Here is a 111696-nt window from a genome sequence, read left to right on the forward strand (position 1 = left end):
ACACAGGGGAAGGACTGAGAGGTGAATTGGATCTTTGAAAAAAAAAAGTCAATAAGCTGTGTCTCTGTGGAAGGTGTGTTGTTTGTGAGTGCTCTGAGTTCAGTGCAAGGTTTGAGGTGGCAGATTAAGCACTGCTTTTGTATGAGTATGCTGTATTCTCCAGATTGATCTGATAGCTGTGAAGGGAAAAGTTATGTTTTTATGTGAAGTCTGTGAGATGGAATGTTGTATTACTATTTGAATATGTGTTACTGTGTGGTGGTTCTGAATACAGGGCTGAAGCCTGCTGGAGCGTTTAGAACGGAATTAACAGTGAGAAATAGGCTGTGAAGTGAGTACTCCTTTAACTTATTTTATTTCAATTAGAGAGTTTGGCCACAGTATTGAGAATTGGTTAATAGTCCCCAGTTCCTGGACAAGCAGGGAGTTTAAGGACTTTGCCTCCATTTATTTTCTTTATAAGTGAGGTTTTAGGAAGAAGAATTCTGTAGATCATCCTCTGAAGGGTTCCAGATGAGCTCCAACGCAAGAAAGACATCATCTAAGTAAATTCAACTACAGCTAAGTGACATTGCCAAGGGTGTTGAAAGAAATATATTATTTTTTCACAACATTTTAAGGGAAAACTAAAGAACAGAACAACATCAAATATAAAAAAAATCCATGTTTTCCTGACTTGCCTAAGTGTTCTGGGTTCAAGTGAGATCCTTGCACAAACATCTATAATACCCATAAAGACTCAAATTCTGACATCAATAGCAAGGAAAGAATATAGAAATAAATATCTGATTTTGATAAAAAGACAATTTAAATATTTATCTGAAAAGGTTCTTTTCTGCCTTTTTAGGTGATTTTGTTGAAAGAAACAAAAAGTTAAGGGTATACATGTAAAACTACATTTGAATGTTGAATATGTTATTGCAGTTCTATTAAGCCACACACTAATTGTGAATTTGAGTTTATTTGAATGAAAATTTGTTTGCATTTGTATTCAATAAAGAAAAAGATAATTTGCAAATCTGAAGGTGTGGTTCTTCCAGTTCAGGAACAATTCCTAAATTTAGCTGCTTTTCCTCCTTTATTCTTTAAGAGTAAAGGACGGGGTTAGTTTATTTGTTCCACTCCCTCGGCTGTGAGTGTGTGTTCCCTGGATATTCGCCACGACTACAAACATCAGGTATCTGGAAGCACATCACTACAGTCCACCCGAGAGGGGTGGCAACAGTAGCACTGGCTGGTAATTGGGCAGTGCCGTGTGCTGCCTGGTTACCACCGGGTTAATGTGGGAGCCCTTACCCAGTGGCATAGGAAGGGGGGTGGTGGGGTGGTTCGCCCCGGGTGCACGCCGCTGGGGGGGTGTCAGCTCCGCTGGTTCCCTGCCCTCTGGCCCGGAACAGGTTACTTCCTGTTCCGGGGCAGAGAGAGCAAGGAACCAACGGAACCGACGCAGCTCCCAGCGACATGTTCTCGGGGGTGGATCAGCCCTCTCACCCGCCCCTCGCTTCCTAATTCAATGTAAGAATGCGCTCCGGGGGGAGGGTGCACGCTGAGGAGAGGGGGCGCCGTGCTGCACCTGGGGGGATGTGCAGCGGCGACCCACCCCGGGTGTCAGCCGCCCTCGCTACGGCACTGCCCTTACCGCCAGCTGAATGGGTGGCGGTAAGGTCTCCCCCCCCCCCCCCCCCGAAATGGCCACATAGCAAGTGCCGCACTGTTGTGCCGGCCCTCTTTTGCCGCAGCTTGGTAAAAGGGGCCCTGTGTATTTTGAGGTGAGATTCTTCCGTTTTAATTTTATTATATATATTTTTTCCCTTGTGCAGCAAGTGGAGTTTGGGGTATAATATGCTGGGGGCTGGAGCTCTGGTGAGCCAGCCGATAATTTGCTTTTTACTTTATTTTTGCCCTCTCTTTCTGGTCTCTGTTTTTGTTTTGACCGCTGTGTTTATTCTGTTTCTTTACTCTTTTCTTTCACATAGCTGACATTCCTTTTCTGAGTATTTTACTTGTATTGCTATTTTATTTATTATGTACTCTAATGGCTGCCCTTAAGCAGCTTATTAAATAAAATAACCTTGAACTCCAGCATCCAACCTTAACCACTGCTTAATGTGTCTGTTGTATCTGATGTGGAAACTTGCATGCACACAACCTGTCTTGAGACCAAACGTAAAACTGTTTTCAAAATAAAATCTCCACGCCAAACAATATATCCTAATTTTTGCTAAACTAGTATCTATTTCTACAGCAGAACTAGATGTATGCAGCATTGTACAACCACATAAAAGAAAGTCCTTGCTCTGTGGTGCTTACAAAGGGGAAGAACAGAGTCTGGCAGGCCCATAGACTGAATTATATCCAACAGAATTTCCCATGCAGTATCAACCAAGCCCAGGGAAGCATTGGGGAGGAATAGCAGTCCTGATCCAAGAAACAATCATACTGTGCGAGTCTCCATCCCACACCTGTCTGAGGCAGAATGCACCTTACTCTAGCTGGGAGATAAGGAATCAATGTGGCTGTTTGTGATCTCAGAGTATCTCACAATAACACATCATCTATGCAAGAGCTGCTAAATCTGGTGACTGAGGTAATCCTGGGCTTCCCTAGGTCAGAGATCTTGGGACATGTTCACCTACATATTGTAACTCCAGCCACCACAACTGCTGCTTTCCTTGACATGATGGTGGCTCTAGGATTTGCACAGGTGATCAAATTTCCAACCCGTGAAAAGGGACATGTCTTAGACTAGATGGTCTAGAAAGGACTCGGCATATTTGAACACACGGCTGCTATCAAGACAATAGTTCTATCATGGACAGATCATTTCCTACTAAAATTTTCTATAAAGGAAAACCTAAACCAGAAGGATCCTACCAGAGTTTGGAAGGAAACTTGAGCCATGAGGAATCTGACTGCTGAGAGTTTCCTAGAGGTCTTGTCCCTATGTGGATGAAAAACAAAATGACTACAGTGTCAGAACAGGTTGACATCTTACCCTGGGGGAATACTGTTCAAAAAAACTTTTGAAAATTCTACACATTTTATTTGCAATTTTCTTGTGCAGAATTCCCCCGTTATAAGGGCTGGTGCCTCCTAAGTTTTGCTATCCTCCGTACAGTGGTGCAGCTAAAAGGAACTGAAGTGGGGACCAAGACTCTAGAGAAAGAGGAAGTAGGCTGCTGGGTGGCTGGGCAGCCTCTCCTCTTGTTGTGCTGGGAGGGAAGCAGCTGGAAAGTAAATTGTGCCACTCTACACTTCAAAAGTAGACTGCTCTGAATTCTGTGCAGCTTGTAGAGATGGGGCATTCTGTTCGTCTGCATTGTGCAGTAGTACAGAATTTCCCCAGTAGTAACATCTGGCATGCACACTTAGCAATGCTCTTAGGAAAAACAGCCACATAAAAGAAGATTCTATGGTCGAGGTACAAGTGCTCCCTGTCAATTTCCCCAGAACTACAGTTCCTTAAGTAACAAGGATATAAAGAAAATACCAGAAATCCCCTTCCCCCTCCAGATGTAGACAAGCTCATCTGCAGGAAACATATAACAATGTACCATCAGGCCTTAACAGTAGCCAAAAATCAATAATTGAACAGGTTGCAAATTCAACCAAGCAGCTATTCAAAATAGTAATGGTCTACTGCAACTCCTACTACAGAACCAGCCTTTCCAGTCAGTGGCGGTCCGACCCTAGCTGACACCCGGGACGGATCGGCGATGCGCCCCCCCCCCCCCCCCCAGTGAAATGACACCTCTCTCCCCCCCCCTGGTAAAATGACACCCCTCCCCCCGGGTGCACGCCGCTGGGGGGGGGGGTGCTGCGGCGCGCGCCTGTTGCCCTGTTTCAGTCCGATTTCGCAATTTGCATGTGTTCACTGCTCCCTCTGAGTCTGCCCGGAACAGGAAGTAACCTGTTCCAGGGCAGACTCAGAGGGAGCAGTGAACACATGCGAATTGCGAAATTGGACAAACAGGGCAACAGGCGCGCGCTGCGGCACCCCCCCAGCGGCGTGCACCCGGGGCGGACCGCCCCCACCGCCCCCCCTTGGTACGCCACTGTTTCCAGTTACAACTAACACTTCATCCCTATGCATATCCTTCCTCTCTCTTCCCTCCCCTCCAGTCATGTCCAGAGTTTTTCCTCTCTTCTCCCTCCATCCATGTCCAGTATGTCTCCTCTATCTCCTCCCCTCTATCAATGTTCATTTCACTTTTTCTCTCTCCCCTTCCCTCCATCCATGTGCATCTCCTTGCTTATTTATTTATTTATTTATTGCATTTGTATCCCACATTTTCCCACCTATTTGCAGACTCAATGTGGCTTACAATAATACATCCTAACAATCGTCAATCAAGAATAGATAAGCTCTCTTCCCTCCCCCTCCCCTCCATCCATGTCCAACATTTCTCCTTTCTCCCCTTCCCTCCATCCATGTTCATCTGCATGCTCTCTCTTCCCTCCCCTCCCCTACATCCATGTCCAGCATTTCTCCTCTCTCCCCTCCCCTCCATCCATGTGCATCTTCTTATTCTGTCTTCCCTCTCCTCCATCCATGTGCATCTCCTTCCTCTGTCTTCCCTCCCCTCCATCCATGTCCAGCATTTCTTCTCTCTTCCCCTGGAATCCCCTCCATCCATCCATGTCTAGCAATTCTCCTCTCTCCCCTGCTCGCCTCTCCATCCATGTCCAGCAATTCTTCCCTCTCCCATGCCCTCCCCTTCCATCCATGTCCAGCAATTCTCCTCAAACCTTCCTCCTTCTTCTGCTGCCTGCCTGCTTGCTTGAGAGTCCGAGCCCCTGGCAGTAATCAGCCAGTACAAGGCCTGGCACCAATGCTGAGGAGCCTTCACACCCAACGACATGCACTTAGGAAAGCCCTGTTCGTTCTGCTCTTTCTGACATGTATGTGTCAGAGGGTCAGTACCAGCAGGGCCCCCACGAGCAGATAGGCTCAAAGGCATGGGCATAGTTTGGGGGGCGAGGGGATCATTGCCCCCCCCCCCCAAACGGCTTGTCTCTTCATCTTTATCCTGCATGGCATGGCATCTCTCTCTCTCTCTTTCCTTCCAACCCCTCCCTGCAGGGTCCGGTGTCACTCCTCCTCCTCTCTATTCTTCTCCCACTGCAGCCTTTCCATCTTTCGGGCTACTGGCAGCGTTAGCAATGTTAGCATGCTGCCTTTGTGCAGCCCAGAAGCCTTCTCTTTGTTGTGACTTCCTGTTTCTATGTAGGCATGTTGCTCGCTGCAGAGAGAAGGCTTCTGGGCCAAGCAAAGGCAGCGTGCTAACATTGCTAACGCTGCCAGCAGTCCAGAAGATGGAAAGACTGCAGCTGGGAGGAGGGCAAGAAGGGGAAAGAGAGAGAGTGTGACACCTGAAGTTGCAGGGGGTGGGAGGGAGAGTGTGTGATACAGGACCTGGCAGTGGGGGGGGGGGGGGGGGGGAATGGAGGGAGAGTGAATGACACCGGACTTTGAGGGAGGGAGGGAAGAAGAGCAGCGGGTGACACTGACACCACACCTTGTGGGAAAGGAGATAGGGAAAGCAACATCGGACCTGGGAGGGAGGGGGAGGCTGTACCTTGGAGGGAGAGCGGCACTGGACCTTGCAAGGGGGGGGGGGGAGAGGAAGGAAGGGCATGGGGTACAGGGTAGGACATATAAGAATGCCTTGGAAGCAGGGATAGAGCTGGGGACTGATAGGGTGAAGAGATCCAGTGTAGTGTAGATGAGGGCTAAGAGAATGGGAATGGGGGCTAAGTGGGTGAAAGATGGGGAAAGATAGGAGTTTAGGAGTCTGGATAAGTGAGAGACAGGGAGCAATGGTAAAAGCTAGTAGGTAGATGAGAAGTGAAACGGAGACTAAAGTGAGAGAAAGGGGGTTAAACACAAATAAGAGGGGGGGCACATGAAATGAAAGGTCACTGCCAGACAGATGTAGAGAAGGAAAGGAAGAAGCCAAGAGGAGAGAGAAGAAATGGAAATGCCAACGTGGAAAAGAATTTAGAGAAGATTGACACGTGGAAAGTAGAAAAGAGACTGGGACCAGGCCAATTAGGAAAATAAAGTGCTTGGACAATAAGAGTAAAAAAGAAAAAACTATTTTTATTTAATACTTTTTAAGGACTGAGATGGTCCTGCTTTGTAAAATGTACATCTTTTCTATTTTTGTATTTTGCAGAGTGCAGGAGAAAATACATTTCTGTTTCTCTTTTACCAGTGCTTGCACTCCTTAGAGTCTGGCTTTCTTGAGAGAGATCTCTATTTCAATTTTCCTGTGGTTCCCTGTTTTGTATCGTGATAAAAAAAACCCCACTGAGGTGGGGGAACAGCAGTGGCGTAGGAAGGGGGGGCGGTGGGGCGGTCCGCCCCGGGTGCACGCGCTGGGGGGGGGTGTCGGCTCGCTGGTTATCTGCTCTTTCTGCCCCGGAACAGGTTACTTCCTGTTCCGGGGCAGAGAAAGCAAGGAAGCAGCAGAGTCAACGCAGCTCCCAGTGACGTGCACTGGGGGCGGATCGGCCCTCCTGCCTGCCCCCCGCTGCAAGGTAGGGTGCGTTTCGGGGGGGGTGCGCAGCGGCGACCCGCCCCGGGTGTCAGGCACCCTCGCTAAGGCACTGGGGAACAGATGACCACTATGAATAGTCTAGAAGGGAAAAGAGGGAGAGTAGTGGAAGGGTCTTCCAACATAGGACACTAACACACAGGTAATTGTTCAAGAGGCTTTATTGGCAATTACCTGCATGATAATATCCTATGTTGGAAGATCTTTCCACTACTCTCCCTCTTTTCCCTATTTTGTATCTTGTGAGGGGTTTGTCCATGTTCTGTACATGCAACTTAGGTGAAGGATTCTGCTAGCATGTAGTGTCTGTGTAGGAATGTGTAACAGTCCAGATTGTTCCAGTTTCCCAGTAGAGGTATACTGGTGTTTGGGGGGGGGGGTGTATTTTTTCTATCTGTGGCATGGTATGGAGAGTTGTTGATCAGGAAGAAGAAAGAGCTGGGATTTGGAGAAAGTGAACAGAGATGGTGCTGTGTCAGGCCTAGGGAAACTGCCCTCTCCCCTTGCTAATTTGTGTGAATGTGAAGGGCGAGAGAAGTTTCCCTTGGTGCTGGATCATTTCAGTTTAAAAAAATAAATAAATAAATGAATTGCTTTGATATACTAGCTTCAAATACAGTGTTTTAGTCTGGGGTGTGTGTGTTTTGAAGAACCATAATGATTATGTCTGTATGCAAATGAATATACAGGGCAATCCGCTTAAGTGCAAGGGTCTGGGACCAAAGAAATGCATGCAGTTAACCGGAGTGTGCACTTAACTGTTGTGACCCAAAGAAGCTTGACATCTGATAAACATATGCACAGTACTGTTTATTATTATACGTACAGTATACAGTCTCCGTTAACTGAGGTTAGGCTTACTTGAAGTAATCAATTATAGTCCTCTGTACACTATTGGGTCTGTGAGTTCCATAGACTACGTCTGCCAGACGGTAAAAACTGTCATAGCACTGACATCCAGTGGCCTCCAGATAGGCCTACACAGTGTTGAGACTCTCCAGTGCTCTTGCAAAAGTGACAGGAGGAGGCTGTTGAATTTCATCAGCATGTGCCTCGCTGCTCATTTCATCATCTGTTCCATCATCAGCCGTTGTTGCCTGCGTGTAGGCACATATCTGGACATCAGTGCTGTCTTCAGCTGTTTGTAGATCGTAATCAACAGCTACGTAGCAATGGAACTCCTCTTCAGTAACACTGGCTGGGATGTCAATAACCTGTTCATCTGATGCGTTTGCAACAGCTGCATCTGTTTCGTCCCTCTCCACATCCTTAACAAAGCTTGCCCGCTTGTAGCAGTTCACAGTGGTTGCCTGTGTAACATGATTCCAGGCTTCTTTCTGCATATGTAGGGAATCCAACAGTGATAGAATACGAGCCAGTTCAACAGCACGTTTATCCTTGCCATTCTGGTCATCCATAACGCTCATCAGACGACGTAGCACAAGAGCCCGATAATGTTGTTTGAAATTGGCTATTATGCCCTGATCTATAGGTTGGATCAGAGAGGTAGTGTTTGGTGGCAGGAAGACCACCTTGACGTTAGACAGCCTGACATCATCCCTGTGTGCAGCACAATTATCAAAAAGCAACAAAATCTGATGCTTTTGTGCCCGCATTCTAGTGTCTAACTTCTTTAGCCACTGTTTCCAAATTTCCCCAGTCATCCATAATTTGCATTAGCCTCATATGACACAGGAAGTCGCTTAACTTTCTTGAAGCAACTGGGCTGTTTGCTCTTTCCAATGATGAGGGGTTCCAACGTCTGACGATCCTCCTTTGCTGCAATATGGATGGGAGTGAGTCAGTCCTTCGGCGTTTTATCTCCAGTAGTTTCGGCATGCTTGAATGCAAGTGTTCCATCAGGAATCGCTCGCCAGTAGAGACCGTTTTCGTCAGCATTGAAAATGTCACAAGGTGCAAACTCGTTCAAGATGGTAGGAAGAACTGAAGCAACCCAATTTTCAGCACCAAAGTCATCAGTGTCTTGTTTCTCACCATGCTGTTTCTTGAATTTTATGTTCTTCTCCTTCCATCTTTCCAACCATCCAACAGTGGCTTTGAATTCAGTTAGTCCAGCTACCTGGTTAGTTTTCTCCATAAGCAGTGGACCACTGACAGGAAACTGTCTGCTCCTGACTCGAGAAAACCACTGAAGAGCATCTTCTACCTCCTCAGCTTTTCCCGCCGTTTTCGTTTCCATTGTGGATTTGTATTGTTTTGCCAGTCTTCCAGAAGCTGGTCTTTCTGCTTCAAGACACGTGACATTTGTCTGGGATTGACACCATATTCTTTAGCAATAGATGCTTGACTTTGTTTGTTTTCTAATTTTTTAAGAACTTCTATTTTTTAAGAACTTCTATTTGTTCAGCCAGTGTTAAAATCTTACAGTTCCGCTACGACGACAACGACCCCAGTGTTTTTTGCTTGTTCTGCCTGTGGCAGTTAAAGGGGTGGTAAATTTGAAATCTCGGCTTCCATATTCCGTGCGTGCGCTTATGCGGAGTCTTTCCTGCAGAGAAGAGGTCTTAAACCATGCATATAAGTGAATCTTGCACTTATTAGTGGTGCGCTAAACCGATGGCGCCAAAAATGGGACCGAAGTACGGCATGCAGTTAAACAGAGCATGCGAAGGTCCAGTGCATACTCATTTCCTATTTGTCACTCAGGCTGTTTTAGTGAATTATTGGTAATAGACCTGTCCTTTCAAAATTTCTCTAGACCTTTCCAGCACTTAGCTGTACTACTGTCGTTAAGTTCATTCTCTGGCAACACATTCCACAGCTGTCTTAATAGTAGGGGTTCTCAACCCAGTCCTCAGGACATATCCAGCCAGTCAGGTTTTTAGGATGCCTATAATGAATATGCATGAGATATAGATTTGCATTTACTGCCTCATTGTATGCTGATCTTTCTCATTCATATTCATTACAGATAGGCTACATGTGTCCTAAGGACCCGGTTGCAAATCACTGCCTTCTAAGATTATGATGTCTGCTTTGGTCTAGGTCCCCTTTAGTAAAAGGTAAAATTATGTATCATACCTGATAATTTTCTTTCCATTACTCATAGCTGATCAATCCATAGACTGGTGGGTTGTGTCCATCTACCAGCAGGTGGAGATAGAGAGCAGTCCTTTTGCCTCCCTGTAAGTGGTCATGTGCTGCCGGAAACTCCTCAGTATGTCGATATCAAAGCTCCATCCGCAGGACTCAGCACTTAGAGAATTACACCCACAAAGGGACACTCTGCCCAGCTCACCACCGCCGAAGTGGGGGAGGGGAATCAACCCAGCTCATCCCCACACAAGTGGGGGAGGGGAATCCATCCAGCTCATCCCCGCGGAGCGGGGGAGGGACACCACACCCGCCGATGCGGGGGGATCTGGCTTATTCTGCAACCGCAACCGCGGGAGGAGCTGACTGACCCTAACACCACTGAAGCGGGAGGGGTACAAAGCTGCCCTACAGCCGCACAAAGCGGGAGGGAGCGCCGGCAGAATTTAGGTCTCAATCCAGCCCCGTAAAACGGAGGGGAGAGGAATGCAGCAGCTCACTGTAACACAAAATCGTCTCAACTCCTGAAGAATTCAATTGAAAAAACTTGAACACGAAGTCCTCCTGAACAGGAACTGAAGACTAAACTTGAACCTGAAATGCAACCAGAATATAAACAGTACAGATATCTGGGAGGGGCTATGGATTGATCAGCTATGATTAATGGAAAGAAAATTATCAGGTATGATACATAATTTTACCTTCCATATTATCATGCTGATCAATCCATAGACTGGTGGGATGTACCGAAGCAGTACTCACCCAGGGCGGGACATAGAAATCCCTGACTGCAACACTGAAGCTCCAAACCGGGCCTCCGCCCGAGCAGCCACAGTCAAGCGGTAATGTCTGGAGAAGGTATGAACCGATGCCCAAGTTGCCGCTTTACAAATCTCTTCCAAGGAGACGGACCCGGCCTCTGCCATCGAGGCCACCTGAGCTCTAGTGGAGTGAGCCTTCAGCTGGATAGGCGGCACCTTCCCCGCGGCCACATAAGCCGCTGCAATGGCTTCCTTGACCCATCTTGCCACTGTAGGCTTAGCAGCCTGCAGACCCTTACGAGGACCTGCAAACAGGACAAACAGATGATCCGACTTCCGGAAATCATTGGTCCAAGTATCTGATGATGACTCGTCTCACATCTAGATATTTGAGAGCAGAGTACTCCTCCCTACGAAAGGACGGAAGACAGAGCTGCTGATTCACATGGAAGCGAGAAACAATCTTGGGCAGGAAGGAAGGCACTGTGCGAATAGACACTCCTGCCTCAGTGAACTGCAGAAAGGGCTCTCGACATGATAGCGCCTGGAGCTCTGAAACTCGTCTGGCTGAAGTGATAGCCACCAAAAAGACTGCTTTCAACATCAGGTCTTTCAGAGATGCCCTCGACAAGGGTTCAAAAGGCGGCTTCTGCAAGGCTCTTAGCACCAGATTGAGATTCCATGCAGGTACCACTGAGTGCAGAGGAGGGCGCAGGTGATTAACTCCCTTGAGAAAGCGCACCACATCTGGCTGCGAAGCCAGGGAAGCACCCTTCAGGCGACCCCTGAAGCAAGCCAGAGCCCGTACCTGGACTTTAAGGGAACTGAGCGACAGGCCTTTCTCCAGACCTTCTTGCAGGAATGCCAACACTGAAGAAATTGGAGCAGTGAAGGGAGAAAGAGAGCCTGCCTCACACCACGATGCAAAGGTACGCCAAACCCTAGCGTAAGCAGTAGAAGTAGAGCGCTTCCTCGCTTTCAGCATAGTGGCGATGACCTTGTCTGAGAAGCCCTTCTTCCTCAGACGCTGCCGCTCAATAGCCAGGCCGTAAGACCAAAGGGGGAGGGATCCTCCATCACCACGGGACCCTGATGCAACAGGCCCCGCTCCGCTGGCATCTGCAGAGGTCCGTCCACTGAGAGCCTGATCAAGTCCGCATACCAAGGACGTCTGGGCCAATCCAGACTCACCAGGATTATCCGGCCCGGATGCTTTGCCACCCGGCCTAGCACCCTGCCCAACATGGGCCAAGGCGGGAACACATAGAGAAGCTCCTGTGTCGGCCACTGTTGGAGAAGAGCATCCACTCCCAGAGATCGAGGGTCCCGTCCTCTGCTGAAAAAGCGCGGCACTTAGCAATTGGCTGATGATGCCATCAGATCTAGGCTCGGCTGGCCCCAGCGCTTCGTGATGTCCAAGAACGCCTGAGCAGTATTCATGACTCCCGCAATGTGGGCCGCCGACAGCTGTTCCAGGTTTGCTTCCGCCCGCAGGCATAGCTTCATGGCCTCCTTGGGTAGAGGGGCGCTCCTGGTACCTCCCCGGCGATTGACATAGGCCACAGCCGTGGCATTGTCCGACAGGACCCGTACTGGCTTCAGCGCCAGGACCGGGATAAACTCCAAAGGCGCCAACCGAATGGCTCTGAGTTCCGGGAGGTTGATAGACCACTTTGCCTCTGCAGGAGACCAGAGCCCCTGCGCTGTCCTTCCCAAGCAGTGGGCTCCCCAGCCCGTCAAATAGGCGTCCATCGTGATGACAACCCACTCCGGGGTCAAAAGAGGCATTCCTGCGGACAACTTGTCTGTCCTCAGCCACCAGCTCAGCGCCTTGCGCACCGCTGGATCCAAGGGAAGGCGCACAGCGTAATCCTCCGAAGCTGGAGTCCATCGCTGCAGCAGAGAGAGCTGTATAGGTCTCATATGGGCCCTGGCCCAGGGCACTACTTCCATCGTGGCCGTCATAGAGCCCAACAGTTGCCCATAGTCCCAAGCCCGAAGAGGAGAGGCTGCTAGGAACTTGTCCACCTGAGCCTGAAGCTTGACAATCCGATTGTCTGGCAGGAACACTCTGCCCACTTGGGAGTCGAATCGAACTCCCAGATACTCCAGGGACTGAGTCGGGCGCAGCTGGCTTTTCTCCCGGTTGATGATCCACCTCAGGGAGCTCAAAAGAGCAATCACCCGGTCTGAAGCTCTGCCGCACTCTGCATGAGGGGGCTCGGATCAACCAGTCGTCCAGATAAGGATGAACGTGTACTCCTTTCTTGCGTAGGAAGGCCGCGATGACCACCATTACTTGGAGAAGGTCCGCGGAGCAGTAGCCAACCCGAACGGGAGGGCTCTGAACTGGGAGTGTCGGCTCACAACTGCAAAACGCAGAAAGCGTTGATGAGGAGGTCAGATGGAAATATGCAAGGAAGCTTCCTTGATGTCCAAGGATGCCAGGAACTCCCCTGCCTGCACTGCCGCTATAACAGAGTGGAGAGTCTCCATCCAGAACTGCCGAACTTCCAAGGCCCAATTGACCCCTTGAGGTCGAGGATAGGCCGGACAGAACCTCCTTTCTTAGGTACCACAAAGAAAAAGGAGTAACAGCCCTTGCCAAGCTGAACTTCTGGCACCGGAACGACCGCACTCAGGTGGATCAGATTGTCCAAAGTCTGCTGCACTGCCACAGCTTGACCGGAGACTTGCAGGGAGCGTGCACAAACCCGTCTCTTAAGGGTCGGCAGAACTCTTAGCTTGTAGCCGTCTCTGATGACTTCCAGCACCCAAGCGTCTGAAGTTACCCTGGTCCACTCGCCCAGAAACGAGGATAGGCGTCCTCCAATCTGCTCTGGGCCATGGACCAGCGCCCCGTCATTGGGTACGAGACCCTGGGGGAGGACCGGAGGAGGCACCTCCGGGACGGCGGTCTCTGCGAAAGGAATGCTGCTTGGGGGAGAAGTTCCTTTTGAAGGAAGAGGAGGGAGAGGAGCTCGACTTGCCCGGGCGATACCGACTGGCTTCCTGAAACCGTCCTTTCGAGGGACCGGGGCGGGCACCACTGGCCTGAGCCCTGACCTCCGGTAACCTCTTGCTCTTAGACATGCCGAGATCGGTCACAATCTTGTCCAGCTCGACCCCAAAGAGCAGCTTGCCTTTAAAAGGCAACTTAGCCAGGCGAGACTTAGAGGCGTGGTCAGCAGACCAATGCTTCAGCCAAAGCCAGCGCTGTGCAGAGACTGTCTGAGCCATACCTTTAGCCGAGGCTCTTAAGACATCATAGAGCAAGTCTGCCAAGTAGGCCAAGCCCGATTCCAGGGCTGGCCAATCAGCCCTCAAGGAAGGATCCGAGGGAGAGGCCCGCTGCACAATCGTCAGGCACGCTCTGGCCGCATAGGAGCCACAAACTGAGGCCTGCAAACTTAAAGCAATCGCCTCGAAGGACGACTTTGAAGCCGCCTCCAATCTTCTGTCTTGGGCGTCCTTTAGGGCCGTGCCACCTTCCACCAGCAACGCCGTTTTCTTAGTCACCGCAGTGATTAAAGAATCCACTGTAGGCCAAAGAAAGACCTCCCGCTCACCTTCAGGGAGAGGATAGAGGCGGGACATAGCCCTAGCCACTTTGAGGCTCGCTTCTGGGAAATCCCATTGAGCCGAAATCAAGGTGTGCATGGCTTCATGCACGTGGAAGGTTTTAGGCGGGCGCTTCGTCCCCAGCATAATGGCAGAGCCAGCAGAGGCTGAGGGAGAGACGTCCTCCGGAGAGGAAATCTTTAAAATGCTCATGGCCTGCACTAACAGGTTGGGCAAATCCTCTGAGCGAAAAATCCGCGCTGCAGAGGGGTCATCCGCTCCATCCGAGCGGGAATCCGTCTCCTCCAAGGAATCCCCAAAGGACCGTTGGGAGAACTCAGATACGCTGCCCTCATCTACATCAGAGGAGACCGAGTCCTCTAGGGCCTGGAAATCCACCCGAGGGCATTTGCTTCCAGAGGCCTCAACCCCTTTATCAGACGGGGGGCAGGGGCAGTGTTTTGCATAAGAAAAGCCTGATGCAGCAGCAAAATGAACTCAGGGGAGAAACCCCCCAAACTGTGCACTTCTGCAGCCTGGGCCACGGCCCTAGACGCACCCTCAACCAGCGCTCGCAAGAGCGGGGGAGAAACATGCTGCGCATCCAAAATGGCGTCCGGCGCAAAACTCCGAGGAGCCGCGTGGGAAGAACGGCGCTTAACTTTGGCCGCTTTCTTGCCGTCGCCCGAATCAAGGGCGACCATAGTATTAACGTCGCCCAGCTCGAGGGTGGCCCAAGAAGAAGCCGTCCGAGCAGAGTGGCCGGCCAACATGGAGTGGGCGAGCAGCGGGGGATGGGCGCTTATGGCGGGAAAAACCGTTGCACCGGAGAAAGAATCGGGACACTGACCGGACTCCAAACTGATGCCCAACAAAGGCGATTCAGGGTTTGAAACCCCCGCATCCCCGCTAGACGCACACACGCGGTCCGGGGAGCGAATCTTCGTGCCCTCGCCCTCCGACGCCATAAGCCACGTGGAGACCGAACGGGGAACCCCTGCCCGCTATAAAAAGGTAAAATTACCTGCTTCTCGCTCCGAGCTGTAACAAACTGGTGTCCCAGTGAGCAGCTGTAATAAACGCTGATCAGTGGCGTAGCCAAGGGTGGGCTGGGGTGGGCCCAGGCCCACCCACTTTAGGTTCAGGCCCACCAAGTAGCAGCATACCTATAATGTGGCTGGCAGGGACCCCAAGCCCCACCAGCCCAAAACTCCCAACATCTTTTTGCTGCCGGTGAAAATCTGGTATTTAAAAGGTATACTGGGGAGAGGGGATGTTTGAAAGACCATATGGTATGCAGGCAAGAGAGGGAGAAACCAAATCACTTGTAGGACAAGGCAGAGTGTTGCCCGCCCACCCACCTTGGGTCCAGGCCCACCCAAACTTGGGTGTCTGGCTACGCCCCTGACGCTGATATAAACGTTAAAATAAACGCCCTTAAAGGACGTCCAAAAATTTTTTTTTTTTTAAACGGAGCCAGCGGGAGGAGGGAGAAAAGGAGGGACCTGGCATCACCAGGTTTGCACTTGCTCAAGAAGAGCCCTCAACCCCAGGTACTCAACAAAACCTAAGAATTAGGCTTGGAGACCTAGCCAGAGCTGCTGCTGTGTGTGATCACCACCTGCTGAGATAGAGAACATAGTGAGGAGTTTCCGGCAGCACATGACCACATATAGGGAGGCAAAAGGATTGCTCTCTATCTCCACCTGCTGGTAGATGGACACAACCCACCAGTCTATGGATTGATCAGCATGATGATATGGAACTTAACAATTCATCCCGTTCCCGTGTGTGTCACAGATACTAAATCAGCCAGAGGCCTGTGGTTCACACTTTTCATGTCACCCTGATGCCCCTGGTACTTGGAATCCCCCTCCTTTTTCTTTCCTGTAAGAAACAGATTATCAACCTAGTTCTCAGGACACATCCAGCCAATCAGGATTCAGGATACCTAAGCACGAGATTAAATTTGCATACTCCATCTCCACTCTACACTAATCTATCTTGCTCATATTTGTTGCGGATAGCCTGAAAATCTAACTAGCTGGGTAGGGCCCGAGGACTGGGTTGAGAAGGGAAATGGGCCATTTCCATTGAAATCTCAAAGTCAAAGCACCTTTTGATGTCATTAATCATTTTTAAAGCGGCTTTCCTGTTGGCTGCTGTCTGTGGTCATCAGCTGATTCCATTTCTTGCCAGGTTTCCTACTGAACAAAGCAGTCCCTAATAGTTAAAGTCTGTATTTACACAGAAATCACATGAACATGTACAAATGTCTTCTAATGAAGAAGGAAATGAGACATCATGAAATGTTCGCACATCTCCTTGTGCAGCCCAGGCTTGTCCAAGATCAGTCCTCAAGGGCCATAAACAGGTCAGATTTTCAGGATGTCGCTAATCAATGTGCATGAGAGAGGTTACATACAAGGAAGGTCGTGGGGAAGCAAGTTTTGGGGATGGCCTGTTTGCAGCCCTCAAAGACTGAACTTGGACAAAGCTGCTTGGTGATGTTGCCGGCAGAGCCTTTGGTGGTGCACTAGAACTGCTGCCCCTTCCTTATTAGCACCTTTCCAAAGTCATAATTTGGAGCCTAATTTCATCTGCATTTCACAAAGAAGATGGTAGAAACAAAATTCAAATATTGACATTTTATTTCATGATTGTCGTTATACAAATCTTATGTCACCGAGTTAAATAAAGTCTTGTTTCACACTGCTTCTCCTCTTTGATCCCATGGGAGATGAATGTCACACGTGCAGACAGACTACAGAAATGGCTCTGATGGGCCATGGCACAGCTCAGATGCAGGAATGTTAGAAGGAAGAGCAAGGACCCTGCAGACCAGCTAGGCCTACCCCACAGCTCCAGCCAGGCCTGATTTTTGCCTAATTGGTTGATTAACATTAATCCTGATCCTAATTACAGTAATAGTTTCTACCATGGGGCAGGACCAATTCAGCCTGTTCCCACTGAAGTGGACCTGAGTGGTACCCTTCAGCCCTCTTTCAACTTGCAGCAGTCATCATGGGGCCTCAACACTGCAAGTGCAGATATCACTGCCTCCTTTGGATTTTTGGTCCTTTGACAGAGAATGTAAACAACATAAAAACAAGCTCATTGGGTCGTAGCAAAAGAACCCCATTACAGGCTGAAGGAGACAACACAGCACATAAGCCAGATCACATTGCTCTCTGTATTTACCAACATGAGCCCTTGCTGTTTCCCATGCACACAAATGATCATGAAAGCTGGGCTTCAAGAAAAACATTGCCATTTATATTTTTTCTTCAAAGCTTGCACATCTCATCCTAGCATCATTTTATTCAAGTTTTTGGTCTGAATTTGGACCCTTTAGGGCCATAGAAACAGCTTGGTGATCAACTGTACAGAGACTTCTCAGCTGTAACAGAACCTTTGAGCCTCTGCCGTAGAATAAATCAAACATGAGCAATAGGCAATTACAGCAGTAAAAATATTCAAATAACAATATATAGTATACTACAGTACTTACAATGTCAAATACATAATAGAACATTTTAATTGACAGTGAAGGGTAAAGCAAAGATGGAACATATAGCTAGGTAAGAGAGTTAGAAAGTAAGGTAACTGATTTAAACAAAGTTGTACGAGGTCAGATGGTTAAATATTCCAGAGATGCGAAGGCAGTAGAACGAGAGGACATGAAATGAGATTGAAGGGGGGCAGACTCAAGAAAAATGTCAGGAAGTATTTTTTCACAGAGAGAGTAGTGGATGCTTGGAATGCCCTCCCGCGGGAGGTGGTGGAAATGAAAACGGTAACGGAATTCAAACATGCATGGGATAAACATAAAGGAATCCTGTTCAGAAGGAATGGATCCTAAGGAGCTTAGCCGAGATTGGGTGGCAGAGCCGGTGGCGGGGATGGTGATGGACAGACTTATACGGTCTGTGCCAGAGCCAGTGGTGGGAGGCGGGACTGGTGGTTGGGAGGTGGGGATGGTGCTGGGCAGACTTATACGGTCTGTGCCAGAACCTGTGGTGGGAGGCGGGGCTGGTGGTTGGGAGGCGGGGATAGTGCTGGGCAGACTTATACGGTACAAATCAAGGTAAGGTATACACAAAAAGTAGCACATATGAGTTTATCTTGTTGGGCAGACTGGATGGACCGTGCAGGTCTTTTTTGCCGTCATCTACTATGTTACTATTATCTCAGCTATGGTAGGAGTGGATAAACATGTCCCACTGCAGTATGTGCAGCTCGAGTCAATTTTTGGGTGTGAGTGAGACTAACAAGTTAGTTACGTCTTCCATTAAAGGCCTGTTTGAAGAGCCAAGCTTTCACCTGCATCCTGAAGTGTTAAGCAGAGCCTTATAATATGCACACACTGGCATCCTCATGCCTATTCCCGGTGGATAGATAATATTAGTCCCAGCCGTTAAATTATTCAATCAATTTGTAACAAAATTCAAATCTAAACTTCACTTTATGTTCCAACCATACCAAACTTTATTCATTAACGTCCAAACACATCCTTATATTTATAGCTTCCTCCTTTGTATTCTTTAGTTTGTAACTTCATACTTTAAAATGTCTTCTCATTTCAGTTGAAAACACTTGCGTGTCTTTATACACCTTAAAGTATGAAGTTACAAACTGAAGAATACAAAGCAGGAAGCTATAAATATAAGAATGTGTTTGGACGTTAATGAATAAAGTTTTGTATGGTTGGAACATAAAAGTGAAGTTTAGATTTGAATTTTGTTACAAATTGATTGAATAATTTAACAGCTGGGTCTAATATTATGTATACATGGAGTTACCTTTGCTGACTTTGACCATTTAAGGAGATTTATTCCCTGTGGAAAGCAGGTGAGGCTCCAGGACTAAGGCGCACTTTTAGTGAGGTAAAAGTTTGCATTGACCATGCAATAATTTTTACTGCATAACTGCAAAGCCTTTGCATTTACTTTAAGGGGGCATTCCCTGCATCTGCCCCTGCAGTAAGCACAAAAATACTTACCATGAGTTAAGAGCATGATAGATAACAAGGATGTACTTAGTGCCACCAAGGGAGGTCCTGAGAAGTGATCTTTTATGGGATACATGGCTCTAGTCCATTCTGTGGATCCCCTTTATCCTTAGCACCCCAGACTGATGTTTCTGTAACCCAATGATTCCCTAACTGGGTTCCTTGAACTCTCTTAGGGTTCCTCAAGAAATAAGATTGTAGAATCAGGTATATATATATATATATATATATATATATATATATATATATATAATTACATAAATTAAGGGTTCCTCAGTGTATGAAAAAAATATTTTAGAGGCGCCATCATAGTAAAAAGTTTGGGCATCACTGCTGTAACCTGCAGACGGTCAACCCCCTCTCCCAGTCAAATCACAGTTAGAGAGTTCAAAGGGGCAAATTTTCAAGGGCTCAGTTGGGATCCATGCACATGAGATAAGGAGTCAGGAAGATGGACTTAATCAGCATCAATGGATTTCCAGTCACCTGTATGCATTTAGGTAGCACAAGAAAAGTGTTTCAGGGGATGTTTCAGAGGCTCAGCTGGAAACTATGTTGTGAGCAGTAGAAAGAGCACACCAGTTGTGCTATCATTTGACAAGGGAAAGTGCAGACACACACTTCTATCCAAATAAGCCAGCCTTCAAAAACTGTGCACGGGTAGCTTGCATTTACAACTCAACTGGCATTGTGCGGCCTATAATGTACATGAGTAGTTTTGTAGTTAGGTGCCCTATTGAAAACGCACCCTTCTAACCCAATTCTCTCCCGCATGTGGATAAAGGTCGGCCAGTTGATGTAGTGTATCTAGATTTTCAGAAAGCTTTTGACAATGTCCCTTAGGAGAGGCTCCTGAGAAAAGAGGCAATGTTCTGTTATGGATTGGGAATTGGTTAAAAGATAGAAACCATATCTCCATGCACATACATGATTTACTACTGTCCATAACTGACAACAAAAGCCTTGATAGATATCAAATATGGAATCAGGAGTTCTGTCAAGATGGGTGACTGCACACTGGATTTCATCCTTTGAATGGCCAACTGAAAGGAGCTACTGAAAGGGCAACAAACCTTTGTATAAGGAAAGTAAATAAAAGAAGAAAAGGAGGCTGCTTTGGTTCTCAAAAGTAGTAGCTGAAAGGGTAGGAAAAAAAGAGGTTAGCGTTCATAAATTACAAGAGATCACAGTAAGAGGAAGACGGATGAAAACTGAAGAAAAAAAATTGCCAATATGGTAAACTGGGGGGACATTTTTTTAGATATGTTAGTGATAGGAAGAAGTGCAAAAGTGGCATTCAGAGAAAGATGAAGGGGAAGAATATGTAGAAGCTGATAAAGATAAGGCGGAACTGCTTGACACATATTTCTGTTCTGTGTTCATAGCTGAAGGACTAGAAGCAGGACCACAGAAGACAAACACAAATAGGAATGGAGGGGTGATAGTCCCTGAATGATTTTCAGAGGACTGTGTTCATGAGGAGCTTGCTAACCTAAAGGTGGATAAAGCGATGGCGCCAGGCGGCATACATCTGAAATTACTGAGGGAGGTTCTAGCGGCTGCGCTGGCTGATCTTTTCAATGCTTCTTTAGAGTCAGGAGTGGTTCCGGAGGACTGGCGAAGAGCAGATATGGTCCATCTCCACAAAAGCAGAAGTAGGAAAGAGGTTGGGAACTACAGGCAGGTAAGTCTAACCTCTATGGTAAGTAAATTAATGGAAACACTTTTAAAACAGAGAACAGTAAAGGTTTTGGAATCCAATGGATTACAGGAACTGAGGCAACATGGTTTCACTAGAGACAGGTCTTGTCAGACAAAGCTGATTAATTTCTTTTATTGGATGACCAGAGAGTTGGATCAAGGGAGAGCATTAGATGTGGTGTATTTAGGTTTTAGCAAAGCCTTTGACATGGTTCCGCATAGAAAACTAATAAATAAACCGAGTGCCCTCGGTATGGGCCCTTAAGTGACTGACTGGGTTAGGAACTGGTTGATTGGAAGGCGACAGAGGGTAGTGGTAAATGGAGCTCATTCTGACGAAAAGGATGTTACCAGTGGTGTGCCACAAGGTTTGGTTCTTGGACCGGTTCTTTTTAACATTTTTGTACGCGATATTGCTGAAGGGCTGTCTGGTAAGGTTTGCTTCTTTGCAGATGATAGCAAAATCTGCAATAGGGTAGACACCCCTGATGGTGTGGATAACGAGGAAAGACTTAGCGAAGCTAGAGGAATGCTTTGGAATTTGGCAGCTAAGATTTAATTACTACAATTTACTGGGGTATCGAAAATGTCTCCAGTCTCTACTCATTCACAATTGTACTAAATAACAAGACCCATAAAATGAAAATACTATGTAAATATACCTATTTTCTTAAAATAATAATGAATGGTACTCAGAATTTAGTGTCTCTCACTGGAAGGATGTACTTCCTCTGTAATGTAGTACACACAGTGCCATTCATCATTGCACCCCAATAGCCCTCCCTGCCTACCAAAACTACTACAATGTTCAAAAATTTGAAACAGCAAGTCCAGAAATTATGTAACGGTTCAAACAATTGTTTGCTACCCTTCAAACCATGATAAAAGTTACTGATGTGCACGGGGAATATTTTCCCTTGGTGCGATGTCAGGAAATAAACTGCATTGTAAACTCTCCTCCAGTGAGTCTTGCAATCTTGCCATAAAATCGGGAGTCAATGTGGGGACAAGACATTCTCCCTATCAATGTTTCACCTCCTATGGCGTCTTCAGGAGAACAGAACTAAAATAAAAACTAAATCAGATTACATCAAATCAAACTATCATAACCCAAAACCTCCCTCAACAATCTAATCTTAATACATATAAATTAACTCAGACTATAAACAATAAACAGAAACAATATAATGGCCATCCTTAGGATAGGACTGCCCGCTCTTCACATCGAAACTCCCCAAAAAGCTAAGATTTAAAGCAAAAAAATGCAGGGTTGTGCATTTGGGATGCAAAAACCTGAAGGAACGGTACAGGAAAAGTCCATAGACTGTTACTGAGACAGACATGGGAAGCAACTGCTTGCCCTGGAATTTGTAGTATGGAGTGTTGCCACAATTTGGATTTCTGCCAGGTACTTGTGACCTGGCTTGGCCACTGTTTGGAAAACAGGATACTGGGCTAGATGGACCACTGATCTGACCCAGTATGGCTACTCTTATGTTCTTATAGTTTAGGGAGTAAAGAACTTTTGTGCACAAAAGAGGAGCGGGACTTGGGTATGATCATAGGCGATGATCTTAAGGTGGCCAAACAGGTAGAAAAGGCAACGGTGAAAGCTAGAAGCTAGCCTGGGTGAATAGGGAGAGGAATGGCCAGTAGGCCAAAGGAGGAGATGATGTTCCTGTATAAGACTCTGGTGAGACCTCATTTAGAATATTGCGTACAATTCTGAAGCCTGCACCTTCAAAAAGATATAAACAGGAAGGAATCAGTCCAGAGGGCAGCTACTAAAATGGCCAGTGGTCTTTGTCATAAAGCATATGGAGATAGACTTAAAGATCTTAATATGTATACTTTCGAAGAAAGGCGGGAAAGGGGAGATATGATAGAAACATTTAAATACCTATGTGGCATAAATGCACAGAAGGCAAGTCTCCTTTAATTGAAAGGAAGCTTGGGAATGAGGGAGCATAGGATGAAGGTGAAAGGGGATAGATTCAGAAGTGACCTGAGGAAATACTTCTTCATGGAAAGGGTGGTGAATTTGTAGAATGGAGTCCCAGTGGCAGTGGTGGAGATGAAAACAGTATCTGAATTTAAGAGAGATTGGGACAAGTACATAGGATCTCTAACGGAGTGATAGGCAGAATTGATGGCATGGATGGGCAGACTGTCTACCTACATTTTTCTCTGTATGGATGTGTCGGGTGTTGACAGCACTTGGCAGATACCTTATTCCTTTCTACCCTTTTCTAGATATTGCAAAGGGCCTTTCATTATTAAGGAAGTCCAGGGTAGTCACCCATAAAGAAAAGCAGCCTTGTCCCCTGCTGCAATTCACTTTTTTCCTCCATAAGGGGAACAACTGATCACCACCTCTTTTTTAACACCTTTTCATCCTACCTCCTCCCCTTTTTGTATTTGGAGAGTGTTATTAGGTGTAGCCTAGTGGTTAGCACAGCAGACTTTGATCCTGGGGAACTGGGTTCCTTGTGACTCTGAGCAAATCATTTAACCCTTCATTGCCCCAGGTACAAATAAGTACCTGTATATAATATGTAAACCGCTTTGAATGAAGTTGCAAGAACCACAGAAGTCCCGTTACCCCCTTTCTTGTATTTAAGCTAAATAAACCCAACTCCCCCCTCCATTTTTTCATTCTCCATAATTTGTAGATTAGTTTTTCAAGCCAGTTCTGGCATGTCCCCTAGCCAGCCTACGTCAAATGCTATCTACAAAGAATATGAATAAGAGATAGTTGGATACAATAGAGCAGTGCTTCTCAACCCCTTCCTGGCTTTCACAATGATTATGCATGTTCTGGAGGCCCACTCTATGCAAATCTATCTCGTGTATATTCACTGTGGTAATCTTAAAAGCCAACTGGCCAGGTGTGCCTCCACTAGAGGGTTGGGAAGCAAAGCATACCGAAACTGCAAGACTAACTGGCTTTGGCTGCCCGAACAGTTCAAATTCTCATTTTACCAACTCTGCTGATATTTTCTTTTAATCAGCTTCAAGAGGACACACTTAAAGGTTTATCTCAACAAGCAGACGGGGGTGGGGGGGGGGGGGGGGGGCGGCTAATTATGCAATAAACAGTCCCAAGAGAGCCCAGCATCTAACACTTTAGTTCCAAGGTTTTTGTTGGTGTAGAATAGCTTTTTTGTATAATCTATTGTGGACCTCAGTGGTGACTCATTTTATAAGAGCCAGAATATCTCTTAGCTCACCTTGCCTCTTCACAGGGTCCAATTTTTAAATCAAATTCCTTATTTTAACTTTTGGAATACTTTTTATAAATTTCTTGACATTTTAGCGCAACTTCATATCCCATCTTAAATCTTTACCTTTGTCTCATATGTCAAAAAAAAACTTTTTACAAAAAAGACTTTGCTTTGTTTGCAGTCATAAACAACAGGACCAGTGGCCGACATGCAGCATGTTTCGCTTTTGCTGCATCACCACTGAGGTCCATAATACATTATACAAAAAAACTATTCTACACAAACCTTGGAACTAAAGTGTTAGATATTTTCTTTTAAACATCATCACCAAAAAAAGGAGCTCAGTGAGCCCTCTAAAGTACCATGAGAGCATACAACAGTGAACACACTCACACAACACAGCCCAGTCAACAAACATGCTTGAAATTCGCTAAGCAGTAGGGTCCCTGTAACTCCTCCACACGCCTGGCAGCATGCTTTAAGAATCACACTCATTTCTCATTGGTCCTTACAGCTAGTGATGTCATATGACATCGCCACTGGTCCACAGCCTAGGTAGAATCACAGCATGCAGTGACAGTATTGTCAAACTGCTCACCAAGGTAGAAGGAACCCAATTGAAGAATAAACTTTTTTAAAAAATGTTTCAAAAAGTAAAACATGTCTTCAGACGGTGCGCCTTACATGAGGGTCCCACCTCATTTCCAAACTGCTGCACTGTGCCTACTCACAGCTGGATAGTGTCATGTAGGGCTTCACTGCATAGCTGGATGACATGTAGCCCAGACACACAGCTGCCTGAGGCTGAGGTATGTTATGGAGTATCCGGTTCTCAACTTGGCTCTTCAAAAGTGGACCTTCCCTACAAATCTCAAATGGCTCCACCTCCCATTGGTATGCCATTGAGATACACTGTACTTTATTCCCACGTGAGTAATTAATGATACAGGCATTACTTCTCATGGGTGTGAAGCTGTGCAAGGTCACTGTGTCTTTCAGGTCAAGGAGCAGAGACTGTCTTGCTGTATTCCAGTGTATAGATTACATCATGTCATGAATATTAACAGGTCCATGTGCATTCCCTAGAATGAAGCAATTTTTAAAGTGCAACCATCTGCTAGAAGGGTGTGATTCAGCCAAGAAAGAGAGATCCCAGCCTCTCTTTCCCAACACTTTTCTTCCCCGTACAGCAGAGACTTGTGGCACTAATGGGAGATAGACCTATGACACCAGGTGGCAAGAGCAGGCTGAGAGCCCATGAAGAGTGATCCCTTAGCCTCTCTCGTCCCGTCTCTGTGGAGGATGGCAGAAACTTCCCGACAGCACGGTCATGTCTTCAGACAACCCAACAGTTCATGTGGGGATGGCGGCTTTGCCAGCATCAGGATTCACTGGTCCTCTCTGGAAAGAAGAGCTCAGTGCACCTGCGGATGGTGTCCCGTGGGGAACTCACAGTGTGCCCCACTGTACGAGGGTCTGTGAAGATCTCATAGTCATTCCCACCCTGCAAGAGAAGGGAATAGAAAGCAGGGAATAGCACAGTTAGATATGTTCTTATTCCTCCTCCTAGTATTTTTTTCTTGATTCATTCCAGGTTAGTACGGCTTTCTCTTCATTATAGGCTTACCCCCTCCTGTAAACTGCTCTGTGGCAATTTTTTGCTCTGCATGAAGGCAATGTGTATGATTCAATCTGAATTCCTCATAGATTTATAACTTGTAATGCTGTGCTTTCCATTAAACCATGAATTCCACAGTGGTATTAACAACTACCCCCTCCCCCCACAAAACAAAAAGAGAAAGAAGCAAAATCCGCAAATCTGAAAACAGGAAAAACATAAAAATCCAAACTTATGGATAAAATTATGTCCTAAGTTATCTGGATAACTAGCGGTGATATTTAATGCTGCCATCAGGATGATTTATGTTCCTCTACCAGAGGAGAGTAATGGCGGTTAGTGTAACTGGTTTTTTTAATTTCCATGAAGTCTTTATTGATTATTAGTACATAAAATCTGAAACATATTACAACATGAGTATAATATTACATGTCACTTGTGCAGAACATAAGTCTCCAGAAAGTGTAACTGGTTTTAAAAAAGGTTTGGACAAGTTTCTGAAAGTCCATAGTCTGCTATTGAGACAGATATGGGAAAGCCACTGCTTACCCTGGCATGTTGCTACTTTTTGGTATGTGTGACCTGCAGTAGCCACTGTTGGAAGCAGGATACTGGGCTAGATGGATCATTGGTCTGACCCAGTATGTCAGAAAAAAAAAGGTGTCTGAATTAAACACGGGACTAAAATTTAAAAGCATTTATCCAAGTAGAAGGTATTGAGAGAGATATTCAGTGGCCCTGTCCGAATGGTGCCACTGAGTACGTTTACAGACCGCTCTGGAACTATCCAGATAGTCTTATGACCAAGTCCACTCATGCTTTGAAATTAAATCGAAACTCCAAACACAGCTTCACACACGCTGCATACCAAAATCAGTAAGTACTCCCGCTGTCACCTAAGAGGCCAAACATGACCATGCACTACACAGTGGAGAAAAAAGCCTCAGTAACGCCACCCAGCCAGACTAAGATTACAGACTATAAGGCGTGGACCCGGCCCACCATCATCTGAATAAAAAAAAAAAAAACTCCACGTAGTGCTCTCCTTAGTATAACTAGGTATGTGTTGGAAACTTCTCCCAACTCAACTGGTAAGGTGACAAACGTGTATATATATTTTATAGAACACAGAATGGAGTTTGAATCAATTGCTTTCAGTTCTATTCATAGTTTACATCAGTTCAATACTAATCATCAATCCTGGTGAAACAGCCACAAATCACTTAGCTTCAATCCAATTGCTGCAGTGTTCCGCTGTCCTTAATATCACCAGCTTCAACCCAACAGGGAATCCCTGTTTCGCTTCTGCTGCATCAGGGGTTTCAATGCTACATCTGGGATTACAAACCTGTGTCTCTTCTGCTGTATCGAAAAACAGAGCAGGTAACTGACAAAAAGACGCCTACACCAATCTTTAAATGGATTACGCACGTCCCACTCTGGTTCAGATCAGAAATGCATTTGGAAATCTAACATGACCTGCGAATCGGCTGGGGTAGTGTATTTAATTAAATGCCCCTGTGACCTACTGTATATTGGGCAGACCACGAGAAGTTTAAAAACAAGATTGATGGAGCATCGCTCCTGCCTCAAGTTTCTGAAGCGGGAGGCTCCGCTAGTGACTCACTGTGAGACCCAGCACCATCAGTTTGACAATCTACTATGTGCAGTATTGGAGCAATTAAGACCTTCCCAAAGGAGAGGGGATATGAATCGTGCATTGCGTCAATCAGAACAGAAGTGGATATTTTTTTTCAACTTGATGGAACCAGATGGACTGAATGTCCGGGTGGAGTGGTTGGCATTTTTTTGAAAAATGCTTCTGACAAAAAATTATTTTTGTTTGGATTTTTGTTTTGTTTGGTTCTTTTGAGTTGATTGTGTTGTGGTATTTCCTCCTCGATTCTGATTTGTGCTACGGATGGAGTGACGATAGAGTTAGTGACCATTGCTTATTGGTTGGTCTGAATCAGAATGGGAGGTGCGTAATCCATTTAAAGATTGGCGTAGGCATCTTTTTGTCAGTTACCTGCTCTGTTTTTCGATACAGCAGAAGAGAGATGGGATTGTAATCCCAGATGTAGCTTTGAAACCCCTGATGCAGTGGAAATGAAACGGGGATTCCCTGTTGGGTTGAAGCTGGTGATATTAAGGACAGCGGAACACTTCAGCAATTGGATTGAAGCTAAGTGATTTGTGGCTGTTTCACCAGGATTGATGATTAGTATTGAACTGATGTAAACTGTATGACTAGAACAGAAAGCAATTGATTCAAACTACATTCTGTGTTCTATAAAGTATATATACACGTTTGTCACCTTACCAGTTGAGTTGAGAGAAGTTTTCAACACTTACCTAGATATACTAAGGAGCACTACGTGGAGTTTTTTTTTTAGCCAGATGATGGTGGGCCGGGTCCACGCCTTATAGTCTGTAATCTTAGTCTGGCTGGGTGGCGTTACTGAGGCTTTTTTTCTCCACTGTATAGTGCATGGTCATGTTTGGCCTCTTAGGTGACAGCGGGAGTACTTATTGATTTTGGTACGCAGCGTGTGTGAAGCTGTATTTGGACTATCCAGATAGTGCCAAGCCAATTGAGGTACAGGCACAAATCATCCAGATGGCAGCACTTCATATCACTGCTAACTATCCAGATAGGACAGCACAAAAGTTGATCTAAGAACAGTTCGGATAAGTTCTCTGGAAAGCAGACGAATACCAACACTCCCCGGAAAGGGGCACTGCACAAAATGAGTAATTCTAGATGGCAAATGGATAGCACTCGCCCAACAACAGCCTACAGAAACCAAACAAACCCATCAACAGCCAGATTATAGCTGGTTTAGCTTTAACAGGATATAAAGTGCATAGCTCTGAAACAGTAGTTGAGAATGAACTCGAACCAATGCGCCTTTCACCCATGCTTCTAGAACCACAATGTTCTCTGGTAGAACATTACAACACTGAAGGGATACCTGTAAATCACCAGAATGTGTGAATCTGGCATGGGTGAGACTGGAAAGGTCATGTTTCTTGGCCTTCGTTTTTAATCGCTCCAAAGCATTGGAATGACCTCACACCTTTGAGATCTGCGGTTTCTATCCCAAAATGTAAACAATTACTAAAGACTCATTTTTTTTCAGTTGGCCTTTGGGCCCTCAACCCTATCTAGCTGAATAGTTTGTTGCAGACTAAGGCACACCAGCCCCTGTATCTTAACCATTATGACCCCTCCTTGTGGATGAATCCTATTATAATTGGTGTTCCTTTCTTCATTTTCTTTCTGTAGTTTGTTAACCGCTTTGATCAACACAGTTGTGCTATTGGTATATCAAATTCCTTATTAAACTATTTTAACTCGTGCTGTCTGCTGTGACTGGAATTGCAGTACAAACTCATTCCTATGAAGTAACGAATTCATTCACTAACAGAATGATGTGGACTATTTTGGGCTGTACTGCCCCCTGGTGTTGTGGGTTTAGAAGAACATCATGGTTCTGGTGATGACCCCCGAGGAAGTGTTTGCGGAACACACATTGACTTGAGCTCACCCTTGGATGCTGTGTTTTCATCCAGTTATTAAAGATTAACTCAATAAGATCAGGACTTTTCGAATTGTGTTTGGGGCCCAGCTTCTGGGGGTTTTATGGGTGAGCGCTGCTTGTTTCTGTACCTCTGTTTGGGGCTCTTTTGATGTGGCAGGAACGACCTGGACTTTTTATCCTATCCCTATGTGCTGATGTTCATTTGGGTAATTCAAGATAACTAAGGGGTCTTTTTACTAAGCTGTGTTAGTTGCGAACGAACTCCTACCACAGCTTAAAATGGTGTACTGCAGGATGCATTCAGGAGTCCTGTGCTAACTGCCACACTGGCGTGCTAAAAAATATTTGAAACATTTTGTTGAGAGGAGCATGGAGAGTGAGTGTTCCTGCGCTAATCAGCACAGCTACATTAGTGGTTAGCACAAGAGTACCAGGTGAGCCCTTACTGCCTACACAATGGGTGGTAGTAAATGCTCATACAGTATAATTTTTTAATGGCCATGCACTAATGGCATTAATGAAAACAAATAAAAGGCCAGTTTTATGGCTGCAGTAAAAAAAATGGCTTAGCATGTGGGGAAAACTTGCACTAAGGTCACTTTTGTCACAGCTTAGTAAAAAGACCCTTAACATTCCTGCAAACTGCTTTGTCCTATTAATTAGTTAAAGTGGCAAATCAAGGATCAATAAACACATGAGATCCATCACTGCCATGGAAATGCCATTGGGAAAATGGCCTTTCCACTTCCCCCACTGGAACACTAGAGGTCACTGCTGAATGCCAGAAAGGCCTGGAAGCCGAGAGCTGAAGCTGATCCGGAGACTCACCGGCGAGGTCTCATTCCCAAAGAAGTGAATGGTGTCAAACTGCTCCCCATCCAGAATATCCAGGCAATATCTCTTGTCCCAGCCCTCAGGGAACACGTCAAAACTGATCATGCCTCCTGGAAAGAGAACAGAATTACAGCAGGGATTTTCAGGAGTTTTGCTGGAGAAGGGATGCAGCGGCCATCTTTTTTCATTTTTATTGACCAACTCTAGTACATAGTAAAATACAATGCACATGCCACCAAATACATGTCTTAATACACACCTCTTTCTGTTTGCTTTTAGTCTCTTCGGGAAAAATTTTCAAATACTTTTAACACTCTGACATTATAACTGTTATCAAACTTTTAAACCTAATACAAACAAAATAAAATTTCAGGTTCCCATTGGATAGTATATTTTGCAAGTTGTTCTCTACTAAAGAATATATTTTGTGGCAAAAGGGATTCCGTCCTGCCAAAAAGATCACGGTTGCTTGAGGTGACAAAGTCAGCTTGTTATACATTATGTTACCTAAATACATAAGTTCCCCCCTCTTAAAATTCACTCTGTGATGATTCAGCCATTCTATCCCTCCACTTTCTTGCTACTACTACTATGATTTGGTATTCTACAGCCCAAGACTTTCATCCACAATTTCTCTCCTGTTCATGTAACCTCAATAATTATATCCTTGGATCCAGTGGCAAATTGGGGTACATTTCCTAAAAAACAGAAACCAGCTTGGTATCTCATCACTGTGTTTCTCCCTAGAACTTATCTTACTAGCCACTGTCACACCTGAAGACAAAAAGCTGAACCTGGCATTTGCTGCCTGTAAACTGCACAGGAGAGCTCTCAGCTGGCTCCCTGGAATGATCCACACTCACCTCGTGTGCATCTCAGGCCCTTCCCAGCAAACTCCCTCTGTAAAGCGGCCACAAACTTCTCACGGATCCTCTCCTTCTGCGAGTAGAGAGAACAAAGGGAGAGACAAGTGACAGGCACACAATTACTAACAGACTGCATGAAGCTATAATTAGAAGAGGCAATAATCTGGGATGCGTTAGGATGAGGGGCATTCTGGGTGAAAATCTTTGATGGTTACCTGTACAATTGATCTGCCATCCTGTCCTTGGTGTGGACTGGCAGGGGGTGTGTGTATACACAACCTTTCTCTACAAGTGAGTGATGAAGGGAGGAGTCCATACTCCCCCAGCATCCATCCTCTGCCTCTTAACCCCCTTCCCCAACATCCTCTCCAACTTATCGGGCCCATCACTGCCATTTCACACCTGCCTTTCTTCCCCCACCCTCCCAGTGTCTCCATCTTCTCCTTCCACATCTGCTCCCCTTCCACTGCTGCCACCATATCTGCTCATGTTCCCTGTGTCTCCCACCCAGGCAGTCTGGAGGGGAAGATAGAGCACACAAAAGGTTGGAATATCAGGCCAGCCAAGGGCTCTGGAGGGGGTAGGTGAGAGTAATGGGTCCTTTAGTTCATGTCTGCACAGTCTGAGTCACCTTGTCCAGTTCTGAGAACTCGATTCGCTCCTCCTGGTTGCAGCTCCGACCAATCGGAGAGATGTTCAACATTCCATTGCGAAACTCTATGAAGGTTCCTCTGCAGACACAGAGAGAGACCAGGGAGAGGGTTATCCTACCTGAAAACCAATGCTGTGTATTCCACATTATCTCCTGTCTTTAAATTTAGGAAAAACCTTTTTCCCAGCACTACCTCAATGATATGCTCATAGCCACTACTAAGGTTATTAATATAGTTTGGACAATTTCACAGAGATGAAAGAGGCAGTGGCTCAGAGATAAATATTGCATATTGCCATATAGGAAACCTGGGTGCAATTCCTAGGCTGCCCTTCTGCTCTCGTGGTTGACTGGGGCTCCTGTGCCCTTACTTTCATACAATCTGTGTACAGGTGCTCTCAGAGGCGTATTTTGGGCAGGGATGAAGTCACAATTCACATAGTTTATAAAATACATAACTATCTGCACATATTTGTACCTTCTTCAGAGAAGGTGTAGAATTTATGTGAAAGCAGTTGTGCACTACCAGGCTCATTTTGTGAAGCTATATTATACAGGTACACAGACACTTAATTTGCCTTTATAATATAGGTGTGATGAGAGAGGGTTGAGGGTGGGCCTTCAGATTATACAACCAGACAAGGTTACAAAGGTATAGCAAGACACTTTATTAACTCAAAGGCCGAGGCCTCACCTGTTATTTCACAGGTACAGAAAATGAAGGAGAAAGTCTCTTCAGATTCCGAGGAAATTTGAACCTCGGCCCATGTCTGACAGGCGGCGGCCCCAAAGCATAGTTTACACAGTCTTTCCTCCAGGTGGCACAAGCGCTGGTCTGGCTCCAGCCGGGCCTCAAGAACAGGATTCTCACAATTATTCAAGTTAAGGTTTGGCCTGAACCAGGTTATGGTAGCTACACATAGATAGTGAAAAATTACACTGTGGACCCACTTCTCCTTTCCCTGGGCCTCCTTAACCCAACACTGGCAGGGTTGCCAGGTAGAAATTTTTTTTCCAGCCCAATCCGGGCCAGAAACCAGCCCAAAACCCGCCCAAACACAAACCCCGCCCCTGACACCCCCACCCCCGCGTCACCGGCCCCGCCCCCGCCGTCACCGGCCCCGCCTCCCACGTCATCGGGCCCGCCTCCCCGTCATCAGCCCCGCCTCCCACGTCATCGGGCCCGCCTCCCCGTCATCAGCCCCGCCTCCCCGTCATCGGCCCCGCCTCCCACGTCATCGGCCCCGCCTCCCACGTCATCGGCCCCGCCCAAAACGTCACTAACCCCGCCCAAAAACGTCACTAACCCCGCCCCCCGCGGCCGAAAAAAATCAAAAAGCCGCCCAAAAAGCCGCCCGGAAGCCTAAAAAACCGCCCAAAAAACCGCAACCCGCCGCGGGCAAAAATTTCCCGCGGCGGGTCGCGGAAAACCGCCCAATTGGGCGGTAAAACCGCCCACCTGGCAACACTGAACACTGGCCCTGCCTTTTATACTTCCTGGCAGCTGTCCTCCTTTATCTATCCCCCCCATGTCATTTCCTCTTTGGGAGGGACTATGGGGCTTAAGGTGGTTCTGACACTGTGAGGGAGTATTCTTAAGGGAAAAGGGCAGCGTTCTATAGACTCCCGCACAAGATGTTTTACTTATTTATTTATATTTGGCTCATGCCTTTTTTTAGTTGCAGCTCAAGGTGAGTAATATTCAAGTATGGCAGGTATTAAAATGAAGGCCAACGTGTACATTTTATCAGATCATTGCACAAGTACCTCAGTACATTTTTAATTTTAGAACAATATTTGCTGGTGTGGACAGCATATTTTCTCCTGTGTGCCATCTGTATCCTGACCCTGTGCTCACCAAAGAATTGCTGCTCCCTGGCCTAGTGGAAGAACCCAGAAGGTGCAGTGAGCTGGTCAGTCCTCTGCAGTATCTAAACATGCCCTTACACTGAAACTGAGGGAGATAAGGGGGCTACACAGATGTGTATGTATGCTGTATGTGGCTGTATGATGGAGAGGTACCTTTTCTTGGGCAGCTTGAGTAAAGCCATGTAGTTGAGGCAGAAGTTGATGAGGTCCTGTAGCAGCTCCTCCCCCAAATGACTCTGAATGGTCTGCAAAGAAATTTCAAGAAGGAGTGAGGCTATGCTGAGGGCTGGAGCAGAGGGGCTGCTTTACAGTTTAAAACTAGAAGTCTGCAATGAACATCATTAGTACTACTTCTTATTGCTACAATGCCACCAGACATATAAAGTGTACAGCTAATCATAAACGTATCTGTTCTGTGTAGCTTACAATCTAGTTCTGGAAGGACTCACATGATTTTAGAAGTCAAAATAGTAGTAACCCTCCAGTTCTTTTATAAAAATAAACAAAAACTGCAGAAACTGTTCTGAGATCAATCTTTCTCTGGGGGTCACTGAAGCTGTAGAGTACGAGTGCAGCCAGCCACAGCCTAGAGCTGCAGGAGTTTGTAAGCAGGGGGTGCAGCCAGTCACAGACAGCCATTGAAAAGCATTCTGGGTAATTTGAACAAGCAGCCAGGCAGGCACAGACAGCCACTGAAAAGCATTCTGGGTAATGTGGACAAGCAGCCAGTCACAGCCACAAAAACAAATTCTGGGTAATATAGACAAGCAGCCAGACACAGCCACAAAAAAAAGCATTCTGAGTAATTTGAACAAGAACCAGGCATGGACAGCTGCTGACAAGCATTCTGGGTAATGTGGATGAGCAGGCACAGACAGCCACTGAAAAGCATGCTGGATAATGTGGACAAGCAGCCAGGCACAAACAGCAAAGAATTCTGGGTGATTTGGATAAGCAGTTGCAGAGAGGCTGAGGTACAATGCCAGCAAACGGCAACAGATAATCCTTTCACCATTTAAAATACTGTAACAATAGATACAGAAGTCTGAGAACCAGTGCCTCAGGTGGCATATATCTCACAGAAGTTACAGGAAGCAAGTCCTTTCAATGGCCAGTCAGTGGCAAGTGTTGATGTTCAGAGGACACCATAACTTGTTGCTGTTAATTTGCAAAACAGCATTTAGGACACACTGAAAGAAGATGGGCAAGCACTGAACAAAACTGAATTAGCAGTGCAGCAAGAGGACGGGGTGTGCTATAACAGGCTGAGCCAGTCCTAGCTTTGTCCCATTGCAAGCATGGAGATGTAGTCATACTTTTTATAGGGAAATCAAAACTACAAATCTGTACATGGAATGGTGCAAAAAACAGCTTTGGGTCTGCCTGGGAGTTAAAAAAAAGGGACAAAGTTGGCCACCATACTAATACACGAGTCAAAAAATATTGTTTTCTGGTCACGTTATCCTGGGGTAGGAGGTTAGAATGGAGAGTAAGGAGGAAAGACAAAGAGCTGAAGCCTTTCTGAAGGGGTTTTACCTGTCTGGAGAGGAGCTTCCCATCTTTGTACTGCACTGTCCCATTCTCTGCAAATATGTAATCAAACTTACAGATAACTGCAAGAGAAAGCAAGGAGGAAAGATATCAGCAGAGGGCAGGGCACAAGCAGCATTACAGCTCCTGATTATACCAGAGAGCAGGCCTACAGGAATTTACAGTCGAGCCCCACCAAAAAAGATCAGTCCCAGCTATGCCACTGGCCCTGTCACTTTTATGTCTCTTATCTCTCCTTTGCTGTGGGCTTGTTTGTTCCCTGCTTAGCTTTGGGGCCACCAGCCGGGTCTGACTGTGGTGTCTAAGTCACACTGTGGAGTAAGCAGTCCCTTTTGCTGACACTGCCCTTTCACATCCTCTTATCTAGGAAAAACATGGCAGACCCTCTCCTAATGAACAGTGTGTGTGCATATGCCTTTGGGGTGGAAGAGATGACTTGTTTTGTTCATGATTGCTTTAGGGAACAAAACCCCTGTGCCTCTCCTCTCTCGCTCTGTCCTTTTCTCTATTCCTTCACCATCTATGGTTCAGGATATTTTCATGCAATTGGGTTATAACTAAACCTATAGTCCATTTATGGAACTTGGCATTGAGTGTCTTTGCCTAATTCACACAAAGAGGTCACAAGTCTCCCTTTTGGACACAGCTTCCACCGCTTTCAGGTGTGGTGTTGTGACAAGGCTACAGCCCAGAGGTACAAAATGAAACAAAATCCTGAACTACGTCTCCCAGAATGCATTGCCCGTCCCAGCAAAGGGAGCCCCAGGGATAGACAAGATGGGTATATACCACCTCTGACCACAAGAGGGAGGGAGAAGGAAGAAGCCCAGTTCCCTGGCTCCCTAATCAATACATGATGCCTCCCACCTGTAGAGGGAAGGGTGGAGTGAGAAGCAGGTGGAGGAGGGGGTTAAGGCTGCTGAGCAAGAGGCAGAAGGAGGATGGAATGGGAGCTGGAGAGCAGTGTTGCCAGGTGGGCGGTTTTACCGCCCAATTGGGCGGTTTTCCGCGACCCGCCGCAGGAAATTTTTGCCCGCGGCGGGTCGCGGTTTTTCGGGCGGTTTTTTTCGGCCGCGGGGGGCGGGGTTAGTGACGTTTTGGGCGGGGCCGATGACGGGGAGGCGGGCCGATGACGTGAGAGGCAAGGCCGATGACGGGGGAGGCGGGGCCGGTGACGGCAGGGGCGGGGTTGATGACGGCGGGGGCGGGGTTGATGCGGGGGTGGGGGTGTCAGGGGCAGGGTTTGAGTTTGGGCGGGTTTTGGGCTGTTTTTACGCTAGATTGGGTGGGAAAAAAATTTTCCACCTGGCAACACTGCTGGAGAGCCCTGAGGAAGGTAGCACCTAAAGGGGGAAAGCTCTGTGTTTAAAAGTTGTGATTTAAAACCTGTTGTAAGGAAGAAGCCTGTTTTTGATTTGAACTGTTTGCTGTGGGGGAAGGGCAGAGGACTGGAAGAGTTATAAGCCTGGTTCCCCAGCTGCTCCTGTTTGTTGTGTAAGAACTGTAGGAGCTGGAAACCCTGGTTGGACAGGAGGGAACAATTTTGCTTTGGGCCAGCACAGCTTGTGATACGTACTGTGAAAAGGAAGTATTTCCAAAGGGGACTATTGCAGCCCTCAAGAACGGTCAGAGACTTTAGATTGCTGGGTGAGGGGCAGCACTACCCTGCCTGGGGCAGCCCTAACCCCAGGGCTGGACTGAAGCTTTTGTTTGTAACTTGGAAACAAAAATAAAAAGAAAAGAATATTTGAAAGTATCTGCTGGTAGCAATTTGTGGGGCTTGGATTAATCCTGGGGAGGAGACTTTCTTCCTCCCCCTACTGGTGCAGCGGTCCCGTTTACAGTGTAATGAAATCTTGTTCCCATTTCAGATGAGTGACGTTTCCTCTGATTTGTGTGTGTGTGTGTGTGTGTGTGTGTGTGCTTTCTCCATTCATGTCCTTAGCAGTTCTCTCCAACACTTCTTCAAGGCCTTCCTCCCCTAACACCACATCTAATCAGCTCTTGCGCTTTGTGGCCAGCAGACTCAGCCTGCTTGCATGTTACATCTAATTAAACCTAGCACAGTCACCTGTGGCCTTGGGCAATGTTTCCCAAGTCCGGTTCTGGAGTACCCCTTGCCAGTCAGGTCTTCAGGATATCCACAATGAATATGCATGGAAGAGATTTGCATATAATGGAAGTAGTATATGTAAATCAAGTTCATGCATATTCGTTGTGGATAACCTGAAAACCCGACTGGCATGGGGTACTCCTTGGGAAACACTGGCCTAGGGCCTCAGGCTCATTTATTGTCTCAAATTTCCTGCCCTTGCCTCTTCCATATCCCTCTACAACCCAGGACACATAACATAATTATAGATTTAGATACAGTGCTGGCTAAAGGGCCTGGCTATTACAGTGCCCCCATGTGTAGACCCTGGGTACAGCCCCAGTCAGCTTAAAGTAGGAGATCCTTGTCGTGAATCAAATCCAGGGCCCTTTATGTACTAACCAGCCGTTAAGCCTGTTAAAACTGGCAAGATTTGTAATTCTCACCTCCATGTCCAGCAAACCTCCTCTCTCCCCTGCCCTCCCTTCCCCTAATCCATGTCCAGCAACCCTGCTCTCTCCCTTGCCTTCCCCCCATGTCCAGCAGCCCTCCTGTATCCCCTGGCCTCCCCCCGTCCACCAACCATCCTCTCTCCCCTGCCCTCCCCCCATATCCAGCAACCCTCCTCTTTCCCTTGGCCTCCCCCCCCCCCCGTCCACCAACCATCCTCTCTCCCTTGGCCTCCCCCCCGTCCACCAACCCTGCTCTCTCCCATGCCCTCCCCCATGTTCAGCAACCCTCCTCTCTCCCCTGCCCTCCCCCCCATGTCCAGCAACCCTCCTCTTTCCCTTGGCCTCCCCCCCCCCCCCCGTCCACCAACCATCCTCTCTCCCTTGGCCTCCCCCCGTCCACCAACCCTGCTCTCTCCCATGCCCTCCCCCATGTTCAGCAACCCTCCTCTCTCTCCTGCCCTCCCCCCCATGTTCAGCAACCCTCCTCTCTCCCCTGCCCTCCCCCCCATGTCCAGCAACCCTCCTCTTTCCCTTGGCCTCCCCCCCCCCCGTCCACCAACCATCCTCTCTCCCTTGGCCTCCCCCCCGTCCACCAACCCTGCTCTCTCCCATGCCCTCCCCCATGTTCAGCAACCCTCCTCTCTCTCCTGCCCTCCCCCCCATGTCCAGCAACCCTCCTCTTTCCCCTCCCCTCCCCTCCCCTCCATCGATCCATGTCCAGCAACCCTGCTCTCTCCCCTGCCCCTCCATGTCCAGCAGCCCTCCTGTCTCCCCTGGCCTCACCCCGTCCACCGACCCTCCCCTCTCCCCTGCCCTCCCCCCATGTCCAGCTACCCTCCTCGCCGCCGCTCCCTCCCCCCTCCGTGCCGGGCCCCCTGCACTGACCTGACAGCGCCTTTCACCTCCGTGTGAAGGTGCTGCAGGCAGCAGCAGATCACTCTGCTGCTGCCTGCAGCGCTTCCACACGGAGGTGAGAGACGCTGTCATGTTAGTGCAGGGGGCCCGATACGGCGGGGGGAGGTAGCGGCGACGACGTCGGGGATGGGGGGAGGGTGGAGGTTGGTGCACCGGCGATGTTCCTTTCCTTCGTCTCCAGGCTCTCCAGCAGCAGGCCGGCAGCATCCGTTTCCCTCTCTGTTCTGCCCTCTGACGTCATGATGTCTTGACACGAGCGCAGGACAGAGAGGGGAGTCTCTACTGCGCATTTGCGGGTGAGTCGGTCACTTGTCTTTTATATGTTTGATAACAGAGGCTTCTTCAACATGTTTCTCCAGTTCCAGTGCCAGCCTGGGTTTTGAGTAGGGGAGTGCATTTGTTTGCATTTTCTGCCCAAAACAACAGGAAAAAAACCCCAAATTTCATTTTTTGCATGTGTCATTAATAGTTTGCACTCTTTTGAAAGTGGGTGTACTTTTAGTGAAAAATGCATACTCTTTCAAAGGAGGCTGTACTCATTTGAAAGACGGTACACTCTTTCCAAAGTGGGCACACTACCGGGAATTAATGGTTACTGAGGATGGGCAGACTGGATGGAACATATGGCCCTTATCTGCCATCATGTTTCTATGTAACACATGTAGAGGATAGTTATTTTATAATCTAGGAGTGTAAATTTGTGCCCTATCCACGTTCTACCCGAATTCTGCCCTTTTGAACATCCACTGAAAAAGTACGAGCCGTTAAATATTGGCATATACCTACAGAATACCGGGTAGCTGGAAAATGGTCATTTATGCATATATGTGGACACATATGCGCATAATTAGGTAGAATACTGGTATGTTCCATCTGCTCACATCTAGAATTACCCCATAAATTGATAGAAATAAGTAATTTTAATCCTTTTTTTACTGGCTTGTTAGGATCTTGTTCCCAAAGTACATTGTGTCCACTGCAGAGAAATGACCCTCTTGTCTAGGCTGCAGTACTGTTTCCTACAGACTACTACTATTTAGCATTTCTATAGCGCTACAAGGCATACGCAGCGCTGCACAAACATAGAAGAAAGACAGTCCCTGCTCAAAGAGCTTACAATCTAATAGACAAAAATCAAATAAATTAATGTGTACAGGAAGGAGGAGAGGAGGGTAGGTGGAGTTTTTGTGGGACTTTTCATTTAAAAGGTCAGTAAAATGAGAATCAAAGAAGGTTGCTGATCTGATAATCCATGCAACGCCATACTACTGGAAGCAGGACTAGAAACGTTCTCTCATTAGTAGAGATTGCATTTCCTCATTCTGAAGAGCAAGTTTTGCACCTTTTTTTCAGTTCTATCTCTCAATAAAAGGATATTAATCCAGTGCTTTTCACAGACCTCTTCAATGTCGCCTTCGGCACCTAACCATTATACTTCTATTCAGGAAATCTAGACTGCCCCAATTTGATTGACTGCACTTTTTGTCCTTTAGATTGTAAGCTCCTTTGAGCAGGGACTGTCCTCTGTGTTAAATTGTACAGCGCTGTGTAACCCTGGTAGCGCTTTACAAATGTTAAGTAGTAGTATTACAGACCTGTCCCCTCAGGGTCCTTTAAATTAAATAGCCTACATCAGAGCTTTCATGTGTTAACAATGGGTATATTAAAATGGTCCAATAGAGGCCCACTGAATTTTGGTTTCGGCAATGAAACCTGCCTGAAATTTGTATTTGGTCTTGTTTCAGATTTAGCCAAAAATGCCTGTACATTTAACTTACTCTCTGCCCATACTGCATGCTCCCTCCCCCCCAACAGCAGCAGATATATCAAGTATTCTCAAATAAAAACAAACAAACAAATAAATAAAACTGACGTTTCATTCTGAAGCCATCTGTGACACTTTTGCATGCTTCCATTTCTTTTTCAGGGACAAGAAGACCTTTAACTAGTCTATAATTGCTTCTCTGGTTTGTCTTTCCTCTTCCAAATTGTCTTTTCAAGCCTTTGATTCACTCCTGTGTTCTCCATTTCCACCTACTCATCCTTTTTCCAGTCTTACTAGCTGCTTCACCAGAAAAGGGACAATTCCACACTGTGTACCTTGGAACACCATCTGTGGGTACTTTTTGCTTGTGGACGTTGAGCCAGTTTCCAAAGTGAAAGTATGTGCATATACTTACACTCTGAATCTTGCCATGTGCACACCTGCATTTACGGTGAATACTGACATGTGGAAATTTGGAAAGTCAGTCTACATTGTACTTTGTGTTCTTCTAACCCAAATACAACCCTCAAGCATGCCTCCTTAAAATACGGCTATACATCACTACATGAGGGAGGGCAGTATTTGAGCAGTAAATATACACGTGCAAATATTCTTAAAATTCATACCATTCACAACTGTCTTTATCATAGGCAGTGGAATAAAGTGGGCTACTAGGGCCATAGCCAAACCAATATTTTGTCCAACATAGCATCAGCAACTGAAAACCCTGAGGGGAGGGCCAGAGACTGGTTTCCAAAGTCTCTGTGGGAACAACTTTGATGCCTAACCAACCTCTTCTTTTACTTTACTTTAGTACTGAATGGCTCTTGAGATTCTGGAGGTTACATCACCACCACTTGTTCGAATGACTATCCATATCCTTCCTTCCTGCTCCTCAATACCCTTCCTCCAGTTTTAGGATTTATCTCACATCCATCTCTTCTCTCCAGCATATTGCTTCCTTCACTGAAAAATAAAGCCCCTCACTAAAATCACTATCCTTGGTCAGCAGCTCCCTGATTGTTTCTCACTAATTTGTCTCTATTTAAGTGGGTTCCATCATGGGTACATGACTAGAGTGGTAAAACATCTGTTCTCAGTGGTATGCACACTGCCTTCCACACTTTCTTCTCTCTCTCTTCCTTATCCTATAACTCCACAGATCGATCATGATTTCATTCCTGTCTATTACAGTTGATCCCTCCAACGCATCCAGTTTAATCTATCTGCTTTTATTCTGTCATGATGAATACCCACTTTCTCTCTCCTTGTGCGTTCCTTATTGATGTTTTACAGTACTCTTCTTTCTCAGTGCTCTGCAAATGCTCTAATTTCTTATTTCAAGCCCCAATTTATATGTGGATAGCCTACAGATTGACTGTCCCTTCTCTCATACTGCTGTCTCCATTCTATTTTCAAATGTTTCTTCCTGAATGTCCTTTCATATTCTCAAACTTTCTGCAGCTGAAACTGTGCTTCTCTCCTTTTCTCACTCCAACTCTATTCTTTCCCGTTACCGGCAAACTCAGTCTTGATGGTATTCCTATAACCTCATCCACCACTGCTACAGCTGTGACTCCCACTTAACTATACTTTCTGCCACCTATAAATCTTTCAGATTTCAAAAATCTCTGCATTTTTGTCTCCCAAACCTTTCAAGCTCTTTGAATAAGTTCTTGTGATTTCTTACCTGGCACACCATCTTAGCTAGGCTTCCACCTAGTTTCCAACTTCAATCTTCTCCAACTAGTTCAAACTAATCTTTGGCCTATTCTTCCACTCCCACATCACCCTACTGTTCTTTGATCTGTACTGAAAAATGACCCAATAAATGACTAATTCTACAGAACTGCAGAAAAACCGGTCACCTTTTCCATAGCAAAGGTACTGTCGACATAAATACAGGACAGCTGACTCTAACTGGGGCATCAATTTCCACCTATCCCAGATGCTGATGGTAAATATGTCTCTTAAGTGTTCTGAGTTTATAGCAATGGAATCATTTCCTAAAAGAAAAGTCCATAAGCCATTATTAAGATGGGAAATTCCATTCCTTATTTCCAGGATAAGCAGCATAAAATCTGTTTTACTGTTCTTGGATCTTGCCAGGTACTTGTGACATGGATTGGAAACAGGATACTGGGCTTTATTAACCTTTGGCCTGTCCCAGTATGGCAAAGCTTATGTTCTTATGTAAGGAAAAAGCAGATAAAACATAAAATCAAATTATAATTGCTATAGTAGCAAAGGAATGTTGTGTCAAATGTGCTCAATGAACGATATATCAAATGCAAAGAAATTGTAAAAAATAATCTCTTTCTCACCATAGTGTGTTTTTCTTACCTTCATCCCCTTCTCCCAGCTGTTCTGCTATCTTGGAATAATCGGAGCCCCCCACTACACCGATTTTCACCCTGCGACGCAGCTGCTGCAGAAACAAGCCCACCTCCAGGTCTATTTTCTAAGGGATGAACAATGGAAGAGGTTAGATGCCTTAATTGCACTGTCTCTCTCTCTCTCACTAGACTGGACAGGGCAGGGTTTGAGGTAATCTTTCCTTTTTTAGGCAAGTATTTGATAAGTTTCCTAATGTATTTTTTACATGAAAATAAGTATTAACCTAAATATGATATGGAACCAGAGGGAAGCCATCTTAGTTTCTAAGAGCCTCAAGCTCCCATGATGCATAGGAGCTGATGACATCACTCTGAACAAAAGGTAAAGCAGGCCAGGCATACATGAAGGTCAGAAGCTGGAAAAGAGACCATTGGAGAAAGTAGTTGTTTTGGTGCTGTAATGGGCATAGAAAAGTTTGAAATCAGCAGTAGTCAGAGGCCTCCTGATCTCCCTTGCCTCCCCTCAGAAAAGAGAGCAGCTGTAAGAGCAGGAACTGAGAGTCAAGATAAGAGCATTGCAGAGTATAAGTTAACTTTAGTTACAGTAGTCAAGACTCTTCACAATAGATTTTTAGACCCCTGTCTTTTCTGTAGCTCAGTAATGGGGTTAATTTGTAGACTGGTTACCAGAGGAGCAAAATAAAATGACTGACACAGGGAATCTTTGTAGGAGGAGATCGAAGACTTACATGAAAAAGGCCAGTGGCAAGGTGGAAATTCCGAAATAAACAGAATCTGAACAAATGAGAAGTGTTTGAAGATACTGTACTAAGTAGCCCTTTTACTAAGGCTACTGCACGCCAAATCGACCCTACCGCTGGGGTAGCGCGGATGCCTGGTGGTACTTCCAAAGTTGGCGCATGCAGTTTCCTGCGGTAGAAAAAAAATTTCTTATTTTCTACCACGGGGTGCTCCTGATGGTAATCGGCAGCATGGCCACATTGTGCGTGCCTCCTGATTACCGCATAAAATAGGTGGCAGTAAGGGCTCAGGCAGTAAATAGCCACTCACTAATTTTAATATTAGCGCACGGCTATTTACTACCCCATTTTTTAAAAAGGCCCTTTTCCCACCACAGTAAAAACTGGCCCAGGCATGCCAATTTCACGTTTCAAAACTAGCGCAGGCCACTTTTTACCGTGGCTTAGTAAAAGGGCCCCTAAGAACACTGATGTGGAGTTAAATTAATTACAAAACTGTTGACAAAATATCACAGAGAAGGTCAGACAGAGTAGGCTTCACATAGGGTGGCTCGTCTCCTTTGGTTTGTGTAATACATCTGACCTATTTCTAGAAGGGTTGTGTAATTAACATCTTGGTTTGTTTGGATATGAATCAGAACTAGGAATGTGACACCATTGCATCCATGGAATAACCTAGATCATGCTACAGCATGTCAGTTCCTTCTGGATGAGTGTACAGTGTGTGATTTTCATTGGCTGAGGAAACCTAAGCTGTCCCAAAAGAAACTGATTCAGGTCGAGCTGTTTGCTCTTGTGCTAATCTAGCATCTTAAAATGAACCTGTGGAATTGATTTCACCTCTAAATATTCTCTGATGGAACATCAAGGAGCAAAACAGAGTTGTATATGCCTTAGATAGAATTTGTTTGGCTAATTTCATTTACACATTCATTCATTCAGTTTTTATCATTCACTTATCTCATCAAAAAATAATTTTACCAGACTACAACATGTCGATAAGCAACACATATTAAAAAGCATTCTAATATACATGGTAACTATAAATAAACACATATAAATAAAACAATAGTAAAATAAATACCTTACATCTATCAGGCTCATTTTCGAAAGAGATGGATGTCCATCTTTTGACATAAATTGGCACTTGGACGTCCATTTCTCAGAGACATCCAAATCGGTATAATCGAAACACAATTTTGGACGTCTCTAACGGAAGTCCATCACAAGGACATCCAAATCTCAAGGGGGCGTATCAGAGGTGTGGTGGAGGCGGGACTTGGGCGTTCCTAAGACTTGGATGTTTTTGAGCCATAATGGAAAAAAGCAAAGACGTCCATGACTAAAACTTGGACTTTTTCACCCGGACCTGTTTTTATTACGAATAAGGCACAAAAAGGTGCTCGAAATGACCAGATGACCACTGGAGGGAATCGGGTTTGACCTACCCTTACTCCCCTAGTGGTCACTAACCCCCTCCCACCCTCATAAAACATCATTAAAAATATTGATTGCCAGCCTCAAATGTCATCATTGTGGGTTGAAATTCCATGTATAAAAGGGAAAAAAACGGTGATAGGAGTGTACTACCGTCCGCCTCGCCAGGATGAGCAGGTAGACACAGAAATGATAAAAGAAATCAGAGACGCGAACAAAATGGGCAATGTGATAATAATGGGTGACTTCAATTATCCAAATATAGACTGGGTAAATGTATCATCCGGACACGCTACAGAGATACAATTCCTTGATGAAATCAAGGACAGCTTTATGGAGCAACTGGTGCAGGAGCCGACGAGAGAAGGAAAAATTCTAGACTTGGTCCTTAGTGGAGCGCATGATCTGGTGAGGGACGTTATGGTACTGGGGCCGCTTGATAACAGTGACCATAATATGATCAGTTTTGATATCGACCTTGAAGTAACTGTACACAGAAAGTCAAATACGTTAGCATTTAACTTTAAAAAAGGAAACTATGATAAAGTGAGAAGAACGGTAAAAAAAAAAACTTAGGGGGGCAACTGAGAGAGTAAAAACTGTACAACAGGCGTGGACGCTGTTCAAAAATACCATCCTGGAGGCCCAGGCCATACATATTCTGCGAATTAGAAAAGAAAGACAGAACTCCAAAAGACAGCCGGCCTGGTTGAAAAGTGAAGTGAAGGAAGCTATTAGGGCTAAAAGAAACGCCTTCAGAAAATGGAAGAAGGAACTGTCTGAAAATAACAAGAAGCAGCATAAGGAGTGTCAAAGCAAATGCAAGGTGCAGATAAAGAAGGCCAAGAGGGATTACGAAAAAAAGATAGCATTAGAGGCAAAAAAACATAGTAAAAAATTTTTTTCGGTATATTAAAAGCAGGAAGCCGGCAAAAGAATCGGTTGGGCCGCTGGATGACCGAGGGGTAAAAGGGGCGATCAAGGAAGACAAAGACGTAGCGGAGAGACTGAATGAATTCTTTGCTTCGGTCTTCACCGAGGAAGATTTGGGTGGGATACCGGTGTCGGAAATGGTATTTCAAGCGGACGAGTCGGAGAAACTTACTGACTTCACGGTAAACCTGGAGGACGTAATGGGGCAGTTCGGCAAACTGAAGAGTAGCAAATCTCCTGGACCGGATGGTATTCATCCTAGAGTACTGATAGAACTGAAAAATGAGCTTGCAGAGCTACTGCTAGTGATATGCAACTTATCCTTAAAATCGAGCGTGGTACTGGAAGATTGGAGGGTGGCCGATGTAACGCCCATTTTTAAAAAAAGGCTCCAGAGGAGATCCGGGAAATTATAGACCGGTGAGTCTGACGTTGGTGCCGGGTAAAATGGTAGAGGAAATTATTAAAAAACAAATTACAGAGCACATCCGAGGACATGGATTACTGAGACCGAGTCAGCACGGCTTTTGTGTGGGGAAATCTTGCCTGACCAATTTACTTCAATTCTTTGAAGGAGTAAACAAACATGTGGACAAAGGGGAGCCGGTTGATATTGTGTATCTGGATTTTCAAAAGGCGTTTGACAAGGTACCTCATGAACAGTGGCGTACCTAGGGTAGTTGACACCCGGGGCCGGTCATTTTTTAACACCCCCCCCCCCCAAATCCAGTACTAGGCAGACCGAGAATACAAAACACTCAGGACCTATAGAGCAATTCTACCATACCATAAGCAGTAATTTCTACGAGTCACACAAGGAAAAGGAAAGCATCTTAAACACTACAGTGAGCACTAGAACATCAATTCACCTATTGTAAAATGAAAACAGACAGATTAGTACAGATCGTCGATCCTGCACAGTCAATGCCAACTGAAAGCCATGTCTTTTTCACAAACACAGATACACCCTAATCCACTATAGAAAAAGTAATAATAAACTTTCTATTTAGACAAAAATTAAACTGAACCCCCGATGCCAGACTCTGCATACAATGTAACACCACAGAAACAGAAAATGTCCCCTAGTACTGTGCAAAATATAAAGAAAGCAGATGTAAATTTGAAAAAACTAACACATACCAATCACCACTTTGCAAATTAACAAATAGAAATAAAACAAATACAGAAAATAAAATAATACCATTTTACTGGACTAATACATTTAGCTTCCAGAGGCCAAAATCTCCTTCCTCAGGTCAGTACAATACAGTGCTGTTACAGTATCTTATCCTGACCTGAGGAAGGGGGTTTTGTTCTCTGAAAGTTAAGTCAAAATGTATTAAAATTAGTCCAATAAAAAGATTACCTTAGTTACATGTTCTATTTATAAACAACACAGCTACAATACTATATCCAAAAGCAAAATAATAAAAATATATATTTACAGCTTGTTGTCTCTGGTTTCTGCTTTTCTCATCTTCTTTTCACTGTCTTCCTTCCATCCAGGATCTGTCTTTGCTCACTCTCTGCCATCCAGTGTCTGCCCTCTCTAATGTCCCTTCCATCCACTGTCTGCCCTCTCTCTCTCTGCCCCTTCCATCCACTGTCTGCCCTCTCTCTCCCTTCCATCCACCATTTGCCCCAGTCTGCCCTCTTTCTCTCTCCTCCTTCCACCCACCATCCGCCCTTTCTCTCTGCCCCTTCAATCCGTCTGCCCTCCCTCTCCCATCCATCCAGGGTCTGCCCTCCCTCACGCTCCCCACTTCCATCCAGGGTCTGTTGTCCCCTCTCTCTCTGCCCCCCCTTTTCAGCCCCCAGTTCCACCTGCCCCTAGTTCCAGCCCCCATCTCCCACCTGCCCCCCTTTTCAGCCCCACTATCCCACCAGTCCCCAGCCCTTTTCTCCCATCAGTCCTGAGCTTCAGACCCCAGCCACTTCTCCCTGTCCCCTTTTCAGCCCCTAGTTTCAACCCCAGCCCTTTTCTCTCACCAGTCCTGAGCATCAGCCCCAGCCAGTTCTCCCTGTCCCCTTTAAAGCCCCTAGTTTCAACCCCAGCCCTTTTCTCTCACCAGTCCTGAGCATCAGCCCCAGCCAGTTCTCCCTGTCCCCTTTAAAGCCCCCAGTTTCAGCCTCTGCCCCGTTTCAGCCCACAGTTCCAGCACTAGCCCCCTTATCCCAAATACCCTCCTTTTCAGCCCCCAGTTCCAGCCCCCTTCATCCATCACATGCTTTGCATCCCCCCTTTTCAGCCCCAGACCCATTCTCCCTCCTGCCCCCTTGTCAGACCCCAGTTCCAGCTTCAGACCCCTTCTCCCCTCTGAGCACCTCCACCCCTCCACAATCCCCTTCTCCCCTCTCAGCTCCCCTACCCCTCCCCAGTTCCCTTCTCCCCTCTGAGAACACCTCTGAGCTCCCTCCACCCCTCCCCAAATTCTCTTCTCCCCTCTGTGAACCCCTCTGAGCTCCCCCACCCCTCCCCAAATTCTCTTCTCCCCTCTGCGAACCCCTCTCAGCTCCCCCCACCCCTCCCCAATTCCCTTCTCCCCTCTGCGAACCCCTCTGAGCTCCCCCACACCCCTCCCCAGTTCCCTTCTCCCTTCTGAGAACCCCTCTGAGCTCCCCCACCTCGTTCTCCCATCTGAGCCCCCCCCCCCCTCCGTGGAGATCGACAGAGCCCTCTTCTCCTGCCACCACCCTGCGTTTTTTTTTTAATCCATTCAGCGAGGGACGCAGGCAGCGCCTCGTGTCTGCCCTGCTGTGTGCTTTGAAAAAAGAAATCGCTTCGCTGGCGTCGGGCCGGCCTTCTTTCGCTATGTCCCACCCTCGAGGAAATAGGAAGTTACCTCAAAAGTGGGCGGGACATAGCGAAAGAAGGCCGGCCCGACGCCAGCGAAGCGATTTTCTTTTTTCAAAGCACACAGCAGGGCAGACACGAGGCGCTGCCTGCGTCCCTCGCTGAATGGATTTAAAAAAAAAACGAAGGTGGTGGCAGGAGACGGCGGAGCACCCCCCCCCACCCGCCGACACCCGGGGCGGACCGCCCCCACCGCCCCCCCCCCCCCTTGGTACGCCACTGCTCATGAAAGACTACAGAGGAACTTGGAGGGTCATGGGATAGGAGGAAATGTCCTATTGTGGATTAAAAACTGGTTGAAGGATAGGAAATAGAGAGTGGGGTTAAATGGGCAGTATTCACAATGGAGAAGGGTAGTTAGTGGGGTTCCTCAGGGGTCTGTGCTAGGACCGCTGCTTTTTAATATATTTATAAATGATTTAGAGATGGGAGTAACTAGCGAGGTAATTAAATTTGCTGATGACATAAAGTTATTCAAAGTCGTTAACTCGCGACAGGATTGTGAAAAATTACAAGAGGACCTTACGAGACTGGGAGACTGGGCGGCTAAATGGCAGATGACGTTTAATGTGAGCAAGTGCAAGGTGATGCATGTGGGAAAAAAGAACCCGAATTATAGCTACATCATGCAAGGTTCCACATTAGGAGTTACGGACCAAGAAAGGGATCTGGGTGTCATCGTCGATAACATGCAGAAACCTTCTGCTCAGTGTGCTGCGCGGCTCGGAAAGCAAATAGAATGTTGGGTATTATTAGGAAAGGTATGGAAAACAGGTGTGAAGATGTTATAATGCCGTTGTATCGCTCCATGGTGCGACCGCACCTTGAGTATTGTGTTCAATTCTGGTCGCCGCATCTCAAGAAAGATATAGTAGAATTGGAAAAGGTGCAGCGAAGGGCGACTAAAATGATAGCGGGGATGGGACGACTTCCCTATGAAGAAAGACTAAGGAGGCTAGGGCTATTCAGCTTGGAGAAGAGATGGCTGAGGGGAGACATGATAGAGGTATATAAAATAATGAGTGGAGTGGAACAGGTGGATGTGAAGCGTCTGTTCACGCTTTCCAAAAATACTGGGACTAGGGGGCATGCGATTAAACTACAGTGTAGTAAATTTAAAACAAATCGGAGAAAATATTTCTTCACCCAACGTGTAATTAAACTCTGGAATTCATTGCCGGAAAATGTGGTGAAGGCGGTTAGCTTAGCAGAGTTTAAAAAGGGGTTGGACGGTTTCCTAAAGGACAAGTCCATAAAACGCTACTAAACGGACTTGGAAAAATCCAAAATCCCAGGAATAACATGTATAGAATGTTTGTACATTTGGGAAGCTTGCCAGGTGCCCTTGGCCTGGATTGGCCGCTGTCGTGGACAAGATGCTGGGCTCGATGGACCCTTGGTCTTTTCCCAGTATGGCATTACTTATGTACTTATGTAAGGTAAGGAAGTTGTGTACCTGGGAGCATTTTATGAAGTCCACTGTAGTGCCCCCTAGGGTGCCCGATTGTTGCCCCGGCATGTCAGGGGGACCAGTGTACTAGAAATTCTGGCTCCTCCCACATCCAAATGGCTTGCATTTGGACATTTTAGACTTGGATGTCTGTGGTTTCGAAAATCGCCAAAAATCAAAGACATCCAAATGCAGGGACGTCCAAATCCAAGGACGTCCATGGTATTTTCAAAACAAAAGATGGACGTCCATCATTTTTTTTTAAATGACCTTCTCTCCGCCTCCGAATTTGGACGTCTTTGTAAAACATCCAAATTCCGACTTAGACGTTTCTTTCGAAAATGCCCCTTCACGTCTTTTGGTGTGATTTAATAATCTATGTTTACTGTTAACTTAACCTTATTAATCAATGCTGTTTATTGCTTGTAAGCCACATTGAGCCCAAGCCAGTCTGGGATAATGTGGGGTATAAATATCATAAATAAATAAATAAATTCCAAAAAAGCACTAAGGGGGTCCTTTTACCAAGCTGCGGTAAAAAGGGCCCTGTGGTAGTGGTGGGGCTGTTTTTGCTGTGCACCAGGGCCCTTTTTACCACAGCAAGTAAAAGTCCCTAAAAAAGACATGGACATGCAGTAAGATTACTCTTACCGTGTGGCCATGCAGGGGGGGAGCACTTACTGCCACCTGTTGAGGTGGCGATAAGGGCTTCCACCAGGTTAGCACCACGCTAGAAATTATGGAATTATTTTCTGTAGCGCTGGAAATGGCGCACACTCAAGACTGAACTACTGCCAGCGGCCGCATTGGGCCGGCGGTACTTCTGGGTTGCCACGCAGCAACCCTTTAGTAAAAAGGCCCCCCAAATGCTTGAGAAAATAATAATGTTTTCAATTGTTTATTGAACCTCAAATAATTCAATCCCATTCTCAACTAGCTAGGAAGAGCATTCCAGAAGCCCTGCCTCAGAGAGAGCCATTTTCTGAGTAGTGGCCAGCCTCAGCAGACAAACTGGAAGGATTCAAAGAAAACTGGTCTCAGTAGATCTACGAGTGTGGCCAAAATCACAGTGTAGGACTCTCCTCATGCAAAACACAATGAATCAAACAACAGATCTTTATAGTCTTCTGGGTAACAAAGTCAGTGTGGATCTGCTAACACAGGCAACGTATTCTCTCACGGACCACGGTGGGCCAATAATCTAACAAAGGGGCTTTGTACCATCTGTAAAGCTTTAAGGGAAGACCACAACATAGGGTATTGCAATAATCTAATCGGCAAAGCAGTACAGAAATCAGAGAGAGGAATATGATGCCGCCTAACCAACGTAACTATCATTTAAAAAAATATATTCCATGTATATACTTTTTTTCTTAAGACCTCTTTCAATCTTGGTTACTTGACCAAGAAATGTAAATTGATGATAAATGCGTTACTAGAGTAAGTCTGTGGCTGAAAGTGATATCAACAGGCCTCTCCCCCCTGCTCCTCTGATGTCCCAGGGATATTGGGATCACCCCTCTCAGAGACCCACCCTGACTGGGCCTCCAGTATAGCCCACAGACCCAAAGTTTTGCCCATTTCATACTAGACCCATCTGTTGTTATACTCTAAAAGGACTGACCCTACCTCCCTTCACTGTTATATACTGAAATATGGACTGACACACGAAAGAACCAACTGAGCGTTAGATCATTGTATGAGTTTGAAAAAAAATTAAATAAGTTTATAAAATAAATAAAGTGAGCAACCCAAATCAAGACACTGGAACCTTCCAGCACCAGTAGTAGTTCTGATGAGGACACATTTCTGATATTCCTGACACTAAGCTTCTGCCAGCTAATGCTAATCAAATCACCACTCAACATCTAACACTGCCTACAGTGTTAATTTTTGCTCTTCAGTGCTTATTCAAGGGGTAGACACGCTTCCTTCATCTGAAGAAGGCACCTTTTTGATTTCAGAACCTCAGTTACTATAACTTTCTGCATAATTCTCATGATAGTCCAATGAAAGGTATCAGAACCTCCAGAGAATTCAGTTTTACACAATGCAAGTACATCAACTAGCATTCAAACCACAACTCCCAAAAGCATCTTCAATATTTGTGAAAGTTTCACCACCTCCTGCACCTTTCCTTTCTAAAGATTTTAGTCAATATTGCTTAAAAAATGTTCACATGGTTAAATATTTGTAGTTTTCACTTACTTAGGAAAGTTTCTATGCATTTTTAAGATCACTCTTAATCTAGTTAAATCATATAAAAAGTACATTTGAATATGCCAATCCAATGTGTTTTCAATCTCAAAAGGATTGAATGGATCTAAAGGCAGCTTTGCTATTAAAGAAAATATTTTATCCTAAAAGTAGATCTGGCTTTCTGAAATGTTTTACACTTATATGTTAAAGGGGGGGGGGGGGGGGGAATGGCAATTCTGAGCAGTGTACTTCTCTGTCTCAAGGTCTTTGATTGTATATTGCACAGCTGCATCTCTCTCCTGACTTTGGCTTTCATGGCTTTGTACCTGGTTCTGTTGGTTAACCATTTCATAGTCTAGGCATGCTATATGGTCATTGAGAGTAACATAGGAGAGGACAGCAGAAAACAACCCATTGATATCCAGGCTGTCCAGTTTATTTGGATTTTGCTCTCAGCTTTTTCAATAGAAGCTCAAGATGAATTACATTGAGGTACAGTAGGTATTTCTCTGTCCCCAGAGGGTTTATAGTCTAATCCCCGTTTACTAAGCCGCATGGCAATGCTGACACAGCCCATTCACTGTGTTATTATTAGTGCACGGCAGCCGCTAGCATAGCTTAGTAAACAGGGGGGGTAAATGTATACCTGAGGCAGAGGAGGGTTAAGTGACTTACCCATGATGACAAGGAGAACTGCGGGTTTTTCCTGTTTATATTACACAGATATACCAGTGTTTGGAGCATATCAGGCGACACATTTTATTTTTATGCCTTTGCTCTTTGGCTCTGGAGTTCTTTGCTCTAAGTAGCTTTTATGACTTGTTTGCCCTGCTAAATTTAGAGAGGGCTGAAGGTGAATTCCAAAGGACCAAAATGTCTGGTAGGTGCAAGAGGAGTAGAATATTCTGCGGTGGCGGAGGAAGGAACTGCACAATGATATGGGAGACATAAGGTGAAAGCTGAAGCCTTCCCCCTGCATGACTGACATAAGGAAGAGAGAAGGCAAGAATCGCTCCCCTCCCCCACACTGCCCCCTCTCTGCAACCTCAGCAAAATCATATTCTGTCTACAGGGCACATTTAAAAACAGGATGTTGGCCCTAATCTACCTTCCCATTGGCAACAAACCTGAAAAATAAAATGAAGATACAGCAAGAGAGACTTGCACTGGATCTTCTACTGAGGCACTGCAGAAATGCTCTTGGATTGAATGCAGCTTTCAAATGTATAAGAACAATCAGAATCTTTGCTAGAAATTTTCTGTTTGCTTGTTTTCTGGAGACAACGACCCCTTTTCTTCTCCCTAGGATCATTGCAACAAATTTCCAGCTACCCCCCACCCCCACCAGCTTAATTCCATGGTTTTTTTAGCAGGCAGTTTCCCTTTTACTTGTGAGCTTTTAGGCCAATCAGAGCCAAGTTTATGATCTGGTGCTGTAAGACTTCACCCACAGCTATGCAGAGATATTTCCCCTATCCCAAAGCTGCACGAAGGCGCAATTTTAAAAGGGAGATGTACAGTCTGCAAAATAACACAGTCCTCCCCCTTCTGCTCCTTCAAGAAAAAGATCCTTATTTGTACTAACTCTATCAGGGATGAATGTAAAAGATGGGTACGTTTCCCCAGTACCTCTTGGATAAAATAATATGGTTACCGTTTTAGTCCACTTTAAGGTAATAGAAATGAATCAAATCAAAAAAAGAAGCTAAGATGATACTTTTTTTTCTATTAGACTAATACATTTTTTATTAGCTTTTGAAGGCTGCAACCTTCTTCCTCAGGTTAGGAATGAGCAACAGATGACAATATCAGAATACAAGTCAGTCTCCGACCTTTGCTAATCTGACAATCCAGCATTTCCATCAAACTCCTCCACCCCCGGTGACATTGTCACGTTTATTTCTATTAAAACTCTTTTTAGAATAAGCAGATATACAGTAATGATGTAATGATGTTTTAGGGCTACAACCATGCTGCAGAATGTGCTATAGTGTTGTTAATAATGAAAATTGGGAACTCTGTGCCTTTGTTTATGCTTTGCTTGAGGGGTCTATGCAGTCTTTTCTGTATTATCCAACTTTTCACTTATCTGACAACAGGTTGGTCCCATTTACATTGGACAATCGAGACTGTACTGTATATAAGTGAACTATAAAGCATTCCAATGACAGTGTCACAGGGAAAGGGAAAGGTGGGGAGATGGAAGTGAGATACAGAGAGAGAGATGGTTGGGTGATCAGAGGGTAACAAAGCAGTTTAATTTTATGGTCTATAAGCCAACTGGAAACCCAGAGCTTTGATGTGGAGTGGAGGAGTAGCCTAGTGGCTAGTGTAGCAGACTTTGATCCTGGGGACCTGGGTTCAATTCCCACTACAGCTCCTTGGGACTCCAGGCAAGCCACTTAACTACTACTACTACTATTTAACATTTCTAAAGCGCTACCAGGGTTACGTAGCGCTGTACAATTAACAAAGAAGGACAGTCCCTGCTCAAAGGAGCTTACAATCTAAAGGACAAAAAGTGCAGTCAATCAAGATTGAGGCAGTCTAGATTTCCTGGATAGAGGTACAATGGTTAGGTGCCGAAAGCGACATTGAAGAGGTGGGCTTTGAGCAAGGATTTGAAGATGGGTAGGGAGGGGGCTTGGCGTATGGGCTCAGGGAGTTTATTCCAAGCATAGGGTGAGGCGAGGCAGGAAGGGCGGAGTCTGGAGTTGGCGGTGGTGGAGCCTTAAGGGTACTGAGAGGAGGGATTTGTCCTGTGAGCAGAGGTTACAGCTAGAAGCGTAAGGGGAGATGAGGGTAGAGAGGTAGTGAGGGGCTGCAGATTGAGTGCATTTGTAGGTTAGTAGGAGAAGCTTGAACTGTATGCGGTACCTGATCAGAAGCCAGTGAAGTGACTTGAGGAGAGGGGTGATATGAGCATATCGGTCTAGGCGGAAGATAAGACGCGCAGCAGAGTTCTGAACGGATTGAAGGGGGGATAGATAAGTACCTGTATATAATATGCAAATCTCTTTGAATGTAGTTGCAAAAACCACAGAAAGGCAGTATATCAAGTCTCAAAAACACACTGACACACTTGACCCAACACAGTCTGTGTTTCAGCAGATACAACCCTCTGCCTGAGAGAACACCAAAATATTTCATCATCTTAACTTCAAAAGCCTTACATTCCTGTAGAAAACTTTAAAATAATCCAGGAGTGTGTTACGTTCCTCACCTGATTCCAGGCCTGCGCGTCTGATTCACCGGCGAGGTGCGGTCCGGCAGTGCTAGCCGGCTTTTTGATGTTTCTCCAGGATGGGTCGGTTTCAGTTTCCCAAGTCTGGCAGCCGTCATCCGGTTTAGAGCACAGGCAGTGGCCATCTTGGCTAGCTCAGGAGGGGGCAGCCATCTTGTGTAAACGAGATCAGGAAGGAACTCCATATTTGGTCTTGGGAGGATCTCCTATGGGGGCAGCCATGTTGATTTCACCTGAGTGTGGTTTGCTCAGATTTTCTCACTATTTAAAGCACTGCCTCCAGGCCTTCATTGCTTCGTCCTCTTTTGTTCCGAGGAGATGCTGTCGGAGTGCTGTTCACCGACCGCCTTCTGTTCCTGTTTTTTCCTGTGTACCAGACCTTGGCTAGTTATTTCGGATTTTGCTTGTTTGCTGCCTGCCTTGACTCTGGACTGATTTGGACTATTTCTTGGCCTGTTGGAGTACTGGTTCTGGACAGTGTCTGTTTCCTGCTTTCCTGGTCAGCGGCTGTGCAACCCCGCCGGTTCCTGAAGTCCTGGTGGCCGCCTGCAGCTGGGGGCTTAACTCCCGGTGAACGGTGGTCGCTTCCCAGGTGAAGCTTGGGGTTGTCTGGCTGCCTGACCGAGTGCGGTGTCACTCCATCTCTGCCGTGCTCAGTCGGGGCACAGGGGCTCACCACTACCGGGTCATAACAGTAGGACGAAGCCATGAGCTCGCCAGATGGTTCCGAGCTTCCTAAGCTGGCTCAGGCGGTACAGCTGCAGCAGGCGCAAATAGCCCGATTGTCCAGTATACTGCAGAATGTCAGCAATCAACTTCTAGGGGCCCAGCAGCAGGCCGCTGCGGGTCCTTCAGGATCTAGAGCGGAGGCTTCCACCACATGTCTGCGTCTCCCGGAGCCACCGCGCTTTGATGGAACCCCAGCAGCCTGCAGGGGGTTCCTTAACCAATGTCAGATCTTGTTTGAGTTACAGCCGGATGCTTTTTCTTCCGACCAAATTAAAGTGACTTTCATTATTTCTCTGTTGTCTGGTGCCGCTCTGGCTTGGGCATCTCCGCTGTGGGAACAGCGGAGCCCGATACTGACCAACCTGGAGGAGTTCTTGCGGCATTTCAGGATGGTGTTCGACGTACCTGGCCGACCATCTTCTGCCTCGGGAGCACTGCTGCGGATTCAGCAGGGCTCCGGGTCGGTCGGGGCGTACGCCATCCGGTTCCGCACGCTGGCCGCGGAGCTCCGGTGGAACCAGGAGGCATTAACGGCCATCTTCTGGCAAGGACTGGACGGGCGAGTCAAGGATGAGCTGGCCGGCCGAGGGATTCCGGCCACTTTGGACGACCTTATTGCTCTGTGCACTAGGATTGACATCCGGTACCAGGAGCGAGCCCAGGAGAGAGGAATGTCACGGCCGCGGCAGAGATCTGGAGGTCCGTCTCCTCATCCAGAGGCACGTGGTTTCCATGAGGAAGGTTCGGAAGGAACCCAGGATGAACCCATGGTAATGGGCCGACATCGCCTGTCCAAGGAAGAAAGAAATCATCGACTCCGAAACCGTCTGTGCTTGTATTGTGGGGAGGCCGGCCATTTCTCAGGCAATTGCCCAAACAAGCCTAAGGGGTCGGGAAACGCTCCGGCCCGAGCCCCATGAAGGGAGTGGCTCTGGGCCGGTTGGCCTCCCTTCCGGACAATTTGCTCTCAGTTCCTGTTCTGCTCCAAGACGGGGAACGTCGGGTTCAGACTAGAGCCTTGTTGGACTCCGGGGCCGGAGGGAACTTCATTGACGCAGAGTTCTTGTCCCAGCTGGGAAGTCCCACGCTACCCTGTCAGCCGGTGCTCCGGGTCACCTCCATCCAGGGGGACAGCCTTCCCCGGACTATTTCTCAGGTTACCACAGCCATCCATCTTCAGGTGGGGGCATTGCATCAGGAGAAGATCCAGTTTCTGGTGCTCACCCGAGCCATCCATCCAGTGATTCTGGGACTCCCCTGGCTGCGGCTGCACGCGCCTGTAATCGACTGAACTACTGGTGAGATTAGGCAGTGGGGTTCTCGATGTTTTGAGCACTGTCTCCTGCAAGTCAAGACCCCTATACCACTCTGCTCTGTGTCACTGCCAACCCCGCAGAAGGGGTTATCTGGGTTACCCCATGACTATCAGGACTTCCAGGATGTGTTCAGCGCCCGGGCAGCGGATACTTTACCCCCACACCGGTCGTTTGACTGTGCTATAGATCTTCTGCCAGGTGCAGAGCCACCTCGGGGGCGTCTTTATACATTATCTCGGGAGGAGTCCCGTGTTATGAGAGAATACATTCGGGAGAATCTCATCAAGGGGTTTATCCGGTCCTCCACTTCTCCTGCAGGGGCCGGGTTCTTCTTTGTGTCCAAGAAGGACGGGTCCCTTCGCCCCTGCATAGATTATCGGGGCCTGAACAAGATCACCATTAAGAACCGGTATCCGCTTCCACTCATTCCGGAGTTGTTTGACCGCCTTCAAGGAGCCCGGATTTTCACCAAACTGGATTTGCGCGGGGCTTACAATCTGGTGCGGATCCGTGAAGGGGATGAGTGGAAGACGGCTTTTAACACTCACGAGGGGCACTTCGAATACCGGGTTATGCCCTTTGGACTCTGCAATGCCCCTGCGGTGTTCCAGAATTTCGTGAATTACATTTTTCAAGATCTACTGTACACTTCTGTCATAGTGTATCTGGATGACATCCTGATTTTCTCTGCCTCACTGCACCAGCATGTGTCCGATGTCCGCATTGTGCTCCAGCGGCTCCGGGAGCACCGCTTATATGCCAAATTGGAGAAATGCTCGTTTCACCAGCAGAGTCTTCCATTCCTGGGGTATATTGTGTCCTCCACCGGATTACAAATGGATCCTGGGAAATTGACTGCAATCCGCGACTGGCCGGCTCCCCAGTGCCTGCGGGCCTTGCAGAGGTTCCTGGGGTTCGCCAACTACTACCGACAGTTTATCAAGGACTACTCCCTCATCACGGCTCCCTTAACGGCCCTCACTAGGAAGGGCGCCGATGTCAAGAACTGGACGCCAGAGGCGGTTGCTGCATTTACCACCTTGAAGAAAGCGTTTCTTTCTGCACCAGTCCTCCGCAGTCCGGATCCTACCCAGCCTTTCCTGGTGGAGGTAGACGCCTCAGCCTTGGGAGTAGGGGCCGTGCTCTCCCAGACATCTGCTGCCGGGAAGAAGCATCCCTGCTTCTTCTTCTCCCGTAAGTTCACCCCCGTGGAACGAAACTATACAGTGGGAGATCGGGAGCTTCTGGCGCTCAAGTTGGCTTTTGAGGAATGGCGGTACCTGCTGGAGGGAGCAGCGCATCCGGTGACGGTGATCACCGACCACAAGAACCTCTTATACCTCCAAAATGCTACCAGACTGAATCCTCGTCAGGCCCGGTGGTCTCTGTTTTTTGCACGCTTCGACTTCCGCCTGATTTTCAGACCAGGGGAGAAGAACGTCCAGGCGGATGCCTTGTCCCGCAGTTTCGAGGCTCCCGGGGACCAGGAAGAGCCCTATCCCATGTTGAATCCGGCCTGCATTCCTTCCATATCCGGGGCGAGTGCCGCGTGCCAGAGGGCAGTACCAGTGGGTCTCCGGAGGAAGGTGCTGCGCTGGGGGCACGCTTCTGAATTCGCCGGACACTTCGGGTTCCACAAGACCCTCCATCTGATCTCTCGGTCGTACTGGTGGCCGCGGATGGCGCAGGATGTGCGGCAGTATGTGACCACCTGTCCAGTATGCGCCCGAACTAAGAGTTCCCATCAGAGGCAGTGGGGCTTGATGCAGCCCATGCCGGTACCACAGCAGCCCTGGGAGGACCTGTCCATGGATTTTATCACTGATCTGCCGGCCTCCCAGGGCAACACCGTCATCTGGGTGGTGATAGACCGGTTTTCCAAGATGGCTCACTTCGTTCCAATGAAGACCTTGCCCACTGCAGCCAGCCTTGCCGCCAGCTTCATCACCCACATCTTCAGGCTCCATGGATTACCCCAAAGGATCATCAGTGACCGGGGCTCTCAGTTCACCTCCCGCTTTTGGAGAGCGCTTTGTTCAGCTTTTGGGGTAACCACTCTCTTTTCCTCAGCGTACCATCCGCAGACTAACGGGATGGTGGAACGGGTCAACCAAACCGTGAAGGCGTTCCTCCGAGCCTACTCAAATCAGCGCCAAGATGATTGGTCCACCCTGCTACCCTGGGCGGAGTTCGCTTACAACAACAGTCTGCATTCGGCCTCCCGGACTACACCCTTCAGCACCATCTATGGGCGTCATCCTCGTCTACCTCCACCAATTTCCCCCGCTGAGGTTCCACCTCAAGTTCAGTCCACAGTCCGAACTCTTCAGGAAGCATGGAAGAAGGTTCAGGAGCAGCTGCGCCGGGCAGCGGTCAAGGCCAAGGAGACGTACGACCGCAAGAGGCAGGCGGCTCCCACGTTCCAGCCAGGAGAGAAGGTTTGGCTAAGCACCCGGTACCTGAAGCTGCGGCTCCCATCACTCAAGTTTGCCCCTCGCTTCATTGGGCCGTTTGCGGTGCGCTCCAGGATAGGCGCGGTGACTTATCGGCTGCACCTGCCCGGTCAACTCAGAGTACACAATGCCTTCCACGTGTCTCTCTTGAAACCTTTCCGCAGGTCCAAGTGGCATCCGGAACCTAAGAGGGTGGTCGTGCCAGAGAGTGATCCAGACCCCGAGTACGAGGTGGACCGGATTCTGGACTCGAAGCTACGTGGAGGGAGGTTGTTCTACCTGTTGTCCTGGAAACACTTCGGACCCGAAGACAACTCCTGGGAGCCAGCAACCAACGTCCATGCTCCAGACCTGGTCCGTGAGTACCATTCCCTCCATCCTAATCGACTCGGACCAGGGAGACGGGGGAGGCGTCAGGGGGGGATACTGTTACGTTCCTCACCTGATTCCAGGCCTGCGCGTCTGATTCACCGGCGAGGTGCGGTCCGGCAGTGCTAGCCGGCTTTTTGATGTTTCTCCAGGATGGGTCGGTTTCAGTTTCCCAAGTCTGGCAGCCGTCATCCGGTTTAGAGCACAGGCAGTGGCCATCTTGGCTAGCTCAGGAGGGGGCAGCCATCTTGTGTAAACGAGATCAGGAAGGAACTCCATATTTGGTCTTGGGAGGATCTCCTATGGGGGCAGCCATGTTGATTTCACCTGAGTGTGGTTTGCTCAGATTTTCTCACTATTTAAAGCACTGCCTCCAGGCCTTCATTGCTTCGTCCTCTTTTGTTCCGAGGAGATGCTGTCGGAGTGCTGTTCACCGACCGCCTTCTGTTCCTGTTTTTTCCTGTGTACCAGACCTTGGCTAGTTATTTCGGATTTTGCTTGTTTGCTGCCTGCCTTGACTCTGGACTGATTTGGACTATTTCTTGGCCTGTTGGAGTACTGGTTCTGGACAGTGTCTGTTTCCTGCTTTCCTGGTCAGCGGCTGTGCAACCCCGCCGGTTCCTGAAGTCCTGGTGGCCGCCTGCAGCTGGGGGCTTAACTCCCGGTGAACGGTGGTCGCTTCCCAGGTGAAGCTTGGGGTTGTCTGGCTGCCTGACCGAGTGCGGTGTCACTCCATCTCTGCCGTGCTCAGTCGGGGCACAGGGGCTCACCACTACCGGGTCATAACAGAGTGTAAGACCTTTTAGGATAAGATGATGAAATTTTGGCCTCAGCAAAAGAGGTTTTAACAGAGATCTGAGTTTCCCATCACCTTATAAATCATAAAATTATACTGTTTTGTCCCCTTCTGTTCACACCTCCCTGTTTCTCACTCCCACCCCCTTCCCCTTTCCCCATGAGCCTGTCATTGAAATTCTTTTATCTGTAGTTTTTCACACATTGCTGACATGACAGAATACTAGACTAACTTCAGGAGTCAGCACTTACACTAGCTCAATGGCTGATGTAAATGCTTGCACCTAACTGCTTGAATTCTAATACCCATATAAGTTCTAGGCACACCCCTAAACTGCCCATGCCGCTAACGACAAAGCAGCAAACGAGGAGAGGATCTCTATGGAAAAGCCAGTCCAACCAAGGTGAAGTAGAAGTTGACACAAAGATCAACCAACGCAGGGAATGTTGCTTAGAATACTTTATTGAAGGTACCAGCAGGGCTTTGTTTGAGGGGGTACTGAGTACCGACACCTTTTCCATTGTCTGCTAAAATTGACCCATGGACCCCAAGTTTTAATGAACAAGTTCAGGCTCTACACACCAATTCTGCCTTGTCATAGATTCTGTGACTGGTTGCAGGGGGCCTAGCTATTGTGGGGTGGGTCCCTCAGTGATCACCCCACCCTTGAAGGGTGGCCTAGCATCTGAGTACCGTCACCTTTATTGCTAGAAAAGATGCACTGACACACTTGACCCGACACGGGCCGTGTTTCAGCGGATACAACCGTCTGACTGAGAGATCACCAAAATTCTTGACAAGACAAGATTGCTCTTGTGGCTGGTATAAAAGGTGGTAATGTCAAGAACAGTAGCAGAAGAAAAGGTGCTGATGAATCACAGAGTGAAGTCACAACTGAGCCACAGTATTCTCTGGACTAATTGCATTCCAGCACCCAAACAGCCACCTTAAACTAGATCAAGTTTGGGGAGAGTCCATATCCATACTTCTCAAGGTCAGAGGAAGTTCTTCTGTCAAGAGTAGGCGGGAGGGGAGGTATATAAGGGAAGGGGCAAACCCCAGATTAGTATGAGAGAAGGAAGACTCATTCAAGCCCAACCCTGTGTACGGTTGCCACAGCGTTCACCCAGGCTGCAAGCCCTCAGGAAAGAGGAAGGCAGTTTGCAAACTTAACAAGGAACAACTTAATGCTGCCAGGAAAACACTCAGCCCCACCTGAATTACAGCTTGCTCCCAAAGTACTGAATCACATCAGAATATCCTAATTATTTAATTGTACATCAACTGCTAACGTTTCATACCATGCAGCCACAGGAAATAAAACATGTTATATGTTGCCTCACTCTAAGTGTGTCAAATGGAGGCTTTAAAATATCAATATGTTTGTTCCAAAGCCTGGTTGAGGGGATTATTTCTCTGTTTAGACTTTATGTTTTTCTATGATGTATATTTTTAAATAATTTTTTATATATATTTTCAACAAAAAACATAGGAATCAGCAGTGGGCTCTTACTCTCTCAATATTGAACAAACACTTTCACTGTGTACAGGGAGGGCTAATTTACACTGAGTTTAGCACGTCAGTTGTTTTCAAAAGATGGCTCTTATGATTAAAAAAAACAAAACATCTTTTGCCATTTTCTCTTCTGAGTGCCCTGTCTCTAAAGGTTGATGCTATATCTCTGAGTAATCTGGGTCTCACTCCCAGCACTAGTTCAGTTCCAGGAGGTCTGGACACCCCCCCCCCCTCCCCCCTCCACCTGCTTTAGACCTGGGTCACAAACAGAAACTTCTATGGGTCTCTCCACTCAGTTTCTCCAACTCACACAGTCACTGGTGTCAACACTGGCTGGAATAGAGATCCGGAAGCAATGGGGAGTAACGCTGGTAGGGCTCCAGAAAAAGGAGGACGGATTGAGCCAGCCGGGTTGAAAGCAATGGAAGTAAAACCCAGCTGGCTCAATTACTTCCATTGAAAGCAATTGCTTTCCATTGAAAGCAATGGAAGTAAAACCCGGCTGGCTCAATCCGTCCTCCTTTTTCTGGAGCCATATGGTAACCCTAAACGCTGGGGCTTCTTGAGGGCATTCTGCCAGTCCAGGGGAGCAAGCGTCCTCACTCCTGCTCCAAAGAACCACACAATGCTGCAAATATTTTCTTTTTAATGAAAACTCAACTTTACTAACTTTCTGAAACAGGCAGTTCAGCCCTTTATAACTCCATCTGTACAGTCATCAACTTGTCTTAGCAATCCTTCTCATTCAAGATTGTGTATTACAACCTCACAACCTCAACCACTTTCCAAACTTGATTTACTTTGCAAACTGCCAGCATTTACATATGTACAGCACCACCTGTTCTTTACCCATCCCTTTGGGCTATCATTAATCCAGGCCTGCTCCTAATAATCCTGATCGCAATCCAGTTCTCCTTTTGGCTGCCCTACTTCCAACAATGCACTTCTCAGAGCTGCAGCCTGGCCTTGAACAGGCTTCCCCTGCTCTGACTACCCACCCGGAGCATCTTACTCCTTCTCAGTTGCTACTGTTAGGGGTAACAATGACTCCTTAAGTTCAACCCAGGTTTATTCAGTCACTCCAGGAACCCCCTCTCCTCCAAGGGTCCTGGCAGGGTACAGGCAACCAAAGACCCTGTGTTCCCTACTGAAATCCTTTTTATTAACTCTAACTCCTCCCCAACTAACAATCACTCCCCCAAACTCTTTTCCTCTGCAATTTATCCCCTGGGCTGGATTCTCACGTTTTAAACCCTCCCCAGAGACTTTGGAGAGTTCTACATACCAGCATTAGTAATCCCCATTACAATGTGGGATTACATCTGTTTTTCATGTTTCAGTGTGATACCTGGAGTGGTGGAGTAGCCTAATGGTTAGAGTAGTGGGTGGAGAATGAGGGGAGCCCACTACAGCTCCTTGTGACCTTGGGCAAGTCATTTAATCCTTCATTACCTCAGGTACAAACTTAGGTGGTGAGCCCTACAGAGACAGAAAAATGCCTGCTGTACCTGGATAGCTTTTGGGTTTGCAGGCAGCATATAAAAAATTAAATACAAAATCTTGAGCAACATCTGCTTCACGAAGATGCAAGATGGCGGGAGTGGTTGAGGAGAAGGAGCTTTGACAAACAGCGTCAGCTATGAAATACAAATTGGACTGAAGCGAGAGCCTTACTGATTTGATTTGAAAGCCCACCTCTTTAACGTTGCTTTTGACTCGTAACCACTCGCCTCCACCTACCCTCCTCTCCTCCTTCCTGTACACATTAATTGATTTGATTTGCTTACTTTATTTTTGTCTATTAGATTGTAAGCTCTTTGAGGAGGGACTGTCTTTCTTCTATGTTTGTGCAGCGCTGCGTACGCCTTGTAGCGCTATAAAAATGCTAAATAGTAGTAGTAGTAGTAGTAGAACTGCTCTGGTTTGCTGTGCTGCTGCCTGGTCTGTAATGGAACAACAGTGCTTGGAGGTTGCCACAGTTAATTAGACCTCATTACATCAGGCTCATGCTAACTGCTGCATCCACCAAGCAGGTTCATTTTACATTCCAGTCCCAGAATCCTGAGGAGGAGATGGGGACTGGATTGGGGGGGGGGGGGGGGGGGGAGGCTTTTATTCCCCATTGAGCTGCACATGATTGCTCAGATCTGTACTATAAAAGGGAAAAGGAAATGGGACTTGATATACTGCCTTTCTGAGGGTTTTGCAAATACATTCAAAACGGTTTTCATAATTCAGGTATTTATTTTGTACCGGGGCAATGGAGGGTTAAGTGACTTGCCCAGAGTCACAAGGAGCTGCAGTGGGAATCAAACTCAGTTCCCCAGGCTCAAAGTCCACTGCACTAACCACTAGGCTACTCCTCCAGGAAGTTGTCTTCTGTCTGATGGGGCTAGCAGCAGGGTATGCACACAATGTGGAGATCAAGGTGGTTTAATGAAGACAAGAGATTGCATGACGTCAAAAAGCTGAAGCAGTCTCCCCCCCCCCCCCCCCCACAGCCATCATATTGGTGACACCAAAACAAACTATACGCTGCCGCATGCTTGTTGGTAGCATTTATTTTAAATCTCTGTTATAGAAACTTGTCGGCTTGTGCAACATATGGATTTACACAGAGGAATGGAATAACCTTTCATCGGTTAGAATAGTAATTAGTTCTAAACTATAATTGGTGTGTCATTTCGAGGGGCTGGTAATAGGGACACCCTACCACTGTGGCAGGGGAGATGGATGCTAGCAGGCTGCGACTGAGGAGGCGGCAAGCACCTTGAGGGGTGGGGGTAGGAGGGAGAGAAGGCGGCTGCAGGGGCTCAGCTTGGTGAGTTACCAGCTCCAAGGCTTTTATTCAACGCCGGGTAGAGAAAGGACCGTGACTTGGTTTCTGAGGCTCTCTTTGGTTTATTGCTGTGTAACCCCAGGGCAGCACATCACCGAGCTGGGGAACAAGTTAAGAGTTCCACCCCACCCCGGCTTCTTTTGTGGTCACAGCTGCTATTGTTTTTATGTACAAATATCTTTATTGTCATTATAAGCAAAAATAAAGGCATATGGGGGGGGGGGGATTTTATATATAGCGCCTAAAAAATCTGAGTGGAAAACATTTCTGCCTAAGCGTATTCTATAAGTGATGCCTAGATTTAGACACAGTATATAGAAAATACTTAGTTAATATTCCAGTGCCTAAAACTGCGCTCGTCCTTTTACATCAATGAAAACATGGCACAAATCCCGGCACATAGATTTAGGCGCACTGGGCCATATTCTATAACTACATGCGTAAATTTTAGAACGTCCATTTCCCCATAACCAAGCCCCTTTTTACCCGCACGTGTTAGAAGTTAGCTGCACTGCGTTACAGAATACACTTAGCGAGTTGTGTGTGTAAATTCAAATTCTTGCCAATTAGTGCTCATTATTACTTCTTAAGTGCTGTTATAAATGCTAATTAGTTTGAGCCAATTAAGTTACGCATGTTATTATTGAATATGCCTGAAATTCAGTGTGGATCTCTAGGTGCGCCACTGAAATCCACAATACAACACTGCAAATAACAAAGCAAGCTCTGGAGCACTGACAAATACATTTTGAATGTAACTTTCACCCCTTCACAGACCCCTCAAAAACTCCCCAACCCCCCCCCCCCCGATCCCCTCCTACCAGAGAGAATGCAAAACCTAGGAGGTTTAATAAAATAATAAAAACCTCACAACTTTGCTATTGTTTTTAATAGCAATTGCTATTGTTTTGCTATGACCAATATGGCAGCAAACTCCACCCACTGGCTTCAGTCCAGATAATGAGCCAGATAGGCTCATGTCTCTTCCTGTTATCAAACCTCCATGGTGGAGATCATATGCTACTATCCCTTTCTAAATCAGGACCCCTCCACCCACAGGAGGACAGCTGTGAGTCCTTCTGACAAAGAACAGTGCTCATGTCTCTGGTCTCTGGGTAAAGAACCCCTTCAAACTTCAGCCACCAGCATGGGGTTGTCATGAACCCTTTGCTCATTCAGAAGGGATAAGTAGAGAGGTGTGGTAGCCGTGTTAGTCCACTCTTAAAGGTTATCAATAGAAATCAAACAAAATAAAACATGGAAAAGGAAATAAGATGATACCTTTTTTATTGGACATAACTTAATACATTTCTTGATTAGCTTTCGAAGGTTGCCCTTCTTCCGATCTGAAAAAAGCTAATCAAGAAATGTATTAAGTTATGTCCAATAAAGAAGGGATAAGGAAACAAAATGAAAACAAATAACTGCTGTAGTTTTAAAGCTGGAAGGCAGTAACCTTCCATCCCCCCCAAAAAGATCATTGGTTTAAAACAGGGGCATATCTGCGTGGGGCCACAGGGGCCTGGGCCCCCGCAGATTTCGCCCTGGCCCCCCTCCCCGCCGTCAACCCTCCCCCGCTGCTTACTTTTGCTGGCGCCGAGGTCCGACCCGCAATCTCCGTTTTTCGTCTTCCTCCGTGGCCATGCTTCCAGGAAGTAACGCTGCAGTGCTGATTCGTTGAATCCAGTTCGGCGTCTGACGTCAGACGTCGAACTGGAGTCAACGAATCAGCACTGCAGCGTTACTTCCTGGAAGCATGGCCACGGAGGAAGACGAAAAACGGAGATTGCGGGTCGGGACCTCGGCGCCAGCAAAAGTAAGCAGCGGGGGAGGGTTGACGGCGGGGAGGGGGTGGAGAGAGGCGGCGGCGGCGGCGGGGGGGGGGGGGGAGGGAGGCAAAAATGTGCCCCCCCTCTCTGGCTCTGGCCCCCCCTACCGCCGGATTCCAGATACGCCCCTGGTTTAAAAATACAGTATATTTTCCTCTAGAACATAAAGAGAAAGAGAAATCGCACACAAGCGGGATCATACTTCTAGGACAGGGAGGCTAATCTCACTGGGACAACTACCTTAAGATCCTGCACTTTGGAGTGTTTCTCTTCTGGAGCAGAGGCGTAACCACAGGTGGGTCAGGATGGCCTGGGCCCAGCCCATCCACTTTCAGCTCAGGACCTTCCAGCAGTGGTGGACTGTTTGTGTAGCTGGCAGGGATCCCCAAGCCCCATCAGCTGAAGGCATCCAAAGCCTGCCATAAGCCCCCTCAGCCAACCGTGCAGTCAGTGGCATCATCCATGCTGGCACTTGCTCACTTTTTGCAAGCGCTCAGTTCATAAGAGAGAACTAAGCATGCATGGAGTGTCTCTTGTCAGTGGCTGGGATAGCTGCTGCTGACTGCTGTGGTTGTCTGGAGGGAGTTCTGGCAGGCTTTGGATGTCTTCAACAGGCAGGGCATGGGGATCCCTGCCAGATAAGGCATTTAATTGTTAAGTATTTTAAATTGAGATGGGAGGGGGGAGAACAGGAGGGAGCAAGCAGGGAAGAGAGAAATAAATTGTGCCCACCCAAAATTTGCCATCTGCCAATGCTATTGTTCTGGAGTGTGGCAAAAATTGTACCACAGAAAGGTACAGTGACAGATCCCCTCTCCCCCACTACTCTTCAACCTGTGAGGTGGGGGTTGGGAGGAGATACATAAATAGGGGGAAAATTCTTAAGTAGTTACAGATTAAGATTCATGCCAGATCCTAATCCCAGAGCAGGTCAAACACCATCTGACCAGCCTGCTCCTCTAGTTCTGTGAACAAACATTCTGCTTAAACAAACTCTCCCAAGAATGAGTGCAGGGCAAACCCAATTCTCTAGAATACCAGTGAGCAGCTGAAGACTGGACTGCTTCAAATCCCCCATCTTAGTCACACATGCAAAGTAAGAGCCTCACCAAAAACAGAATAAGTGACCACAGAGACTACAAACAGAAAGATGCAGACAAAAATTGAACTGGAGACCCCGTGAAGCCAGAGTCTGCATGCAATGCAATGGTGAAGAAACAGAAACACAAATGCATTTCTTATTGCACTGTGCAAATACAAAGGCATTAGAGATACATACCTCCCAAAACTAGCAGAGAAAACCCAAAGACTTCCCACAAAAGAATGAACAAGAAAAAAAAAATTTGGTAGGAAGAGGAGAAACGGCAGCACAGCAACAAAATAAGAAACCTAATCAGAGACAGGGACAAAAGTGGGCAGCTGGAGATTCCTGAAATTGTCTTCTCTTTGCCTGTAATTATTTTCTTTTGTGTTCTCTGTATTCCTTTAGTGACACAGACACAGACTGTTTTATGTCAGTGAGGTTTCCTGAATGTGAATCTCAGAGAGCGGGAGCCTTGGCAGACAGGGAATGTAGAGGAAAGGTGAGGGAGGCACTGCAGCAGGTCCTGGCACAGCTCCATGGCTTCCCTCCGCAGACACGCTGTCATGTTTGCAACACAAGGATACTGAGAATTACAAATGTGTATCCATCCTCACCTTAAATCTGCTGCTCCCTTGGTCTTTGCAATAATGGGGGACTGGTGCCCTATCTGAGAGCTTCTTTAGGCACCTCATTCCCCTTATGCTTCCTGCTTTTCCTCCAGCATTGTAGACAAATCTTCTGTAGCCTGTGGGCTGAGACCTAGGGAAGCCAGGGTTCAAATCCCACTGTGGCTCTTTGGGCGTCAGTCAGCTGATGTACAAACTCAGACTGTAAGTCCCCCAGAGACAGAACCCCACTGTACCTGAATGGAGCTCACCTTGAGCTACAACTGAAAAAGATGTGAGCCAAATAAATAAAGGTCCAAATCCCAAAGAGAAAACCAAGTCTTCCATAGGAGGGGGAGCCAGGCTTAATCTCATATCTGTGACCAGATGACCACTGTATTGTATTTATTTATTTGGCTGATGTGCCAAACGTAAGGGTGGAAGGAAATGATGCATCAAGACATTTCAATGTACTGTAAAACATGGTTTTAATAAATCAAGTCCCAGACGTGTAAACTCAACACAGTAGAGCCAAAACACAGACTGTGTTGAGTTAACATGTCTGGGACTTGATTTATTAAAACCACGTTTTACAGTACATTGGAAAGTCTTGGTACATCATTTCCTTCCACCCTTGATCATCTGGCCACAGATATGAGATTAAACCCAGCCCCCCCCCCCCCCCCAATTAAAAATACAGAAATCCTGCTAAAGCAAAAGAGTAGAGTGGTCTATGATAAGAGCCACCCACCAGGTATCAAAAACCTGCAATTTTTGGTGACTATATGCAAACACCAGTAAGATCTACTGTGCCCACCCTTGTCAAGGCCGGTCCTAGGGTCTCTGGCGCCCCCCTGCAGACTATCAGTTGGCACCCTCCCCCCCAACTTCTCCTTTCTCTTTTCTCCCACCCTGCCCCTGTCCAGCGATTCTTCTTCGCTGCCATCCCCCTCCCATTTATGGCCACTTGCCCACCCTCTTCTCCCCCCAACATCCCCCTTTTTCTTCTTGCCACCCTGCTTGGTTTAAGTCTTTTTTAATTTACCTCCGTCCCAGCGGCCGCGTCATTTCAAAGCCCTGCCCGTCTCTAGCCTTCCCTCCCTTCGTGAGTTCGTTCCCTCAGAGTCCCGCCCTCGAGGAAATGACGTCAGAAGGCGGGACTCTGCGGGAACGAATTCACAAAGGGAGGGAAGGCTAGAGACGGGCAGGGCTTTGAAATGACGCGGCCACTGGGACGGAGGTAAGTAAAAGATTTAAACCCCCAGGGGCAGTGCGGTATGGCGGTGCAGCACCTCAGCGGCGCTGTTGAAGGCAGGCGCCCCCCTGCAGTGCTTACCTCGCTTACTGGGTTTGACCGGCCCTGACCCTTGTACTGGAGTATGGAGATCAAATGCCGAATTCTTATTAGAGCACATTAAAGGCACACCTCAGGATCCTGACAGAGCCCAATGTCATGGGAGTAGATATGTATTTCCTCAGTGGGACACTCTCAAACTGGCGCACTGGCCAGCCAAGACCAGTTCCAGGAAAGCAGGAGCTCCCAGGCCTAAAACAGCAAAGCCTCTGAAAACGCAGCCCCATTTCAATTGCTCATTTCTCCTTGCTAGCCCCAAATGTTAGATCCGCTTTTTCTCCCCCATCTTAGATTGAGGGGGCTAAGAATGCTATCCAACCTGCCCCCTGTACAGACTACTGCTTAATGATTTCACCTGTATTAAGGGATAAGGTAAAAGATTCGTATTACCTTCCCATCATCTTCCCCATCAAAGTTATTTCTTGTGAAAATCCACTATCTCCTGCCCCTTCTCTCTTACTCGGCTGCTGGGTTGTCTATCTGTCGCTCTGCCATTGTCCAAACACTGCTGCAGCTGCGGTTAGAGAGGCGAGCAAAAGTGAAAAACCAGCTTGGAGACTGATCAACCAGTGGCAAAGGGGCAGGGCAGGGAAACTGTCTGCAAGCCCAGATAAGGAAACCGAAAAGAGACCAAGAAACAGCCAAAGAAAGCAGGATACACAAGGGGAATTTAAGCAATTCAACAGTAGAAAAGCCCCCCACCCCCGAATCCGCCTTTAAGCTACTTAATTGGAAATCTCTTCTAGGGGATCCACTGCTGCTGCTGCTGCTGCATAGTATGGACATATAGAGGTATTGGGGAGGGGCAATACCTGTCGGGCTGGAGTAAGGGTGCCATCCACGTCAAAGAGACACAGGATGCTGCTTGGGCGCTTCTGCAACTCCGGGTTTGCCATTTTTGGCAGCTCCTGAGCCGTTGACAGCACTATGAATGGAGAGGGAGTGGAGGAGGCAGGTCCGGGTAGGAAGGGGGTGGTGGCCGTGCCACAACCAATGAGAAGCGAGGCTGGGATTACATTCCGGACCAGCCCCTCAGCGAGGGTGCCGCCTCCACAGCTGAGCTCAGTCGGGCTGAAGGTCAAACAACCCCTCCTCCCCACACCATGGCAGCCTGCCAGCCCGCTGCTCAGAAGGGCCCCCAGTTACAGCCCTTGAAGGTCTTTTACTTACACTGGGTGAAATGTACGGTGCAAACAACTGGCCTATGGAAATGTACTGATGTCTTTTCAAATATTTTCCTGTGTTGGATCTGCGCCCTGCATTATTGTCTGGCATTTAGAGAGCTGTGAAAACAAAACAAACAAAAGTCCCATAAGCGGGGGGGGGGGGGGGGGGGGGGGGGCAGCGTACAGTGTGTGTAATGTCCAGGTTAATGTCCACCTGAGCACCAGTGATCATCGGATAGTATGGTTTCATTTAAAAACAATTAAAAAAAAAAAAAGCAAAGTTGTACCAAGCTCAACCGGCTGAAGTTAGTAAAATGAAGAATGATCTGATAGGGTGGCAGGAGCTAAGGGAAGTGGAAAGATGGTGGGATAAAACTGAAAAGAGATGTGACAATGGCGGAGTAGCTTAGTGGTTAGTGCAGCAGACCTTGATTCTAGGGCACCGGGTTCGATTTCCACTGCAGCTCCTTGTGACTCTGGACAAGTCTTTTAACCCTATATAAACCTCTTTGTAGTTACAGAAATCTGGGCAAGTCGCTTAACCCTCCATTGCCATAAGTACCTGAAACCCCCATGCTCTCTTATATGATAAACAAGCCCTGCCGAATGTATCCTAGGATGCACTGTGTGGGTGGGGTGGAGGGGGTCTCACTAGACCACCAGGGAATTTTTTTGGTAATGTGTGTGTGTGTGTGGGGGGGACTACTAGGCTACCAAAGAACTTGTGTGTAGGGAGTGGGATGGAAGGGGGCCACTAGCCCACCAGGGCTTTTTTTTTAATTAGGGAAAGGGGGTTGAGTATGTGGGGGTAAGGTGGGAGCCACTAGACACCAGGGGTATGCTTGGGATGGCAGGAAGAGGTGTAAGGGGGTAAGGGGCTGATGCATGCCATGGCATGCTTGTGTTTTTTTTTTTAATGTCAACTTTCCTGTCAATGTCTGAACCAATCACTGTTCAGGCACTGACAGGATAGTTGAAAGTTTAGCACTGAGCTGCAGATTACTGCTGCAATATTAACGCAGCATTAATTTGCATGCTCAATAGTTTGAGCATGCCACAACATTTTTTTAGTGCTAATTTCACAATACAGTGAAGACTCTAACCTTTGAGCATCAGCACAAGAAAAAGAAATCAGCATGACAAAAGGGGGAGGGGAAAGATGGGTATAAAAGAGCACTGCCAGCTCATGGGGTTGTAGTACCATGAGCCAACCTATGCTCTGGTGTCCCCCCATCAGTGCCTCCCCATCCCACCCCACCTCTGCATTGGGGACCTCCTCCTCACCCTCCTGTCATTGGTTCTCTCTCTCTCTCTCCTATTGTGTAGCATCTCTGTTCTTCCTCCCTTCTCCCTGGGTCCAGTATAATCCCCTCTCTCTCAAACCCCCACCGCCACAGTGTACCTTAAAATGTTTATTTTCGTCTCAAGGTCTCCAGCAACAGCAGCAGTGATTAACATATACAGCCTGTGGCTGGCCCTGGAGTCTTCCCTCTGCCGTGTCCTGAGCATCTGACATACCTTCCTGTTTCTGCATGGGTAGGACACAGCAAAGGGAAGATTCTGGGACTGGCCACTTTCTGTGAAAGTACATCACTGCTGCTGCCATTGACCTTTGAGAGGGAAACATTTAAAGGTATACTGGGGGGGGGGGGGGGGGGGGGGAGAGAGAGAGAGATTCCATATCAAGCAGATCAATCCATAGACTGGTGGGATGTGTCCATCTACCAGCAGGTGGAGATAGAGAGCAATCTTTTGCCTCTCTATATGTGGTCATGTGCTACCAGGAAATCCTCAGTATTCTCTCTATCTAGCAGGTGTGTGGTCACACGCAGCAGCTCTGGCTTGGTCTCCACGCCTATCTACTTAGGCTTTGTTGAGTACCTGGGGTTGAGGGCTCTTCGTGAGCAAGTGTAAACCTGGTGGGTGCCAGGTCCCTCCTTTTCTCCCCCCTCCCGCTGGCTCCATTAAAAAAAAAACATAACACTGGGCTGTGGGGGGTTCTGAAGCAGTGACATGAGCAGCAGGACATTTTGGTGCCCTTCATGTAGCACACCCTGAGCTGGCTCACCTGTTATGCTGGCTCTGCTAAAGATGTGACACGACCCTCTCAGGTATGTCAGGGGACAGGTGGAAGGCTAGAGGTGGATTTATATGACTGTAAGGAGCTGAAGATCAATGTGCGGAAAGAAAAGTCGGCACCATAGGCAAACCTTCAGCCTTACACTCCTTTCCCCCAAATTAACTTTCGGACCCCTAGCCTGCAGACTCTACCCAAAATATTGATAATTAAACTCAACATTCCTTTTCATTCTGCCACACCAGTGTAGCTGAGAGTGTTGTGTACCTTCTCGAGTAGCAGATGGACGTAGAGATACTGATTTAAACCAGGGACATCACTGGTATAAGGGCTGGTGCAGACTGGTGAACCTCAGTATTCTCTACCTCCAGCAGATGGCACAGATAGTACTGATATGTACAACCCATACCCCCAGATGATCCAAGTGCTTGGTTTCCTAACCCCAAGCTTTGGTTCGAGGACCCCAGCGCTCGGTGAGGTGGTTTTGGTGGTGGTCACTGCAGGTCCCCTCTGAAAAAAGTGGGCAGTTCAAGACACTCTACAACGCATGACATAACAATCTTTCGGAAATCACTAAAGACCAATTTATTCAAGAAGGCATACCATAATGATCCAACCTAAACACCTGAATCATACAACACGACGACACTTGCTACCAGACCAGGACACTTAATTTCTCTCCTAACCACCTAATTCACTCTGTAACTCATGTACTTTAGCGCAACTACCACTCTGTATTTCTCATACCAGAATTGGCGTTCGCCATCATGGTACTATGTAAGCCACATTGAGCCTGCAAATAGGTGGGAAAATGTGGGATACAAATGCAACAAATAAATAAATGCAATCGACCTGGGGACAGTGGAGCTTATATCCCAGCAGACGTAGGGTCAAGGGTGTTACTCCATCTACTTCATGGTGCCAAAGAAATGGGGAGTCTTTCAGCCTATCCTGCAGTCAACACTGCCTTGTGGGTTCCCCAGTTCAGGATAGAGACTCACTGAACTCTATGGTAGCCTTGGTCAAATTGGGTGAGTTCCTAACATCCTTGAATGTCTGAGAGGCTTATTTCCACATTATTATTATTATTATTAACATTTGTATTAATTTGGCTTATTTCCGCATTGCCAACAGAGGTCTTAATTGGCATAATGCGACACCCTGAAGGTTAAAGATAATCCTGATCACACATAAATTTTGTAGTTAAAAGACAGCGGGGGGGGGGGGGGGGGAGGGAAGGGGGAAGGGATCTCTCCGGGCTATCAGAATACAAGCCAGGAGGGAGATTGGGGAGAGAGGGGTGAAGGGGTAAACAATCGGATGGTATCATTGGAAAGAAGAGGGAAGGAGGGGTGGGGGCAGTGGCGTAGCAAGGGCGGGGCGGTGGGGGCGGTCCGCCCCGGGTGTCATCGGGTGAGGGGGTGCTTCGCTCCCGCTGCTCCGCCTTTAACATTTTTTTTCAAAGCGCCGGAGAGTGGCAGGCAGCGCGCCTCGCGTCTGCCCTGCTAGTAAAGAAGATCTCGCTGACGTCGTCGTCCTTCCCCGAGTCCCGCCCGCCCTCGTGGTAATAGGAAGTTGCCTCAGAGGGGGGCGGGACTCAATGTGGGAAGGGCGGTGACGTCAGCGAGATCTTCTTTACTACCAGGGCAGGCGCGCTGCCTGCCACTCTCGGCGCTTTGAAAAAAAAATGTTAAAGGCAGGACAGGGTAGGAGCAGCAGGAGAACGGATCTCAGGGGGGGGGACTCAGAGGGGAGAAGGGGATTGGGGAGAGGTGGGGGACCTCAGAGGGGTGCTTAAAGGGGGTTAGGGAGGGTGGGGAGCTCAGAGAGGGGAGAAGGGGATTGGGGAGGGGTGGGGGACCTCAGAGGGGTGCTTAAAGGGGGTTAGGGAGGGTGGGGAGCTCAGAGAGGGGAGAAGGGGATTGGGGAGGGGTGGGGAGCTCAGAGGGGTGCTTAAAGGGGATTAGGGAGGGTGGGAGAGCATCAAGGAGGGGAGAAGGGGATTGGGGAGGGGTGGGGGAGCTCAGATGGGTGCTCAGAGAGGGGAGAAAGGGATTGGGGGAAGGGGAGGGGAGTGCTCAGGGGAGAAGGGGTCTGAAGCTGGAACTGGGGTCTGACATGGGGGCAGGAGGGAAAATGGGTCCGGGGCTGAAAGGGGGGAATGCAAGGCATGTGGTGGATGAAGGGGACTGGAACTGGGGGCAGAGAGAGAGGGGACAGATCCTGGATGGAAGGGGGGCATGTGAGGGAGGGCAGACCCTGGACGGATGGGAGAGGGAGGGCAGACGGATTGAAGGGGCAGAGAGAAAGGGCAGATGGTGGATGGAAGGGGCAGAGATAGAGGGCAGATGTTGATGGAAGGCGGAGAGAGAGATGGCAGACTGGGGCAGATGGTGCATGGAAGGGGCAGAAGTGGATGGAAGGGAGAGAGGGCAGACAGTGGATGGAAGGGGCAGACACTGAATGGCAGAGAGAGAGCGAAGACAGATGCTGGATAGAAGGAAGACAGTGAAAAGATGAGGAAAGCAGAAACCAGAGACAGCGAACTGTAAATATATATTTTTATTTTTTTGCTCTAGGACAAAGTAGTATTGTAGCCGTGTTAATAAATGTTTATAATAGAACATGTAAATAAGGTAAACTTTTTATTGGACTAATTTTAATACATTTTACTTTTGGAGAACAAAACCCCCTTCCTCAGGTCAGGATAGGACACTGTAACAGTACTATACTGAATTGACCTGAGGAAGGAGGTTTTGGCCTCTGAAAGCTAAATGTATTAGTCCAATAAAATGATATTATTTGTTTTATTTCTATTTGTTAATTTGTAAAGTGGTGATTGGTATTTGTTAGTTTTTTCAAATTTACATCTGCTGTCTTTATATTTTGCACAGTACTAGAGGACATTTTCTGTTTCTGTGGTGTTGCATTGTATGCAGAGTCTGGCATCTTGGGGGTTCAGTTTAATTTTTGTCTAAATAGAAAGTTTATGATTACTTATTCTATAGTGGATTAGGGTGTATCTATTTGTGAAAAAGACTTGGCTTTCGGTTGGCATTGACTGTGCAGGATCGACGATCTGTACTAATCTGTCTGTTTTCGTTTTACAATAGGTGAATTGATGTTCTAGTGCTCACTGTAGTGTTTAAGATGCTTTCCTTTTCCTTGTGTGACTCGTACAAATTACTGCTTATGGTATGGTAGAATTGCTCTATAGGTCCTGAGTGTTTTGTATTCTCGGTATGCCTAGTACTGGATTTCGGGGGGGGGGGGGGGGTGTTAAAAAATGACCGGCCCCGGGTGTCAACTACCCTAGCTACGCCACTGGGTGGGGGGGAGGAGGGTGAAAAGGGGGGGAAAAATAATGTTGGATTATGATAATGATCACAGACGACAATTGCCTTTGTAGATTCATGTGTGCAAATTTTATTTCTGTATTGGTTGGTCAATAAAAATGTTGAAACATAAAAAATAAATAAATAAATAAATAAATACCTGTATCAGAAATGGTTTTCAAGGGTGATGATGCGGAGGAACTGAAAGAAATCTTGGTGATTCTGGAAGATATACTGAAAGAACTCAAATGTGAAATTGCTGATCTGCTGTATGTGATCTGTAACCTGCTGTTAAAAATGTCCATAGTACCTGAAGGTTGCAGGGTGGCCAATGTAACACCAATTTTTAAAGAGGGTTCCCGATCTGGGAAATTACAGACTGGTAAGCCTGACTTCTGTGCTGGGAAAAATAGTGGAAACTATTATAATGAATAAAATTACGGAACATGTAGACAAACATGGTTTATTAGGACAGAGTCAGCATCGATTCAGCCAAGGGAAGTCTTGTCTCTCCAATTTGCTTAATTTCTTTGAAGGTATCAATAAACATGTGGCTAAAAGTGAGCCGGTTGACGTAGTGTATCTAGATTTTCAGAAGGCTTTTTGATAAATTTCCTCATGAGAAGCTCCTGAGCAAATTAAAAAGTCATGGGATAGGAGGCAATGTTCTGTTGCGGATTAGGAATTGGTTATTGGACAGAAAACAGAGGGTAGGGTTAAATGGCCATTTTTCTCAATGGAGGAGAGTGAATAGTGGAGTGACGCAGGTATCTGTACTAGGACTGGTGCTATCTAACATATTTATAAATGATCTAGAAATAGGAACAAGAAGTGAGGTGATTACATTTGCAGATGACACAAAACTATTCAAAGTTGTTAAAACACGTGGGGACTGTGAAAAATTGCAGGAAGACCTTAGGAAATTAGAAGACTGGGCATCCAAATGGTAGATGAAATTTAATGTGAACAAATGCAAAGTGATGCACATTGGGAAGATTACTCTGAATCATATTTACCTTATGCTAGGGTTCACTTTGGGAATCAGCACCTAAGAAAAAGATCTAAGTGTAACTGTAGACAATGCACTTAAATTTTCTGCCTAGAGTGCAATGGCAGCCAAAAAAGAAACCAGGATGTTAGGAACAGTGGCATAGGAAGGGGGGGGGGGGCGGTGGGGCAGTCCGCCTCGGGTGCACGCCGCTGGGGGGGGGTGTCAGCTCGCTGGTTCCCTGCTCTTTCTGCCCCGGAACAGGTTACTTCCTGTTCTGGGGCACAGAAAGCAAGGAAGCAGCAGAGCCGACGCAGCTCCCAGTGACGTGCACTGGGGGTGGATCGGGCCTCTCGCCTGCCCCCCACTGAAAGGTAAGGGTGCGTTTCTGGGGGGGGGGAGGGTGCATCATGCCCTGCACCCGGGGGGGGGGGGGGGTGCGCAGCAGCAACCCGCCCCGATTGTCAGGCACCCTCGCTACGGCACTGGCTAGGAATTATTAGGAAAGGGATGGAAAATAAGAATAAGAATATTACAATGCTTCTGTATAACTACATAGTGCGACCTCACCTTGAGAATTGTGTTCAGTTCTTGTGGCCATATCTCAAAAAAGATATAGCAGAATTAGAAAAGGTTCAAAGAAGAGCACCCAAAAAGTTAAAAGAGGAAAGAACTCCTCTCATATGAGAAAAGGCTAAAGAGGCTCTTCAGCTTTGAAAAGAGACAGCTGAGGAGGGATATGATGGAGGTCTACAAATTCCTGAGTGATGTAGAACGGGTCAACGTGAATTGATCTTTTACTCTTTCAAAAAGTAAAAAGACTAGAGGACACTCAATGAAGTTATATGGAAATACTTTAACAATAAGTAGGAGGAAATATTTTTTCACTCATTGAATAGTTAAGCTCTGGAACTTGTTGCCAGAGGATGTAGTAACAGAGGTTAGCGTAGCTGGGTTTTAAAAAAAGTTTGGACAAATTCCTGGAGGAAAAGTCCTTAGCCTGCTATTGAGATAGACATAAGGGAAGCCACTGCTTGCCCTGGGATCGGTAGCATGAACCTTGCTATTATTTGGGATTCTCAAAAGGGATAGGAACATTGGAGCTGACTCTGTGGGTGCTTGAGCACCCCCAATATTGAGAAAATTCCTTGTATGTGTCCACGGAGGGGTTATTTTCATTGGGTTTAGCACCCCCAATAATTTTGAAAAGTTGGCTCCTATGGATAGGAATCATCATCTTATGCAGGGGAGGGTGTATTTTTTGCCTTTTTCCCTTTTACCTTGGTGTTGTATTTGGGATTCTAATAGTCCACCCAAGCTTACTCAATAAGTGAAAATCAAAAACACAGCCTCACACTAGCTATGTGTAATTAGTATTTACCACTCACACTGCTGTCAAATTATCCCACATCCACATCAAATGATGGAGAAAAAAAGCCTCAGTATCACCACCCAGCCAGTCCAACAGTGCAGACTATAAGGCATGAGCCCGGCGCACCATCATGTGGCTTCGAAAAAAAACTCCATCAATTCTCACACAAGTTACTTTACAATACAGTAGATATGGAGTATCTATCTCTCTATCACTGCTTATTTAACAGAACAGTCGTGTGCGTCTCAAACTTCTCAGATCAATTATTTGATATCTCACTGATATAATCAATTTCATATATAGAATGTCCGTCTTCTCAGCCACGGTCTTCCTTCCAGATATCACTTAATTTATAATCCAGTCACTGTAGTGCTCTGTTCCTCTCGGTACCACCAGCTGATCAACCCGATGACAGGGAGCCCCTCGTTTCGCTATTGCTGCGTCAGGGGTTGTACAGATATCTCCATGTTTACTCTGCTGTATCCAAAGAACAAACTCAAGCAGGCTTTCTAAAAGAAAAGCCCATAAACCATTAAATGACAGGGAAAATCCACTGCTTATTTCTGGGATAAGCAGCATAAAATGTATTGAACGTTTTTGGGATCTTTACAGGTATTTGTGACCTGGATTGGTCACTGTTGGAAACAGGATGCTGGGCTTGATGGACCTTTGGTCTGTCTCAGTGTGGCAATATTTATGTACTTGTGTAGGGCCCAATAGGTATTTTACTTGTATATAGAGCTCCTGAATCCTGAGACCAGTTGACCATTTCTGAAACCATAATGTATAATCAAAGAACAGAACGGATCTCGGTCAATGTTCAGAAACCACAAAACTACAAATCCTCTCCTTTCTGGATTGAACCATAATGTATGTCATCTCAATTTCTAGAGTTTTGATTTTAGGTGATTTAAGTTTGCATTTAGAAAATGTTTTGGGTGAAAATGTTAACTCTTTTAGAACTTTATTGTAAATTTGCTCAGTTGTCTGTAGGCTTCCTTTAAATATTGCTCTTTTATCTTGCACCACCACCTGTCCCAATTTAGCTGCTCTCATAATAATTAAACTTTTGTCCTCCAGTAATCGACACAGTGCTTTCTTCTGATTTTTGTCAATTTGTCCTGTCGTTTACTCAAAAGCAGTCTCATACATCACATCACACATTTTTGAAATGTATCTATAGTGGAGTCTATCGGGCCAGGAGGAACCCATGTCGATGGTAGATGATATTTCTCAGAGAATTATTGTTCTTTATTCTCTCGAACATTGGTCAGCAACTGTTCAAACAGGTAGTGCCTGGAGCAATCTGTTGATTTACTCCATTTCAAGGTGGTCTGAGTGTTTTCATGATGTACGTAAGGTAAGAAATGCAGTTATTGTTGGATGCATATATTATAATACATTAGTATTTAATTGAGTGGTCATTTTATAATTTTATTGTAGTCTCGGCTCTTGATGATGCCTTTATTGGCGAAACATGGTACCATGTAGAGCTCTAACTTCAGTCAGGTTATGAAAAGCAGACAATGGTTTGGCAGCACTGGTGAAATCTGTGCCAGAAGGCTTATAACATGGAATTGTTCAGCACATGACAATAAGGAATGTGTAGTTCATAGCGAAGATGCTGCACTGTTGGAAAAGTGGGGTGAGAACCGATACTGATACAAGGATTCAACAGGTTGCAATTTCGCAATGGCAAAAAAATGTTTGAAACCAGGATCTCATTAGCACGTTTGCCTGATACTTGTTTGTGTGGACAATCATGACTATTTGTTACTGTGAAGTCTTAGGTGAATAGGGATTTTACAAATACCAGGAAGAGAAAAAACTATAGTTATGTATGAAGGTTCTTCAAGATTTCTGAGTTTTTAACATAACATAAATAATTAAGTAGTAGTAGTTGTGGTTATGTAGGTGGTTTCATTAAAGGTATTATGCAAAAGTCATCACTTTAAAGTAGATTGTGAACATGGTTACTTTTTTAATTCAATGAATGTTCATTGTGGATATCCTGATAATCTGACTGACTCGGGTGCCTCCAAGACTAAGTTTGGGAACTACTGGCCTAACCCATTACAGAATACAAGTGCAAAGCCGCTTTGGCACACCAAAACTTAGGTTTAATCACAGTGTCTCAATGTGTGGATGATGCGATGGTGCAGGGAGGAGGGTTTTAGATTTGTAAGGAACTGGGCACCAGTCTGGGGAAGGGGGAGCCTATTCTGGAATGATGGGCTCCATCTTAACCAGGGTGGGACCAGGTTGCTGGCATTGACATTTAAAAAGGAGATAGAGAAGCTTTTAAACTAGAAACTGGGGGAAGGCCAACAGTCATTCAAAAGCGCACGGTTCGGAACAAGGTAGCTTTCAAAGATATCACCAAAACAGGGAAGATAGGCTATCCCGACATCAAGGTTGCAATACAGACCATAGCAGACCAAATAAAAAGCAGACAAAAGATTGCAAATTAACACGGTCACCTGATAAGCAAGATGTAAATAGGAACAACAAACAGTTTGAAATATCTATATGTGAATGACAGAAGCCAAAGAAATAAGATGAGTTAGAATATACAGTATTTCACTAAATGAAAAATTATATATAATAGGCATCTCTAAGACCTGGTGGAAGGAGGATAACCAGTAGGACACTGTCATACAAATTATATCATAGTGATAGGGTGGAGCAAATTGGTGGAGGGGTAGCATTGTTTGTTAAGGACAGCCTTTTATCAAATACATTGAAAATTCTGCAGGACAGAAAACACATCTTGGAATCCCTATGGATTGAAATCCCATGTGTAAAGGGGGAAAGGATAGTGATAGGAGTGTACTACCATCCACCTGGCCAGGCTGGACAGATGCAGAAATGTTATCAGAAATTAGGAAGGCTAACAAACTGGGGAACACAATAATAATGGGTGATTTCAATTACTTAAATATTGACTAGGTAAATGTAATATTAGGGCATGCTAGGGAGGTAAAATTCCTTGATGAAATCAAGGACTGTTTTCTAGAGCAGCTGGTACAGAAGCCAAGAGGAGGAAAAATTCTAGCCCTAGTCCTTAGTGGAGCGCATGATCTGGTGCAGGAGGTAATGGTGCTGGGGCCGCTTGATAATAGAGATCATAGTATGATCAGATTTTATATCAGCTCTGGAGTAAGTACACACAAGAAATCCAATATGTTAGCATTTAACTTTCAAAAAGGAGACTATGATAAAATGAGAAGAATGGTAAAAAAAAACAAAACCCAAAGGAGCAGGTACAAAGGTCAAAAATTTACATCAGGATTGGATGCTGTTCAAAAATAACATCTTGGAAGCCCAGGCCAGTTATATTCCATGAATTAAAAAAGGAGGAAAGAAGGCCAAGTGACAGCTGGAATGGTTAAAAAGTGAGGTGAATGAAGCTGTTAGGGCTAAAAGAAAATCCTTCAGAAAATGGAAGAAAGATCTGAGCGAAAATAATATGAAACAGCAGAAGGAATGGCAAGCCAGATGCAAAGCGCGGATAAGGAAGACAAAGAGGAACTTTGAAAAAAAGATTGAGTTGGAGGCAAAAACACATAGTAAAAACTTTTTTTTAGGTATATTAGAAGCAAGAAGCTGGCAAAAGAATCAGTTGGACTGCTAGATGACCGAGGGGTAAAAGGGGCACTCAGGGAAGATAAAGCCATAGCGGAGAGATTGAATGAATTCTTTGCTTCGGTCTTCACCGAGGAAGATTTGGAAGAGATACTGGTGCCAGAAATGGTATTCAAAGCTGATGCATCAGAGAAACTAAATGAAATCTCTATAAACCTGGAATATGTTATGACACAATTTGACAAATTGTAGCAAATCGCCTGGACCAGATGGTATTCATCCCAGAGTACTGATAAAATTGAAAAATGAACTTGCAGGACTATTGTGAGTAATATTTAATTTATCTTTAAAATCAAGCATGGTATTGGAAGATTGGAGAGTGGGCAATTTAACGCTGATTTTTAAAAGAGGTTCCAGTGGTGATCCCAGAAATTTTAGACCGGTGAGCCTAACATTGGTGCCGAGAAAAATGAGACTATTATAAAGAACAAAATTACACAGCATATTCAAAAGCATGGATTAATGAGACAAAGAGGGGCATTTTAGAAAGAAATGTCTGTTTGGATTTGAACGTCTTTGTAAAACATCCAAATCCGGGGGCGGGGAAAACCATATTTTTGAAAAAAGATGGACGTCCATCTTTCGTTTTGAAAATACCACAGACGTCCTTGAATTTGGACATCCCTAGACATGGATGTCTTTGACTTTTGGCGCTTTTCAAAACCAAAGACTTCCATGTCAAAAACGTCCAAATGCAAGCCATTTGGACATGGGAGGAGCCAGCATTTCTAGTGCACCAGTCCCCATGACATGCCAGGACACCAACCGGGCACCCTAGGGGGTACTGCAGTGGACTTCATAAATAGCTCCCAGGTGCATAGCTCCCTTACCTTGTGTGCTGAGCCCCCCAAAACCCACTACCCACAACTGTACACCACTACTATAGCCCTTTCTGGTGGGTTTTGGAGGGCTCGCTGTTTCCTCCACAAATCTAACAGGTAGGTGGGTATGGGCCTGGGTCCGCCTGTCTGAAGTGCACTGCAGTACCCACTAAAACTGATCCAGGGACCTGCATGCACCGTCGTGGACCTGAGTATGACATCTGAGGCTGGCACAAAATATTTTTAAAGATGTTTTTTGAGGGTGGGAGGGGGTTAGTTACCACTAGGGGAGTAACAGGAGGTCATTCCCGATTCCCTCCGGTGGTCATCTGGTCATTTTGGGCACCTTTTTGTGCCTTATTTGTAAAGAAACACGTCCGGGTGAAAACGTCTACGTTTTACTTTAGGACATCCTTGCTTTTTTCGATTATGGTTGAAAGAAGTCCAAGTCTTAGGCACGCCCAATCCCACCTTCATCACGCCTCCAACACACCCCCTTGAAATTTGGATGTCCTTGCGATGGACTGCAGTTGGAGACATCCAAAATTGGGTTTCGATTATACCGATTTGGACGTCCATCTCTTTCAAAAATGAGTCTGATAGCCAACATAGATTTAGTGAAGGAAAATCTTGCCTCACCAATCTACTACATTTCTTTGAAGGGGTGAACAAACATGTGGATAAAGGTGAGCCGGTTGATATTGTGTATCTGGATTTTCAAAAAGCATTTGACAAAAGTACCTCATGAAAGACTCCAGAAATTGGAGAATCATGGGATAGGAGGAAGTGTTCTACTGTGGATTAAAAATGGTTAAAAGATAGAAAACAGAAAGTAGGGTTAAATGGTCAGTATTCTCAATGGAGAAGGGTAGATAGTGGGGGTACCCCAGGGATCTGTGCTGGGACTGCTTCTTTTTAACATATTTATAAATGATCTAGAGATGGGAGTAATTAGTGAGGTAATTAAATTTGCTGATGACACAAAGTTATTCAAAGTTGTTAAATCGCAAGAGGATCTTACAAGACTGGGCATCCAAATGGCAGATGACGTTTAATGTGAGCAAGTGCAAAGTGATGCATGTGGAAAAGAGGAACCCAAACTATAGTTACCTGATACAAGGTTCCACATTAGGAATCACCAACCAGGAAAGGGATCTAGGTGTCATCGTTGATGAAACCCTCTGCTCAGTGTGTGGCAGCGGCTAAGAAAGCAAATAGAATGTTAGGTATTGTTAGGAAAGGAATGGAAAACAAAAATGAGGACATTATAATGCCTTTGTATTGCTCCATGGTGCGACTGCACCTCAAACACTGTGTGCAATTCTTGTCACCATATCTCAAAAAAGATATAGTGGAATTAGAAAAGGTAAAGAGAAGGGCAACAAAAATGATAAAGGGGATGGGACGACTTCCCTATGAGGAAAGGCTAAAGTGGCTAGAGCTCTTCAGCTTGGAGAAAAGACAGCCGAGGGGAGATATGATAATGGACGGGTAGATGTGACTTGCTTGTTTACTCTTTTCAAAAATACTAGGACTAGGGGGCACACAATGAAGCTAGAAAGTAGTAAATTTAAAATGAATCAAATAAAATATTTCTTGGGGTTTAAAAAAATGTTTGGATGGCTTCCTAAAGGAAAAGTCCATAGACCATTATTAAAATGGACTTGGGGAAAATCCACTGCTTATTTCTAGGATAAGCAGCATAAAATGTATTGTACTTTTTTGGGATCTTGCCAGGTGTTTGTGACCCAGATTGCTCACTGTTGGAAACAGGATACTGGGCTTGATGAACGTTCAGTCTGTCCCAGTATGGCAACACTTATGTACCTAAGGCAATGGCTGGGCTATGTTACCATGCCTAATTGCGCCATGCAATGCACGCAACATGCAGTCAGCTATAGTCCACTTTCAGTTATGTGCTGTGCAAGTTGCACACCCATATCATAGAATAGTACCTAGCACTAATGCGTCAATCCCACCTGTAAGTACCACCATTCTATAAACTTTGCTGTTCAGCTGGCATCTAACCTCAGAATTGCCTTTTATGTGTACAGCCTCCTGGTATGAAGCATAGCAATACCTTTTGCTTAGAGACAGTGACACCTTGTGGTTAAACTGTAAAATTGAGCCTTAGATATCTGTTAACAGTGTTATTTTATTTATTTACAAGCCGTTTAGCCCATTAAAATGGGCAGCATTTTTTATTTCTGAAATGTAATTCCCTTATTGTTGTAATATTTTGTCTATGTGTGTGAGAGAGAGGGAGACAGTGAGTGTGTGAGAGAGGGAGAGAAAGTCTGTGTTTGTGCGCGCCTGTCTGAAAGAGAGTGAGAGTGTGACAGTGAGTTCAGAGAGAGAGAGAAAGAGAGAGAGACTGAGAAAGCGTGTGTGTGTTTGCGTCTGTCTGAAAGAGAGAGAGAGTGTCAAGGAAGGAGAAAATAAATTTCTCCCTGCTTCTGTTTGTCTTGTAAAAGTACAGAAGGTAATATTTTGTGTGTGTGTGAGAGAGAAAGTGTGTGTGCACCTGTCTGAAAGAGAGAGAGTGTGAGAGTGAGTTGAGAGAGAGAGAGAGAGAGAGAGAGAGAGGGTGTGTGAGTATGTATGTATGTGTGTGTGTGTGTGTGTGAGAGAGAGACAGACAGACAGACAGAGAGAGAGAGAAAGTGTGTGTATATGCGTCTATCTGAAAGAGAGAGTGAGTCAAGGAAGGAGAAGATAAATTTCTCCCTGCTTCTGTTTGTCTTGTAAAAGTACAGAAGGTAATATTTTGTGTGTGTGCCAGTCTGAATGAGAGTGTGAGAGTGAGTTCAGAGAGAGAGTGTGTGTATGTATGTGTGAGAGAGAGAGACAGAGAAAGTGTGTGTGTGTACATCTGTTTGTAAGACAGAGAGTTAAGGAAGGAGGAAATAAATTTCTCCCTGCTTCTGTGTGTGTGAGTGTGTGAGAGGGAGAGAAAGTGTGTGTGTGTGCGCGCCTGTCTGAATGAGAGTGTGGGAGTGAGTTGAGAGAGTGTGTGAGTGTGTATAACCATCTCCTCCTGGCTCTCTTCTCTCCAGGTCCCTTCCCCTCCATGGGCACCATTTCTCCCCTTCCCCATCACAGTCTCCTCCTGTTTTCTCCTCTTTTCCCTTTACTTCCCTTCCATTGGCACCAACTATCCCCTGCCCTCCATGATCACCATTTCTCCCTTCCACTCCATGACCACAGTCTCCCTTGTTTTTTTCATCCCCTATTCCCAGCATCTGTCCCTCTCAAACATCTCTCTCTTCCCTCCTACCAGTAATTTTTCCTGCTCTCCTGAATCCCTACCCCTCCCTGTGGTCCCCTTTCTCTCTCTCTGTTAACTCCTGAACCCTCACTCCTCCCTCCCATCCACGTTCTCTCTCTCTTCTCAGCCCTCCGACTTCATCTTTAGTGCTGCAGGCAGAAATCAGAGCGCTGACAGGAGCAAGTATAAGGAGAGAGAACCACTGCTACTGCCTACAGCCTCTCTGTGCACGCTGCAGTCTGCGCACACCTCATTACTCCGCTTCCGCTTTGACATGGGTTTCCCCTTGGTAGCCCCCCGCCTCCAGATGAGGGGAGGGGAAACAGGAGCTGGGTTGAGAAGCGCTCTCGCAGCTCGTCGGGGTAGCTCCTGTAAACGAGAAATGGCGTGCCATGCGGGAGTGATGTGACATGCCGCACATGCGCAGAACAGATGCGCTGTTCTCCGCATGCGCAGCACGTTGGTCACTCTTCATTTATATAGTAAGATTGAGATATATTAACCACTTTTATTTTATTTATTTCCATACACTTGATATAGCACTAGAAGGCCTACTGAAGAGGTTTACCCAACGTAGTGTACAGCAGGTAGTGTTTAACTTAAAACTTACAATTTTGTTAACAATAGTAACAATAGTAGAATGACCAAGTATAAACATAAATACAATAAATGAAGTAAACTAGAGAACAGCAAATTAAAACCTACCTAATAATAGGACTACCATGAAACAGTATCAAAAATATACACATTTAACAGCATAGGAATTCAAATACCAGAGATATAATACAATGTTAGCATACTACTAATGATACACCTAATAAGCATGCATTAGAACAGTCAACTAAAATAGATATGATGCTAAAGGATTTCTACAATACGGCTTACCATATAGCTGAGGGATCAAGAGTAGATATACGATGGGAACAAGATGCATGGTACAGAGTCAGTTGGGATAATTTGATGGTTAGTTAAACTCAAGGCAAGTTCATTGTATAGTTAAGCAAGAGATAAGGAACTAATCTAAGTTACAGTGTGTGTAGCAAGTTAGTCCAGGTGCAGAATGGGTGTATAGTTAGTCACCCTAATTGTTAAAGGCTGTTAGATACATTATCACATTTATTTCATTATTCTATTCTATTGGTGTTTTATATACTGCCATTTTTCCATTTAGGATTCTTAGTGACTAACAATCATTATGACTTCTAACATTTGCGGGATGCACAACAAAAAGTATAAAATCTAAGAATTTTTTTATTTTTGTTACATTTGTACCCCACACTTTTTCCCACTCATGGCAGGCTCAATGTGGCAGGTAATGAAGGGTTAAGTGACTTGCCCAGAGTCACAAGGAGCTGCCTGTGCTGGGAATCGAACTCAGTTCCTCAGGACCACCCTAACCACTAGGCCACTCCTCCACTTCTAATTACTGTGACACCCATTAACCACAATATATGCCCGGGGGTCCTGATAAAGAGTGTGAATAGTGTCATGAAAAAGCCCCTGTAGAAACCACCAATCCACTCAATTGAATGCAGGGCCACTGAGGGGGAGGGGGGGGCAAGTTTCCCCTGGGCCCAGTCTCCAAGGGGTCTGATGCCGGGATCTGTCTCTCTCCTGCTTCTGATGGGGACTCGGATGTAATCACCTGGGTCCCGACAAGAGCAGGAGACAGATAGGCACCAGGCCTCCCTTAGATGCTGGGGAGGAGCAGACAGGATCCCAAATTGGATTCAGGGCCCCTGGTTTAGCTGGTAGGGTCCCCAAGCCACACCATCAGAAGCCTTCCTCCAGTGGTGTTCTCCTCCGTATTATCTGCCTTTCTCAGTGCTTCTTCTCATGTCACGCCATGCCAGGGCAGGCAATGCAGTGGAGAATAGCGCTGGAGTAAAGTATGTGGCGTTGTGGCAGGGGCATGGATGTGGGGCAAAATGTGCCCCCCCCCCCACACTTTTGGCTCTGGCCCCCCCAATCTTTTAAGTCTGACTATGCGCATGGAGGGGTAGCCCGAAAGAGGGAGTGGCTGCAACTGCTATTGTGTCCTGAGTGGGGGGGGGGGGGGGGGCCCGGGGGTGGTGGCGGTGGTTCTGCCCCGGGCCTGTCACACGGCAGCCCTGCAAAACTGACCAACAGGGAAGGCATCAACCAGACTCTAACTTCCTTCAAGGAGGCCAATATCAACGGAAGATTCATACCACCCACGGATGAAGCCGGCCTGGGGAGATGCTATCAAGGAAGGCAAGCATTGCGCCAAGCAGTTCATCAATATCTTAGCAATCAATTTAGTTTCCATGCAAAGCAATGGGATAGGCTTCTACACTCAACTTTGGTAGAATCCTTGCCCAGCTTTGGTAATATGATAATCTGTGACTGATTGAGAATGCCTGGCAAACGCCAAGACGATGGCATATGACATCTTCTCACAGAAGCTTCTAAAATTCCACCCAGGTGCCTTGTCTAATTTACATTGTTTAAGGGACAAAACCACTTCCTCCTCTGCAATGGGGGCTTTTAACTTCTGGCAGTCCCAGTCTGTCAAGGAGGACAATTGTCTATCCTCCAGGTAAACAAACAAACAAAGCAAACACTGGGCCTTCAGGATTGAGAAAAATGTAGTTATTTATTTATAATGGAGACCCGACACGGTCCGTGTTTCGGCATACAAATGCCTGCATCAGGGGTCAAGGGACTCCTATAGGTCAGCAAGATAATAAGTTGACAAAGATGTGGAATAAACAATCAGGTTATATTACCCACTGTTTGAACAGCTCATTCGTAGAACGTCTTCAGCCGTGTAAACATTTTTAGGTTTGTCTTCATTGCCTCACTTTTTAGTCACGCTGGCTGTCATTTGGGCTTTCCTTCTGCCTTTAAAACATGGAATATATCTGGTCAGGATTTCCAGGATGGTATTTTTGAAGAACATCCACAACTGCTATAACATTTTTGACCTTTGCAGCTGCTCTTATTTTTTTAATCATTCTCATTTTATTTTAACATCCCAATTTCCCCTCAAATGGATACCACAAGTGCTTTAAGCAATGCAAATTTTAAAAACTTTTATTCTGCTAGCAATGGAGCCAAAGTTTCACACTGCACAGTTCTTCTGCAGAATTATTTTTCACTTGGGGTCATACATTAGGAAGCTTTTAAGCAATGCACCTGTAACTCTGCTCTTTTTTTCACATTGAAGAATGCTTATAATTACTCTTTATCATGCAAACATATACTAGAGTTCAAATTTATAATAACCCCCCCCCCCCCCCCCAATTTTTGGTAATTTAAACAGACCTCAGTTGTGAAACTCAAAACTAATGAGAGTAAGAATCAAGCACATCATTCTTCATCAGTCTCTTTATATTCAATTTTTATGTTTTATGACTAACTTCCCCTCTAGTATCTTATTAAACATTATTTCAAGCCTCATTCTTAATTCAATTAAAAGACACTGCTTTTGTCGGCTCAGGGGCAAAATAGACCGACATGGTACATGTTTTGCATAAGCTGTTTCAAGGACATACCCCCTGAAAAAGATTAAATCTGAATTTGACAAACATTCACCATCTTTCTTGTCCAAACAATACTTTTCAATATTGACATAAGAACCCCCTCCCCACCAACACCATCAATGTAAGGAGATTCTCCACCATTACTTATCAACTCCTTGACTCCTTAGAAAACCATCAGCTGACCGAGCCTGCTGACCCCAGAACCCAAAATTGATGACATCATAGTAAGGAAGTCCATTCAATCTCAGCATTTAAACCTGCAGGAATGACCATCCGAGGTAAAAATAAATTCAGTGTTGTTCCTTAAAATTAAGTATGTTTTCACGATTACCACCCTCCCACCCTTCTTGTACTTGATCTAATATGCGCCAATGAATATCTTTGACTGTATGATGATTCTCCCTCCAATGGGGGACCAGTGGTGCCTCTATATTATTGGTGTTGATTCTCGATTTGTGTTCAGTTAATCAAGTACGTACTGGTCTACTACTCCATTCTATGTAGATCAGCTGACAAGGGCATTGTATCAAGTATACGACTGTTACAATCACTGTTGAATTGTGATTGAAGCTTCTGTCCTGTTTATAATCTGTCATACTGGACCTGTAATAGCTGATTCACACCATTAACAGTGTCCACAAGTCAAGTGACATCCCATTTGATTAGGCATCGTGAAGTCTTCATAATGCTATCTACATAACATCTCTCCGATAGTGTGTCCTCGTGTGTATGCAATCGTGGGAAAATGTTCCAAGCATGGATGTAGCTTCAAAACATGCCAATGTGTCCTTAAAATGGTTACAAACAAATGTATTAATGGCAATATGGAAGTTAAAACATCTAGGTCTAATGTTTGGGGTTTACCCAATAAAAGCAATTCTCTATTAGCAAATCATATTCTGAAATAGGCCTTGGATATAGACATGGGGATATCCTCTTTGTGTGAAGCGTTCTGTCAATGAAGCTGTTTGAATCTTAAATTCCTCAACTGAGGTATATATTGTCCGAATACGCAAAAATTGGCTGAAAGGTAAGCTATTCTTTAGTTTTCTCAGATGGAAACTTGTAAATTGGAGAAAACTGTTTCTCTCCATGATACAATGTTGTATTGATCATCTCTTGAGTTTTAAAAATTAAGACATCCAAAAATTCAATCTGAGTCTTACTACAAGACATAGTAAACTGTAAATGCGGGTCCAAAGTATTGATCAAAGTGCCAAACTGATGTAAATTCTCTTCTGCCCCTTGCCAGATGAAAAATATATCATCTAGAAACCTCTTCCGAAAGAGGAATGGCTCAAATTCTGTAGTTGGTATGATTTTTTCTTTCAAAATGTGCTACATAGAATGTTGCCACCAACAGGGCCAAAGTGGCTCCCATGGCTACCCCTTGTAAGTGTAGGTAAAATCCTTTGTGCCAAAAGTAGTTCTTTGTAATAACCATCTCAGCTAGAGATGTCAAAAAATATGTAGCTATACGTGGTGTTCCTTCTCACCTCTCTAAAATTTCTTTAATGATGATTTCTATGTCTCTATCATGCGGGATTCGTGTGTACAATGTTACATCTAAAGCAGCAAAAATTGCATTATTTGGCAAAGTCCCAATTGTTTCCAAAAGTATCAAAAAATGACTAGTATCTTTTAAATAAGACTATTTTCACTACTTCAAACCTTAAAAAAACATCCACAAATTGGGATAAGGGCTCTAAGACAGAATTTCTGGTAGACACTATTGGACGACCTGGTGGTGGTACTAGATTCTTATGAATTTTGGGGACAAAATAAAATTTTAGGTGTCTTGGGATGAATCAAAAATGAAGCTTGTCAGTTCACATTTTATTTTTATCCTTCAAATCAATAGACTTGTAAGTAGCAATGTCTGAAAACTGCATGATTGCTTTCCTTTCATACTGTTATTTATTTCGTATAACTGTAGCTCCAACTTTGATCTCATTATTATTTAGAATGCCTTAAATTCTGTAGATCCTCAATGTAGTCCTTTAATTAAATTAAAACTGCTTCTAAAGGAATTCCCTTTTTCCAATTGAATTAGATCACTCAAAACTAGTTCCCTAAAAATCAAAATTGCTGGATCCATAACACCTGGTGGTTGCCAGTGACAGTTGGTTTTGTTTTTTCCTTTTACCAATATGTCAATGGTGGGTGGCTTATCCTGAAAATAAACTTATAAATTTCCTCATAAAACAATAAAATACTATCCTTAATGGAAAAAGATCATATACTGTAGTAGGGACAAACCTAATTCTAGCACCTGTATCTCAGCCTCTTGAGAATGTCTCCAAAGAGATGCTGATTATTGTGGACGGCGTTGTGTCGTTCTGGTTCTCAAATCTGGTTTTATGAACATGTTCACTAAAATCTTTGTCAGTAAAATCCACAGTGACCAGGATTCTTCACTCCCCCTGAGATTTGTACTATAGTGTCCAAGATTTTTCACTATACTGTTCTAGGCAAAGTATAGTGTAGCTTAAACCATTCCCATGTAGAAGCTTTACCAGTACTCAGGCCTTAAGCAAACCTTCTTTACCGTAGCACTCATAATAAACAAAGAAACCAACTTACAGTTCAGTTGCATAGAAGAGAATTGTTACTCTCTGCACATAGTCTGTATCTAGCCACTGCAGGCAAGGAGATGGCCAGAACCTCAGCCCAGCTGAGAGGAAAAGCTATGGCTCTCAAAGGAAATAAAGGGGAGAAACGCAGGTGAATGGCTTGGGCAGATGGTGAAAAATCTTGATGGAATTACAGTAAAGGAGGGATCAGCCCTAGAACAGCTACTGATCACAAAGGATGCTAGGAAGACTGGGCTCTCTTACACAGCCTAGGGGCACAGAGAGAGAGAGAGAGAGAGAGAAAGCTGGCCCAAGCTCAGAGCTAACAGCCAATAGGAAGAGCTCACAAGTAGTCAATCACAAGATACTGCAAACTACAGGGGGGAGCGGAAGCCCCAGTACACAGTGCTATTTATACACAATGCAATAAAGTACCCATATTAAATATACATAACAATGCACTTTGCCTCCTTGACTATGGGGGCAGAACAATTATATCTTGGAATTTATCTGGCATAACATCCCCTATAAAGTGCAGTAATATCCTATGTTGCAACACTGTGTTTGCAAGAAACTTTCAGACCAAGATTATCAAAAGCTACAAAAAGGTTAGGTAGGAGACATACTCTTCAGAGATGAGGCAGTGTTAATATGAAAAGATTTGCAATGTAAAAATCACACTAATAACAAAAATCCTCTCCTCAAGTCTTCACTGGTTCCCTATCCGTTTCTGCATACAGTTCAAACTCCTCTTATTGACTTACAAATGCATTCACTCTGCAGCTCCTCAGTACCTCTCCACTCTCATCTCGACCTACACTCCTCCCTGGGAACTCCATTCACTGGGTAAATCTCTCTTATCTGCACCCTTCTCCTCTACCGCTAACTCCAGACTCCGTTCCTTTTATCTTGCTGCACCATATGCCTGGAATAGACTTCCTGAGCCAGTACGTCAAGCTCCATCTCTGGCCGTCTTCAAATCTAGGCTAAAAGCCCACCTTTTTGACAGGGCCACCGAGAGACTGGGCCGGGGCAAGGCCGCCCCTGAGGCCCCACCCCTGCCACTCCCCCCCCAAGGTCACCGCCACCGCTGCTCCCCCTGCATTGAAATCGCAGTCTCACCTCCGTGAAAGCAGTGCTGCAGGCAGAACACCTTCCTTTGGCCCTCCTTCCCTCCTTGTGTCCCACCCTCGTCTGATGTAACTTCCACGAGGGCGGGACACAAGGAGGGAAGGAGGGCTGAAAGGAGGCATTCTGCTGCTTGCAGCGCTGCTTTCATGGAGGTGAGACTGCGATTTCAATGCAGGAGGCAGATGGTCGACGACGGAGGGCGGGTGGGACTGCGGCACCGGGCCCCCCCTTGGAGGCCCAGACCATTTTGTCGCCCCCTGCCCCCCCTCTCGGCCGCTATGCTTTTTGATGCTGCTTTTAACTCTTAACCCTTGGCTCACTTGTTCAGTACAGGGGCGTAGCCAGCCTTCCGTGGGGGAGGGGGCCAGAGCCCGGGGGGAGGGGGCACATTTTAGCCCTCCCCCCGGCGCCGCCCCCCCACCGCCGACATTGCCGCCCCCCCCTCCCGCCGCGAACCCGCCGCCGCTGTCGCAGTCTACCTTTACTTTTGCTGGCGGGGGATCCCACTCCCCGCCAGCCGACGTCTTCTACTCAGTTGCTTCCTGCTGCTCTTCAATTTGTTTGCTGACGTCCTGCACGTACAATTACGTGCAGGACGTCAGCAAACAAATTGAAGAGCAGGAAGGGCTGAGAAGACGTCGGCTGGCGGGGAGTGGGATCCCCCGCCAGCAAAAGTAAAGGTAGGCGGGGGTGGGTTCGCCGGGAGGGGGGTCCTGGGGTGAATCTGCGGGGGCCCCGGCCCCCTCAGGCCCCACGTAGCTACGCCACTGGTTCAGTATCCATATTTTATCATCCCCACCTTAGTAATTCCCTTATCTCTTATTTGTCCTGTTTGTCCTAATTAGATTGTAAGCTCTGTCAAGCAGGGAGTGTCTCTTCATGTTCAAGTGTACAGCGCTATGAACGTCTAGTAGTGCTACAGAAATGGTAAGTAGTAGTAAAAACCACACAGGAAGCTATTTTTATTGAACAATTTTCTAATGGGATGTGAAATACAACTTTTGGTGGCCTATGCACCCAACACTATGACCACAAATTTAAAAAAAATTTGTACTCACCCTGGTATCTTCGTCTACCCCAATTACTGAGATTACATACATCACTCACAAGCCTATGGCTCACTCGCTAGAATAGATTATATACTGATTTCGCAATCCCTGTTCCCTTTAGTTGCAAATGTTACCATAGGGCCAATGGAAGTATCTGACCACTCAATGATCGGGATAGACTTAAGTAACCAACTCTGCCAAAGTCACAGGGATGAAGATTTCCCCACATGCCTTTATCAAGACTGGGATTAACACACAATTTATTTACTAAAAAAAATGTACAGATTATGCAGACTAATTCCTAGCATGTGAAAGAACTCTTGCTTTTTTTTTTTTGGAAACAGCTAATGTGGCCCTTCATGGAGACATATCATATGTTTGTGCTAGATCCAAGTGTAGTTTCTGGGTATAATAGTTTTGGAGAAAAATATAGGGCAGCAAAGCAGGCTTATATTCGTTCTCCTAGCCCAGTAACCAAACAAACATTAATAGTTACACAAGCTTCATTAAATGCACTAATTCAAGAGCATACAAAAAAAAATACTGCTTTTCAGGAAATATCATTTTGGTAACAAACTGCTAGGGTATAACCCACTAACCAAACATCATATATTGTCAAAATATTCCAAGATTGTTTTTACTCAGATGTGCTGTAGCAAAATAAAGGAATACTTGCAAAGCTCAGGCCTGTCATGTCTGTCTTCAGAAGCGTTATCCCAACTAAATGGTCTACTTAGAGCAAAAGAAATACAAAAAGCTACTAAGACATCTAAAAATTCACAACTCCAGATCCAGACGGGTTTACTCCTGAATTTTATAAACTATTGCACATAGAGTTATGTGGTCCCTTGGAAGTTTACTATATGGGAGCAAAGAGACAGGGTTCCTTCCCCCTAGGCACTAATTACTCTTATTCCCAAACCTGGAAAGTCAACATAATTCCCAGAATCCTACAGCCCTCTATTCCTACTTAACATAGCTATTATGATTTTCTCAAGAATACTGGCAGTCCATTTCTCAGCTCACTTACCTTCCTTGATAGGGGAGGAACAATTTGGCTTTTTCAAGTCGCCAATCAGTAGTTAACATGAGGAAGGTTAGACTAGTGATGTCACATAGTCACAAATCAGCCTGGGATGATAGTGCAGTTTGACACCAGAAAGGCTTCTGACAGACAACTGGCATTATATTTTTCAGAATTTGTCAGATGTGGGATTAGAAGGCCGGTTTAGGCAAGCCATGCAGACTCTTTATAATAAGCCCAGACCGTCTATAATGGCCAATAGCTATAAAACGGGAGGTTTTTGACAGCTGTAGAGGAACTTAACAGGGCTACCCACTCTCCCCACTATTATTTTTATTAAATTTGGAACCTCTTTTAAAAACTATTATTAAAGATAGTGAAGTGTCAGGAATAGCTTTAGGCTCATCTATGATAAAGGCCTTAGCTTTCACAAATGACACTCTTTTTAACTTTAACTAATCCCCAGGCATCTTTACAGAGAATGTTACTTATTGAGGACTTTGGGTCCTTTTCAAGTTTCATGCTGAACTTGAAAAAATCCCTGGCATTACTCCTACAGTTAGACATCAAACAAAAATGGATAGGCAGGTTCCCCTTAAGATGGGTAGAAGACTATAAGATACCTGGGAGTAATTCTACCATGAGAAATTTCATTACTATATCCCTTGAATATCTACCCACTGTTGACTTCTACTAATACCAAATTGTAGATGTGGCAGACCTATCCCTTATCGTTAATGGGTAGAATTGCACTATATAGCATAATAGTACCCAAGTGATTATACACTTTCCAAATGCTTCCCTTAAATATTATCAAAGACATTGAATGACTGGGTAAGGCTTTAAATACTCCCTTTGGAAAGAGTAGCAACACCTTGGGATATTGGGGGGGGGGGGGGGGGGGAGGGAGCTTAGGTCTTCTTAATATAAGGCTCATTTCCTTGGCTGGTGGTATGAGACATATTAGTGACTACTGTATAATCACCATCCAATTTTCATCAACATCTTTAGAGAGAACACTTTATCCCCCACTACCTTTTAGCTAGACTGCATGCACCAGCTAAAAAAACTTGTCTGTATTTTACACCAACATACTATCTATAAGCTGCCACAACAGGTCTGCCATTGGGTTTGCACATCACAAATTTCCCACATCAATTAACAATTCAAGGAAGTATTTTTCTGCTGGACCCATCTAGCACTTTTAAACAACAGGCAAATAAAGGTGTCAACTCATCTTTATCATGTATGAAGCCATATTCTGCCATCTGTAATGAATATGGCCTGAGGCCTCAGGATATTTTTTCTTACATATAAACACATCACTACACCTCATCATTAAGCCACTCTTTAGTACACATTTGAAACACACATTGAACTCCATAGTGAGCTTAATCAAAAGATGCTCATCAGATACTCGTTACGGAAAAATATTTTGTTGTAGCAAATAAATTCTCATTTACATTTTATATTGCATCTCCTCATAGAGCTTATAAAGCCACTCTGACAAAATGGTGTTCGTTGCAAAGGTGCACAGGCTAATGTGATCCTGGACCATATCTCTGGCAGTGCTAAAAAATGCTAGCATTTTAGAAACACTTATGTGAACATGTTTCTCAATTATAGCAGGTACGATGGCATCTGAGCCCAATACCTAAAGGTTTAAAAGGACTTTTGAAACGTGGCACCTTGATGGCAAAAAAAAAAAAAAAGGTCTATATTAACTGGATGACAGTGGACCCACTCTCTCTTCTTCAATGGAAATCACCAACGATATCTCTTGCCACTTGAAGTGCGAGAGGTGGACGACTTAGATTCACATAAGAGACACTTCGTCATACATGGACACCCTTTTAGAACAAACACATGCGGCATGTAGAAGAGTGTTTTGAATATGTAAACTGGAGTAGCCAAGTATTTTTTTTAAATGTTATCAAAATATCATTAATAGTTGAATGTGGGGAATGGGTGGGGGGAAAAACATAAAAAAAAGAAGAGCAGTAATCACCTGGACTGGATAGTATACACTCAAAAATTAAAATTACAATCTACTATTGGTAATCTCCAACCTGTCATTAAAATCGTCACAGTAACTGAATTGGGAGGTGGCCAATGGAATGGCAATTTTTAAAGAGGGTTCCAGGGGTGATCTGGGAAACTACATACCAGTAAGTGCTGGGTAAAAACTATTATAAAAAAAACCCCCCAAAACTACTAAACACCTAGACAAACCTGGTTTAATGGATTCAGCCAAGCAAAGTCTTGCCTCACTAATTTACTACTTTTGAGGCATGAATAAATGTGTGTGTAACCCACTCCGAAAACTCCTAAGGCACAGAAGGAATGAGTGGGTTTTCCTGGGGGTTACTAGAAGAAGCCCATGAAACAGCCAGAAGGGGCTAGGATTATGGGATGCTGTGCTGCTGGGGAATGGCACAGTGGTTTATGTTTTATTGGTTGGGGGATGGAGCTGTAATTGACTTCAGTAAATATTATGGTAACAGATAATTGACATATTATTAAATTGAAGGCAAGGACTGGGTAATAAAAAGGTTAGCTCAGGCCATCACAGAGTCTTTGGTATCCCTAATCCCCTCCGAGACCCGAGAAATGGAGGGGGTATCCTGTCTCGGCAAAAGAAACAGAGGGCTACAGGAGCATAGTGGAAGTGTTTCTGCCCATTGGCAGAAGCAATCAGAAGTAAAGATTAGCCCTCTGGGGGAGGAGGGTTTGAAAACTAGGATAATCAGGCAGGGAAGCATGCTACCAAAGAAGGAGGTGAGTGAGGAGAACCACACCTGGTGGAGTGGAAAGATGAGGAAGGTCTAGCCACAAACAAGTCTAACTACTGGGGAAGAGCCCAGCAGGATTTGGAATCATGAGGTGGTCAGCCCTCAGATTGTTCTGCCAAGCAGGAGGGGACAGAACCTGCTATGAGTAGGAACAAACAAAGCTGTCCAGTGAAATTCTGAACCATTCATGTTATCAAGATACAGTCTTTATCAAAACGAATTGTTTGTTGTTTCTCCATTCATTAAAGTTGAAGCCTTATTTTATGAAAACCTGAGTGAATTCTTGGAACAGGATCAGTTAGAGGGACTGAGGGATGGTTGTAAACCCCCCTGGCCTATGTCCTAACCCATTTGACAATGTTTTTTTGTGAATCATGGTCCAGGTACCTACCCCAAAGGGTCTAACCCACACTCCAGACTATTGATAGAGGGACTAGGGTAACATTTGGATAAAAGTCAGCCAATGTAAAATTTGGCAGCTAAGATTTAATGATAAAAAAAATTCAGGGTCATGCAGTACAGGTTAGGGGGTGAAGTGCACTAAAGAGCAGTGGGTCTTTGGTGGGATCATATGTGATAATCTTAAGGTAGCTAAACAGGTAGAAAAGGAGACAGCAAAAGGGTGCATATAAGAGGTATGACCAGCAGGAAAGAGGAGCTGATAATGCCGCTGTATAAGTCTCTGGTGAGACTTTATTGTGTACAATCCTGGAGACTATACTTTCAAAAAGATATAAATAGGATGGTCCATAAGGAGGCTACTAAAATGGTCAGTGGTCTTCATCACAAAGTATATGGGGACAGACTTACAGATGTCAATGTGTACACTTTAGAAGCAGTGGCGTTCCTAGCCTGGATGACACCCGGGGCGGATCGCCGATGCGCCCCCCCCCCGGGTGTAGCGCGGCCCCCCCTGCGAAATGACACCCCCCCGGGTACACGCCGCTGGGGGGGGTGCCACAGACCACCCCTACCACCCCCCCTTGGTACGCCACTGTTTAGAAGAAAGGTGGGAGAAGGGAGATAAACTAGAAACATCTAAATACCTCTGTGCTATAAATGCACAGGAGGCTAGTCTCTTCCAATTGAAAGGGAGCTCTGGAATGAGGGGAACAGATTGAAGATGAAAGGGGATAGACTCAGGAGTAACCTGAAGAAATAACTCTTAATTGAGTGGTAAAGATATGGGAAAGCCTCCTGATGAAGGTGGTGAAGACAAAGACTACCTGAATTTAAGAAAGCCTGGGATAAGTACGTATGATCTCTAAGTGAGAAGAGGGAATATTGGATGGTACGGATGGGCAAACTGGATAGGCAATATGATCTATCTGCTTTTATTTTTCTCCAGTTCTGCAGTTGATGTAGTATAACTAGATTTTCAGAAAGTTTTTGACATAGTTCCACATGAGACTCCTGAGAAATTTGAAGTCATGGGATAGGAGGCCATATTTTACTGTGGATTGGAAACAGATTAAAAGTTTAAAAAACAACAACAACCAGAAAGAGTACGATTAAATGGACAATTCACTCAATGAAGGAAGATGATTAAGTGGCAAGATGCCAGATTTGAACTGGGACCAGTGCTTTTTAACATTTATAAATGATCTGGAAATGGGAACATTAAGCAAGGTGGCCAGATTTACAGATGACGCAAAACTATTCACAGTTCTTAAATTGCATGTGGACTGCATGAAATTGCAGAAGAACCTTGGGAGGCTGGAAGACTGGACATCCAAATGGCAGATTAAATTTAGCATGGATCAATGCAAAGTGATGCACATTGGGAAAAGTAACCCACATTAATAGCTATATGGGGCCCACTTTAAGAGTCACCACTAAGGAAAAGGCTTTAGGGGTCATTTTGAGCAATACTTGAAATTTTGTGTTTAGTGTGCTGGCAGCAGCAAACCCCCCCCCCCCCCCCCCCCCCCCAGAACAACAGGAATTATTAGAATAGGATAGAGAATAAAACAGAATATCATGCCTCTGATATGCTCCATGCTGAGAATGCATCTTGAGTATAGTATTCAATTCTGGTCATCACATCTCAAAAAGATGTAGTGGAACTAGAAAAGGTACAAAGAAAGATGACAAAAATGATTGAGATGGCATGATACTCATATGAGGAAAGGTTAAAGATAAGGCTCCATCTTAAAGAAGAAACAGCTGTGATGGAAGTCTATAAAGTCCTGAATAGAGTGTAACAGGTAAACATAAATCAATTGTTTACTTTATCAAAAAGTACAAAGACTCCTAGTGAAGGGGCTCTTGTTAGCACCATGGTTTCTTTAGCATTGAAGGTAATCTTCTCCCATTGGAAGTCTTTACATCAGGCTACCTACCAGGAATGGTGGAACTTAGTGCTCCAAATTTACAAACTCAAATCACACCTTGCAAAGAAATCTTCTCGTTTTACTTCATATAGGGAAAAATGGCTACCACTTGTCTCTTATTTTGATACGGTACAAAGATAAGTACTAAATTTGATGTATTTTTTGGCATATGCATGCTTTATACTTTGATTTGTATCCTCCAGCCCCCCCCCCCCTTCTTTTCCTCTTTCCTCCCTCTCTTTTGTTTTCACTTAATTTGATTCTGGATGTAGATTGCTACTTCTTACATGTGAGCTCCAGTATTGCCTTACTTTGTAAAATGTTACTTGTTGTTATGCTGTGAGCTCTTGATTGTATCTGTATCAAAAATCAATAAAAGAAATTAAACATGAAAAAAAGTACAAAGCCTAGGGGACACTCCATGAAGCTACATAGTAGCACATTTGAAACAAATAGGAAGAAATATTTTTTTTTTACTTACATATATAGTTAAAGCTCTGGAACTCATTGCTGGAGCAAGTGGTAAAAGCACCTAATGGAACAGAGTTTTAAAAAAAGGTTTGAATAAATTCCTAGAGGAAAGGTCCATAAGGTAAAATTATGTATCATACCTGATAATTTTCTTTCCATTAATCATAGCTGATCAATCCATAGACTGGTGGGTTGTGTCCATCTACCAGCAGGTGGAGATAGAGAGCAAACTTTTGCCTCCCTATATGTGGTCATGTGCTGCCGGAAACTCCTCAGTATGTCGATATCAAAGCTCCATCCGCAGGACTCAGCACTTAGAGAATTACACCCACGAAGGGACACTCTGCCCAGCTCACCACCGCCGAAACGGGGGAGGGGAATTAACCCAGCTCATCCCCACACAAGTGGGGGAGGGGAATCCGTCCAGCTCATCCCCGCGGAGCGGGGGAGGGACACCACACCCGCCGATGCGGGGGGATCTGGCTTATCCTGCAACCGCAACCGCGGGAGGAGCTGACTGACCCTAACACCGCCGAAGCGGGAGGGGTACAAAGCTGCCCTACAACCGCACGAAGCGGGAGGGAGTGCCGGCAGAATTTTAAGTCTCAATCCAGCCCCGTAAAACGGAGGGGAGAGGAATGCAGCAGCTCACTGTAACACAAACTCATCTCAACTCTTGAAGAATCCAAGTGAAAAAACTTGAACACGAAGTCTTTCTGAAGTAACTGAAGACTAAACTTGAACCTGAAATGCAACCAGAATAAAAACAGTACAGATATCTGGGAGGGGCTATGGATTGATCAGCTATGATTAATGGAAAGAAAATTATCAGGTATGATACATAATTTTACCTTCCATATCATCAAGCTGATCAATCCATAGACTGGTGGGATGTACCGAAGCAGTACTCACCCAGGGCGGGACATTGAAATCCCTGACCTCAACACTGAAGCTCCAAACCGGGCCTCCGCCCGTGCCGCCACAGTCAAACGGTAATGCTTGGAGAATGTATGAGCCGAAGCCCAAGTTGCCGCCTTGCATATCTCTTCCAAGGAGACGGATCCGGCCTCTGCCATCGAGGCCGCCTGAGCTCTCGTGGAGTGAGCCTTCAGCTGGATAGGCGGCACCTTCCCCGCGGCCACATAAGCCGCTGCAATGGCTTCCTTGACCCATCTTGCCACTGTAGGCTTAGCAGCCTGCAGACCCTTACGAGGACCTGCAAACAGGACAAACAGATGATCCGATTTCCGGAAATCATTGGTCACTTCCAAGTATCTGATGATGACTCGTCTCACATCCAGATATTTAAGAGCAGAGTACTCCTCTGGGTAGTCCTCCCTACGAAAGGAAGGGAGACAGAGCTGCTGATTCACATGGAAGCGAGAAACAATCTTGGGCAGGAAGGAAGGCACTGTGCGAATAGTCACTCCTGCCTCAGTGAACTGCAGAAAAGGCTCTCGACATGAGAGCGCCTGGAGCTCGGAAACTCTTCTGGCTGAAGTGATAGCCACCAAAAAGACTGCTTTCAACGTCAGGTCTTTCAGAGATGCCCTCGACAAGGGTTCAAAAGGCGGCTTCTGCAATGCTCTTAGCACCAGGTTGAGATTCCACGCAGGCACCACTGAGTGCAGAGGAGGGCGCAGGTGATTAACTCCCTTGAGAAAGCGCACATCTGGCTGCGAAGCCAGGGAAGCACCCTTCAGGCGGCCCCTGAAGCAAGCCAGAGCCGCTACCTGGACTTTAAGGGAACTGAGCGACAGGCCTTTCTCCAGACCTTCTTGCAGGAACGCCAACACTGAAGAAATTGGAGCAGTGAAGGGAGAAAGTGAGCCTGCTTCACACCACGCTGCAAAGATACGCCAAACCCTGGCGTAAGCAGTAGAAGTAGAGCGCTTCCTCGCTCTCAGCATAGTGGCGATGACCTTGTCTGAGAAGCCCTTCTTCCTCAGACGCTGCCGCTCAATAGCCAGGCCATAAGACCAAAGGGGGAGGGATCCTCCATCACCACGGGACCCTGATGTAACAGGCCCTGCTCCACTGGCAGCCGCAGAGGATCGTCGACTGAGAGCCTGATCAAGTCCGCATACCAGGGACGTCTGGGCCAATCCGGACCCACCAGGATTACCCTGCCGGGATGCTTTGCCACCCGGTCTAGCACCCTGCCCAACATGGGCCAGGGCGGGAACACATAGAGAAGCTCTTGTGTCGGCCACTGTTGGAGAAGAGCATCTACTCCCAGGGATCGAGGGTCCCGTCCTCTGCTGAAAAAGCGCGGCACTTGGCAATTGGCCGATGACGCCATCAGATCTAGGCTCGGCTGGCCCCAGCGCTTCGTGATGTCCAAGAACGCCTGAGCAGATAGCTGCCACTCTCCGGGCTCCAAGGTATGGCGACTGAGAAAGTCCGCCTTGACATTCATGACTCCGGCAATGTGGGCCGCTGAAAGCTGCTCCAGGTTCGCTTCCGCCCACTGGCAAAGATTCATAGCCTCCTTGGCTAGAGGGGCGCTCTTGGTACCTCCCTGGCGGTTGACATAGGCCACAGCCGTGGCATTGTCCGACAGGACCCGTACAGGCTTCAACACCAGTACCGGGATGAACTCCAAAAGCGCCAACCGAATGGCTCTGAGTTCCAGGAGGTTGATAGACCACTTTGCCTCTGCAGGAGACCAGAGCCCCTGCGCTGTCCTTCCCAAGCAGTGGGCTCCCCAGCCCGACAACGAGGCGTCCGTCGTGACGACAATCCACTCTGGGGTCACCAGAGGCATTCCCGCAGACAACTTGTCTGTCTGCATCCACCAGCTCAGCGCCTTGCGCACTGCTGGGTCCAAGGGAAGGCGCACAGCATAATCCTCCGACATCGGAGTCCAGCGCTGCAGCAAAGAGTGTTGAAGTGGTCTCATATGAGCCCTGGCCCAGGGCACTACTTCCATCGTGGCCGTCATAGAGCCCAACAGCTGCACATAGTCCCAAGCCCGAAGAGGAGAGGCTACTAGGAACTGGTCCACCTGAGCCTGAAGTTTGACAATCCGATTGTCTGGCAGGAACACTCTGCCCACTTGGGTGTCGAATCGAACTCCCAGGTACTCCAGGGACTGAGTCGGGCGCAGCTGGCTCTTCTCCCAGTTGATGATCCATCCCAGGGAGCTCAAAAGAGCAACTACCCGGTCCACAGCTTTGCCGCACTCTGCATAAGAGGGGGCTCGGATCAACCAGTCGTCCAGATAAGGATGGACTTGTACCCCTTCCTTTCGTAGGAAGGCCGCGATGACCACCATTACTTTGGAAAAGGTCCGCGGAGCAGTAGCCAACCCGAATGGGAGGGCTCTGAACTGGAAGTGTCGTCCCAGGACTGCAAAACGCAGAAAGCGTTGATGAGGAGGCCAGATGGGAATATGCAGGTACGCTTCCTTGATGTCCAAGGATGCCAGGAACTCTCCTGCCTTCACTGCCGCTATAACAGAGCAGAGAGTCTCCATGCGAAAGTGCCGCACTTTCAAGGCCCGATTGACCCCTTTGAGGTCGAGGATAGGCCGGACAGAACCTCCTTTCTTTGGTACCACAAAGTAAATGGAGTAACGTCCCTTGCCAAGCTGACTTTCTGGCACCGGAACGACCGCGCCCAGACGGATCAGATTGTCCAAGGTCTGCTGCACTGCCACAGCTTTGAGCGGAGACTTGCAGGGAGAGAGTACAAACCCGTCTTTTAAGGGTCGGCAGAACTCTAGCTTGTAGCCGTCTCTGATGACTTCTAGCACCCACGCGTCTGAAGTTATTGTGGTCCACTCGCCCAGAAACGAGGACAGCCGTCCTCCAATCTGCACTGGGGCGTGGACCAAGGCCCCGTCATTGGGTACGAGACCCTGGGGGAGGACCGGAGGGAGCACCTCCGGGACGGCGGTCTCTGCGAAAGGAATGCTGCTTGGGGGAGAAATTCCTCTTGAAGGAAGAGGGGGCAGAGGAACCCGACTTGCCCGGGCGGTACCGACGGGCTTCCTGCAACCGTCCTCTGGAGGTACCGGGACGAGTACTAGCCCGAGCCCTGACCTCTGGTAATTTCTTGCCCTTAGACGTGCCAAGATCGGTCACGATTTTGTCCAGCTCGACCCCAAAGAGCAGCTTGCCTTTAAAAGGCAATCTAGCCAGGCGGGATTTAGAGGCGTGGTCAGCAGACCAATGTTTCAGCCAAAGCCACCGCCGCGCAGAGATTGTCTGAGCCATGCCTTTCGCTGAGGCCCTCAAGACATCATACAGCAAGTCTGCCAAATAGGCTAAGCCCGATTCCAGGGCCGGCCAATCAGCCCTCAAGGAATGATCCGAGGGGGAAGCCCGCTGCACCATAGTCAGGCACGCCCTGGCCACATAGGAGCCGCAAACTGAGGCCTGCAAACTTAAAGCAGCCGCCTCCAATCTTCTGTCTTGGGCGTCCTTTAGGGCCGTGCCACCTTCCACCGGCAACGCCGTTTTCTTAGTCACCGCAGTGATTAAAGAATCCACGGTAGGCCACAGATAGGCCTCACGTTCACTCACAGCCAAAGGATAGAGGCGGGACATAGCCCTAGCCACTTTAAGGCTCGCTTCCGGGACATCCCATTGAGCCGAAATTAAGGTGTGCATGGCATCATGCACGTGGAAGGTTCTAGGCGGGCGCTTCGTCCCCAGCATAATGGCAGAGCCAACAGGGGCTGAGGGAGAGACGTCCTCCAGAGAGGAAATCTTCAAAGTGTCCATGGCCTGTAACAACAGGTTGGGCAAATCCTCTGGGCTAAAAAGCCGCGCTGCAGAGGGGTCATCCGCTCCATCCGAGCGGGGATCCGTCTCCTCCAAGGAATCCGCAAAGGACCGTTGGGAGACCTCAGAGACGCTGCCCTCATCTACATCGGAGGAGACAAAGTCCTCCAAGGCCTGGGAATCAACCCGAGGGCGTTTACCTCTGGGAACCTCAACCTCTTTACCAGACGAGGGAGCAGGGGCAGCGTTTTGCATGAGGAAGGCCTGATGCAGCAGCAAAACAAACTCGGGGGAGAAACCCCCCAGACTGTGCACTTCCGCAGCCTGGGCAACAGCCCCAGACGCACCCTCAACCGGCGCTCGAAAGAGCGGGGGAGAGACATGCTGCGCATCCAAAATGGCGTCCGGCGCGACACTCCGCGAAGGAGCCGCGCGGGAAGAACAGCGCTTAACTTTAGCCGCTTTTGTGCCGTCGCCCAAATTAAGGGCGTTCATGGCATTAATGTCTCCAACCTCAAGGGCGGCCCACGAAGAAGCCGTCCGAGCCGCGTGGCCGGCCAAGATGGCGGAGGCGAGGAGCGGGGGATGGGCGTTTATGCCGGGAAAAACCGCCACGCCGGAGGAAGGACCGGGACATTCATCGGTCACGAAACTGTCACCCAACAAGGGCGAATCAGGCTTTAAGACCCCCGCATCCCCTCTAGAAGCGCTCAAGCGATCCGGGGAGCGACCCTTTGCACCCGCGCCCTCGCCCTCCGACGCCATATGCCACGAGGAGAAGAATCGGGGAACCCCCTGCCCGCTATAAAAAGGTAAAAATTACCTGCTTTCCGCTCCGAGCTGTAACGACCTGGTGTCCCAGTGAGTAGCTGCAATGGACGTTTAAATAAACGTCGAAATAAACGCCTTTAAGGAAGTTCAAAATTTTTATTTATTTTTTTTTAACGGAGCCAGCGGGAGGGGGGAGAAAAGGAGGGACCTGGCACCACCAGGTTTGCACTTGCTCAAAAGAGCCCTCAACCCCAGGCACTCAACAAAACCTAAAAATTAGGCTTGGAGGCCTAGCCAGAGCTGCTGCTGTGTGTGACCACCACCTGCTGAGATAGAGAACATACTGAGGAGTTTCCGGCAGCACATGACCACATATAGGGAGGCAAAAGTTTGCTCTCTATCTCCACCTGCTGGTAGATGGACACAACCCACCAGTCTATGGATTGATCAGCTTGATGATATGGAAATACAACTTTATCACATTATCATACTGCAGAGATATAATGTGCACAAGTGAAATATTAACACTGCCAGATTGCACTGCAATATGTCCAAATGAAATATTACTGAGACAGAAGAAAACAACCGAAATCATAGTGCAGTAAAAGTTAATCCACCCAAATTGTGATTATGCTATCACAGAGAGGTTGGTTAACAAAAATGGATTAAATATTGTCAAACGTGCACAGAGACACTGTTCCAGTGCTGATCAAACTTTCTGTGGCTGCAACCCCATTATCACAGCCACAGAAAAGCATGCAACCCCTGGAAGCCTACCTTTCCATCCATGCTGCTTCTCCTAACTCTCCTACAGCTTTGCACCTGGTGCTGCCATTATCCCCTCACCTTTTATGGAGCCTACACTTGGCTTGCCAGGAGGCATGGGCCGATGAGGTTTGTTTTGGTCCACCCAGGTTGTCACTTAATTCGGAATTGTGACCCCAAATTTGAGAAGCCCTGCTGTACTGTGCATCCACATACAAAATATCAGACTGCATATCCACACTTCCCACTGTAGAGATAATGCATTCAGGTGAAACAGCACTACAGGGAGCTAAAAATGTGTTCACATGAAGCACCATCCTGCAGGGAACACCAAGACTCCCAAGCTGTAGCAGTCTGGGCCATGCCTGCATCTACCCCATGAGTTTCTAACCTCTGATCTGTTCACCATGTAGAGTAGCTGCCTACTGGTTAGAGCAGTGGACTAGGAACCTGGAAAGCTAGGGCTCAAACCCCGTCTCTTCCACTTCCTGCGATGTCTGACAAGTCACATCATCTTTCAATGTCTCAGGGCCAGGACCTGACAATGTACTTGAATTTCTCTGAATTTAATGGACAGACCAGTAGTCAAATCTAAAACCCAAAATGTAAGCATAAAAGCGCTACGCAGCCAGGGCCGTGCCGATGCGGTAAGCGAGGTAAGCGCCGCAGGGGGGCGCCCACCTCTGGAGGGCGCCGCCGCGGTGCTTACCCTCGCCCCGCGCCGCAAAGGCCTTTAAATCTTTTACCTGGGTCGCAGCAGCGTCAGTGAAAGCGCTGCCGACCAGCAAGGGCGGGGCGGTCCGCCCCGAGTGTCATCAGAAAGGGGGGTGCCGCCGCTCCCGCTGCTCTTCTTCCTGGCAGCCCCTCCCCCGCACCAACCCTTTAAAAATAAATTGCCGACGCGAATAGCGAGCGCAGCACCTCGTGTGCAAGTAAAAGAAGCGGATCCGATCATCTCATTGGGCCTTCCCTCACTGTCCCGCCCTCCTCTGACGCAACTTCCTATTTCCTCTAGGGCGGGACAGTGAAGGAAGGCCCAATGAGATGATCGGATCCGCTTCTTTTACTTGCACACGAGGTGCTGTGCTCCCTATCGCGTCGGCAATTTATTTTTAAAGACCGGGTGGCAGGGAGAAGACGAGGCAGGGTGAGGGTGGGGGACAGATGGGGTGAAGGTGGGGGGAACTCGGATAGCAGAAGGGACTGGGTGGGAGACAGATGGGGTGAGGGGGACTCGGATGGGCAGAAGGGACTGGGTGGGAGACAGATGGGGTGAGGGGGACTCGGATGGGCAGAAGGGACTGGGTGGGAGACAGATGGGGTGAGGGTGGGGGGCACATGGATAGCAGAAGGGACTGGGTGGGAGACAGATGGGGTGAGGGGGACTCAGATGGGCAGAAGGGACTGGGTGGGAGACAGATGGGGTGAGGGTGGGGGGCACTTGGATAGCAGAAGGGACTGGGTGGGAGACAGGTGAGGGGGACTCGGATGGGCAGAAGGGACTGGGTGGGAGACAGGGTGAGGGTGGTGGGCACTTGGATAGCAGAAGGGACTGGGTGGGAGCCAGATGGGGTGAGGGGGACTCGGATGGGCAGAAGGGACTGGGTGGGAGACAGATGGGGTGAGGATGGGGGGGGGCACATGGATAGCAGAAGGGACTGGGTGGGAGACAGATGGGGTGAGGGGGACTCGGATGGGCAGAAGGGACTGGGTGGGAGACAGATGGGGTGAGGGTGGGGGCACTTGGATAGCAGAAGGGACTGGGTGGGAGCCAGATGGGGTGAGGGGGACTCGGATGGGCAGAAGGGACTGGGTGGGAGACAGATGGGGTGAGGGTGGGGGGGCACATGGATAGCAGAAGGGACTGGGTGGGAGACAGATGGGGTGAGGGGGACTCGGATGGGCAGAAGGGACTGGGTGGGAGACAGGGTGAGGGTGGGGGGCACTTGGATAGCAGAAGGGACTGGGTGGGAGCCAGATGGGGTGAGGGGGACTCGGATGGGCAGAAGGGACTGGGTGGGAGACAGATGGGGTGAGGGTGGGGGGGCACATGGATAGCAGAAGGGACTGGGTGGGAGACAAATGGGGTGAGGGTGGGGGCACTTGGATAGCAGAAGGGACTGGGTGGGAGACAGATGGGGTGAGGGGGACTCGGATGGGCAGAAGGGACTGGGTAGGAGACAGATGGGGTGAGGGTGGGGGCACTTGGATAGCAGAAGGGACTGGGTGGGAGACAGATGGGGTGAGGGGGACTCGGATGGGCAGAAGGGACTGGGTGGGAGACAGATGGGGTGAGGGGGACTTGGATGGGCAGAAGGGACTGGGTGGGAGACAGATGGGAGAAGGGGCATGGATCTGGAACTGGGGTCTGAAAAGTGAGCAGGAGGGAGAATGGGGTCATGCCTGGGGCAGGGGTGGATGGGAGAATCAATGGATCTGGAACTAGGGGCAGCCGCAGGTGGGAACTGGGAGCTGAAAAGAGGGGGCATTGAGAGAGGGGGGATAGATCCTGGATGGAATGGGGAGTGAGAGGGAGGGCAGACCCTGAATGGATGGGAGGGGGAAAGAGAGAGGGCAAATGGTGAATCGAAGGAGCAGAGAGAAAGTGCAGACAGTGGATAGAAGGGAGTGAAAGAGCAGACAGTGGATGGAAGGGGCAGAGATAGAGGGCAAATGCTGGAGGGAAAGGAGAGAGAGAGGGCAGATGGTGGATGGAAGGGGGAGAGAGAGATGGCAGACTGGGGCAGATGGTGGATGGAAGGGGCAGAAATAGAGGGCAGATGTGGATGGAAGGCACATTAGAGAGGGCAGACACTGGATGGCAGAGAGAGAGCGAAGACAGATGCTGGATGGAAGGAAGAAGGTGAAAAGAAGATGAGGAAAGCAGAAACCAAAGACAACAAACTGTAAATATATATTTTTATTATTTTGCTTTAGGATATAGTATTTTAGCTGTGTTAATAAATGTTTATAAATAGAACATGTAAATAAGGTAATCTTTTTATTGGACTAATTTTAATACATTTTGACTTAACTTTCAGAGAACAAAACCCCCTTCCTCAGATCAGGATAGGATACTGTAACAGCACTATACTGTATTGACCTGAGGAAGGAGATTTTGGCCTCTGGAAGTTAAATGTATTAGTCCAATAAAATGGTATTATTTTATTTTCTGTATTTGTTTTATTTCTATTTGTTAATTTGTAAAGTGGTGATTGGTATTTGTTAGTTTTTTCAAATTTACATCTGCTGTCTTTATATTTTGCACAGTACTAGGAGACATTTTTTGTTTCTTTGGCGTTGCATTGTATGCAGAGTCTGGCATCGGGGGTTCAGTTTAATTTTTGTCTAAATAGAAAGTTTATGATTACTTATTCTATAGTGGATTAGGGTGTATCTGTGTTTGTGAAAAAGACATGGCTTTCAGTTGGCATTGACTGTGCAGGATCGACGATCTGTACTATTCTGTCTGGTTTTACAATAGGTGAATTGATGTTCTAGTGCTCACTGTAGTGCTTAAGATGCTTTCCTTTTCCTTGTGTGACTCATAGAAACGACTGCTTATGGTATGGTAAAATTGCTCTATAGGTCGTGTTTTGTATTCTCGGTATGCCTAGTACTGGATTTGGGGGGGGGGGGTGTTAAAAAAAATGACCGGCCCCAGGTGTCAACTACCCCAGCTACGCCACTGCTGCCGACGTCTCCCTTCCCTTGCACTCGTTGGTTCCCTCAGTGTCCCGCCTT

At 46.5% G+C, this 111696-nt stretch overlaps 1 protein-coding gene across 1 annotated transcript; it reads right to left on the reverse strand.

The window, feature by feature from the left end:
- Positions 1 to 23692: 23692 nt before the first annotated feature.
- LOC115458678 (phosphomannomutase 1-like) lies at positions 23693 to 71042 on the reverse strand. Its single transcript, XM_030188507.1, has 8 exons — positions 70948 to 71042; positions 42375 to 42492; positions 34793 to 34869; positions 33410 to 33501; positions 31367 to 31466; positions 30733 to 30808; positions 29864 to 29979; positions 23693 to 25376 (listed from the first exon to the last, which is right to left on the reverse strand). Exons 1-8 carry the CDS (start codon positions 71029 to 71031, stop codon positions 25254 to 25256), a joined length of 786 nt encoding a protein of 261 aa, XP_030044367.1. The 5' UTR covers positions 71032 to 71042; the 3' UTR covers positions 23693 to 25253.
- Positions 71043 to 111696: the final 40654 nt, after the last annotated feature.

Source organism: Microcaecilia unicolor, unplaced genomic scaffold (genome assembly GCF_901765095.1).
Source record: "Microcaecilia unicolor unplaced genomic scaffold, aMicUni1.1, whole genome shotgun sequence".
NCBI lineage: Eukaryota > Metazoa > Chordata > Amphibia > Gymnophiona > Siphonopidae > Microcaecilia > Microcaecilia unicolor.

Coding starts and splice junctions, on each gene's coding strand:
- LOC115458678 (XM_030188507.1), bottom strand. CDS start 71,031: ATGGCAAACCCGGAGTTGCAGAAGCGCCCAAGCAGCATCCTGTGTCTC. Junction 42,493..70,947: donor CCCTTACTCCAGCCCGACAG/GTATTGCCCCTC, acceptor TTCATCCCTTAG/AAAATAGACCTGGAGGTGGG. Junction 29,980..30,732: donor GGGCCTGAGATGCACACGAG/GTGAGTGTGGAT, acceptor TTCTCTTTCCAG/GAGGCATGATCAGTTTTGAC.